Genomic DNA, 144,179 nt, shown 5'->3' with positions numbered 1-144,179 from the left:
AACGGCTTTTCTCCACTGTGAATTCGAATGTGATTTCGAAGGATCCTTTTCTCTCCGAAACTCTTTCTGCGTTGAGGGCATGTGAAAGGTTTCTCTCCAGTGTGGACTCTAAAATGCCTCGTCAGGAATCGTTTCTGAGTGAAAACCCTTCCACACTCTAAACAAGTGAAAGACCTTTTGGTTTCTTTTCGTTTGGCCTTCCCTTGGTTCAAATCTGAGTCAGTCTGTAAGCAACTTAAAGGTTTGTCTTCGGTTTTGAAATTCTGATAGTAATGGTGCTTGTCATTCAGTTCTTCATTTTCTTCTTTCACTTCCACTAAACCTAAAATGAGAACAAACAAGGAGTCAAACTTCATTTCAAGATGGGCACAGGTTATCTTTTAAGGCCCTGATATACTCATGACAAAGTTCATTTCTATTTACCGTTAAGAAGTTGGAAATACCTTGCAGTTGTATACTGTTAGCAAGCATCCTGAAGTGATGTTGAGATGAATATGTAAATATGTGCCAGCTCTGCAATCTAGCCATCCAGTCGATTCGAGTCATGTTTATTTATCAAGTTATAAGAGAGGATCGCTTGAAAAATCACAGGTTGGAAAAAAACTTTGCAGGACAGTGGGTCTCCAGAAGACACCTGCATTATATACAATCAGTGTCACTTCCAATTAGAATTAAAACTTAAATATATTATCTCCAAGGTGTTCATCTTTTTACTCAAAGACATTCGCTCTGGCTGGGGAAAAACACCTTTGAACTACCATTGGTCTGTGGCAATGACTCCAGCAAGGTGTGGTCTGAGGCTACGTCTTCTTTGAAGAGGAAACCTTCTGTTTAGAGATGCACCGGTCGACCGGCTAGGCACCAGATTTTCTGCATGATCGGCCCGGACCAGTGACTGGCCGATCAGACTCACGTCTTTCTGATTCAGAGACGGTCAGTTTTGTTGCCAGTGGCACAGGCAATAACATTAGCTGCGAGTTCTCGCTCTTTGACCGCACAGTGACATAGACCCGCCTCCCTCACTCGTCTCATTTGCTTCTGTTAAATAGTGCTTGTGTAGTGCAAAATACTACTCATTCCTGCAGATTTTGCACCAAGCGCATGCACCACTGATCTACAAGTGGCGCTCTCATAAAACCACCTCTCAAACAGCTCGGAAGTACCAAATTGTCTTCTTTTTCATTGTTCATTGCTCTTAAACGGACAAATACATAATTTGTTTTGACATTTTCACATAATTTTGGGTGTATTTGGTTCTTGTGAGTGCTTGAGACTGATAACAGACTCTGCAACACAAGCACTATTTAACCCGCTCACGCGTACAATCACACCGGTGTGATCAGTCTTGGCTGGTCCCTGGAGCGTACGATCACACTGGTGTGATTAGAACGTTCAGTGCATCACGTCATCAACTTGCTCTCGCGCTTTGGCTGGCGCTCAGCCAGAGACAGACGCACTCAGTGCTGTCATATATCACAACTATTGAGTGTTTTCAACCACATAATGTTTATTTTAGGTTTCAGACATTTAAATACGTGCACATAAGTACTAGCAAAACAATGATTTTGAGTTTGTAAAATACACACAGATGTCTACGGAAGCGGGAATAATAATCCTTTCAATTATAATAAGACGACACGTTTTATTCATATCAGATACACATTAAGTAAGTAGCTTAACATTCTTTTCCCAGTTCACCTGCCACTTACTATCATGTATTTCGTGAGAAGTGGAGGAATTGACGTTGTAAATCCAACAGATCAGATTCTCTCTGAACTGAAAAAGAAAATAAAATGGCGCCGCCCATTGTGCATCTCAACTAACGCGATCATTATAAAGATGTTTAAACAACAAAACCCATCCACTTGCACATATTTGACAATCGGAATATTAGTATTTTATGATATAGCTAATACATTTTTGAATATTTTTAATAAAAAAGGAAAAATGACATAAAAGCAGATCATCATTCATTCCGCGCTCTGTTGTAGTTGTGCTGTGTCGCCTGACAAGCAATGACGCGTCACCATGGAAACATTAAAGTGGCAAGTTCTAAATAACGGTCGCCTTGAAAAACTCACGCTGGGGGGTCAGTTAGAATATTTTAAACTTACGTGTGAAAGGGTTAACAGGAGCGAATGAGACGAGCGAGTAAGTGAGTGGAGGCGGGTGTGTGTCAATTCACCATCAGAGAGAATTTGATTTGATTTATTTAATTAAAGCAATTTAGAAGAGACCAAGAATGCATAGCAGGTATATCGCTCAGAAACACACATATCGTTTCTGCACTATCGATAGTCCTCAGATGCCAAGGCCGTAATTTATAGCAAAATATCTGGCATTAACCAGCACGGTTGAAGAGAAATTTGCAATTATCTATTAATGATGTATTGTACTATGGTAAATCCGCAATGAGTTTTGTGGTTGTTCGGGAAATGCACACCAGACAAGTAAAGCATTTCCTATGTATTCCTGGCGCAAGCGATTCAGTGCAGAGTTTCCTCTTTACTGCAGGATAATTTGCTATTGTAAACAAAAGCATCCTGAAAGCTGACCATGTTGACCAGCTCATCTTCCTCCACAGAGATCTTAACATTAAAAAAATAAAGTCTAATAGAAATATAAACAAACTGGAAAACAATTGAAATCCAAGTTAACAGTATCTGAGAATGTTCAACATCTGTATTTATTTTATTGTTCACACGTTTAAAGAATCCTGCACGCACTTTATTTTACATTGATATTAGTTGGATGAAGATAAGGTTCCCTTTCAAGGTGGTCACTTCGACATTTACGTTGGTGACGTAGTATGGGAACTCCTCCCCTTCTTCACTTCTGCTGACGCCAGCTGTAGACAGCTGGCCAATTGACGCGAAATATGCAAACACTGACAAGCCTGGCAGTTTAAAATGCATATGCTCGTCAACTGCATCAGAATCATTTTCTTCACGCTCAAATCGACGTGTGCTATTCGAATTGGAATTTACTCTACTGACTTCGCCATCGTCAAAGGTGCATCTAAAGATACCTCACTGTCTTTTGCATCCGATGGCATCCATCTGCAACTTGTGCTCGGGGCCTATTATAGCGCCCGACACCCACCTGTTCTGTATCGCCTGCATTGGCCTGGCCCACTCCGAGTCAGCCCTGTCAGACAACCTTTCGTGCGCCCACTGCGCAGACATGCCAGTGCGCGCCCTCAAGGCTAGGAGAGATATGGCTCGAGCAGCTGTAGGGATTGGCTGCTGCCTGCGAACCGCTGGTGGGCCCTTCCACTCCCAGGGAAAGGGAGCTTGACGCCGTCAGTTTCACGGTCGATAGCTTCCGCCTACAACCCCCCCCTCCTCTTCCCCCCAGTCGGCGCGCTCCCTCTCTGCCACCCAGTCCAATTCACGTACGCAGACGAGGCTGTAGCCCACAGTTATGTCCGCATGCCCCTCGTCAAGGAAACCGTCGCCTCTCACCTGTGCCCATCGACGTCTGCACTGGGCGCGGACCGCAGCCTGCCGTCCAAGCCCTGCAGGTTCACGGCCCACCAAGCGGATAAGGCGTATGGAGCGGCAGGAGAGGCAGTTTCAGCTCTCCACGCCATGGCTATACTTCAAGTATTTCAGGCAAAGCTACTTAAGTCCCTGGACGGCGTCGCCTCTGTTGACGCTGACGTCATTCAGGATCTTCGCTCGGCTAAGGACCTTGCGCTGATGGCCACCAAATGCTCAGCGCAAGCCATCGGTCGCTCGATGGGTTTTCTGGTCGTCCTCCACAGACACCTGTGGCTGACTCTGTCAGATGTTAAGGATTCTGACCGGAAAACTAATGCTCTCATCACCCAAGCTGGTCTCTTTGGGAACGGGGTGGAGGCTGTCACGGAGCGTTTCTTGGAGACCCAGAAACGCGCTAAAGCCATGAGTCACGTGATCCCCAGTCGAGCGCCCCGGCTCAGCAGCGTTTGCCCTCGTCATCAGCTACTTGCTGATGCCCCAGAGCTCAGTGAGACAGTCAGCAGTGCCTCGCACTGGGTCGGATGCTCGCGCTTCCCGGGGCAGACAGTGGCCAGGACCCGGGAGAAAGAGCCAGGGCAAGAGAAGGAGCCCACGCCCCCCTCCGCGTCAAAGCCGTCTTCATGACGGGGCCGGCAAGAGGAAGAGAGAGCACGAAGGAGGACCGGTCTCTAAGCGCCTTGTTCTTATGCATCGTGGTCCCTCATGTTCAGTTGAGCGAAGATCGCATTTGTGTGAATATTGTTTGTTCTTCAATAAAAGCATGTATCCCTTCAGCTTTTTCTTCCTCTTGCACCTCACATTGCGGGGGGGGGGGGGGGGGGTCTCCGTCCGATCTTGCCTACAATGTTATGCAAAATCAGGCAGGAGAAAGCGTCTGTGATTCTCGTAGCCCCGAACTGGCCAAATCAGCCCTGGTTCGCGGACATGATGGAACTACTAGTTTTATTTATTTATTTATTTATTTAACAGGGACCATACAGTCAAACATAGTCACAATACAGAGCCTGTAACTGATGCGCAGCATATAGAGTTTATAGCTAATGCTAATTTACAACTCCTGTCCCTGGTTGGGCATTTCTAAATACATTATAAAAAAAAAATACATACAAATATAAAACAATCCCATTTCTTCAAACACACACACACACACAACCAAAAAAGTAACAATTGTTAAAAATGGTTACAGTTTTGGTTTGCCTTTAGCCACAATTTAATCCTTGAAGTGAACTTTTTCAAGTCAGATATGACTTGGACTCTCCATGGGAAATTCCTCTCAAGGCGGGCATACACTGTGCGATTTTCGTCCGATTTTGAGCCGAATTCTGACTCGTGCGACTCATTTTCGTGTCGGACCGATTTTCAGCTTTGTCGTGCGTCGTTTGTCGTGCAGTGTTCGCGCAGTGTACAGGGAGAAACGAGAGGCGATTAACCTCTCACGATCGACAATCGGATGGTCGGATGAATTTCTGGCATGTCAGAAATTTTGGTCGCTCCTCGTGACTATATCGCACAGTTGAAGCAAAGCTACGAACCGATTGCCCTAAACTCAGTGTTTTTTCCCTCACTGCGCCTGCGCGAAAACAGAAGTTTAACCATTTCATCTGCAGCAAAAAGAAAATTAAAATAAAAACGAGCTACAAATTACTGTTGCTTACCTCCAGTTCGTGTTGCAAAATGGATAATATTACCCACCGTCTTCAAGCCACCTGATATGTAACACCTCTTTTATTATTTTGTCAAACAATGTTTTTGAAATAAACCTGTTTTTCATTTTCATTGATGATTAATAATGGCAATGTTCGGACATATTATAGACTGTTAATAGTTATTTTATATGTATATAATTCATTGTAATCGACCTAAATGTTTTAGACAATTTTTAATGAGGAGTAAGATTAATATTTTATTATCCTCACAGCACGTTGGTTATGTGCTGTGAAAATATTGCGTGGCAAATTAATTATAATAGCGGATCAATTTAATGGTAAAATTAGCCTATAGGTCTCCCCTAATAATGATAATATAATAATAATAATAATTAAATGCATAAATTGAAAATACTAAATCATCTTGATACTGATAGCAGATGCTTGTTAAGACAATATCTCTGGATACATACACGTAAATAGGCGCAATCCAGGGGGTTATCGCAGATATTACACGTATAGTGTGAGCAGTGAAGTCGCAGCTCGACGATCGGACCATACAGTGTGAGCACATAAATCTTGAACTTTGGCTTTGCATCGCATGCGATTTACTCGTTCAGTGTGAGTAGGTACCTTGCTGAAATCGCACAGACATCGCACAGTGTATGCCCGCCTTCAGGAGAGACTTACCGCAGGCTAACAGCACAATATGGCACAAAACGGCACAATTGGCCAGCTGGCGTTAGCCCATAAGATTTCAGCAGAAGTGAAGAAGGGGAGGAGTTCCCATACTACGTCATCGACGTAAATGTCTCGTTCCCTGCCTTTCAGGGAACCAAGGTTACGAAAGTAACCAGAGACGTTTTGTGTCATGTTGATTCTATTTGTGTAAAGCAACTCCAGCAGTGTTAGAAAGATTGTTGTAGTAAGTGACCTAAAGGTGTGTATGTGTGCATCTGCAGTATTTAATATAGTGCATTCAAATCATGTCTGAAAGATCATATTTTACGAGTGAAATAAACAAAAACATAAAGCAAAATACATCTGATGCAAGTTCTTAGATTTCTTGAGGTAGAGTTTAACAACCATGCTGTATTTTGTCTAGTTAATGACGAAAAGGTGCACCACCATCTTGACCCCAACAAGTTACGCCCTGACAAGTAATTTACTTCTGGGAAACCCAGGGCTAATTTTGATTTAGACAGAGGGGAGAACAATTGCTGCAATGATTTTTTTTTTTTTTTCAGAACCACTTCATCTCATCACGTCATTTAAGTAATAAACATTTAAGAATGCACATAAGGTCTGCTCTCTAAAACTATTTTTTGAAAAGGAGAATACTGATGAGAATATTGTTTCAGAAAAAATTATATCTACAACACAAGTAATTCAGACACAACACTTTTTTTACTAGGACAAGTGAATGACAGATTTAGACCCTTTTTACTAGCCTGGTTCAACCAGACTCAAGTTCATTTCATTTCCACATAGAGTCTGGAACTGCACCATTGAGAAACGTTTCCTTCCTTGTAGGCGGGTTCACTATTAAAGTTCAAATCTATTGGATCTGCCCAAAGTCACTCACGATCTGCCATAGCCAATCGCTAACGGGGTGTCTTGAGTGACGTATGTCACGCGCCGAAATGGCTGGAAACAACAAGTCCGAATGATCAGAGGATTATGTTTACAATAGGATTTCAGTCAATGAGCGCTGCAGGTTTTGTTAATCTAGGAACAATTATTAATTCGAAATGTATATTTTACACGAAGGACAGTGATATATACATTCAACGGTGGAAGCTGTGTCTAATCATTACAAATACGCAGCTGTGGTCGTTTTCTGATCTGCCGCAAATGCTGTAGCAGCTACAGTGAATGATCAGTCTGTCTCAATCTGCAGATGTGTAATAAACAACAATTTTTCATATTACGTCTTATTGTTTCTTAATTTCCTTAATTGTGGTCTTCAAAGTATGTGTTTGTACATTTTTATATGGCATTTATTTTTTTTAGTAAAACAAATCAACCATTGCCATCTAAAACTGAAAATCAAATATCTTCAAAGTATGGTTTTTCACATTTTTATTTATGAAAATGTTTTTTTTTTTAAATCACAACCAATTTGTATGATTTACAACTGTAAAACTGACACACCAACCTCCTGCACGAGTGCACAAAGGGGCTCAAAACGTTCTATTCATCACAAGAATCAGTAAATTTACAGTTGGGAATATGAGCGACTGACATGACTCCTGAGCGGATCTTCAACAATAGTTTAGCAGCCAGGACTCGGGGCTTCCGAACACCGCGAACACCAGGCTAAACCGTCCGTCGGTCATCGTGCACGAGCTGCCCAGCACAAACTTCCAAACTTTCTGCCTCCTTCATTTGGTCCTCAGTTGTGCAACAAGAGGTGAGACGATAACAATCCAGCTTTAAATTCTGTATATTCGGCAGTTTCTTTTCCAACAACGGACCGAATAGCTTTTCTCACGTCTTTCTCCGCTGCCATTACTGAATTGAAACTGACGCGCTTACATCAACGTCATCTTTCTCAGCCACTCCCTCTATTCGCTGATTGGTCCTACAAAAAATTGATTTCTGGAAACCTAAGGATATGGAGCGATCCCAGACGTAGTACAGAAGTAAAATGAAATTGAGCGGAAGTGCGTAGGAGGGCGCAGCCAGGCTACCTTTTTACAGCCCATGTGATCAAATAGTTGTGCGCGCATTTTGGCAATGGAAGTGGTGTTGTTTCCCACTGGCTCTATCATGTTAGCAACTCTGAAAGTTTATCAAAGTGGTTTCCCAGCATCAAAATGTGTGGTTGTTGCGTTTACGGTTGCACTAATTGATATTCCACCAAGGTTTTATAGGATTCTGACTATAAAAATTAATGTAAAATGTAAGGACAAGGATAAATGTAGGTCTGGGTGATGAATAAGAATAAATGTAGGAAAGAATAATGGAAAAGAATTAATGTAGGGAAAAATTAAGGAAAGCAAAGGTAGGTCTGGGTTATATGTTTGATTATAAGCCTCATACACTGTTGTCTTGTGTCCTTGTCTTTGACTAGGAAGAATTTCTGATTTCAACACACAAAAGTCGAGTCTATGTCATGGTATTTGGCATTCTGTACATGACCACAGACAACGTATTCATAAGTATCTAGTGATGTATATGCTCGTAATTTCTCTCTGGTGTATACACGCTCGGTTTCTCAACTAAATACGTATATCGCCACTGTATATTTGGCCATCTGCTAACGTCTTCTATCCACTCCACTATAGTACACGGATCTGGTAGCCAGATAACATTTAATAAAGTTGACTTTTTAAATAACTTTCTCTGTCTTTGTTGCTTAATCCACTCCGGTAGCTTGACACACTGCTGTCAATATTGCCAATATGCACGCGCATATTATGTAGCCACGTCATCATTGTGTACAAACAGTAAAAGCCTAGGTAGCAAGCGGAATCTGGCCAATCGCAGCTAAGTGTCGGCTCGCTTGGGTGTGTACTGGCAGCGGCTCGCCAGAAATGAGCCAGCTTTGGCCCATTAACTAGGGATGTAACGATTCACTCGCAACCGGTTGAAAATCGATAAAAATGTGTGACGGTTCAAGTCAGTTGAAATGTTAAACGAATCGCGATACACATTTTAAACAGCAGGGGGCGCTGAAGCAGTAGCCTATATTTTGACCTTGCTTTACAGACGCGAACACCAGCGAACAAGCTGAGCTTCAAACAGTAGCAAAAATGGGATGCATAAATTTTGCAGTAGCACCTCAATGCAGAACATGAGATCCACGGGGCGGAGTTGGATCAGGATCCAAGGGGCGAAGTCGGATCCAGATTCAGGGAGCGGAGTTGGATTTCCTCGCACTGCATTCTGATTGGTCGACAGATTCCTAGCTGTTTAGAGAAAATGGCGTCATTTTAGCGGCCCCTAATTTAATAACAAAAGATCGTTGCGACGGAAGCGAATCAATCAAAACTAACTTTAGCTGAAAATAACTTTATTAAAGAACCACAATTTAGCTAAACAATCTCAGTTACCTTAAATTATACGTTTATCTCTGTAAAGCTGCTTTGTAACAAATCTACAATGTTAAGCGCAATATAAATGAAGATGACTTGACTTTTGATGGGAAAAACAAACTTGCTGAAAACAAATCTTATTTAATAAAGTTTAAAAAGTTACAAACACTGTAGTTTGTACATTGTGTGAATGTGTACCTTTTATTACGTATAGTGGTGGGCAATAGCCAAGTATTTTATTTGATTTTTTTAATTATTATTATTTGGAACAAGCATATAATTATAATCAAAAATAAAAGATTGATTAAAAATCCTTACATTTAATCTTCCCTGAAAAGCATGTGGTTCATTGTTACATGCAAGATTATCTCTTAAAAGAAGTGTATTATTTGATAGGCTGATCTTTTACCCCTCTCAGTAATTCACATGCACTTTGATTTCAAATACTGTTTTTGAAATACCAGTTTTCAGAGATTTTAAATCAAGTTTTAATTCAAGCAGAAAATATGTTTGCTTTTTTCACAACTGATTATGCAACTGTAAGTGACTATATTATAGCAGCACTCATTTTATACTTATAAATGACTTCACACTGGAATCTGACATCATTTACATAACATAAGAGCATCTCAATTACATAAATGCATGAAAAATTAATAGGATTAAATAGGAGGGGAAACACATATTTATTAACACTAGGTAAAACAGACATTTTGAGTAGGGAAACTTTGAAGGCAAAACATAAGGAAAACCACATTGAGAAAACACGCAGAACGACAAAAACATTACAGGGAAACCATTTACAATTAGTTAATTCATTAATTCATCCCAAAATGGTCAAAACAGATCTGGCAGAACTCGCTGCAGAAGTCTGGGTGGGTGTCTTCACTTGTTATTCTAAAAAGTTCCCCCTTTCTTCCTCGACCTCCATATCCTGTGGGTTAGCATAGAAAGCAAATATTTCAATGTATTAATTCATCATTGAAAGTAAAACACTCCATGGCAACAACTAACAATGCATACCTGGAGTGCAGTGTTTGTACACGTCTCCACATTGCCTACACGTTTCCAGTTTGTACATTTTGTAGTACTCCGCCTTGTAGTACGGTGAGAAAACAGTCCAATTTGTGACACCTGTACACATAAACACTATCAAGCCAAAGAAAATGGGCTCGTCTCCTGAAGCCTTCCCGTGTCACAAGGTCTCTGAAGCGAGTGCACAAAGGGGCCAGCTTCAAAATTGCCTCATCACCCTCCTGGAGAACCAGATCAATAAAAATGTCCTCCAGAACAGATGCTGGCAACTGTGAACAAATGTACAAAAAAGAGAAAAAAAAGAAAAGATAATGGCCCAAAAGCCCAGTTCTTCAATTTATCTAGGTCTTTGTTGTTGCTTTCAGTTTACTTGTGTATGTTAGACTCTCTGAAATTTTTAGCCTAGTTATTTACTAGACTATCACCCAGTATAATAGTGCAAATTCTCTTTTGTTCTCTCCAATGTTTCACTTAACAAACAACTTTGTTAGCTTATTGAATTACCAAATTAAAATCATTTTAATTAAGAAAATCTCCAATTACCACAATTCTGTCGCTTATCATCTGATTTACTATGTCTTCCTTCTCAACAAAAACCACCACTGCTTTATTCATCCTGGATGCTAATATTTTCATACCCAACATGTTCCCCGATTGCCAGCAACACATCTTCAACAGTGATGCCCTGAGCCGGTACACACCTGATTCCAGTGCGTAAAGGGGACAGTCTTTTGCGTATGTGCTGATAATTTAGGAGCTTATAGCATGGCAGGCTTTCAAGTAAGCTTCAATTCTGACAAACTGTGCAGATTTTGTTTGGTCTGGTCCGGTTGAGATCAGTGATTTCAAACTAAGAACTGTAGAAGAACACAGTTGGTTTTTTTTGTCCAGAAGTGCAGACAGATGGGAATTTGCAAAATGTCAACGGTGTGAAAAGGGAATGTGTGCTAAGCAAGCACTTGTCTTTTTTCCTCCCGTCACTGGTGTCCCTCCTGATGCATTACATGATTTACTGGATGGCATTGAACCTGTAAAATTGTCTTTGTGCCTAAAAGATTTAATTTCAAAAAGAAACATTTCATTTGATGAGCTCAATCACTGCATTAAGTCCTTTCCATACAAAGATTCAGACAAGGTTAACAAGCCAAAGGTCTTAACCAAGTCAAGTTTCATCAAAAGGTACAATAGGTGGTAATGCACACGAGAACTGGACACGTTTACGTTTGCTCTTATGATTGGTCATAAAATTCCTGAAAATTAATCATTTTGGGAGATTCTAATGGACCTGAAAGTCATTGAATATTTTGATGATAGAACTAACTCAGCAGAGGAGTCTCTTTGTTACCTAGAGAGCAAAATCAAAGACCACCAAAACTTGCTGACTAAAAACTTTTGCCAACTTTTCTCTATGTACAAAGGGAACTGTACTGCTCTAATTACTTTTCAGAGGGTCGATTACCACATTTTGATGTCCAATGACTACAAGAGTAATGAAGAGAGAGCAGCTGTACTAAATGGTACCTTTTACTCTTAATATTGTTGAATAGTAAAATGCACTGTGTAAATGTTCACCATCAAAAGATACCCAAATGTAAAGAAAATGTACATATGAAGAACGTAGGCCTACGCAAAATAATAAACAAAATAAACAATTAATTATTTCAACAGATTTGAATTGTAAGGATACAGATGTTAGTTGGTCTTCCCAGCTAACACAAATACGTAACTATTACGTAACTGCAACATAATCTGGTGACCAAACTTTCGTCGTGGCGACGTAATTAGTTACGTAGTGGCAACCAGAAAAGTAAAATTCCCAGATATGTTGTTACAACGTAACTTTCTGACTTTACCAGTTAGTAAGCACGACGTTGTGACAACGTTCTATGCTGGTACTAAATATGTTATTTTCAAGGCGGACAGTTGATGTCCTCATTTGCCCACACCTCATTTAAAGACAATTTAAATCTGCTGAATAATGAATGCATACTAAAAATTAGGCACACTCAGCTAATTTATTTCAAAAAACAACAGTACATATTAACATTTTAATGAATTATGACACATTTAATTTGTTTGAACAAAGAAGGGGAATGTAGAGGAATGTAGAACAAGCTTTTTTTAATTGCAATTTCAAGATTTACAAACAGGAATGTAGAACAAGCGAACTACTCCAATTCTGCAGGTAGGCCTACTGGCAGTCGATCCTAAAGAAACGGCACAACAACAAAACAGGTTTGTCATTTTCATTGTAACCTGTAAATAAGAATTGTATTAGGAAAAAAAAAAACAAAAAAAAAACAAGGGATATATGATAGGCTACTTAAAGGTATAGCGGAGGATCTTTCCGAATTTTAGAGAAGACCCGCCCTCTCCAATTTTTTAAAAAAATGCACATGCACAAATACAACACTCTTGCTCCCGAGAGGGAACGTCTATTACGCCTTGCACAATTATGTTGCAAATTCTAAACTAACTCAAAAATATTCATAAAAAAGACAACATGTCAAATGCCCTTCCGTGTTTTATTTACTTATTATACTGATCGATTGAGTGACCGAGGACTCAAGACATGATATGTCCAACCCTGTATTACATGAAATACGTTCTGAGGAAACTATTTTGCAAATCGCAATTACGTTACATAGCAACATATAAGCAGTGCTATTACGTTGGTCCTTAACCTAATATCTCTCATTGTTAATACGTTATTTTTATACATAGTTGCATATGGAGAAGTAGCTTGTTGCATTTGTGTAATAATAAACACACAAGGTTTTAGAATATTTCAACGTGATACCATTTACCATTTTGGACAAAAGGCTACTTTAGACAAATTGAGATGTTTACCGTGTCTATGCGGTGCATGACTCGTGCCAGGGCTAGCATTGTAGCTTGCATTACCTTTTACTAGTGATTTTAAATGGATTTCTCCAAATAGCGTGACAAACTTTACCTGTCTGGTAGAATCTTCGCGACTGCGGCATCAGCGAGAAGCCCAACCTGTGCTTTTAGCGCACGCCAGCGTGTGATATTCACCCAAAATCACTCTGGTCTTGTTTCTATATTCTGCGGCCTTTCTCTTCTTATCATACACTTCGTAAACATGTTTTCTCTTTCGACCCTCAGCCATTTTCAAAGGAATGGCTGAAACCGTAACTCCGACATAATACACCTGAAAGTGAAAACTACATAGGGATGAGCACGTAGCCTACGACGGCCTTACGTAAACATATCACCAGAATGATTGACACTTAGGTGGACCAATAGTATAGACTACCCACCCGGAAAAAAGAAAATCCTCCGCTATACCTTTAAACTGTACGTCACATTAGCTATTTTTGCAAATAATGCAATTTATAAACTGGCCTTTTGCTCCAAAGGGCGAAATGATGTCTTTGATGGGCAAAAAAGTTGCTTCACTGCAAGCTCTTATATGGTTCCTTAGGGTAGCCTATATGATAACGTCTACATGAAATTCACCATTAATTTGTAGAATTTTGTCTGATAGCTAACTCTGCCTTGACCCCGCAGCAACAGAAAAACAAATCCGAAATGATTTCAAAGGAGCGATTGCTGATTGGTTATTATCCGCCTTTAACACCCCAGACAGCAAACTGACATTGAATCAACGTGGAAACGACATCTCTCATGACATCGAAACAACGTTGATTTTGCTCATCGATTTAACGTTGAACCATCGTCAGACGCATTCTTCAAAGCAAAATGAAAATCGAAAATTGGTTTGCTTTCATAACGTTGAAACAACGTTGATTTCAAGTTGATTTTCCGTTAGTTTTGAAAGAATGACGCTTCTGACGTTGGTTCAACGTTAATTCGATGAGCAAAACAATGTCAGATCAACGTTGTTTCGATGTCATATTTCCACGTTGATTCAATGTCAGTTTGCTATCTGGGTAGGCTAGGGCCTATTAAAATAACGTCTGTTTGTAACGACTCTGCAGAGTACATTTTTTTCCCATGATTCATTGTGAATCAAGGAATCATTCCTTTTTAGCTAAATTGGCCTACCGGCCCCCCTTAAATACATTTTATGTATATTATCATTGTGTAATTCGTTACATATATTTATCGTGAAAATTATTAAAAGGAAGTTTCTCTAAAGATACATTGACTAAAAAAAATGCCATCGACTAATTTGCATGGTCGATTACGTAGACTAATCGCGGCAGCACTAATAAAATGTACCTTTAAGCTCACTCTTCGTTGGGTCATTGCATGGTTGGGTCTTCGTGTGGTCAGCCCTTGCAGATGTTTGTCTCTCCTCTAAAAAAGTTATGTAATGTTATACAACAAGCACTCACTATGAATAATCCTGTGTGGGAAAAGTTATCTTTTATGGACAATTTGATTCCTCATGATATGACCTATTTAACAATCTTATTTTGTTGCATACGCAATTTTATTATCATTGCCTCATCTAACTTCTAACATCAGTTACTTTCAATTCAATCTAAAATCAATTCAAATAAAGTTTACAGATGTTGAAAACAAATTCAAATTTACCTTCAGTAATATATTCTGCCATAGACACAGAATTAGAATTGGGTGATTCATCAAGATCTGCAAGCATGATAAAAACACAGTTGTCAATTTGAACCTTGAAAAGCATCACATCGAGACGAATCCACTAAACGGATGTTCCACTTTTGTCTGTGATATTTTAGTACAAAAAAACCTGTCTTAGTAGGCACCAGTAGAAGGTTTTAAGCAGTTGCAATCTGAGTATTTAAAGTATCCTCAAATTAAACATTACCGGTATTTGGCAATACTCGTATTTTCCTGGAAATACAATTTTTTTCATCAGGAATGTCTTCTTTTTTTTTGCCCTTTTAGTGGGGTTTGTAGGTGGCCAGTAGCTGTATAGTTGCTAGCATGCGTCCAGTGAAGTCAGAAACATTGTTAAAATATTTATATACATGTCTTAATTTTTATATTTTTTTTTATAAAGATTATATTGTTGATGTGAAAGGTTATGAGAAATGTTCTTTTACCCCATTTTCTCTGTGTGTCCAGCACTGGGCTACAATGCCAACAGTCAACGATCACATACATACTAAGGAAGGGATGAGGAAGGTCCGTAATTTGCCAAAACATTTTGCTTATCACATCTTAAAGAATATGCACATTAAAGTTCTCTTACATTGTTTGTCCATACAAGATTCACTGCTGGTGTAAGATGGCCATGAATGTCACTGTGTCTCCATTTTCAATCTTGATTGCTCTCTTTTCAATTCGATTTTTGGAGATCCACCTCATTGTCGTTTGTTTTTTACTGAAGTTGTACGCGCCCAGAAGAAATGAGTGGCAGGGTTCAGTGAACAATGGGGCAGGACTATGATAAAATCTGCAAAGAACATGCCCTTCTCGTCATTGTTGGTGATCTCGCAGCCATTGTCATCGTCTAGGATGAATGCTCTATCCTTGCTCTTCTTTGTTTGTCTGTCTTTGTTGTTTTTAATTGTGGAGTCACGTCTTTCCTCAATCCTGTTGGCAATCTGGCTAAGAGGGTGTGTTCCGCTTCGTACCATCTTCTTGATTGTATGGAGGTATGTTTCGAATTTAAAAGCACTGCAGTTGTCCAGACCATTCAATTGTATAGCATCATCAGTGATGTGGAGCATTGAGTGGACATTGTACACTATGAACTCATTTCCATAGAGCTCTCGTCCTCTGCTGACAAAGTAGCTGAGCAAGCATCTAGCATATTCTGAGTGCTTTTTGACCAGTGTTGGGGAAACTAAAATGCACATTGCCACACTGAATGCCAAGAAATGTAGGTACATGTCATGCCCAAGAATTCCCTTCAACACAAGCTTGCCTGTGTACAGCATGAATTGACGGTATTCTGTTGCCTTCCATCTCTCCAGCTCATCGAGGCCTCGAGGGGTGCGGGCAAAAATGGAAGGAATTTGACTACTAAGCAGAAGCAACTTATAGCTCTGACTACTTGTTTTTGGGTGGTGGAGAGCCTGACTCTTCTTTCTCCATGGGTCCAACTGACAAAAAGCCTCTTCATCACCCCCAAGCATGCTTGATGCATGTAGTCAATTGGGAAGCTTTTGATCATATCAATGGGCAGCTGGATGAGTGGAGTATTGACATTGTGATCCTCAGGCTGAACTTGGCTCCTGAATGAATCATCTGTGCGCAAGGTGAGGTTTTCTGTGGCTGGAAATGTTACTTTATTAAACCATTCACCTTTCTGGTCACATTTATCACATCCATAGTACCCAGAGCACAGCTTTGTGCCTCGTGTAAAGGCTTTTGCTGGAGCATCACACACAATGCAGAGGACATTAGTAGTGAAATGTCTCTCCTTATACTGAAGACCATGAGACATAAGATCATTGAGGTCTGCAATAATATCATCGTTTTCCCAGCAACGTTAACTTGCGGAAACAAGAAACCCACCGATCTGACTTTCCTAGATGATGGGCTTGAGATGAATAGCATAGAGCACAGGCCACATAACTTTACTTGAGCTCTGGAACAATGGCAGGCCGTCAACGTTGAATGACAGATTAATTGTGTCATGGTCCAGGATCTCTTCAACAGGGTACTTATCCAGTTTGTCCAGCCACTGTTGACGCAGTGGGTAATGCAAATACTCCATGCCACATTTCTGCATTGTGGTTATTTTCCTAGGTGTTTTGAGCAGAGTACGAGCAGAGGATGGAAGATTAGTGTGGCCGTGTTTATGAAGAATTTTCAACAGATGGTCAACAGCATTGTTTTTTACTTCGAACTGAGAAGCCCAGGATGCCAGTTCTGTTGCCAGGGATAAGCTTGGCATGCTGTCTTCCTGGTCAGATGTACCATCCTTTTTTTCTGCTGTGTCCATGACTTCCTCCAAGTCATCCTCCCAGTCAGTTTCTTCTGAAGGCCAGGATGCTTCAGAGGACATTGGAGATGAAAGGTTCATTGTGTTCTCCGTGGAACCTAAGGTATCACCTGCATCCCATTGACCTTCTGTAACTGTTTCGGACTCTTCCAGACAGTCCAATTTAGTGCTGTTATTTTGTGTAGATATCTTTTGAAGAACACGTTTAGTTGCTCTCCAGGAACTTAGGTGTTGCCTCGAACGTTCTATTTTGTCCTCACTCATTGTTAAGCCTGTAAATATTTTAGTGTAATGTCTGACTCAATGTGTTTCTGTTTTTATAACAAATCTTTTTGATTTAATTATTTTGATTACTGTGCATTAAAAACACATGAAGTTAATTAAGTCTTAGATTACATAAATGTCTTGATGACTACATAAAACAAATAAAAGTAAATAAAGTTTGAAGTGAAGCTAAAGAATATTACTTACCTTGAAATAAAAGATTGTAAGAAAATAAACTCAATGGAGGAGGCACTTGAGAACGATGTAATCTAATAAATAAATAAAAAAGATAATCATTGGGTTGGATTATCAACCCAATGCATGAAAAGATAAGCATGAAACTTTTGAATGTTACTGTTGTTGAGATGAATATTATTATTGTTGATGTCTGTGTGTGTCTGACTTTAGCAGGATATTATTTAAATGTTTTATATGATTACAATATTATTCAGAAGACATGATTAACCAACATATTGATTTCATTTTGTAGATTCACAGATATATTTTATAATCATAACTTAATGTATATTTCATATTAAACACCCATTTATTCAAAGAGTATAAACAGGAAAGATCTGAAAATCAGACATATCCAGAATGATCATGACATCATCACAGAAGCCAAGATAACTGTCACAAGTGCAGGGATAAGAGACCTACTAAAGCAAATACTGATCTCCATTATGGTGACAAAAAACTTTATTATTAATTAAATCTCTGTTAATTCTCAACAAGAACTTTTGCACATGTATGAAATAAATAATGTTAAACTGGTTTGTAAACTGTTTTCACACTCTGTGTTGCTGGAAGTCAGTTGTAGATCTTGTGTTTCTCTTTTTCAGTTCTTGTTTCTCTGTCCTTCAGTGATTCTGCTTATCAGGTGTTCATCAGTGTCTCAATTCACTCACTTCTTTTCATTCAAGTGGACTATATTAGTGAACTAATGTAGGGAATAGTGAATGAGGGTATAGGGTGTGATTAGGAACACAGTCTCTGAGTGTTGACTTTGAGAGCTGTTAATTCACAGTATATTCCTGTAGGCTAGTTTTGTTTTCTACGGTATATTACTGTTTTAATGGAAAATGGTATGATAGTGTCAGAATTTGGCCTGTTGCCAGTATTTTACTGTAAAATACCTGGTAAGGTCTAACAGTGAATTTTACCTTCTTCTCATGTTCACAGTTCCCCGTGAGGCCTCACCACTGAAGTTACGTGCGAATTGGAATGCTGGAGTGGGTCTGGTTTGTGGCAAATGGTTAAAAAGTCTTCGTCTCTCATTTTCTGAATGATTTTCTCTGTCCCCTAGAGCCTCCTCAATTCTATTCAAAATGTCAGGAGTAGTTAAAATTGTTTCCACAATGCGTCTAGCCATTTTAGCTCACTCATTTAAAATAATAATACTAGCAGCGGTTTATGGGTAAAATGCAAATGAGTGGTGCCAAATGAACATGTATTTGTAAATTGTTCAGCGCAGCGCTGGTGAGGATTGTTTGCGGCGCGCTGCCCATTGGGTGTCGCTAGGAAACACGTCCGTGCTGCGCTGACGAATCGGCCGCACGGCTCGTACCATTGAACGGCGCAGATGACATGTCAGCGCAGCGCGAGCACTGTGGGGGGGTGGGGGGATGGGGGGGGTACATGGGGGGGGTTTTGGTACATTTACCGGAAAAGACAGTTAATCAATTTTGTGACAAATAAAAATGTTCATTTAGGTGAAAAAAGCAGTTATTTGTGTTAGGGGCCTAGCAAATTATGCTATAATTACATTTTATTATTTACTTTCTTCAAAGTTTTAAGTGTTATATTTACCTTTGTAGGTGTCACAGTCCGTCGTCTGCACCAGTCTGTCTCGTCATCAGCACTACACTTCCCAGGATCCTCTTGTCTTCTCTCCTGAACTCACTCCCTCATTAGCCACCTGTTCCTCGTTTTGTTCATCTGTTTCACCTGTTTTCACCACATTTAGCATAATTCCTCTGTGTATTTAGTTCAGTTTAGTGCCATTCAGTCTTTGTCGGTTGATGTCAATGTTACTCTGTGGATTTGCTACCTGTCTGATGTTACCCGGTGTTTGCTCCTGTTCCCTGTTTCTTTGCCTTATAATTTGGAAGTAAAAGTCATCTTTGTTTGTATTTGGACTCCTCCTGTTCCTTCTGCTAGTGATGGGCAGATTGAGGCTTTGTGAAGCAATGAAACAGTTGAAGCAAATGTGCTATATTGTTTCGAGGCTTCGAATCAATCCGACACCCTTCTCCATGGTGACACCTAGTGGTCAATTGCAGGTGTTGATCTGAAACAACCTTTACAACAATGTGTTTTTTTATTATTGTATTTTTTAAATATATGATGCTTGTAACCTGTAGTCTCTTCACATTGCATAATGTTATTTTGGTCATGAAAAATTAATATTAATAAAACAAATCAAGCCACAATGTCTCACTTTCTTATAGATTTTTATTTAAAAATATTAATTTCTCTTCTGTTCTTTCTATTAAGCTGTCTATATTGTGCACACAGAATGCCTATTCTTAAAGTCTTGTGCTGTTTTATGAAGGCTAAAAGCCATATAATGGTTTCGATTTTAGTTCATTGGCAAAATATAACGCTAGAGACTATATGGGGGGGGGGGGGGTGTTTTGAGCAAAAACAGGCCTGTCACGAACAGCTACAGTGGTGTAGAGCACGTAGTTTTTGAAAGAGCAATTGATGTGCTCGGCCTCAAATTCGAGCCGGGCTTTTGTCGATTTTTGCCAATGAACTAAAATCGAAACCATTATATGGGTTTTTGCCTTCATAAAACAGCACAAGACTTTAAGAATAGGCATTCTGTGTGCACTTTGCTCACGCGATCCTTCCCGACCGACCTATCAATCAAACCCTGATTTGGCGGAGCACTCCACCTGCACCTGATGAAACACTTAGAAGCTTCATTTAGCCTTTGTCACGTGACTGTGGGTGTTTTGAATCACGTTTCGAATCATTTTTGCTTCGGAATCTCGCAAAGCTTCGGAACGTCTGTTTCGCGTCAGCCATCCCTATCTTCTGCCTGCACCCACACCATGACAGATCGACCGACCTCAAAGTAAAGTATAATGGACCTTCCAGCGGTAGCCCTCCTCTGTTTGGAACAGGAAAACTGCTCCCTGGAGTCCCATACCAGGGACTTTCTGGAGTTGGCGTGCCTCACCCACTATTCAGACCGCTCGCTGTGTGTATTCTACATCGCCAGCCTCAGCGAGCGGTCCCGAGCACGCCTCCCAGAGAGCGGTCCCGAAGAGAATTTGGCCGCCTGTGTGGAGTGGGTGCTGGTGTGCTGTGAATCTCCATTCACCGTGGAGGAAGTCACCAGCACCACTCCAAAGCCTGAACCCTCCTCATCGCTGGTCCCATCCAGCCCTGCCGAGCCCGCGCTCACCGTCAGCCCTGAGGCACAGAGGCTGGTCCTGTCCAGCCTCGTCGAGCCTGAACCCTTCTCACCGCTGGTTTCGTCCAACCCCACTCCAATGCCCGAACTCTCCTCATCGCTGGTTCCGTCCAGCCCTCCCGAGCCTGAACTCTCCTCACCGCTGGTTCCGTCCAGCCCTCCCGAGCCTGAACTCTCCTCACCGCTGGTTCCGTCCAGCCCTCCCGAGCCTGAACTCTCCTCACCGCTGGTTTCATCCAACCCCACTCCAATGCCCGAACTCTCCTCATCGCTGGTTCCGTCCAGCCCTTCCCGAGCCTGAACTCTCCTCATCGCTGGTTTCGTCCAGCCCTCCCGAGCCTGAACTCTCTTCATCGCTGGTTCCGTCCAGAGACCGTCCAGCCAGCGCCAGAGACCGTCCAGCCAGCACCAGAGACCGTCCAGCCAGCGCCAGAGACCGTCCAGCCAGCGTCATAGACTGTCCAGCCAGCGCCAGAGACCGTCCAGCCAGAGCCAGAGGCCGTCCAGCCCGAGACCGTCCAGCCCGAGACGGCCCTTCTGTTCAGCGAGAGACGGTCCACGCCCCGTCTGCCCCTAATCTGGGGACTCGACCCAAATATTTTTTGCCGCCGTGGCCGCCTGAAGGGTCCTCACCGCCGTGGCCGCCCGAAGGGTCCTCGCCACCGTGGCCGCCCGAAGGGTCCTCGCTGCCCGTGGCCGCCCGAGGGGTCCTTGCCGCCGTGGCCGCCCGAGGGGTCCACGTCGCCGTGGCCGCCTGAGGGGTCCTCTGGGGGGTTCGTATGTTTTAAAAGTAATGTACCTAAATCAGTTAAGTAAAAAGTACTTTACCTCAGAAATACTGGTAGAATAGGATGCTCACTCACAATGTAATGCCTACGTATGGTGTGGTCAGTTGGTCACAACCCCTGCTTATATATGCAGGTTTCGTGGGCTTGGCACGTGCACAAATGAATTATTATTATTATTTATCTTGTGTTACCTTTTCAAAAAGTGATATGCCACTACCACAAATAATGTAAAATATGTAGTAAATATAAGTTATATATAAATTTTTTATTATAAATATGTTAACTAAATTGGCTTGATTCACGAAATTAATTAACAATTAAAATTAATCGGTTGTACAGTCATTGTTAGATGGGAAAAATACATATTCACAACCCTAGGTGGCGATATATGCAAGTCGCTAATAAGCATCCATGCAAGCGAAGAATCAACTTCAACAGACATACGTGTCTAAGGGGATAATTACTCTTATCAACGCGTGGCAGCCTTATGGCGGAAGCATTCGCCTTTGGTGTGCAAATGGTTGAGAAGTAAGTAGTATGATATGGAATAAAATGTGGTGATATTAGTGTGATAAATTGTGAGCGTTTTCTCTGAGCTGCCTGTGTTTTGCATGCAGCCCTGTTAAAGCTATGGTTATAGGATGTTAAAATTCGGTCGAGACGGTAGGGAAGTTTTAAAAAACTCATCCCGCCCCTCCACACACACCCCCCTCCCCTCTATGCTACCTGATCCCTGACGTATGTCATGTTTGACTTCACGTCAACGCAATATTAGCAACACATGAAATGTTCTAAACTCCCAACCACCATTATAATACTACTAGTATTGCTAAGGTTTTCAGTAATTGTTATTGCAGCACGCAGCGCATCTTATATAATAATTACTTTGACGCGTGATAGGCGATGCTAAACGGCTAACATTCCAATGCCGACCGGCAGCATGAGCAAGTTGTCAAACTAATAAAAAGCCATATAACACGTCACACCATAAAAGAATGAATAAATGTTGACCTGCTCAACAAAAAGTCATCCGTGTCAGCGTCGTTTTCAGTCCCAGATCTCCCAGAAGCTTTCTCCAACAGTCAATGAAGGACGTTATATTTATCCTACTTAGAGTCTGGCATTCTTCACATTTCTTTTTAATCTCTGATCTTTCCTCCACAGACTTTCTCTTTCGTCCAAACTTTACAGTAGGGGCAAGCAGGGGCCGCTTGCTGTTGTCGTATATATTTTTATCCATTGCTTTATCCATTGCTGATCCGACGCTACTAGCTAGCTACAATAGACAGTCTGTCAGCTGTTTGCTCGTGCACGGAGGGGGGCGGGGCGGGTACGGTTAGTTTGGAGACGCGAGCGCCAGGCGGAGTTTCAAGTGGAGCTGGTGATTGGATGAGAGCAGTTGACAAATATAAGCTGTGCGGCCGCACAGCTTACATTGCTCAACTTTTCTGCGGCTGTACAGCCAATAGAGTGAATGGATTTTTTTCGTTCTTTTTTCTATTCATATTGTTAGGATTGTACTATATAACCATAACCAGCATCTAAACAAGGATATTAATAATGAACAATCTTTGAAATCGTATATCCTAGCTTTAAAGGAGCTTTTTTTTTTTAAATGCAATGATGAAATCTATCTTATATAATTTAAAGTAACTCAAACATGCAACAGAAGTGCAAGTTGCATCCATATGTTAATTTAGATTGAATACTATTCAATTTTTGCATGCAAAAAACCTACAGGAATCCTGCAGGTTTATTTTTTTTTTTTTTTATATTCTTATTTTTTTGCAGAATGTTGTTTTATTTATACATTGATAATATGTACAGGAAATTTCTACAGGTTTTAGAATGAACCCTTCAGTACAACAGAGACATGCAGGGAAAGCAAGTTTAATTATAGCACATTGCACACACAATGGTAATTCAAAGTGCTTTATATAGAATAAATTAAAATAATCAAAATAAATAAGAATAATTAAAGTACAAACAGTGGCACAGTGGTCAATCAGTAATTGCACAGCTAAACAGATGTGTTTTGAGTCTGGATTTGAATGTGACTACTGTAATGGCTCATCTGGGTATTCATAAAAATTAAAAAACCGTATTCATAAAAATTATTAATGTTGTCACGATTACCAGTTGGAGTGCCCCAGAGAATCACCAGAGGGCACTCCACATCAGAACTGATCACTTCTCCAGAACTCCATTTCCCATAATGCCTCATCCCGGGTGACTGATTACACACACACCTGCACCTCATCAGACTCTCTATTTAAGCCACACTCTTACACTCACCCAGTGCGAAGTATTACATTGCCACGGCCTGTAATTTCTGAGCGTATATCCTGTTTCTGGTTTTGATCCTGGTTTGTTTCCTGACTTCTGCCTGTTTGCTGCCTGCCCTGATCTCCTGCCTGTTTCCTGACGACTCTCTGCGCTCACTCTCTGATATCCCTGTTTTGCTGTTTCCTGACCCCTGCCTGTTTGATGACTCTAAATAAAGCTGCACTTGGATCTCATCTCGTCTCCAGATTCGTAACAGAATACTTCGCCTCTTCAGATCCAGCAGCCGAGAGAGAACCGAGATCCACCATGGACCCACTTATTAGTCTCTTCCGCCTCAGCCAAGGTAATCGTTCTATAGAGGAATATGTTGAGGAATTTTGTGAGTTATGCCATGGGGTGGACTTGGATGATTCAGTCTTAAAAGATGCTTTCCGATATGGACTTAAGGACATAATAAATTATCTCATGCCTGATAATACCCCTCAATGGACTTTATGTCAGTATATTGGATTCGCCCTGAGAATTAGCGGCTCATCATTTACTGTGGGCTTTGAGGATAAGGCAGAGGGGGCGTTCCCAGAGACCGTCCAGCCTGAGACCATCCAGCCAGAGACGCTTCACTTCACTTCTGCCGAGCCAGAGACGCGTCACTTCACTTCTGCCGAGCCAGAGACGCTTCACGTCACTTCTGCCGAGCCAGAGACGCTTCACGTCACTTCTGCCGAGCCAGAGACGCTTCAAGTCACTTCTGCCGAGCCAGAGACGCTTCAAGTCACTTCTGCCGAGCCAGAGACGCTTCAAGTCACTTCTGCCGAGCCAGAGACGCTTCAAGTCACTTCTGCCGAGCCAGAGACGCTTCAAGTCACTTCTGCCGAGCCAGAGACGCTTCAAGTCACTTCTGCCGAGCCAGAGACGCTTCAAGTCACTTCTGCCGAGCCAGAGACACTTCAAGTCACTCCCGCCGAGACAGCCCAGCCAGAGTCTCGTCCCGCCGAGACAGCCCAGCCAGAGTCACGTCCCGCCGAGACAGCCCAGCCAGAGTCACGTCCCGCCGAGACAGCCCAGCCAGAGTCACGTCCCGCCGAGACAGCCCAGCCAGAGTCACGTCCCGCCGAGACAGCCCAGCCAGAGTCACGTCCCGCCGAGACAGCCCAGCCAGAGTCACGTCCCGCCGAGACAGCCCAGCCAGAGTCACGTCCCGCCGAGACAGCCCAGCCTGAGTTCCATGTCAGCCCTGCCGAGTCTGAGCCTGTTCACGTCACTTCTGCCGAGCCAGAGACGCTTCACGCCTCCGAGCCAGTGTCTACGGACAAGATGGCCGCCCCCGAGCCAGTGTCTACGCACAAGATGGCCGCCTCCGAGCCAGTGTCTACGGACAAGTTGGCCACCTCCAAGCCAGTGTCTACGGACAAGATGGCCGCCTCCATGCCAGTGTCTCCGGACAAGATGGCCGCCTCCAAGCCAGTGTCCCCGGACAAGATGGCCGCCTCCAAGCCAGTGTCTCCGGCCAAGATGGCCGACCCAGTGTCTCCTGACAAGATGGCCGACCCAGTGTCTCCGGACAAGATGGCCGACCCAGTGTCTCCGGACAAGATGGCCGACCCAGTGTCTGCTCCTGAGCCAGTGTTTGTTTCTGTGTTTGTTTCTGTGTTTGTGACCATTTCTGTTCTAGTGTCTGTTCCCGAGCCGGTGTCTGGTCCCGAGCCGGTGTCTGGTCCCGAGCCGGTGTCTGGTCCTGAGAGGGGATCACCGCCGTGGCCGCCCGAGGGGTCCTCACCGCCGTGGCCGCCTGAGGGGTCCTCACCGCCGTGGACGCCCGAGGGGTCTTCACCGCCGTGGACACCCGAGGGTCCCACAGTTCCGCCCTGGCCACGTCCACAGCCTGCTCTGCTCTGGCCATGCCCACAGTTTGCTTCGCCTTGGACGCCCGAGGGTCCGACAGCTCCGCCCTGGTCTTCGCCTGCACAGCCTGCTCCGCTCTGGTCACCTGCACAGCCTGCTCCGCTCTGGTCGCCTGCTCAGCCTGATACGCTCTGGTCACCTGCTCCTCTTCTGCTCCACGGACCTGGCCCTCCATCCCACCCCCAGATCCGCCTTCGCTCCACCGCCCACCTGGACAATTTTGTTTGTTTTGAGCGTCTGGAAGCCGCTCTTTGGGGTGGGGCTATGTCACGATTACCAGTTGGAGTGCCCCAGAGAATCACCAGAGGGCACTTCACATCAGAACTGATCACTTCTCCAGAACTCCATTTCCCATAATGCCTCATCCCGGGTGACTGATTACACACACACCTGCACCTCATCAGACTCTCTATTTAAGCCACACTCTTACACTCACCCAGTGCGAAGTATTACATTGCCACGGCCTGTAATTTCTGAGCGTATATCCTGTTTCTGGTTTTGATCCTGGTTTGTTTCCTGACTTCTGCCTGTTTGCTGCCTGCCCTGATCTCCTGCCTGTTTCCTGACGACTCTCTGCGCTCACTCTCTGATATCCCTGTTTTGCTGTTTCCTGACCCCTGCCTGTTTGATGACTCTAAATAAAGCTGCACTTGGATCTCATCTCGTCTCCAGATTCGTTACAAATGTAAAGAATACTGTAGCTCATAGTGACAAAATCCTAAAAAAGTTCATTGTTAGCATGGGGCAATTTTGAGCCTTGTTAGTGGTAATAACAAGCGATTTTTATTTGTCATTACTCTATGCGCCATATACTAGCGTTATACTAGCGTTACAGGCTAAACTGTTTTTAGAGATAAAACTATTTACATTCGGCAATCATGAAAAACAAATCTCAGATAACGGTTGACTAGGTAACAATGTGTAATTAGACCAAAGGTTCATTTTGCGCCGGAGTTCTCCTTTAAAGATGAAGCTGTATGCCTCATCTGTGGAGCTAGCATTGTGGTTGCCAAGAGACACAATGCGGAGAGACATTTCACCACAACCCACAAGACCTTCAATGTTCATTATCCACCAGGTACATCACTTAGAAAAGAAAAAGTTAGTGAGATGAAAACAACATTAAAGTCCCTGTGAAATCAAAATTGACCCTATTTCCTTTGTTAGCGCATATTACTAGTCTTGTGGTGAACAATTAATCCGTGCAAGTAAATATATATGTATATATATATATATATAGAAAGACTTGGGTTTGTGCAAATGGTTCTCCATCCAGTGTGATGAATCTGTGGATTCTAGTAGTACAGCACAGCTCATGGTTTTCATCAGAATGGTGTTCAGTGATTTGTCAGTGAAAGAGGAATTTTTAACATTACTGCCCCTCAAGACAACAACGAGGAAACCATAAGTTTCTTAATTACCACTGCATTATACACCAACAGGCACTGTGTGCCAAAGTGATGGGATTTGATCACGTCATGACTCCAGTCGTTAAAATCATTAACAGCATCCGGTCCAAAGTAAAACAGCACAGGTCATTCAAGGTACTTCTCGAGGAGCTGTCAGCTGAATATGGTGACATTGCTTCATACAGATATTCGATGGCTGAGCAGCGGAAGGATTTTGCAATGTTTTTTAATCACTTTTGTGTGAAATCAAAGTATTCATGGAATCCAGAGGGGAGGACTCTGAGTGGCTACTGGACCTTGCCTTCCTAATGTGACAGATGTAAAAATTTCTAATGTATGCATTTCACTAAATATCCCTCTCTACTTTTTTATTTTATTTACTTTTATTTTAAATAGTCTATAAAAATGTTATTTTTCTTTACATATCTTTAGCATTAATTTGGAAGGAGAGTTTAATTATGTGTTAGTACTTACTTCGTGACGTCATTTCTGTGCAGCTCGCGCTGCGTCCTCAGGCTACGTCCACATTAATCCGGATAGATTTGAAAACGGAGTTTTCGTTTAAAAACGATCTCCGTCCTTACTAGCGTTTTCAGGCGTTTTCCGACGTTTCAGTGTGGATGAGAAACTTCTAAATTCACTTTACTGCGCATGCGTGAAACTTCACAAAAGCTCACTCAGATGGGAAAATAAATAATAATGTTATCGCACAATAACAGGATAATTTTATTTGGCAAAATATCTCACCATCACGGATGCGTCCAGGTCGCATTCAGTCACCTTATGTTTGGTCTAAAACGCAACTGCTCTCCTGTTTTGCCGCAGGACAGCAAATGTGAGTACATTATCTGTCATCTTTGCAGTACTGTGCAATGAAGAATAGCACATATTAAGTAACATAGAAAGTAACATATTTTAGCAATAGTGTAAAAATGAATAACACATAACAGGCACAATACCGATAAACATAAATATCTATTGGTACTACATGGATCACATGACTAAACTTATGTCATCGTTTTGAAATACCTCCGGTTTTACTGTCCACACTACAACGAGAAAACGGCATTTTCAAATTTATCCACTTTGGAGAGCGTTTTCCAAACGATACGTTTTTGTTGACTTAAAACGGCGTCTCAGTGTGGACGGAAGGCCAAAACGGAGAGAGAAATATACATTTTCAAACGAAAACGTATTAGTGTGGACATGGCCTCAGTCTGCATTGTGCATGCTGAGGAGAAGTAAGCGGTCGGAGGTGTTCCTCCATATAAGTTTATAAAAGTTTGCAGAGAGTCGATAAAGTACATAACATGCATTAATATCATTGTTAATACTGTTATAAAGGTTCTAGGAAATGTTTCATGTATGGATGGATAGGATTGATGGTTTTATTACGAATACAGATGTCGAATATGTGTGTGCGTCGCCAGAACGTGGTGATTGTAACCTATTGATTATGATTCTTAATCTGTGCAGGTGATACAGACAGAGAGAAACAATTTTTTCATTGCTGTCTCTCTCTTTAATTCTTCCAGGTATGATTTGCATTTGTTTAATTTTTCAATGTATTCATTTTTTATTAACTTGGTTTCAAATTCATGAGTTATTCAGAATTTGTTGCAATAGACTTTATTGTGATTAGATAAATGGTTGTGACAATTTATTCTGAATTCAATGTTCACAATATGTTTTCATTTATTGTATTTTTGATGTTATTATCAACATAATGGTTGTTGAGTCTGCATTGTGCGTGCTAAAGAGAGGTGATGCAGACAGAGAGAAACAATTTTTTCATTGCTGTCTCTCTCTTTAATTCATCCAGCACCATCCCATGTGCCATGAAAATAAACCTTCAGTCAGCAGCAGTTCCGGTATTCCGTGTCTTCTATGAGTAACAACACGCCACACAACACAACGCAGATAGAGTACAATGGTCAGAAAAGGATTAGGATAATAATTTGTACTGTGAACTGCAAGGCAAAGGTAAGACAATCAGTGAGATGATCAGTGCTATAAATGCTTTCAAAGCCAAGATCAGCCTTTTCTCCACGTACTTGCAGAGGAAAAAATTGCATCACTTTCCGCTGATGCTAAGAAACAATGATTCTGCATCTGAGGTCTTTGACAGAGCATTACACAATTACTTTGAACTCCTGAAAAATTGGGCAAGAATTTAAGGACAGAGTTAATGACTTTGATAGTCTGGAACCATGCGTGCCATGCGTTCATTGCAAATCCTTTTATGCAAGTGGACATTTTGCACATTTCTGAAAAACTAAGTGATGCTAACTAGAGGATGGATACCCGAACCGAGCCCGAAGGGACCCGACGGTACCCGACGGGCCGGGCCGGGTTCGAACAAATATTTTGAAATGACGTTCGGGTTCGGGTCGGGCTCGGTCACGTCGGCGCGATAAGGCATTTAACATTTGAAATTTAAAACAGTTTTATTATATTGTTTAACTGGATGCAAATGTTTGTTTTTGTGATTAAAATAAATTTTAAATATTACCCTAACCTCCATCTCCATGTGTGCGGAAATTTGTTTATGTTGCTGTGACAACGTGCAACACGTGCGTGCATAATATTGCATATTGGGCTACATGTGGCTGGCAGCGCAAAAATGGAAGACGTTAAAAAGAAATTGGCCTCAGGAGATTTTAAAACCACCGAAAATAAAGGAAAGTCGACTGTGTGGAAGTTTTTCTACATTGTTGTCAAGGCTGATAGTGATGAACATGTTGGTTATGTTCAATGTAAGAGTTGTGGATTTCTCATGAAATATGACAGCAAGAGGACCGGGAATTCCGCCTTGCAGCGTCATGTGGATAAAAATTGTAAGTCACCTGGGCTACTGCAGCCGAGTATCACTGCCTTTGCTAGTTCCTCAAAAAAAATTCCTCAGCGGGACAAACAAAAACTGACTGAAAAATGCGTTGAGTACTGCTGTAAAGACATAAGGCCATTTCGTTCCATTGAAGGAGAGGGTTTCATTGAGCTGGCCCAGCAGCTTATTAACATCGGTGCAACATATGGTTCAGTGGCAGCGCAGGATGTACTGCCTGATCCCACCACTGTGTCAAAACGGTGCCGTGAGCTGGCAATAGAGAAACGCGCAAAGCTGGTCGAGCAGCTAAATGATACTCTGTCTGAGGTGAATTCAATCGGAATGACAACGGATATCTGGACGGAGGACTACCACAAATTAAGCTACTTGACCATCACTTGCCATTTCGTGACACGATCATTTAAAATGATAAGCACCGTATTAACAACAGTCGCATTCCCACTGGAAGAGGCTAAGACGGGGGAGAATATTAGGAGAGAAATCATCAGACTTCTAACGGAGTATGGCCTGGATATGAGTCTGCTGAATAAAGTGGTGTGGGTCACAGACCAAGGCTCAAACATCATCAGTGCCCTGAGACCATATCGAAGACTTGACTGCCAAGATCATGTGTATAATACGGTGATGAGACACGCCCTAGACCCCACACAGCTGGCCAAAGATGCTCCAAATGTTGCAGACACTCTGCAAGCTACCAAGGCACTTGTCAAATATGTCAAAAAGTCGGGCATGGCAGCTTTGCTGTCAAAAACAGTCATCCAAATGGCAGACACAAGGTTTAGCACGGTATATCTGACCTTAAATTCTGTCCGCTCGGTTTATCAAGAACTACGCGAAAAACTAAATGATCGCGCAGAGGGCTGGCGGATCGATGCCATATCTCCAGATGTCCTTGACTTTCTTGTCGAGTTCCTGCAACCATTTTACGATGCCCAGCGTGAACTTGAAGGTGACCAGTACCCAACGATAAACCTAGTGTTTCTGTGGTTTGAGCGGCTGAAGCGCCACTGCAAAAAAAAAACGACTGACAGCCCCTATCAAGCCATCATCCGCGAGCGGCATCTCTGTTGGATTTTGCGTAAAGTGGAGATCCAAGAACTCCAAAAAATTGCAACTTTCCTTTGGCCTAAATATAGCCAGCTCCGAATGTTGTCCTCCTCAGAGAGAGACAACCTTCTCCAGGAGGTTCGGAGACAGCTCAGTGACATCCCATTCCACACCCAGGAGACCGCCACTGAAGGACCCGCGCCCAAGAAAGCTGCAGTTGACTTTGACGACGAGTGGGAAAATGTACCTGTGGCAGATGCGACAGACGAAGTCGAGATGTACTCGACTCAAAATCATACAATGCAGGATGACAGAGATGTTTTGGGCTGGTGGAGCGATCATCAACTCAACTACCCGAAGCTTAGTGTCCTTGCCCGCGGCATCCTTGCTATTCCAGCCAGCAGCAGCAGCAGTGAGCGCAACTTCAGTGCTGCTGGCAGGACCATCGAGCAGAGGAGGACAGCCTTGAAGCCATCCACCGTTGATGCAATCCTTTTTCTGCATAAGAACCTGGATTAGCCTAAACCTTGAAGGATAGATTATGTGAATCCCATGTTACAGTTAGCCTCACAGTTTCCGAGAAAAATGGTAAGAGACGAGTGATTTTCATTTCAATAAGCTCATAGGCCTACGTTTAAAAAGTGTTACGTTAATGTTTTGTTTTGTTAGCTTGGGTAATTTAATATAGACCTAGCTTTGTTAATTTAATTTCAATTGGTTTATTTGTTTGGGCCTCTTGTGCGCGCCTGTGTTAACATGCGCTGTTTTGGCCGTGTGTGGTGCTGATGCGTTGCGCACATCTGTAAACATTTTCCGAATGCCTTCCAGTTGCTAAATAAAAGTGGGCTTTCAACACAAACAAACGTACGTGTCATTAGTATGAGAAAAAAAAAGAAGATTTTTAATTGTGTCGGGCTCGGACATAAATATCTTAATGCCTGTCGGGCTCGGGTCGGGTTCTGGTACTGCCCTGTCGGACGCGGGTCGGGCTCGGACAGAAAAATGCGGCCCGATCCGCACTCTAATGCTAACGATGGAGATTCTCACTCCGCAAAGTGGCATTAACATCAAAGCCCATCAGGGGGCAGCAGACTATTGGAAACTTGTTGACACAGAGAAATACATTAACACCACCTATGGGAAGGGCACCCGTACCTGACCTCTGCAGAGCATCCAATTGCACCAAGTCTGGCTAGACATACAAAAGCGCGCAGCCAATGCCAGGTGAGGCCACACCCCCTTATCTATGGTATATAATAGGGATGAGCGAGTACAGCATTATCTGTATCTGTATCTGTATAACCATATGAATTATCTGTATCTGTATCTGTACTCGGACTGGGCGGGGCCTAAACCCGGAAGTGGGTCGGGTAGTCTTGAAATGGGCGGGGCTTTAACCGGTATGTTATTTTAAGCATGCAATTGATATGGGTTGATCAGAAATTGTTATATTTATTGCTGATAAGAAAACTATTTACATGACAGCATCAGCATTGAGCTTCAGATCAATGGTTTTGATCACGATAACAAACGAACTACAGAACAAGTTTTGCAACAATGAATACAACACAAGTGGCTGCAAATATAAAGTAAAATGTAACGAACACGAGTTTTCATCTCAACTAGGGCTGGGTGATATGGACCAATAGTCATATCCCAATATATTTAGGCTGAATTTCAATATACAAAATATATCCCGATATTTTTTCTGCAAAGTGAGAGCAAATGTTCAGTCAAAGCCAAATATGACATGTCACAAGCAGTTTTATTGAAACATGAACATTTGCAAAATCAAATGAATAAATAATTAACAGGTTTCTTCACCTTAGGGCTGCATGATTATGACAAAAATCTTAATTGCAGATTATTCCCTTGGAATTGGAATTGTGATTTATTAATTGGTTTATTTATTTTGTCAATACAACGTTGGTATGAGCCATTACATTCATTTAAAAAATATAAAAAATAACACAAAGAAAAATAGGGGCATTAAGGGGTTAATATAGACATGGCAGTTACCTTGGTGAATAGACAATACTGTTAATGAAACATTGAAACTGCTCCTGGTGAATAGAATTAAAATCATACCTGCTTTGTTTTTATTTCGTGTTATTTACAACGTAACAGTGTTGCATGCTCGTTGTTTATTTTGCACTTTATATACAGTGAGGCGATCCAGCGCGCGCCGCCGCATTTGCGCGTGCAATTGAGTGTGCGCTACGACTAACGTTACAGTATAACGGCTGACAGGACAAAGTCCGTTTTGCTGAGGTAAAAGACTTTATTTCATGTTATAACATAACATGCTTTAATCAAGCACGCAAAGTGGAAAAGGAGTGACTGGGGCGCGGGGAGCAGTGCAGAGAGCTCTGGGTCAGCACTAAGCAGCTTGCTTGGAGCAAGGCGTGCAGCGCAAACTCTAATTACATATCACATTTAAAATATATATTCTTTATATTGATATATCGCTCAGCCCTAATTTCAACATTACTTTCTTTTTTTTCTTTTTTATCCGAGCACAGATATTGACTCGTATTACTCGTATAATATTTGTACTCGACAAAAGTGCTTTATCCGTACCGGATACTCGTTTCAGCCGAGTATCCGGCTCAACTCTAGTATATAACAGCTGGGCGTGCCGCTATTCCTCAGTTGACATTCGCGCTTCTTGCGATTTCTGCATCTCACAGCTTGGTTGATTTTACACTGCTCGCCTCATGCCTTCAGGAGGACATATCGGCAAAAAAAAAACAAAAAAAAAACAGATCAGCCTCCACCGGACGTTTATTTTTCAACTGCTTCTGCTTTGCAATCTCGCAACGTTTCTCCTCACGGCTGCTCGCCACGGATTTTTCTTATTTCTTCACTGGTATGTCACTGTCTAAGCCTGCAGCCTCTCCAGGGGATAGCCTATCACGGAAGTGCCCAGCCGTGTGTGGTCCCCTTATTGCAGCTAAGGATCTTTATCAGCTTTGCGTGGTCTGTTTGGGTCCTAAGCATGCTCGGGAAGCCCTGGAGAACCCAGAAAATTGCAGTTTCTGCCTCATTCTGCCTAGGAAGCTGCTCAAACGCCGTTTTAAGGTGGCAGTGACACTTATGCCGAGTTCAGACTGCATGATTTTAGCCACGATTTTGGCTCGCCGACAGGTTTTGAGAAATCGCCGACAAATGCCTGAAATCACAGGCAAATCGGCGCTCGTTCACGCGAGTGACAATCACGCAGTGTGAATGAACAAAGACGCGAACTGAGAGAATCACCGACGAGTCGCCGACGCCCGTGAGATATTTGGCATGCTAAATATCTGGACCTGTCGGCGATTCAACATCCTGCTGTGTGAAAAGTGTTTTGACTGAAAACTACATCGGCGATCACCGGCAGCCAGTGAGAGAGCAAGATACAGAGCAGCGGGGAGTTCGGGGAGGAGTTATAGATCACATATCAACATGATATGACATTGTTTCAACAAAAAAAGCTTCTTCTCGGTCTATTTGGACACAATAAATGGAAGAAAAATTAGTAGAAATTTGGCAGGAGCACTCGTGTCTGTTTCACCAGCTGTAGGCCTACCACAACCGGGTCGAAAAAAAAAGTCTCACGTGAGAACTCCGGTCTTGCACGTGTGGTGTCTCGCGTTGTTTCCTTTTCATATCTCACGCGTGTTTGTTGTGAAATGTAGTTTGCGTGCAGCGTGCTAGACAGAGTCTGTCGGCGATTTTTCTAAAGTCATGCAGTGTGAAACCTTCTGTCGCCGTTCCATCGTCCAGTGTGAACACAGCAGCGACTGAATGCTGGCCAAGATAGTCATGCAGTGTGAAAAGAGCAGCGACCTGACTACTTTGAAAATCGTGCAGTCTGAAAGAGCCATTACTCAGCGCACCGGGCTCATTTAAGTTGTTAAATGAAAGACCATCAATCACAGAAATGTAAAAATGGAGTTAATAAAGCGCGTCAGCAGCAGCGCTGATCAGCATCCCACAGCACGAGGAAGCCGCGGAAAATAATATCACCGAGTAAGTGAAGCATCACCTTCCGCGTTACCCATGCGACGCATTGCTGATCAGCTGAGCCTTGAAAAGTGGAACTCAAAGTTAAATAATATAATTAACATCTTATAATAAAATAACAAAATAATTAACATCTTGTTCCATTACATCTCTTTTAAGTTACGAATCAGCTTCTTTGAACGTGTTTGTTAAATGAACGGTTCAAAGTCCGTTGTCATAACAATATGCGCGCTTAGTGAAAGCCTTTCAATCATGCCTCCAATGCGCATATAGACGCTGTTTAGTTTCGGTTATTGGTTAAATGACCTCGTTTTTGTCCACATCATAAACTTTATTTATATATAGCAACAAATACTTGTAAATTAAATAAATAAATGGAGGTAATACCGCATATCGCGCTATTGAGCCACTCAACATTACCGCAAGGGAAATTCCATAACCGCGACAGCCCTATTTGTCACATGTGATGTCTTTACTTTATATCAGATTGGTCAGGATGCATTCCAAGTCAAAAGCAGTCAAAAGCAGTTTTCACTTGTTCTGTTCTGTTCAATTCAATTCAGCTGTTCAGTGTTTGCACAGGTGATATGTGACTCCTTGACATGAAACCACCAGACTCAGAGGGATCCAAATGCAGCGTAAGTTTAATCACAGACTGGCAAAGGTATCGAACACGGGCAGGACAACCAGACTAACACCGGTTTCACAACGCAAGCGGCAGCGGCGCAACTACATCGTCACTGCAGCTGCAGACGCGCAAGAGTATTCACACTGGAAATGTTTGTGCAGCGTCACAGCAGCAGCTCCAAACCAACAGAAGAACAAATTAAACAATGTTCTTTAAACATTGGGTTCTTGGACAACTTTTCAGTTTTTATTCATTATATGCCTATATGTAACTTGCAGAATATTTGAAAAAATTTGGAAAAATTTGGAAAATTTTGCTGTGCGTCAAAATGCTGGCCAATGCCCATCTTTATGCAAAGTAATCCGTCAAACGTGACTCGTCTATCGAATAGAAGTAGTTTCTCGAGGGGCCTTTGTTCTAGACTGGCTGCTGGGTCAATACCACGCCCATAGCGGTAAACTTGAGGAACACCCATCAATGGGGCGACTGTCGTGTCAGACAAGTGGATCTCTACCGTTAGTGCTGCTCGCGGTGTGAACGCACTCACTGATTAACATGCACACCCCAAAAAAATATACGCTGCTCACACGCCGCTGCCACTTGCGGTGTGAAACAGCCATAAGAAATGCTCCGAGAACTGACTCAGAAACGCTGGGAGATTACACAACAGTGAATCATACATTCAAACAAGACTAAGCAATGAGTGATAGTCACAGTGAGGTATAAGACCCCGTGCACACTGCAAGTCTTAATGCTCAATTCTGATTTTTTGCTCAGATCCGATTTTTGGTTTTGGCTGTTCACATTACCTTTTAAAATGTGACCTATATCTGATTCCAATGTGAACTGTTTGCATGTTTCAAACTAACCCACATGCGCAAAAGAACAACAATGACATACGCACTTTATGCAGCACACTGTTGCACTAATCTTCGTGTGGTTATGGAGGAAGTAAGCATTTACGCTTTTATTTCTAAATGTCTATGTAATGGAAGCTGTAAAATCAATGAGTAGGTGATGATGAGGAGAAGAATGAAGAGAAAGAAAGCAAAATTGGCTATTTATTAATTAGCCCATATATTAATTAGGACTAACACCACACTCTCCCTCCATTGACTCGCTCCATCACTGTTCTCCATATGTATTCAAGTTTTTAATGTTACTGTCTGTGTCTGTTGTGTCTAGTGCTTATACTCGCCAGCGCATAATTGTGTCAAATATCAGATGTAGAGAGATCGCATTAAATCCGCCTTGGTTGTTCACACTGCGGACACATTGAAAAAAATCAGATCTGTATCTGATTCAGGACTACATATGAATGTGGTCTAAATCTGATTTAAAAAGATCAGATCTGGGCTAGATTTGAGTGTTCACACTATCTCTGAAGAAGTCTGACCTGGTCACTTGACCCCAAAAAAATCTGATTTGGGCCACTTTTGTCTGCAGTGTGAACAGGACCTAAAAGTGTGTGGAGCTGCGTATGAAACTAGATGCAGGTGTGAGGGTGATCAGTGGAAACAGGTGTGTGAGAAATCAATTTAGGGCGTGTGCGTGATCAGTCCCAGGGAAGGCAGTGCAGGGGTTCACCCTCTAGTGACACTCAAGGGCAATCCAGCCAAACATCGTCAGACTCCTCTACTATACTCTGCTCAAAGAAACAGATTCATATTTTTAATTGTATTTATTTGTAAGAGTGTTTATGTTGTATATTTGATATGTTGTTAGATTTGTTTTTAAAAGCAGAGGTTCTGCAGATGTTCTTTTTTTATATATGCATGTACAGATATTAATACGAAAAAATATTCTGAAGGGCCATGAAACTTATAAATACTGGTGGTGCCTGCTGGCAACTGTTTTCCAAAAATTTTAAAAGGTATCTTTTCCATGTTAATCAGAGTTTTTGTCCTAACGACGGCAACACGCGACGATACTATTTTAGAAACGGTTTCAATTTTTCTGTGAAGTCACGGCTGGAACAACAAACACAAAGTCTAGCAATGATAATCTTAGGTACTGTTTATGTGCGTTATTTAATGTTAAAAGTGTGTAATGTTACTTTGAATTTCATTTAGTGCTCCAGCTTTGTAATTAAGAAACAATGGATAATTCACCTCAGATCTTGACATAAACAAATGGAAAGCGTTCAAACTGTGAGCAAACAGGTGTATTATTTGATAAAGATTGTTTTATTTACTCAGGTATTTTTAATAATGTTTAAATTGTGTAATATTTGTGATTAGGATTATGTAGGCTACTTATCCATTTTCTTGTGAATGTTTTCAAGATAGCTCTGGTGCATATGTGCATATAATATCCAAGGCACTACCACACTTAAACTGCCCTGAAGGCAGCCATGTCTCCGATCCGTGGACAGCGGATTTGGGCTTGTTTAATATGATCCTAGCTTACACAGTCGTGTTCAGGATGTTATAGTTTATTGCTTTATATATTGTGTAAATTTTAGTTTTGTACCTAGACATTGTACTCCCTTATATTAGTTATTGACATTTAGCAAGTAAAATATTTTACAGGGCGAGTTTCAATGTATAAAACCTGGTCAGAGACTTTGACAATTTCTGTCCTAAAATGTTCCAAAACATAAAACATGTTACTGTTATGATTGGATTCCAAGAGACCTTGCCTGAGGCATTGAAATGTTACCATCTTAAATCCAGATGTTGGCATTATTATGCTTGAAGAAAACGTGAGTATAGAGTTATTGATCTGGTCACTAGTAATGGTTGGTTACTGTAAGTGGGCAATGTGGGCAAAGGTAATGAGGTGAGTTTTCAATAGCCTAGATGTTGAGATTCATTTGAGCAGATTTTATGGCATGAATCGACTTTTTGTTTCATTGTTGTTGTTTTGAACACTTTTGCGTGTGTAAAAAAAAAGGTATTTTTGAAGAGACAAAAGTTTTTCAAAGTGAGGTGGAATGACCACTTAATCGGTGCCCCAAGTCTTTTAATGTGGAAACGCAGACACAGCCGAGCTGAAAGACTAAGGCTGATATTTTTATACAGCTCAACACATCAAATCAATGCATTATTATAGACTACGCCTGTTCATTTAGGCATTCACACTGTCAGTCTCCCTGCATGTGTCCGCTGCAGCCGTGCTACAGCCGGTTGAGCCATGTCATATTTCTGTAGTGTTACAGTTTTCTTTTTGTCTGTAAAATATAACACTCTGCTGCCATCCTGCTGCTAACACGACTCTTTTTTTGAACGCGCTCACGGCTGGATTGAGAAACCCTGGGTTGACTTACTGAGTTGATAACCAGCTTCGTGGTACTGCTTATCCCGACTGCGATTGTTAGGGCTAATGAATCTCGCGTGTTGTCCTTGCATGTCTTTTTATGCAGCCATTCAGGAAATGAGGGAATAATGGATGCAATTAGACAATTGTGAGGTATCCCAAGTGAACATTTGTGCCAATTTTAAGAAATTGCCTCAAGGGGTTCCTGATCGCTTTTATGAGAATGAGGCATCAAATTAGTAGCCTGACTACGTCAGACTTCCTACTTCCGCTAATTTAATTTCGCTCCTGTAGTCAGTCTGAGATAGCGGCCTATCTTTCAGTTTTCCACCGGCCTGAAAACAGCCGGCCAATCAACGAACAGAGGACGGGCTGAGAGCCGTGACGTAGACGCTAAGCGCCGAGTTTACATTGTAGGTTAGAGAAATCGAAAACCGAAACAACCGCGCAGAAATGGGAAACAAGACACGGGATGCAATTCGCTCTGTTATGGAGAACATTCCGGGGTTTTTCAAACTGAAGCAAAAGTCGTTTACAGCCATGTTCACTCCGGTATTTCGCTCGCATCATCAGTGTTTACAGCTAGGACCGGCGCGTGCACTTGTGCCGCTCTAGGCAAAAAACAATTTTGCTGCCCCTCTATTTGCAACGTATACCAGCAAAAACGAGCATGCTTGGCCATTATGTAGCTTGCACAACGCGCATACACTTTTGAATTTCTCATCAACACAGATGCAGCCGTTCTTATTTTTGCAAATCATTATAACAAGGAAAAATATTAACACTTCAAGCTTAGGCATTTAGGCTACCCAATTTTTTCAGGCTAATAATTGTAGTAATGACGGATCAGACCTGTTTGGCCATAACTATATGCATAACTATAAGGACATAACTTACCCCCATTCAACGTCAGTTCTCCGTCTTTTACGCCCATGACAAGAAAGTCGGTCTCCTCGGCTGTGAACGCTCCTGGTGCGCTCCTATTATTATTATCATAATAATAATCCACCATATTTCGTTTCGACATCCTGCTGCACTAGTCCCAGATATGTGATTCATTGCGTAGGTCGATGTGATCGGGGAATTTGGCTGTTAAAATTATAACATTAAGCCGCTTAAATAAACGAAATGACTCGAATGACTCAGAAAATCAGTAAAATGAACTTCCTTGCGGCGCTGCGGGGCGGCGGAAGCTAAATCAGACTCATGAGAGTGGGGCACGCCGACGTTGTGGGGCGGCCGCAACTCAGTAATTCATATAAATAACCTAGTTTGTTAATTGTTCATTCCCGGTTGGCAAACATTTTGCAGCCCTTACAAAAGCGCCGCTCCCTGTTTACAGTGGAAGTTCGATCATAGATTTGAGTTCGATGCATAATGTCTCGATGCGGCCGTGTCGTCGCATAACATACGTCATAAATAAACTTATTTGATTGGCTTACGGGTAACCAATGATTTTAAACTTCAGAGAAGCGCCCCCTTGCGAGAGAGAAAACACTTCTCTATTATGCCATTCCAGACTCTGTCTACGAAGCAAAGTGAAGTAGCAGAGTCTGGTATTACCAGGCTATCAAATTAGGCCTCTGGTCAGGGCTTTTATCAGCGCTTAAGCGTAGAGATGGATCTGTGCGGACTGAAAGAGTGGGGCGTAACTTGAAGGGGTAAAAAGCGTAATTATTGGAAGCGTAAGATACTTTCAAACTGTTAGATCTCTTAGAATATTTTGTGTTTAGAGAAAGACTTTTATGCGTATTTAACATTTGTTGAAATTGTTTTGCAATTTGTGTGAAGGTTATGTTTTTATTGCACAAAAATGCAATTAATTACTTAATTGGTAATGCAGCCCATGAACACATCGCATGTTATTTCATATAATCGAATTATCTATTTTAATTTCAAAACTCAGGATCGAGAGGCTGTGGCGAGACGTGTGGATGGCAGTAAACAATGTGTTTTACCACGCACTTCACACACTGGAAAAATAAGGCTATCTGGACCTCAGTAGCACCACACACATTTTTGCATGTCATTATGTGTTCTTGCCTCGTCTGCAAAACAATCTGGACAACTGTCATGAGGGATGGGACAACCACTCAACCCAGACTGAGCAAAACCTGATGCCAAACCAGCTGTGGGATGTTGACCAAATGCAAAATCCCATTCAGATCCAGACAATGCAGAGGAACTTTTCCATGGCCATGCTATTTGGAAATGTTCTGTATTGTATTTCTCTTGAATGAGTCATTTCCCATTATGTATAAAAACAATAAAAATGCTCTAACAATTGAACCAGTAGTTTTATGAGTGAAGTTTATGAGTTGTCTTTATATTTCAGGATATGTATTCCTGTTATTGACTGGGAAGAGGACATCAGCCGTCAAGACAATGGACACACTAGGGTGACTGTTCCATTACTGCAAAGCCCTCTGAATCCTGAGCAGATGGAGCAGCTTAGGTCAGCTATTGACCCTATGGGACCCTCAGATTCCCTTGGCATGGACATTTAGATCAACATGGTGCATTGAAATGGTTGATGGTTAATAGGTGGTGGCTGCCCAACATGTGGACCAACTGAAGTAGTAGTCACAAGTACCAGTGATATTGGCCTTCAACCTGTCCATACAAACATATATACGTTATGAAACATATATACGTTATGACAAGGGGTAGACAGGAAAGGAAGGCAGAGAATTTGGGGAAAAAATACAGCATGACATGAGGAGAGGTGAGGAGAAAAAGGCAACCCCCAGATTATGCAAATACTAAGAAATATGTTACAGCAGTTCGTCTTTCGAGTAGGCTACATTTACAAAATCCGCGATGAGACTGAGTTCGAAATCTTGAATAGCTTCTGCATCAGCGATTTTTTTATTGTGCGAAATCAGGCCAGCCCACTTCCCTATTCACCCCAGAGACCCCTGGCGTCCGTGGGCGGGACATAATCGCAGCATTTTTTCAATGACCGTCTCGTTTCGAAGCACTGAAAAAAACTGTTCAAAGCAGCCCCATTGAAGTCAATGGACACAATGGGGAAATGCCATAAGGAAATGCACTGTGACGCGCTACTGGAATGTATGAGAAGGAGATCGAGTCAGCCAACCTGCTATATGAAGCTCATTCTGAATGAACTCGTCTTAGAAATCAACATGTTCTAATGCATTTTTAGTCAATAAAATGTTAACACAATAATACACATTTGACCATTCATTTTTGACATATAGGGTAAGCTGAGTTTCCCTTGCAGTCTTAAAGAAATCGCCACTAGCCTGGAGAGTCGCTACACCTGGCATCATAATCTAGGTGCCTCAGTCCGCAGGATTGTCATAACGACACACAGCAAGTTGCCATGGAGAAAACCTTGATCAGGACCCAGATAGAGTCAACAATCACCAGGGGTCTCATTTATAAAACTGTACGTAGGATCCTTACCAAAAATGGCGTACGCCAAAAAATATTCCGATTTATAAAACCGTTTGTATGCCAGAACCTGCGCAGAATTCACTTTATAAATCCCAGTCAGCCGAAGATTGTGAGCATGTGTGTCTCCTCCCCGAAATAACCATATTACAACGCCTAGTTCAAATATGCATATTCTCATCTGCGTGTCATTTGCATATGATTATTCATCCACGTGATACCATGTTAATCAGACTGGTGCTAAAAACTTTGGTGCTAAAAAAAGTTAATATTTCATATTAATTTGCTAAAACTACTAACATTTTGCACATTCTGAAAGGTGTATGTAAACTATATGAACTTCATAGCCTACGACTACTAATAATATAAGGCTGATATTATTATTATTATTATTAATAATACCATTATGATGATCCTTTAAACTACTATGTGCAAATATCATTACTGTAATAGCCAACATGTTGCTCCTTTGGCTCATCTTTCTTTCTTTCTTTTTTTTGTAGCCTTAATAAAATGTATCCAAAAGTTTGGAAAAGATAGCATTTCCTAATTAGTCAGTAGCTATATACTACAGGGCAGGCTATATACCTAAGACATACTGCCAAACGATCTCTGGCGCTGATCGGATTCCTGAAATTTGTTTGGCTCTTGCTGATGTCCTCTTTCACAATGTCCAGGATGTCTTGAACTGTTGTTGATTCATACGGAAATATAAATAAAATTTGTCTTCAAAAGAGGACAACTCTCTAATCAGAGTGACGGATTCTCCAAATTCCTCTCGTCTTTTAAGGATTTCGTGTACCCAAAAGCGCCTGTTTTTCTTTTGATATTTTTTTGTAAGGTAAATCAGCAGCAGGTCATCCGTTTTCGCTACTTTGAAACCGCAGCGCGGATGCGTGCGTGCTTAGAATAAAAAGACCGTTATCGGTTGTTGGTGTGGACGCATTTATCGTTATCTTTATAGTTATCGTGCTTGGTGTGAACGGGCCTTAACAGAAAGCTTAATGCAGCTCGGGTGATCATTGGGGATGCATTTGGCATTCTAAAATCTAAGTTTAGGAGGCTCCATTGCTTGCAAATGAGAAGCATTTCTAATATCAGTTCAGCAGTCTCAGCCTGCTGCATTTTGCATAATCTTTGTTTAGAGCCCAGTGATCAAGTTGCTGTGGTAGATGATGGTGTTTATGATGAACCACACCCTCAGCAACCCCACAACACTAATGCCGAGTTCAGACTGCATGATTTTCAAAGTAGTCGGGTCGCTGTTCTTTTCACACTGCATGACTATCTTGGCCAGCATTCATTCACTGCTGTGTTCACACTGGACGATTGATCGGTGACAGAAGGTTTCACACTGCATGACTTTACAATAGGAAAAATCGCCGACAGACTGTCTAGCAAGCTGCGCGCAAACTACGTTTCACAACAAACACACGTGAGATGTGAAAAGGAAACAACGCTACACCACACGTGCAAGACCGGAGTTCTCACGTGAAACTTTTTTTTTCGACCCGGTTGTGGTACAGCTGGAGAAACGTCAGACACGAGTGCTCCTGCCAAATTTCTACTAATTTTTCTTCCATTTATTGTGTCCAAATAGACCGAGAAGAAGCTTTTTTCCTGAAACAATGCCATATCATGTTGATATGTGGTCTATAACTCCTCCCCGAACTCCCCGCTGCTCTGTATCTTGCTCTCTCACTGGCTGCCGGTGATCGCCGATGTAGTTTTCAGTCAAAACACTTTTCACACAGCAGGATTTTGAATCGCCGACAGGTCCAGATATTTAGCATGCCAGATATCTCACGGGCGTCGGCGACTCGTCGGTGATTCTCTCAGTTCGCGTCTTTGCTCATTCACACTGCGTGATTGTCACTCGCGTGAACGAGCGCCGATTTGCGTGTGATTTCGGGCAATTGTCGGCGATTTCTCAAAACCTGTCGGCGAGCCAAAATCGTGGCTAAAATCATGCAGTCTGAACTCGGCATAAGGCCTCGTTTACACTGCATGGTTAAATTTTTTCCTCTCATGTGGCACAGGTCGGATATGACCAGTGAACGTGTAAGCAGGAAAAAAACGCATGGATTCTGATTTTGTCAGATCGGATTCAGGCCTCATTCATATGTGGTAATAAATCGGATATGAATCGGATACGTGCATTTGCGTGTGCCATGTAAGCAGACAAATCGGATATTCCCCGGTAATGCGAGTCGTACGTCATTAAAAAGTGCGCCATTATAGGCGCGATGAAAGAAAGGATACACACAGTGGAGCAATGCGGAGGTTTCATGTGGTTTGAGTGTTTGGGGTGAAGAGTGCAGGCAAAAATGCAGGGTTGTTACAGAAATAAATCCGTTTTTGAAGACATTTCACGATATATGAGGCATCATTTTAAGTGCTCGTGGCTAGAGCCTCTCCTCTATTTTTCTCACCGTACGAGACCAATGTTTTGATGACTTATTGAAATATTCTGGAAAGAAAACACTGGATAATTTTTGCATCCATTGAATTTCGTGCTGTTTTGCTTAATTTCCCGGGTCAGAACGTCTGCATTTGGAAGTTTCAGCAGTGTATAGTGTAAATGCAAAAATCGGATATGGGTCACTTTTAAAAGATGATGTAAGCAGGTTGTCAAAAAAATCAGATTTGATCGGATTTGGGCATCAAGACCTGCAGTGTAAATGCAGCCTAATACATGTCATCATAGAGACCTCATCATAGAGATTTGTGGCCAGATCTAACTTATGTATACTTAACATACAAAAAAAGAAAAGATTTGAGTGTACAGAAATATTCAACAAATGATAAAAAAACAGATCTTGTGTTGAAATAAAGACATTTATTTTATTGAACATGATTAGTTTGTCATTGGAAATTGTGTTTTTTGGGAACATAAAAAACCACATAGTGGACATTTTGGGGAAAGCTGTAAATCAAGAGAAAAAAATCTTTAAATCATTTTATTGAGGTTCATGTGGGTTCTGTAATAGATGCATAATTTGCTCTCATCTTTGTCCCATTTTCTTTAGCTCCTCAACAAGTGTTCCCAAGCTGGTCACCGTCTTTTTTTCAAAGGACCTTCTGCAACTCTCCTCAAAATCGCTGCCATCTCTCCAGATCTGGCCTTACCAGGGACTCAAGCACAGCAGTCCTTCTCTCGGCATGCTCTTCTTTCGCCTCCAGAAATTGTAAGGGTTGTAATCGTCTTTGCCTGCTTGTGATGTTTTTATTTGGTATGGTAGAGGTTCCTGGCTGTTCATCCTTACTAGCACTTACTGGTTGATCTTGGGAAGATATTGTGGGCCTACTTTTGGAGGAGGTCTCTTCCACACCCAGAGGTGTGGAGTGAATAGTGCCAGGTAATGCAGTACTGATCCCAGATGAACCAAATAACTCATCCATTAGCTGGAGGGTGTGGATTTCAAATGTAAAATGAAAAATAACTAATGTTTCTTGTAAGACATGACAATGTTATTTCAGAAACAAAGTAAAGCAGTCTTCAACTTACTGTATAGTACTCCCAGGTGATCTTCCCCTCCCCAGTTGCACGGCGCTTGTCTTTTACTCTTTTATAAGTGGTTAACATGTTTGTTAGTTTTTTTTCTAATTTTCTCACTTGACAAGTTGTGGCGCTTTTGTGAGAAGGAGATTTCGGGGGTTAAAGTGAAAAAAAATTCCTAAGCCTGAACTTTTTGGTGGGGGTGGGGTGGACTGGACTGGTGTTGACGACAACGACTGATCTTCAAATGGCACCATTTATTTATTGGCATCTTTTTAATGAATGAAAGCCAGTATCACTAATATTATCCTGATATCTTGATGAAAATTATTTTCCCAAAAATTTTAAATGAAAAGGTTGAAAAAATATTACAAATTTTAATTTGAGTAAACTTAAGACAATCCTCATTTAAAGCAGAACTAAGTAACTTTTTTTTACCTTAACTGAACAGCTTTGGAGTCATTGTAATGTTTATATTACTGATTTCGTGTTGAATGGTGATCGTCTCGCACCCCCCTGGTGCCTGTGAGCCGCAAAACCACCCTTGCAACTTTGGGCCGGCGGCTCGCCGCCCTCAGTGTTAGGAAGTATCGTGAGATTTCAGGTCTCGCGAGGTAACGAATTGCTTTACGGCACTATACGAGCACACGCATGCGTACACGTCCCCATCCATCCAGGAGCCGGCTAGCTATAAGAAAAAGGTAACGATTGAGTTCTTCAAGTTTTCGTGATGGCTGATGTAAAAGAAGAAGAAGAAAGCTCGGAAGTGTTTATCAGAGGAACAAAGAAAGAGAAAACGGACCGGCTTTTTCAGAATAGAGAGAACTGAAAGAAAGCAAAGCCTGCAAAACCGATGCTGACCTGGCCTTCTTGCTGTTGCACTTGTAAGTATCTTTATAATAAACTGTGTTTAATGTTTGTATTTCTTGTAATTGTGACCTCGTGAGTCGGGATGTTTGCTATTGTTTGTCTGTTTTTTTTTGTTTTTTTTTATTATTATGCTCGCTGTCTGTTACCGGCTTACTAGTACGTCAGATACTGTACCTTAGATGTTAGCATTTTCATTAGCAAACAAACTTGCTTGTTTTCTGTAAGTTAGTGTTTTGTCCGTTCCTCTATCAGGGTTTATTTGTGTTTCTCAGATCGCCTATAAATCGATATGAAATTCTACAAATTATGCATTAGTTTAGCTTGTCGTCAGCCTCAGAATTAGTAATGTTATATACTGTGCTGACTTGATATATAATGCATAAACCGACACGAGAGCTGCTAGCTAATAATGCAACTTTTTATATTTATTTAATCACATTTACACAAACAGAACTATAAATAAACGAGAAATTGCATTGCAACTTCACACATGCAACTCTGTGCTAGTTTGACCTTGTGTATAAATGATGTTGATAAAAGATTGATACATTTTCTTTTTCCTTTTTAGCTACAAGCGTTGGCAAGTGTCATCAACTCCGAGTGAGGGGCACTCCAGACCACCAGTACCACCGGTCTCAAGCTTCAATAATAAAATAAACAAACTTGTAATAAACAAATTAAACGTGTTTGACTTTCTTTGGTCAATCGTTACGATAGACAACTCGGATCACCAGAAAAATGATAGAAGAATGTAACGTAACATTTATTTTGATAATGCATAATCTAAGTAGCTATAGCTGTAGGCTAAACTAAAAATAAATAAATAGCGGAAATATTTCTTATAGTATTGATTTTTAACCATAATGTTACTGATTACGTTTGGTAACACAATAAAAATATACACTATCTCAACATAATAATGTTGTTCTGAGAATCATACATACCTCAGTGGACATGGCTTGGGCGTCAGTTTGGTTTGAAATGTGCTGGGGACAGACGCATTCGGAAGGGCATTTTTAAAAGTGCTGGGTAGGCTACAATAACGCATTCATTCTTTTTTTCTCTTTCGAGTAGTTCATGTTTTGAAAGACGTTGTCCTGTAGCTTCCTGATGCACATAAATAAAAAAATAAGCACAATGTCCGAGTATATTGAGTATATATACTCCCTTGATAGCATGTACAGTGATGGTCCGTCTAGAGGTAGAATTCCACACTCGAATAGTTTTTTTTTTCCCCCTCATCAAAACCAATAATGTTTATCAGTGGTTGAATTGATATAATGTTTATCAGTGGTTTTATATGTTTTGATGAGGGGGAAAAATATACGAGAGCGAAATTAGAACCCATGAGAAAAAGGGACACGTTTGTGTGCATTTTGATTTGTGATTTTACCTGAAAGAATCTCCGCCACGGATTGAAGTGCGTTTCTGAGAGAAGGTAACACATTTCAGTGCTAGATCGCCTGTTATTTAACAAACAAATGAAACGAATGCTGTTAACTGGAGATGTTCTATTTGCATTGGTACATCTGTGCCGCGAGATGTTTCAAAAGTGGTGGGGACAAAATCGACCCTGTCGTTCGCCTATGACGCCTATGTTCGCCGGCTTCTCTGAAAACAAATGCACATGGCCTCATTGGCCTGAATGAGATGGGAGGGGAGGGGGAGGGGAGGGGAGTTGACAACGAGTTTGCGACAGTTTTCTCATATATATATATACTCCGAAACTGTAGGGGGAGCTCGAGAGAGAAACCTGCGAGAAAACAGCAAAGCAGTTCCCAGTCTTACTGAGCGCTGCTTTAACCCATAATAATTATCATAATTTAACTGTACCATAAAGAAATTAAATAAGGTTATAAAACAGTCTGCCCTGCATACATTATAAATGAAATATAGATTAATCCTTATCAAAGCCACAAACGGCCTTTAGTCAAGTGCAGTTAGTAATTTTCTGTTCCCTCTGTTCTTTAGGTTAACTTTACTGACAGACAGAATTAATGGCCCCTGTCACTTTAAGATCTGCCGCTGCTGACAGGATCTCAAGCTTCTCATTCTCTCACTGCTATTTACTTTCATTTAACATTTTATTTAACTCATTTAAGACTGTTCTTGAGAGGATACTCGACAAAATAGACATTCTGGCATGCATGTATGTGTTATTGGTTCTCCGTGGCGATGACGGCGTGCGGTTAAAAATCACAACAAACGAATTTAAAAGTGGGGGGACATGTCCGCATAGGAAATTACACCCGTAGGTTAGTGTTGGGCGATATGCTCCATTTTCATATCGTCCTATCGTCAGCCTGTGAGATCGGCGATACACGATATTATCGTGAGGGGGCGGGGCTAAATTATTTGATTATTAACTTGATTATTTAGCCTACTCATTAATTTGCTTGTTTTATTAGCCTACTTCGTTTTATATACGAGAATCTTTTTTCTATTTTGCTAGCAAAGGTGGAGTGTTTATTAATAGGAACAGGTTATTTCCTGGTACAGTGAGTTAAAAAAAGGATCCTAATCCTTTTGTTTGTCAACGGGAAATTTACGGACACATCCTATCCTCATGCCGTTACGTGCAGCATTTTGACTAGGGCCTATTTCTGCACGAGATGAAAACACGTTTTAATAATTTCTTGGGTCAGAAAGAGTCGGAGTTTGCGATATGTGTCCCCCTACCAGTGCGCTCTCTGCCTGGATGCACTTCAGCACGAAGTACGTGGGTTAATGTGTTTTAAATGCCGGGAGAAACCAGACCAAGGGCCAAACGTCTAGCTGAGTCGATCGGTTTATACTTATACTTATGACTTGACTCTGATAAAGGAAAACGGGTTAATGCGTTTACATGACCACATGCATTGTCAAGTTTATTCAACATAATCGGGTTAAGAACGTCGTCGCGCTCAATCTCTGAAAGTGAAAGTAAAAACGGACTGCTTTCGGCATCTGCACTTACGCCGCATTCCCTCAGAGACGACGATGATAACGGTAACTATAATACTATTTTAGTGATATTATTATTAATGCTATTTAGTAATTGTATTGTTTTTAGTGTTAGTGTCATTAAACGTTTTGTTAATGTGTTACGGAAACAAATATGACGAACAACGATGCCGTTTTCATCTTAGATCTGTAGGAAATTGAATTTTGCGTCTGTTAAAACGAGCACACTTGATAATTTGTGAATGGATCACCTTGCAATTAAATTTTGATGTGGGATGTTTTTTAGTCTGTTTTAAAAACATTCTCTTAGAGGAGTCCTCATTAGTGCGTGTCGGTGTTGCAAAATTTGTTATGAGGTGATGTCGTTGTAAATTTAGGCAAGGAAAATTAATTGTAGTTCCTAATATTAATTTAATAACAATACTAGCTTTATAATAATAATAATAATAATAATAGGCCTAATAATAATAATTTAATACATTATTTATGGTAAAACGAGCCAATTAATGTATTGATATCGTCAAAGGAATCTGCTATCGGCGATATCTCAGACTATCGTCGATACACGATACTATCGTCTATCGGCACAACCCTACCGTAGGTAAGACATCTTCCCGAGCTTTATGAACTTGCACTGGCTTTCACAGATGACGACACTTTTGTGAAGTATGGATCTCAATCACACGTTGTTGCTAGGACCCGCCCTGCTCTGCTTCTGATAGGCTTGTAAAGTGTTATAGATGCGTTGCTCTCAAATGATTGGTAGGTGAAATGAGTTGACTCAAAAATATTAAACCACATGCAAGTTCACAATGTTTTTTCCCCTTACTCGTCACGACCGTACGCCAGAGATTCAGCACTGTGCCGGAGTACTTTAAAGGCCTGTTCACACCGGTCGACGTTTAACGCGTCGTGACTAAACAATGGGCACCAGTGATGCGCGGGTCAATGTATAAACAACCCGCAACCGACCGACGTTTTCAACTACCCGCCCGCAACTCGGACCGCAAAAAAAAAACCCATTGTACTCGACCCGCTTCCTGACCACATTTTTTTAAAGTAGTAAATGCTCATCGGAGCGTTATTGGGCCATAGACGTGTAACAACACAGCATCGCAAGAAGACTTAGGCCTACACATAACAAAGGCAAAGCCAGCACTTTGGTCATCATCTTTCATTATTTCAGCAAATGTCTCCCACACTTTTACTCTTTCTATTTGTGTGTTTGCGGAGCTTCCACTCCCCAGTCTTCACCTTTTCTCTTGCCGCCTCCATCTCTCTGCAGACTGTAGTGATCATCGTAGACACGGCCGGTTCGTGAACGAATCGTTCTTTTGAACCGGTTCTTTTTAGTGAACCGGTCGAACCAGTACACTCGAACTGAATCGTTCTGGCGTCTTGCGTCAGTGCTGATCCACAAGTTACTAAAGTTACTCACTTTCAGACATGCCTGACAGTCGCCTCCGAATCGAAATAAATCAATATCCTGAATTATATTTTACTCCAGTAACTCCAACAGTTCACTGAACCGAGACATGTTGCTGCCACTGTTGAGAGAAGTGATCAGCACGAGCAGCTGATACTGCGTATACCGAACGCACAGGCACAGCGGTTCTCAAATCACTAGTATAGAACCGAGAACTGTTTAGACTGAGCTCGTGTGTTATCTTCGTGCCAGTTATTCAGCCAATAATGTGTAGGGCTGTATATTTCATCAAAAACTGTGTCTAGTACTATATACAAATGTTTAATTGGCATCTTTTTTTCAAACGACCCGACCGACCGCGACCCGAATATCATTAAAAACATTTTTAGATGACCCGTAACTGCATTTCGGATCAACCCGCGCATCACTGATGGGCACCAATGTGAGTGTTCACACCAACGCGAAAAACGCCACGCGTAAAAGTGTAATTTTTAAAAAAACGCCTCGGGATCGTTTTTTTGGTTTGACGCGCCGCGTCAAAACCTATCCGACCAACGAGATTGGCGGGTTTGCTCACGTGTCTGGTACTTCTGAAGTTACAGTAAAACACAAGTTGAGGGCGCTCAAACACAAAACGGTCTTGCCGAGCACACATACGGCGAAGAAGAGATAGCCTACAAGGCAAGATACCTATGGGCAAGATGAATGTTGAGCTGCTGGTCTCGGAGCATAAAGAGCTATGTGATAATATTTATATTAGTATTTCTGTAATAATAGTATAGTATAGGGTGACCAACAGTCCTGTCTTCCCGGGACATGTGTAAAACGATCACTTTGTGCTTTATAGAAATCTGAGTTGAGATGAACTGCGCATAGTGTGCGTAGTGTCAGTTAGATATTGACAAGTGAGGAGAGGAGAGAACCGCTCTGCCGACTCTTTGTTTTCTTTCTTTTATTTTACTTTTCTATTGTGACCAGATGTTTGTTTGTGTTTTTTTTTCTCACTCGATCCCCATGTATGAGGACGAGTGTGACGTTTGAGTGGTTTTATTAAACGCTGGGGAATACGACAACTCTCGTCTCTCGTGCATCTGTTCATCCGACAACTAGTGCTATGTTTTTATCTCTGGGCAACATCTCAACTTTGCGTTACACATGTCCTGTTTCCACGTCCTGTCCTGGCTGTTTTTAAGTGATGAAAATGTCCTGGTTTTCAAAAAAACTGCTGAGAAAGATCAGTTCTACAGCAAAATATAGATGAGCAAACAAGGTGGATGAGGAAGAAAAACAGGATAAAGAGGATGAAAACTAAAGATATAAATAGATTTTGTTAATTCGTTTTTGTAAGTTTGTGAGAGCTATTTTTTGTTACATTTGGAGGCATTAATTTTAGTTATTTATTATTTATATATTTATTTTTCTAATAATGAATCATTATTTCATTCGTTTTTTTATCTGTCATAATAAAACATTGAGATATGAATATGATCATCCTAGTATAGTATTCTATTATCATGTCTGTTTTACATTAAGCGCCATCTAATGTCAAGGAATGAATTTGCATGTTGGCTCATCGTCAGTGAAAAACGCTTGGGTGTGAACACAAAAAAACGCGCTGAAAAACGCTGACGAATAATGCGCGCTGATATTAGTCCCGGTGTGTACGGGCCTTAAGCCCTGAGTTTTGCATTTTTTTATAGAAGGCCATTTTGTTCCTAAAATAAAGTTGCCGAAGTTTTTGTAAGGTCCGTTAGAAATGGTGTCATTTGATGTGTTATTTCTGTAAAATGGAGGGGATAAGGAGATAAATAGATTAACACTACAAAACAAAGAAAATGTAAATTACCCACAGAGACATTTATCTTCCTTATATTATTTGATGCAATACCTTGAGATTCATGCCTGTCTGACTGGAAGGAGGGGGATGAAGGTTGAATGGATGCTGAAGCATTTCCACACATTGCACCAGGTCGCAGAGTGGCAGGTGGTGGGTACTTGACAGTGGAGGCAAGTAGTACAGGGGGCCTAGTGGCGCACTGGCTGGATGGTGGAGGTGGTATAGGGGGACAAGTGGGGCACTGGCTGGATGGTAAATGTGGTACAGGGGGCCTAATGGGGCACTGGCTGGTTGATGGTGGAGGTGGTACAGGTGGCCTAGTGGAGCACTGGCTGGATGGTGGTGGTGTTGGTGGTACAGAGGGCCTAGTGGGGCACTGGCTGGATGGTGGAGGTGGTATAGGGGGACAAGTGGGGCACTGGCTGGATGGTAAATGTGGTACAGGGGGCCTAATGGGGCACTGGCTGGTTGATTGTGGAGGTGGTACAGGTGGCCTAGTGGGGCACTGGCTGGTTGATGGTGGAGGTGGTACAGGTGGCCTAGTGGAGCACTGGCTGGATGGTGGTGGTGGTACAGGGGGCCTAGTGGGGCACTGGCTGGTTGATGGTGGAGGTGGTACAGGTGGCCTAGTGGAGCACTGGCTGGATGGTGGTGGTGGTGGTGGTACAGGGGGCCTAGTGGGGCACTGGCTGGATGGTGGAGGTGGTATAGGGGGACAAGTGGGGCACTGGCTGGATGGTAAATGTGGTACAGGGGGCCTAATGGGGCACTGGCTGGTTGATTGTGGAGGTGGTACAGGTGGCCTAGTGGAGCACTGGCTGGATGGTGGTGGTGGTACAGGGGGCCTAGTGGGGCACTGGCTGGTTGATGGTGGAGGTGGTACAGGTGGCCTAGTGGAGCACTGGCTGGATGGTGGTGGTGGTACAGGGGGCCTAGTGGGGCACTGGCTGGATGGTGGAGGTGGTATAGGGGGACAAGTGGGGCACTGGCTGGATGGTAAATGTGGTACAGGGGGCCTAATGGGGCACTGGCTGGTTGATTGTGGAGGTGGTACAGGTGGCCTAGTGGAGCACTGGCTGGATGGTGGTGGTGGTACAGGGGGCCTAGTGGGGCACTGGCTGGTTGATGGTGGAGGTGGTACAGGTGGCCTAGTGGAGCACTGGCTGGATGGTGGTGGTGGTACAGGGGGCCTAGTGGGGCACTGGCTGGATGGTGGAGGTGGTATAGGGGGACAAGTGGGGCACTGGCTGGATGGTAAATGTGGTACAGGGGGCCTAATGGGGCACTGGCTGGTTGATTGTGGAGGTGGTACAGGTGGCCTAGTGGAGCACTGGCTGAATGGTGGTGGTGGTACAGGGGGCCTAGTGGGGCACTGGCTGGTTGATGGTGGAGGTGGTACAGGTGGCCTAGTGGAGCACTGGCTGGATGGTGGTGGTGGTACAGGGGGCCTAGTGGGGCACTGGCTGGATGGTGGAGGTGGTATAGGGGGACAAGTGGGGCACTGGCTGGATGGTAAATGTGGTACAGGGGGCCTAATGGGGCACTGGCTGGTTGATTGTGGAGGTGGTACAGGTGGCCTAGTGGAGCACTGGCTGGATGGTGGTGGTGTTGGTGGTACAGAGGGCCTAGTGGGGCACTGGCTGGATGGTGGAGGTGGTATAGGGGGACAAGTGGGGCACTGGCTGGATGGTAAATGTGGTACAGGGGGCCTAATGGGGCACTGGATGGTTGATTGTGGAGGTGGTACAGGTGGCCTAGTGGGGCACTGGCTGGTTGATGGTGGAGGTGGTACAGGTGGCCTAGTGGAGCACTGGCTGGATGGTGGTGGTGGTACAGGTGGCCTAGTGGGGCACTGGCTGGTTGATGGTGGAGGTGGTACAGGTGGCCTAGTGGAGCACTGGCTGGATGGTGGTGGTGGTGGTGGTACAGGGGGCCTAGTGGGGCACTGGCTGGATGGTGGAGGTGGTATAGGGGGACAAGTGGGGCACTGGCTGGATGGTAAATGTGGTACAGGGGGCCTAATGGGGCACTGGCTGGTTGATTGTGGAGGTGGTACAGGTGGCCTAGTGGAGCACTGGCTGGTTGGTGGTGGTGGTACAGGGGGCCTAGTGGGGCACTGGCTGGTTGATGGTGGAGGTGGTACAGGTGGCCTAGTGGAGCACTGGCTGGATGGTGGTGGTGGTACAGGGGGACAAGTGGGGCACTGGCTGGATGGTAAATGTGGTACAGGGGGCCTAATGGGGCACTGGCTGGTTGATTGTGGAGGTGGTACAGGTGGCCTAGTGGGGCACTGGCTGGATGGTAAATGTGGTACAGGGGGCCTAATGGGGCACTGGCTGGTTGATGGTGGAGGTGGTACAGGTGGCCTAGTGGAGCACTGGCTGGATGGTGGTGGTGGTACAGGGGGCCTAGTGGGGCACTGGCTGGTTGATGGTGGAGGTGGTACAGGTGGCCTAGTGGAGCACTGGCTGGATGGTGGTGGTGGTGGTACAGGGGGCCTAGTGGGGCATTGGCTGGTTGATGATGGTTTCACAAAACTGAGGTTTAGGGGTACCGGTGACCTAGTGAGACATGGAATAGGAGGTTGGAGGAGCTTTGCAGCAGAAACTGAGCCACTGAGGAGAGCTGTTTAGAAAGACGTTTGTAGATGTGGTCAGTGTCACTCAAGAGATAATTCCAGCATATTCTTGTTCATTAAGTAAATGTGTACCTTTTGTTTCAACAGCTGATACTTGCTCCATGACAGAAGAAAGGAACATTTGATCTGGGGGAATAAATTATCAAATCATTTGGCACAAATCATTGGTGACTTGTAATTATTTCACAGTCATGCACTTACCATTTTGCATCCTTTCAGCGGTGTCTTTGGAAACCGTTAGCATGACAACATTTCCTTTGCTGTCTAACACATTAATGGTTACGTTGTCCATTTTGTTGTGTTACACAGGGTAATGCAGGTTATTTATATATCCTAAGGAATCATGGGACCTTTTAAGTCAACCTTCGGTTTTGGCTCAGCATTAATTAGCAGTGATTTCCATTGTTTTCATGATTTAGTGATTTTAAGTAACTTTATGTATTAACCATGGTATTAAGACACTTTTGAGATGTGTGTATAAGTGGTATAAGATAACATATTGGATATATATACTTTAGCAGTTTGACATGGGTGTTTCTGCTAATGCAAAATGATTAAAGTTACATTTAAAAAAAAATATTCCCTGCTGGGTTTTTGTAATGTTTTTGTTTTAAAAGAAGGTTTTAGCAACATGATTTACAGTACCCTCCAGCTGAGCTCTTTTTAACAATTGAGACAAAACACCATTCATTTTCTTACACACAAAAAAAGCACATTTCTGTTGGATTTATTTTGTGATTTGGACCAACTCTGAAAGTGAACATAATGCTGTTCTGTTGTTAAGTTAAAGATACAGCAAGTTGTTAGCAGTTTGTTAACCACATGCAGGTGAAGTATCACAGCAAAATAAACTAGAGAAAATGAAGAAACCATATGAACAAATAGAGGAACATGATGTATTATGCATCATTTGTATAGGAGCATACATTTATAACCACATTAGAATGTATGTTTTTAAGATTAACATTTGAGTTATTAAAAAAGCTCATTTGAATAGGTTATGCAGCTGAATAGGCTACTGTAAAAGGTTTGTGTGAAAAATAATGCAGAATAAACATACACAAACCCTATTTGCTTTTAACAATACAGTAAATATGCGCGAGCGATCGGTTGTTTGTGTTTGTAGCTCCGGAGAATTTCTTCACTAATCCTTGATTTTCTTCTTTACCACTTATTTATAAACAAGCACTTTCTATTTTTATATTATGTGAACTTATCCTCGATAGTATTCCTTATAAAAAACAATTGGATTGCTTTGATATCGCTACTTATATCCAACCTTCCTAATCCTGGCTACTAGCCTTTAGCCCGCTAGCATTCCACGCGTGCCCTCTCGCCTATTGATCGTCTCATTTTACACCCGTTTCACTGAATCCTGGTTATTTCCGACATTTCAATCCTAAATTAGTAGTGATAGTTGTAGTATACTACTAATTTACTGATCATCCGTTATAATGGCGAACATATCAGATGCGAGTCTAACATTACCTTTGAGTACAGGTGAAGACACATTCGAGCTCTTCACGGTGAAGCAGCAGCTGGAATATGTCGAGAAACAGATCCGCGGTCTGCTGGTGAAGCAAGCCGAGCTGTTGGATCGGCGCTCAACGCTTGAAGCATCACGCGCCGACGCTAACAAATCAAATCACTCTTTGACTCCGAGTTCGTCTACGCCGTACGTTACTCTGCCAAGGAAGATGCGATCATCTCAGGCTTCATTCACTCCGGCACCGAAACAACATGGACCATGGATCACACAGCGGAAGACACGAGCCAGGACCAGAGCTGCCTCTCCGCCCCTCCCGGTCTTCGAGATCTCCACCCGGAACCGCTTCTCCCCTCTTCGCGAGCCGGAACGCGATGACGCCGTGATCATCGGCACATCCATAGTCCGCCATGTCCGCGCTAATTCGGATAAAGGTAAGGTGCGCACTCACTGCTTTCCTGGTGCTCGTGTTCTTGATGTCGCTGCACAGGTTCCCGAGATCCTGAACGAGGACGAGCGCGTCGGAGCTGTTGTGCTGCACGCGGGAGCGAACGACATCAGGCTGCGGCAGACGGAGGTTCTGAAGAAGGACTACAGGAGCCTGATCGAGACGGTACGCAGCACAGCGCCTAAAGCAGCGATCATCGTGTCTGGACCGCTTCCCACGTACAGACAAGGACAGGAAAGGTTCAGTAGACTTTTTGCATTAAATGAATGGTTAATGTCATTGTGTAATGAACAGAGGCTGCACTTTGTAAATAACTGGCATCTGTTTTGGGAAAGACCGAGGCTGTACAGCACAGATGGACTCCATCCCAGCCGAATCGGAGCGGCTGTGCTGTCGGAAAACATTTCCAAGACACTACGCACCAGATGACTAATGAGTCAAAGTCCAAATTACAGCCTTTGCGGTCCAAACTTAACTAATAAGCATAGTGTGGAACATTATATAGAAACTGTGTCTATTCCTCGTTTAGTGAAGCCAAACAATAAATCTAGTGTAGGATCTAGCAAAAATCTTATTGTAATTAAACCAGAAAATCTAAATATCAGTGAACAAAAACAATTTCTAAAGCTAGGTCTCCTAAACATTAGATCGCTCACACCTAAGGCGGTTATTGTAAATGAAATGGTCACAGACAATAACTTCGATGTTCTGTGCCTTACTGAAACCTGGCTTAAACCAAATGAGTATTTCGGTCTAAACGAATCTACTCCGCCAGGATACTGTTATAAACATGAGCCTCGTCTGATCGGTCGTGGCGGCGGTGTTGCAACAATCTATAAAGATACTCATCGTCTAAATCATACACTAGATTTAATTATATCATATGGAACCGATCCAACTGATATAGATATTATACCGCAAAGCGATGATGTCACTGATCTTTACATGGTGACTTGCATAATACGTACTGATGAAATATGTCATGTTGCGCCACGTTATAGATCAGGCAGAACAATCCTTCCAACCACTATAGATGGATTTTCAAATAGCTTACCTGATCTATCTAAGCTGCAAAATGAACCCAAACAAACCATTCTTACTAGTACATTAGATATTGTTGCGCCAATTAAATTAAAAAAGGTTCGAGAGAAAATTAAAGCACCATGGTACAACAGTGCTACGCATGCTATCAAGAGAGAAACTCGCAACTTAGAGCGTAAATGGAAACAAACTAATTTAGAGGTCTTTAGAATCGCGTGGAAAGACAGTATGTCACGTTATAAAAAGACACTAAAAACAGCCAGGGCTGAGCATCTCCGCAAACTAATCGAAAATAACCAAAATAATCCAAGGTTTTTATTTAACACCGTGGCTAGACTAACAAATAAACAGACATCACCAGAACAAAATATACCGTTACAGTTTAGTAGTAATGATTTTATGAATTACTTCAATGCGAAAATAGAACGCATCCGAAACAAAATTATAAATGTACAATCCGCTATGGTGTCTTATGATTCAGCTTCAATTATGGCCCCTCAAGAACAACTACACCGCTTTACAACGATAGGACAGGAGGAGCTAAATAAACTTATCATTGCATCTAAACCAACAACATGTTTATTAGATCCAATACCCACTAAACTACTGAAAGAACTATTACCTGCAGTGGAAGAGCCTCTCCTCAATATTATTAACTCGTCTTTATCTTTAGGTCATGTCCCAAAAATATACAAGCTGGCTGTAATAAAACCGCTCATTAAGAAACCGCAATTAGATCCAAATAACTTGGCAAATTACAGACCCATCTCAAATCTTCCATGTATGTCCAAAATACTTGAAAAAGTAGTGTCCGCTCAATTGTGCTCTTTTTTGCGAGAAAATAATATCTATGAAAAATTCCAGTCAGGATTCAGACCGCATCATAGTACAGAAACTGCACTAGTTAAAATTACAAATGATTTACTTTTAGCTTCTGACCAAGGCTGTATCTCAATACTAGTCCTACTTGATCTTAGCGCTGCGTTCGACACTATAGATCATAAAATACTCTTGGATCGACTACAAAACTTCACTGGTGTCCAGGGACAGGCATTAAGCTGATTTAGATCGTACTTATCGGACCGTTCTCATTTTGTCTGTTTAAATGGGAAAAAATCAAAGATAACGTCAGTAGACTATGGAGTACCGCAAGGATCGGTTTTAGGCCCTCTGCTATTCTCAATATATATGCTGCCACTTGGTAATATTATAAGAAAACATGGAATTAATTTCCACTGTTACGCTGACGACACTCAATTATATATTTCATCACGACCAGATGAAAACACTAACTCATCTAAAATGACAGAGTGTCTCAAAGATATAAAATGCTGGATGACGCGTAATTTCCTGCTATTAAATTCAGATAAAACGGAGGTATTACTTATTGGTCCAAAAAACTACTCACAAAACCTCTCACAATACAACTTTAATATAGACGGATGTCCTGTTACTTTATCCACTACAGTAAAAGACCTGGGTGTTATACTAGACCGCAACTTGTCTTTCGAAGATCATATTTCATATGTTACAAGAACAGCCTTTTTCCACCTTAGAAACATTGCTAAGCTACGTAACATGCTATCTGTTTCTGACGCTGAAAAATTAGTTCATGCATTCATGACCTCGAGACTAGATTACTGTAATGCTTTATTAGCCGGTTGTCCTGCATCCTCAATAAACAAGCTACAGTTAGTACAAAATGAAGCTGCTAGAGTTCTTACTAGGTCAAGAAAATATGATCATATAACACCGATTTTATCATCTCTACACTGGTTACCTATTAAGTTCCGCATCAACTACAAAATACTACTACTGACCTATAAAGCCCTAAATGGTTTAGCACCTATGTAACGGACCTTCTTTCGCCCTACAATCCACCGCGTTCCTTAAGATCACTAAATTCAAGGCTTCTGGTCATTCCTAGGATATCGAAGTCCAGTAAAGGAGGGAGGGCGTTCTCGCATTTAGCTCCAAAACTCTGGAATGGCCTTCCCGATACGGTCCGAGCCTCTGACTCGCTGACACAGTTTAAAACTAGATTAAAGACGCTTCTCTTTAGTCAAGCATTCACATAATGCTTACCTTCTAGTCCTCTGTTATGCCATACGGAACCGTTTGCCACTGAAACTGCTTAACGCACCAGTGGGGCTCGACAGCCTTTTAGACAAACGGGTCGGCGCGTATGGTCGGCGCGTATGGTTGGGTTGCGGAGAGTTCGGGTTACGGAGAGTTTGTGAGTTATAACGGAAATCATTATGAACATCAGCTATGCTAATTATTTCCCATCTGCCTTTCTCCTGTTATCTCGGGACGCTTGTCCCGAGAAAAATGGCGTTCGTCAGGTCCAGTTTTGTGTCCAGCCTCTCACGGGGATTTCGGATGCCCCAACGCCTGTGATGAGACGACTCAACGCCTGTGAAGAGACGACTCAACGCCTGTGATGAGACGACTCAACGCCTGTGAAGAGACGACTCAACGCCTGCGATATGTTATGGCGCCGTTTGATTCATAAACAATATTTATATTTAATATTTATATTTAAACAATATGAATGTAAGCCAGAGGAGAACTGGCCCCCGACTGAGCCTGGGTTCTCCCAAGGTTTTTTCTCCATCCAATCTGATGGAGTTTGGTTCCTTGCCACTGTCGCCTTGCTTTTGGCTTGCTTTGAGCTTGCTCAGTTGGGGTTATTTAGTGTTTAGCAATGTTGTTGATCTGTGTTGTGCTACTTTCATGTTATCACTGTGAAGCTGCTTTGATACAATCTGTATTGTGAAAAGCGCTATATAAATAAAGTGACTTGACTTGACTTAAATAACAATATTTGAAAACAATATTTAAAACAATATTTAATAATTATAATTTATAAGATGAAGACAACAAAAACGTAATGAACTGTTTTAAAAGTCCATATATGAGAATTTCTGGAACTGAATTCGTCGCAATAAACTTGAAACGCACATCATCGGTGTTGTCAGTGAACCTGGCCAATCATGGATCAGTTGTGTCGTCATCAGAACCTGCGCAGCCGCTGCTGAGAATCTGTGCTGGCTGAATCCTGCGTCTGATCTCGAATTTCTTTTGTGTTACTTTGATAGCATACATCACAGTCATGTGGAGTCAGCACTGCATCAAGTCGGACAAAATTTCTGCTTCAAGTCAGCCACCGATCAGTCTGCACAGAGCTGCATGAAGTCGAACAAGCCTGTTGTGTTAGGTACTCATTCATTGCTTTTGTCATGTGATACTCAGTGATTCAAGTATTTTTGTAATTTGTTTAATGCATGGGTTCTCAACCTACAAATATGGCCCACGAAATGCCGACCACGAAAAAAAAAATATTTGTTTTTAAATTAAATTGACATGCATCAAACAAATACAAGTTCAAACTATAATGGTTTTGTCATATAAAATAATTTTGGTGATCATATATTATTAACATGCGCAGACAGGGCCGGCCCGTGGCATAGGCAAATGCCAGGGGCGTCACCACTCAATAGGGGCACCAAAATGAGTTAACGAGTGATTTTTTTTTTCTTAATCCTCTTGACATAATAAACTTGGCAAACACATACAATCAGGCCTACTGAAATGAAGTTGTGATTTTGACTTAATAACATTTAAATTATTCTTACAATGCATTGACTAATATTGCAATAATGTGACTATTTTGAAGCACGATTGCGCATTCAACAACGCAAAAGGAGTATAAATATTGCGATCCTTTTTACACAAAACATAATATTGTGATCGACACGATTCGCTCTCCAGGCTGTTTGTTCTATACAGACACAGGCCTACACTTTTACAATCGGACAGCATTTCAATTCACCTAACCTTGAACTGAGGGGAAGCCGGCGATCTTGACTCCAGAAAATATCAATATGATAAAAAATACAAAATAGCTGCTGATGTATCTTAACAATTTATAAAGCAATATAATGCCCGAATTGAGTTTTGAACATGCCCATCATGCTGTTTAAATTTTAACAGCATGAGAGATATGCGTGAACAGAGGCTAATCTACAACAATTCAGTTTAAAATTTGATTAATTGTGCAGCCTTACCTTAATGATGTCTCAGATGTTTGTTGTTTCAAATAGCCTACAGAGACTAAAATAGATCTCTGTTAAAATCTCGTTTAAAGTATTTTCTCAGATTTTCCAGTGTCGATTTCGGAACTGTCACATCCATAACGGAAATACGCCACGTCTGTAACAATGTTTTTTCTTCATAAATGAAAAAAATAAATAAAAATAAATAATTTATGTTCTATAGAGAGCCAACACTCATCCTTTCGGTTGGTATCATTTCTTTTGGCTTATGCATTTTAATTTGCAGAATTTCTATAAAGTATGTTGTCTCCCACAAACATTTTTTGTCACGTAAAGCATGTGTATTTCCCTCATAATAAATATAAAACGCATGTGTAGACTGATATTTTTCTAGGACTCCTTTATTAAGGGAGTACGGACATATAAACAGACATTTAAATATATTGGAATTAAAAGCATTTTCTGAGAATTTATATTTTACGTTTTAACTGCAAAGGTATATATACATACAGAATGCTGTATATACACAATGCTGGAATTGTCCAAAAGCTTCTTGGAGGCTATCCAATTCGAAGTGGACAAAATATGCCAGGAGGACCACTTTGACTGCCCAGCGTGCAGCCCAGACATGCTTGCAGTATGGAATTCAAGAGTGAAGCAAGGTACTTACAAAATCCTGTGTGCATTGATGGTTCATTACTTTGAAAGTAACTGCTGTGAATTGAAAATCATTTGAATATTTAAAGTTAATATGTATCTCTTTTATTTGGATCAGAGGAAGAAGCCATCTTTGATAGTGTGTTCATTGCGAATGATGATGACGTCGCAAGATTCATGGACTATGTCCATACCTCAACCAGTCATGTAAACTTCCACAACTTCACTATATTTACCTATAAAACATCACGTCTTAGAGAGGACTTTGTTTGAACAAGTTTAGACTGTTAACCATCTTCCATGTTTTAGGTATCTGGAAGAAGTGTCTGTGGAGGGCAGTGCTCAGCAGCATGCGAAACATCTCAGAAGTCCTCAGGACAAACCGACAAGGAGGGCCTGGAACTCGCTGTATGTCGTCACATGGTTCTTCTTCGTGCCCTCAATATGTTCAGGGGTAAGACTTTTGCCTACCCCCTGTACCTCCAAAAGCAAATGGCCTGTAAGCCAGTGACTTTTTTCTCTATGGATGTGCCATGCAAGTACTGAGAAATGCCCTGAGCTTGAGGATCTCCTCACCATAAGGCCATTTCTTTCTGTTTTTCATGCCAAAGCTCATGATTTTAAATGTGAGGTAAGAAAAAGATATTGTCCATGACATTTTCTTTCACTGACAACATGCATAAGATTGTTTCCACTACATTTTTTTTGTTTGTTGTTTATTTAAAGGTAAAATGGAGTGGAGTGTATCAGGAGGGGGCTGGTTCGACGCTTGGGGAAGAGGTGTAGCAGTGCAACTCCTTCCTCTTGAGGATTGCTGTTACCACAAAGCACATGTCAAAAGCAGGTAAGGTAGTCAGTCATTTTTATCCTGATGACAATGGTGAGGCACACTGTGTGTTTGAAGGCCACACTAGCCCTGCAATGTCAGTTGCATAACCTGGAGGCCACGGAAACGGAAATTGACATCACAGACAATCAACTGGAGAACTGGGTCATTGATATCAATGAATGGGCAGAAGATATAATATACTGTTTTATATGCTGATTGATGCATCACTTTTACTAAGCTTGGCTGCAGTTCCAAAGAGGCTAATTGTAATCGTAGTCAAAGAGCACATACTCTGATTGCTGATGACGTGTGGAAATGATTATCTCCATGGGAACAATAAAGAACCTAACTAACCTAACTATACTCAACCTTTGCTACAGGAGTAGCCTGGGAAGGGGTAGGCTTTATTTTGCTTATACATCAGAAATAATATTTTTATCATGGAATCAAGAAGCTTATTTCTTCCTCTCAGCAACAACATCCCCAAATGATGCTAATGTTCCGCTGTAGCCAGTTGAATTGAGGAGCTGGTGACAAGTGTTAAGAGGAGGTCTCAGTGTCTTTATAAAGATAATGACGGATGCAAAGGCCGTGCCCGGATCCGCCGATAGATCAGGGAGGAAAAATGATAACACCTTGGTTCCTAATGCAGAATACCTGACCTTGGACACCATTCTATCTGACGAGATTGTTTGGCCATGGCAGCTGTAATGGATTTTCTCCCTGAACCTGACTACTCTACAATAATACTCACTCTAGTTGGCCAATTCTTATACTTTTACCTCAGCGCATCAACAGTCGACGTCCTGCTGAGCTATAAACCTACCCTATACCCTAGCGCGTCTTCAGTCGACGACCTGCTAGGTACTAATCCTGTAACCCTGGCGCGTCTACAGTCGACGTCCTGACAGGTACTAATAATTCTAACTTACTTGTTCTTGCTGCGCAGCTTAAATAACAGACAGACTCCAGCAAATGTCCTTTCAATGCTTTTAATTACGGCCAGGAGAGTTCTCGAGCAATACTCAGACAACTTCCCAAGTAAAAACAAGGCCGGTGGATCTCAGACAAATTCCATTGAGAATCCCCCCGAAAACACTGATACAACAGTTTTTATACAATATGGAGGTATGCCATAATGACATTAATTTCATTGGTTCTTCAAAGGTAGACTGTTTTGTTACTGGGTAGAGGAGACTTTGTTTTAATGTTTCTAACTTAGTCATCTGTCTAGTTCCATTTCCCATATTTGTTATTTATACACAGTCAGGTGTTTGACACACATACATTCATCTCAGGACATTGTATCAGAGATTTGGCTGGTTAAATGAGGTCAAATGTCGAAATATGGTTAGCTTAAATCAGTTTAAAATTTTCCACCACACAGCATACACACGGTGGCATGTACACAATATCGTTGACTATGTTAAATAGTCGCAAAGTGGCACAAAATTTGTCATGCCTCAATTGTAACCCCAGGAAATCTTTAAATATTAAAAATAACTGACTTATGTTTCGTCTATGTATTCCAGACTCTGTAGATCTAGGGACAAAGAGGGAGGCATTTGACATAGTGATGGTAGTAAGGAGACTTGAGGAGGAGAAGAGGATTCTTATTGCAGAGATGAACAAGCATTGGAAGTCTCTTTACATCCGTGCAGACACCCTGAAACAGATGTCACCCCTGCTTTCTAATGTGACATCAGGTACAGTAAGTATTTTTGTTATACTTGGCATACATTACAATATTTCTCAAAGTTTCTAATTCATAAAGGCTCAATGTGTTTTAACATGGGACATGGGGCCTGCTTCAAGATGGGATCCAAGGTCTACAGAGCTTGTTGATGAAGAACAAGCAAGCAAGCAACAGCCTGGCAAAGCATGCAAAGAACTGAACTTAAGTTCTGACTGAAACAGAAATAAATTTTGATAGAGATTCAGAGGAATACCAGACCAGTAGTGACTCTGAACAAGATTAAACAGTATTGTCATAGTCAGAGACCCTTTTTTTGTCATGATCATGGTTCTTTTCTCTCTTCTCTCTCCATCTTCTCCATCTGCTAGCTTCTCTTTGTTCCTATTTCTCTCGCTCTCATCCGATCTTACACACACACACGCACGCACGCACGCACACACACACACACACACACACACACACACACACACACACGCACACACACTGTTTGGAGCCATCCAGCCATAGGGTCTAATTAAAAAAAAAGTTGATTGTTATTGTTATCATAAGTGAATAAAAATGCAAAGAAATAATTTTTCCTTAGCTTTTTTGATGTTGCATACCTTAAAGGGTTAATAAACTCCAACCTTTTTTTTTTTTTTTTAGGATAACCCCCAACAGATTGGTGGTGTAGACTGTGGAGTCTTCATGGTGAGACATTGTTTTGATATAATTAAAACAATGACTGGTGTGTTGGTGTTTTTATTTTTTTATGCTGTTAAATACAGAAAAGGGAAGAATTTTTTTAATTTGACGTTTACAGGGATGATGTTCCTTAATTTCATCTGTTTTCCAGTATGCTCTACATCTTGTCTTGGGAGCACCCTTTCATTTTACAACTGTAAATAATTACCAGTTCAAGTCATATGTTTTTTCAATGTTATATTTAAAAATAAACAAAAACATGCACATTAAACAAAGCATTTCTAAAATTCATTGTTATGGGTTAAGTTCACATTGACAGTGTTTTCAAATGTACAGTTGAAGTAAATAGACTTTTCGCAAGCTATGGAGCAGAAGCCAGCAGGAGACCTTTAAGTCGCCGTAGTCGTTCTGCAAGACATCGCAGTAGCTTCACAAGAGTTTTCTGCTGCTTAAGTAGCATGACACAAAGTGTTTCACCAAATAAATATGAAAGGGAGGAACTGGAAGCTGCAGGACTAGGAGAGAAAAAAGTTACATTTCTTGGTGGGTATCATGTATGTTTTTGTTTATAAACAAAAGTTGTTAAACAAAAGTTTTGCTTCTAAAATTGTTTGCTTTATCTTTTCTTTTTTACAGGTGATGAAAATAATGCAGAAGATTTCAAAGACTACATTCTAACTACATATCCAAAACGTGGTAACTGTGGGGGATTCGAGATTTTAAAAACATCAGGTATGACCCGATCTAGGAATCTGGTGGTGTTGCCTTCCCCAAACACAGGATACACAATTAAGACTCTAAAAGAAAATATGGGACACGCTGTCATCTACATACGTCCTATGCAAAAAGACCTTGAACTGTCCAGTTCTGTAAGTTTTTTTTACTACAGTAAATTACTTCAATTAATGTGTGCTTATTATATTCTAGACAACTGAAAGGTGTAGTTCACTTTTAAAAAAAAAACTTTTGCTGATAATTTACTCACCCCCATGTCATCCAAGATGACCATGTCATTCTTTCTTCAGTCGAAAAGAAATTAAGGTTTTTGATGAAAACATTCCAGGATTTTTCTCCATATAATGCACTTCAATGACTCCAACAGTTTCAAGGTCCAAAACTTTCATTGCAAACTGCAAACAGTTCAAAGGGCTTTAAACATTCCAGACAATGAATAAGGGTCTTATCAAGCGAAACGATCACTCATTTAAAAAATAAATAATTTTTTTTAATAAGTTTTATAAGCTCAAATGCTTGCCTTGCTCTGTTCTGATGCGCGTTCGTGACTCTCCTGTTCGAATTAGTTCATCAAAATGAACAAATCTTTTTCCGAGTCATTTGGTTCATTCAACGCACGAAATGACTCAAAAAAAGATATGTTCATTTGATGAACGAGTTCGAACAGGAGAGTCACGAACGCGCATCACAGAACAGAGCAAGGCAAGCATTTGAGCTTATAAAACTTAAACTTTGTTATTTTAAATGATCAATCCTTTCGCTTGATAAGACCCTTATTCATCGTCTGGAATCGTTTAAAGCCCTTTGATCAGTTTGCACTGAAACTGTCTTTTGGACCCCACTATGTCCATTATATGGAGAAAATCCTGGAATGTTTTCATCAAAAACCTTAATTTCTTTTCGACTGAAGAAAGAAAGACATGGACATCTTGGATGACATGGGGGCGAGTAAATTATCAGCAAAAGTTTTTCAAAAGAGAACTACTCCTTTAATACAGTACTTTTGTATTGTAGCTGTAGCACGACTGTTTGTATTTTTATTTTTTAGATAAAAGAAGCTGAAACGGTTGCAGAAGCCAAAGCTGCCATTGAAATGGCAGAAGATTGCCTGTCCATAATTGGAGCCTTTAGATCAGAGGTCTCAAACCTGCGGCCCGGCGGCCAATTGCGGCCCGCGGGATGATATTTTGTGGCCCCCTACTTGATATTAAAGTTTAATGTTAGTGCGGCCCGCCGTTGCGTTTGCCGCTTTTTTTTTTCTAATTATTATTATTTTTATCCCTTATGGGCTACCATATATAGTCTCGTGACAGCTTACCGTGGGTTTGTTGTCAATAGTTGTCATAGACAACCGCTTCAATTATGAGCGCGCTTGGCGCTTGATGCGCGCCTACATTTGAAACGTACTTGAGCGTGCAAAATATGTGAGCGCGATATGTGAGCAGGCGAGCTACCACCACCAAATCAGGCCACAGCTACTGATAGCTCGCGATCGACGTTTTTTTTAATTTTTGGAATACTTGATGCGGCCCGGCCTGACCTCGGCTGCGTCCGAAACCGCATACTTCCCTACTATATAGTATGGAAAAAGCAGTAGGCGAGCGAATAAGTATGTCCAAATCCTTAGTATCCATAAAAGAGTAGGCGAGAATTACCAGAGTGACGTACTAATTATCGCGAGATTCGGGCATACGTATACTTATAGTACGTCCGAATATTCCTACTTTCGTACTATATAGTAGGGGGAAACAGTATTTGAAAGGAGTAGTATGTCCGAAACCTCAGTACTCATAAAAGAGTAGGCGAGAAGTTCCCGGATGATCTCCTGCTTTCGCCCCGATTTTTGAGTGTTCATCCGATGGATACTCTTCTATCCCAGGAGGCCACGGGAGAGCATACGTCATTATCAACATCGGAGATCAGCAGGGGTTTTCAAATGTGAGTAAACACGGTTTCTTGTGTTTAAATCGTATGTGTTAAACTACTATAGAGTAAACGTTTTAACTGTTGAAGGTCTAAAGGACTTAGACAGTATAGTATAGTTGTGATTTTGCTGTAAACACATGTTTTATTAGTTAGTTAAACTGGGGAGCTCCAGTAAGTAGGCTACACGTAAGTTTCTAAAATGGATTTACATAACCATATAACGTTACATCTTAAATACGCTTATTTAAAATGACTATTTACATCTGAAATGAAAATATTGTTTAAGTATTGCAGATGAGCACATCCCAACATGAAAAATACATCTGAGTGATGTAACGTTATGTGTGCTATTAATATGAAGGATAATTCACTGTTGTCAACACTACTTACATTACACAAATGTACTGTAAATAAGGTAAATAAACAAATCTATAAAGTAACTAAATATGTTATATTTAATTTGTCCCTTATTAGTGTTGATATATTGAGGAACATTTAAGTTGGATTAAAAGTGAGTTAACACATCAACCTCAGCATGTACACTCTAAAAAATGCTGGGTTGTTTTAACCCAACTTTGGGTCAAATATGGACTAACCCAGCCGTTGGGTTAAATTTTTACATTATATTTTTAACCCAACATTTCAGGTTTGTCCATATTTGACCCAAAATTGGGTTAAAACAACCCAGCATTTTTTAGAGTGTAAATTCAGTGTTGAGCTCGTAATGTGAATCTTGTCTGTATGTTACAGGGACAGAAGAACACGCGTGTGTTTATCCGGTGGAGAGAGGCTCATGATGCTGAATGCTGTCATGAAAGGCTCTGAGTGAGTATACTACAGAAATGGATAACAAAATCTATTCAATCTTAAATTGTAGTTTATTTGAATTATTGTACAAATTTCAAGTAGAGAAATTACAACACTTTTCTGATTCTTGATTTCTGTGCATTTGCTGCATAGCTTTTGTGGTGGAGCAAGACCTGCAAGGAAAGATTATGGCAGCATTTGTTTTAGGGATTTTACTCAAATATAAAGTAAGGTTATTTTTAATACATAAATCAAATGACATTGTGTTAAAATTACTGCTTTTGTATAATGTTTGTGCATTTTTGTAGGATCTGAAATGTCTGCAGACTGGTGTGAGCACTGAGGATGAGGAGCCTAGAGCTGCATCCTGGAAGTGGTGCCATGGATGAGACGCTCCATCTCTCCACCTGCCCTTATGAGTCCCTCCATCTGTCCACCTGCCTTTACGAGACCCTCCATCTCTCCACCTGCCCTTACAAGACCCTCTATCTCTCCACCTGCCCTTATTGCCTCAGATTGTGAAGCGCAGCGCAGCAACAAGCTCCGGGACGAAGGCACAGTCCCCTCTGGTGAATTCATCAGAATAAAGACGCAGAATGGGAACCGCTGTGTTGAGACGGCATTAGGATGTGGTGTTCAGCCCTGTAAATACATGCTTGTAGTTTGAATAAAGCTTTGTTTTATGTGTTGTTGACTTGTATAATGCATTTGTTTATTGTGATGGTTACTTTTATTTGTTCTTTTACTCATTTATTCATTTTTATTATTGTTGTCAGTATATAAAATTGAATTATTTAATTAATGTATCCATTAATTCATCGATTGACTGATAATTGAGATGTTTCACTGCATTTATGAATATAAATTTATTCATGCATAACTGTCATATGACAAAACAAATTACATTTTGCTTGTTATATTAAATTATATTTTTAGTATATAAAAAAGTTATATAATTAAGTATTGGTCAGCATTTAATATTATTATTTTGTTTAAGTTTTGGGGTGGGCTAACAATGCAATTCATTCTGAGGTAATATTAATTTTTAAGGAGTGATACTTACATTTTTCGAGTATAAAATCAACAGTTTTCTCCAAAAGAGATCTTCGAGCAGCTGCCCGTCTCCTTTGTGCAGACATTACAAACGCAGAGGAAAACTGTTCTAGGTTGTGCTGTCGAGTCACTGATGTTATGAAGTGTTAGTACACCTGTCACTCATAATTTAAACTTATAAACGTATTACATACAAGATCATGGAAAGATACCATAATAGTCATAATGACAAAACAGAAAACATAAAGATCATTGGTTTGTTTACATCATAATACAGGAAAAAGGAACAATAACAAGGCTAAATATCTTTAAATAGTTCTTCATAATACATGAAAAATGTTGTTGTTTTGTTGTTATAGGTCTGAGGGATGAAACGAGGTAAATTCATCAAGAAAAGGAGGAAAACTTAAAGGAGAAACGTTTTGGGTATAAAATAAAGAAATTAACAACATATATTCAAGAGGTGACGATTTGGGGGTTTCTTAATAAAAAAAATATCAGCTGTTTCTTCAACAATACCACAACAAAATGAGAAAGTTTCATCAATGTCAAGATATTTATAGATAGAAGAATTAAACGTGTCGCTGTTCATTTCTTTGCGCTTGTGATATGATGATAACGCGTCGTAGTAGGTCACATGATAACGTCAACATGGCAGATGTCCGGTTCTCATTCATACTCAACGAGATTTGGCTATAAAGTACCTACTCTTTTAGCGCTCGTTGAGTAAGTACTTATTGAAATTAAGTACCTACTCATTGAGTATGCGGTTTTGGACGCAGCCCCAGACTCTATCTCCAGCGGCCCCCAGTTAATTCAACGCATTCTCATCCCAAAGCGCCATATAGGACGCTTTTGCAAAAGCGTAAATATCCAACGCACATGGCGCCCTTTAACGTCTAATGAGACGCTTCGGTTAATGGTTAAGTTTAGGTATGGTGTAGGGTAAGGGTTAGACCACTAGGGGGCGCCTTCTGCCCAAATATATCTGCGTCTCATTTCACGTTAAAGGGTGCCATGTGCGTTGGATATTTACGCTTTTGCAAAAGCGTCCTATATGGCGCTTTGGGATGAGAACGGGCTCGTTAATTTGAGTTTGAGACCCCTGCTTTAAAGAATAAATAAAATAAAGAAAACAATAATTAAAATGTAGCAAAACTTCAACAGGGCACTATTTTACATTGTGTAAATATATTTTAGGAAGCAAAATATAAACTTGCATTCTACCTGCATAATGGATGTGAATAAAACACGCAAAATATACAATCAATAAAAAACAAATATTCCATAACAGAATGTAACCAAATGAGAACATGTCAAGGCAGCACTATGCACTATGGAAGTTTGATTAAAGGATGAAATTCAGAGTCATTGTTATTTGACACTTAAGAAATGTAAAATGTGTCAGTGATTAGTTGTGAAATCTTACTGCATACATTTAATCTATTTAATCCTCCATATGAAAGTTTATGTGGTCAAATTATTTCTATTTATTAAACAATAGTTCAAAACGATGTTTGTATTAGCCTACCGATTATTGGAGTCCATTAATCGAACTTTCATGCCTCTTATATAGTAATTATATATTACTATGTAGTATGTATGTACCAATTTACTAATGCAATTTACTAATGCTCACACTCAGTCTCTCACGCGCACTGTCACTCAGTCTCAAACACAGCCGGTATCTCTCGCGAGCTGTCGCTCCGTGTCGCTCGCACGCAGACACACTCGAGGTGTTTCTCAATGTCAAGGCAAGATCCTCAGGACCCAGAATTTCGAGGATGCTATCCTTCGCGCACTTGTCTCTCTTGTTCACTGTAGCTCGCACGCAGACACACTCGGCCTCTCTTGTGCAATAGAGCTGGAGGCACGTGATCAGACAGTGGTTTACGGAGCGCTAGATTGGCTTTGCAAAAAAAAAACCTTTGTTAAACTGAGCATTCTGTGAATGGAATGACGCATTTTAAATATCGCTCGATCACGCAAATTTGATCGTGGGAAGCCAAAATCGTGATCGTGATTAAAATTCGATTAATCGTGCAGCCCTACTCACCATTATTCGCCCTACCGGGTACAGGAGGCGGTCAACCTTGGAATATCTGTCGCTTAGCTGTGTCCCGAGAAAGAAAATGCAATAAAGAATTGTGGAGACCAACTTCTGTTCGGCAGTCCCAAGGCCTGGATGAGCGCAAAGTGGCAAGATATGTTAGCCACGGAATTGTATAGTACCAACCTGCTAGGCATCGTCATCGACGAAGTCCATATAACTTATAAATGGTAAGTGGTATTTATTAATATCATATTTTCATTATGCCTGTAGACTACCTGCTGTTGTTGTCACAGTGCCACTAAGTTGTGTTGCTTTTCAATACCAATATACAGCTACCGCTTTAGTAGCATAACTTTCACCTGTGCACACGTGCCCGATTAAAGTTGTTGACACTTTAGTCATTAAATTAATTTTTTAATTTTTTTAACTTGTGAAGTACAAGCGCAAACAATTTCCAATGCAAATAACAACTTCAACATCAATGTTAAACTTTACTTAAGACTTGTGTTCTTCTAATTGAAACGATTGGCTATGAGCTACGTGCAGGAGCATTTGATAGACATTCTTAACACCCAATAAACGGCGCCTGGCATTCGTAAACTACGCCTTAAATACGAGAAAATGTACATGTGGTTCCCAGACCCAAGTCTTAACGAGAATTGGGTTTGCCGTTAGCCAGGCTAGCATCATGTGAAGCCTATGTGTCATGCGATTGTTGCGGCATGGGTGTGGAGGCAAAGTGTCTGTAAGGGGGCAGGTCAGCAGTCAGTCAGCTGGACAGATGATGAGAGATGGCACCTTTCCACATTGTTTTCTATGAAGCCCAACTATTCTTACTACATTCAGGTACAGTTTACTCAGCAAAGGCAAAGCTATACACAAAGACATCAGTAGCGGTCAACAGAATTGTAACATTCTTTAACAAATACTGTAAGCACATTTTAACAATACTTCCTTTCGGTTTGTGTGTGTAGCACAGTATGCAGACTTTGTTATTTGGACTCCACAGCAGACCGCCATATTTAGAATCTTAAAAGATGATGAATTCATTCACGGAATGGTGGATGTGATAAGCAGACTTAGGGAAAAACACATTGTGGTTTCTTTAACATGTTTTCCTGGAATATGTTTAACGTGATAAAATACCGTTTTAGTACATGCACATGGTATAAAAACGGTATCCTAGCTGCCTAGCCATAGCTAGATGCCAGCTAGAACTAACTGGCTTAATTGGTATGGTAACTAAATTAAAGCCAGTAACTTGCAAATACATGTTAAATACAGATAGTTTGGGGGGTTGAATTAATGAAATAATTGGCTTACCTGTTATGAAATGTTTCCCACATACACATGTGTGAGGGGTCTTTGTGTCCCATAACCCTCCATCTGGTGCTTCCCTCTTTATCGTCTGAAGCAATAACATTCTTCTTTCCGCTTGTTTTATTCGGCATGGTAAAGGTATACATTTTAAACCAAGGTTTTAACAACATTTTAGGTGCAGCTCACCACGCAACACCTTTTGGGCTTGTTATTATAGTTCTTCTGTTACCAGAGTAAACAGAATTCAGACCGTGTCAAAATTGAGGATCCAAAATGGCGACACACTGAAGCAGTTTGTTTATACCAACGGAATAATAAATTGAATCAATCACACATTGATTTCAAACATGTAATCGAACATGGCAGCAGACGCGAAGTTACCTTTCTATGCACCCTTAAATATTGTTCTATGTAGTTTAGAACCCAAATAAATCTCTGACCCATCGTTATCTGGTATAATTGAAACGTTTGGCTATGAGCTACGTACAGGCACATTCGATAGACATTCGTAGCACCCAATAAACGGCTCTAGACATTCGTAAACCACGCCTCAAATACGAGAAAATGAACGTGGTTTCCAGACAATGCCTCAATGTCAATGACACAAGGTCTGACTTTAGCCAGACTAACAATAAATACCTTTTTGGTGCTTTTAAATGTGACGTGACAGATCGCTGTAGCGCCTAGTGGCACGTGAACCGATAATCTCTCTTTACTACTAGATAAGTAAACACAAACAATAAGGTAGCCTATGTTAAAACATACAGTACAACTTACTGAAATGTATATTCCTCGATTAATCAGTGTTTTTCAACCGCGGAAAGAGGATCAGCTGTAGAACAATGTCACATAACGTTACATTTACCTCAGAAAAAAACATTTAATGACCATTTAATGATATTGTATTTTATAATAGATTTGGTATTAGTATAGATTAGTATTTTGCTAAATATGTGCACTACTACATATTTATTATAATTTTGCATATATCATTAAAATATTATAAAGTTGTCGTTATTATAATAAAAACTACATTATATTCAATTTGAGTTATTGTTAACATTTAATAATACCAACTGACAGGGTTCTCTGTTGCCTGTTTTACAGCATTAGATGAGATTTTCTTTATTGAAAAAAATTATCTGCTGTACCTATATTTATCAAAATGAATCGATATTGAATCAAGATCTGAATCAAACCACAACAATTGAATTGACTTTTTAAAATTTATATCAAAGAAATAATAAAATTACGGATCAGGTAACTTCTCGGCTCCTTTCATCTTTCCACAAAAGCCCCTGGTCGCCATGTTTTCCTCTCCTTGTCCAGCACTCTTACACTCTGTCCACGAAACAATGGTTTCCAGGTGCTGTCTATGTTCCGTTTGACCTGGATCTGCATGACTTGGTTGGAGTGTGGTGATTGGTCTGCAAAGGAGTAATTCTGCTGGGGATGATAAATCACTGTCAATGGGTGTCGCTCGCATCTGCATCAGAGCCACTTGTACATCTCCTTTGTGTTGTATTGTTGTTGGTTTTTTTGATGATGGATTTGATGTGTCTTATATGTCTTTCAATAAATCCATGGCTTTTTGGGTAGTGTGGCGAACTTGTGATGTGTTTTATTCCCCAATTAGCTAAGAATTTCCTGAAGAGTTGTTCCGTGTACTGTGAGCCGTCATCTGTTATTATTTCATCTGACCAAATAAAGACATGTAAAGGCATATCTACTCACTGGTAGGGGCATTTCATCAACAAATGAGTACTTGGAATACCTGTCCATTGTAAATGATGTCCATGGATCCCGAATTGTGGGTGTTTTGTGTGAAATGATAGTTTTTTTTGGCTGTTCTTTTGCACAGGTACGGAAAGATCCTTGTGCTTTACAAGTACAAGTAAATGAGCTCAATACTGGTATCGGTGCATCACAAATAAGAATACAAAACATTTTACACAGATTTCAATCAAGCCATCTTTTGAATTAAGAAAATATGATCATACTGATAGGAAACAGGACACCTTCATTCAACATCATAGGTCATAGATATAATATAAAATGATGTAGTTGAACGATGTTTGATTATAAGTCGGTCAAGAATTGTTTTGGGATAAATTTATGTAATTTGATAAGGTTTTAAGACATTTCAAACCTGGGGTTGTTCAGAGGTCCTTAAGAAGAAGGTCTGTTTTAAATCCTTAGTTTTGTGTGAAATTATGCTTGAACGAGTCATCTGGAAGATTCATTTGTGTTTGATTCGCCCTCAAATCCTATATATGTTATTGAACAGTTTTTATATATGACAAGTGCTGAGAGTGTCTGGCTCAGTGCCAACCTAAGCACATTTTGAATTTAGCAGTTGATCACATGATGCACTTTTTGCACAGACACACATCAGACACAGATCTATTCAGCCAAGGCCAAATACATTAACATTGCCATATCCATTACCATGCTAATCTCTATTACCATAGCAATTTCCAGAGAGTTGTTATGAAAGAAAAATGAAAATTATTTGATCTCATTGGTTCAAGATGAATTTTGCTCTTGGGTTCCATTAGCCTAAATTAAGTTGAGAGAACACCATTCAAATGCGTGGAAATTGGTGTCATGATTATAATAAGTTTCCAACGATTAATTTTTTTGAGTGGATAGACTATCCAATGAGGCCATTGGAGTGAATTTGTGAATGGCAGCGAAGCAACGCAACTGACGTTAGGTTGCCACACCGGTAGATCACATGATTATGACAACATTGCAAATATAGTGCATCTGGATTACAGTCATACTAAACAAATTCATACTATATTAAATGTATTTTTAGCAGTCATAAAGTAATTACCCATTCAAAATAAGTACCTACTCAAGAGACAAAGTTATCAACAGGTGATACACATGTAGACATAGAAACCATAATTAATTGGAAATTAAGCACAGAAAATATAAATTTAACAACAAGGAAACATAATACAAATGAAGAGTCATAGAAATACTCCAAAATGTAAATTCTTGGTAACTATGAACAGGAAACATGAAACACCTATCAAAAGGAAAAAGTTATGGAAGTCATAGATGATAGTAGCCAACCGGGTGAGGCAAGATGGGCCAGGGTCATGGTATGGCAGCGGTATCGGGCCCAGAGATACCCCGGTTGGAGAGGTGGAGCTGGGGACCACAATGCAGTTGGAGGAACTAGACACCAAGGAAGAGCCAGGGAGTTAGAGGACCCTGGTGGAGCGGAAGGATCAGGGAGCCTAGACAAATCCAAATGCTAGGCATCCAAGTTGAAGCTGGTGAAACGATGGAGGATCAAGGTGGAGCCGGAGGACCATAGAGCCAGTCAGAAGTCCCTATATAAGGTAAAGAACCACAGGACCATGCTGAAACATGTAGATGTAGGCTCTGGGACGGACAATGCCATGTGTAGACATGGGGCTCTATCTGGGGGATCATCTGGGGATACTGGAGCATTGAGGTGGATGTCCTTTTCTACCTCTTACACAGTGAAGGAGGATCCACTCAGTTGAAGAGACCGATTCAGAAATTGGCAAAGGCATCAAGGATCATCCCTGGGTAGTAGTTACTTCAGAGGCTTTTTAAGTCAAATGCAATTAGGGCATTGTCACCAAAGTGCATTGAGTTCACCAGATGTAAATATTCACAAATGTGTTCCTCAAGGGAACAATCACTCTGTGCAGGCATGTGGGGCACAAGACCGCTAGATCCATTATTGGGTCAAAACTATTATTACGGCTGCAGGAGGAGGAGACAAGGACGCGTGGATCTAAGTGTTTTTGTTAATCATATTTCATATTCAATTATCGGAAAGCATATTAAATGCCCTAAACTCCTTTACCAAGTCAAAATAACAAAATGGATTGGAAAAAATGTAATGTAATTGTGAAGGACAAAGCAGACACACAGGGATTCATGTGCAGAGTTTATTAGAAGGAACAAACATTTTAAAAATAAGAGAGAACAATCTGAACAGGCAAGCAAATCCAAATCACAAGGCAATAGGTGGAAAACCAAATACAGCAGGTAGTACATACGTGTAAACCCACAGCCTCTTAAATGCACTTGAAAGATACAAGACTTGAAAGATTTTACACCAACAGAAAGCAGGCAGATCTATAGTATACACTTCTATATTATCTGATCAATTTATTACAAATATGTGATAGCTTAAGTGCGAATTGCAGTGCAATGTTGAATACTATATATACACAATACACATAATGCTAGGCACAGTATAGAAAAGAAAACATAATATACACACTATTTACCATAAAAGAAGTAAGGAATAATTGATGACGGGTCGTTGATTTTTTAGAAAAATAAAATGCACGAGGTGGTAGTGGTTTCACAACTACTGATTTTTGCTAGTCGACTAGTTTTGCATAACAGTCGACGACTAGTCGACTAGTCGTTAAATGGTTTATTCTAGGGGTGTGCGATATCACGAATAGTAAATGTCTCCACGATCTGCTTTTGAAAAAATATGGTAGTATCGTGTTACAGTGTATTCTATCAGTTCTGGCGCCTCTGTCTCAACTGTACAACGTGACGTACCCTACAAACCTCACGTCAATGAATAGGTACGGAACACTGCAATTCACAAAAGTTCATTATCTGCATAAAAGCCTTGCCGGTTAAACATTTAATTCACGCGCTGTTCTAACGTGCACTTTCCTGAGCCTGCGGCATACCCCCGACGCTCACAGGCATTAGAAGCCTGTCAAACAGCGCCTGAATACTGGACTAGGTTATCTTTCATGTCTTATTATGCTAATACTGTTAAATACATACAATGTTTACATAAACAGAATTGGCTGTGTCTAAGCAAACATTTGAGAGAAAATCTGGTGTAATATGCGTCTATATTAAACACGTCGTGTGCTGGTCTAAAAGCGAGAGTAGTACTCGTATTTTCCGCACTATAAAGCGCACTTAAAAGCCTTTAATTTCCTCAATCCGGCCTTTTCTCAAGCCTTATAATCCGGAGCGCATTATATATGGATCAATGCTCGCGCTCGTGTCCATCTTCTGCCCGCTTTGTCACACGGCCAGTTCAACCTCGTATAAATCAGGTTATGTGTGTCTCCTTCTCACGAGCGCTCACTCTTAACACACACACACACGAACAGACACTGCTGTCAGCGAGTCAGGCTGCGAATGCAAGTTACGTGCCCGCCCCAGCGCGCTTACGCTTACTAAATAAACGCCTCACCTCCGACGCCGCGCACTCGCTGCATTCCCTTTAGCACATCAGTGGATGCATAACGCAAACCCAGTCAAACGTTTGAAAAAAATTCTAAAATAGGTCATTGAAGGTGCGCCGTATAACGCTTATAGTATATAGTACTGCCCCTTGTACTTAAAGGGATAGTTCACAAAAAAATATATCTATATATGTCATCATTTTGTTTCCGACTAGTCGACTAAGGCCAACAGCGCCAACTAGTGGTTGTGACAGTCGACTAGTCGACTACTAGTTGATGAAACCCCTACGAGGTGGTAATACGAAACCAAGCGCATTATTTGTCTAATAATTCAACGGCCCAGAGTTTATTTATTTGCTCAGTTAGCATCATTGTGGGTTTAGGTTCTGTTTGCTGTAAAGACCTTTGAAATAGCTGAAATCATTTGGCGAAGTGATATAGAACTGTTATGCGGTCGAGACCAGCTAAAACCACTTAAGCCGTACGTTTTCCTGAAAATAATTGCACACCTTAGAACGTTTGTCAACCAATCAGAATCAAGCACTCAACAGCACAGTAGTATAATACACAATATACAAACTGTACCAGTACATCAAACCGTTTCAATTGAAATGCTTTAGAATAGACCACATATAAAAATACCGGGTGACAAAAGAATTTTTCAAAATATATATTTTCATATATTTTGTCAAATGGCAGAACAATAATAAATGCTAATAAAAGTTTTAATACAGTCTGTTATTATAGTACACTTATAGTACAATTTCTGAATGAATTGTCATATGTCTTCTTACGTTACTTAGATGTCTGTAACTCTTTCCACACTGAGTACATACGTAAGGATTCTCTTTGGTGTGAATCCTTGTGTGAGTTTTAAGATGTTCTTTACGAGTGAAACTCTTTCGACACTGGTGACAACTGAAAGGCCTCTCTCCAGTATGAATTCTTCTGTGTCGCTTAAGGTCACCTTTATGTGTGAAAGTATTTCCACACTGAGAGCATATGAAGGGACTCTCTCCAGTGTGAATTCCTATGTGGTCATTAAGGCTTCTTTTATGTGTGAAACTCATTCCACACTGATGGCATGTGAAAGGCTTCTCTCCAGTGTGAATTCGCTCGTGATCCTTAAGGTTTCCTTTTTGTGTGAAACTCTTTCCACAATGCTGGCAGGTAAACGGCTTCTCTCCAGTGTGAATTCTTATGTGAGCTATAAGGTGACTTTTTTGTGTGAAACTCTTTCCACATTGAGGGCAGGTAAAATAATTTTTGGGTTTTCTTGTTTGTGACAAATACTTTCCCATCAGTCCAGGTTTGAAACTGTGAGGTCTATGATACTGATGTTTCTCCTCAACATCATTCAGTTCTTGACCTTCCACTTTCACTTCTATCACCTCTGAAATGAACATGTAATTGTCAAATATTAATCAAAAAGTACAAAAACATTTGTGATGTGATCTGGGAAAACACACCACATGGTGAAATTTGACATATTACAGGGTTTGCGATCATATTAAAGCTGGATTCCAGTCCAAATCTGTTTTATTTATTTTATAGTTTGTCTGTAACTAAAGTTATGGTCATCTGAAGTCGGCTGATCGCTGTGATTTTCCGAAATGGAATTTTGAGAAAAACAGGTTTAATTAAAGGGTTAGTTCACCCAAAAATGAAAATTAAGTCATTAATTACTCACCCCCATGCTGTACCAACCCCGTAAGACCTTTGTTCGTCTTCGGAGCACAAATGAAGATATTTTTGATTAAATTTGAGAGCTGTATGCGTCGTGGAAATCTCTTGAAGTCTCGCTTTTTAGGCCAACAAGGAAGAAAAGGAATAGTCGAATAAAGTCGTTATTTTTGTTTGTTTTTTCGCACAAAAAGTAGTCTCGTCGCTTGATAAACTTATAATTGAGCCGCTGTAGGCACATGGAATATTTAAACATTTTCTTTAATGACTTTATGGGCCGTCAAGAGCCAGTCCCTTAGGAAGCCTATGGAGGAGTCATCCAGCTCTCAAATTTAATCAAAAATATCTTCATTTGTGTTCCGAAGGTCTTACGGGGTTGGTACAGCATGGGGGTGAGTAATTAATGACTTAATTTTCATTTTTGGGTGAACTAACCCTTTAACTGTCACATCCTGCTAGCCTTTTAGGCTAGTCCTAATTGCCTTTTTTTTTTTTCAAATCACATATTTTAGTTTTCATCATAGATTAGGTATCATTTGAAAGCTTACAAACTCAAAATGCATCCTATGAAAACCGTTGTGAAATTGGACGTTGAAATTGTAAATTGAAATTCTCTTGTGCTCCGCATCACACCACCATGCGGTAACCCTGGATAAAAATGAATAACTAAAAACTTGCGTGCCATTGTGCAGTTTACACAGGCGGGACCTTTATTCTGTTATGTGGTTTATTTTGATAGGCGGAAGTGTCTCTGGGGGGGGGGGGGGTTGTACCTCGCTCCGCGCGTGTTCTTAAAGATATTTTTAGACTTTACTGAAAATGTACAAGCGCGACATCCGACGGGTTTTCCCAGATCGCATCACATTTGTTAAACAGTTCATACACAGAGCAATTTTAGCTGTCTTGATGATGAATTGATCAACAAGAACTGATGTTGATTAGCACTTTCCCAATTGGCACATTGATTGTGTTAAGGTATATTTCGTGCACAAAGGTAGATAAGCAAACAACCAGTAAACAGATGTGTGGGTGGGGTTGACAAAATCTATTTTATGATTTGGATCAATTTTGATGAAACGATATTGATTCTTAAATTCCAAGATCAATATTTTAGTCTATGCTGCTTACAGCTGATGTGTGAACAAAACTTCCCCAAACATAGTTTGTAGCATGCCTCCCATCCAATAATTACTAGTTACTTTTTATATGAAACAGATTCTCAGCTTTTAAATTAGGTCAATTTGATCACAATAATCAAACAATGATTGCAATTTTGAAATACCCTTTCCTTGTCACTGACCAGAGTTTAAGGCAAATATTTCATTGTTATATGGTAGGAGGGGCGCTGTTAACAAATCTCCTGAAATGGTACAGAAGGTATTCTCAACTCTGGCTATCAAGGTCTACTGTCATGCAGAGTTTAACTCTAACCCTATAATCAAACACACCTGAGCAAACTAAGACTAACTAGTCTTCAGGATCACTAGAAAGTTACATCCAGGTGTGTTTGTTCGTCATATCTCTAACTCCAAACGATCGGCCACTGATCATGGCTGCTTTTTCCCAAAGCATTGTAAACTTAAATTGCTTAGTTTCCTTCATCTGTCGACAATGCTCACTCATTGTAATGATGCAAAAGACGCATGAGCTCACGCCGTGAGAGGTGAACATAAGCGCTGAACGGCAGCTGGGAACATTAAATTAACGCACTTATGAGGTGTTTATAATTTAAACTAAATTCCTCTAAACTAAATTTCTTGGGGCTAACAGTAGCTATTTAAATAGATTTTAAATTTATGCATATATCAAATTGAAATTTGATTCAAAATCAATAATCTATTTTAAATCAAGTATTGAATCGTGGGATCCAAAATATTCTCAATCCCTAAAGCAGACACACTCAGTCAGTTCAAAGCTAGACTAAAAACACATCTCTTTGACCTTGCATGCACATAACTGACAATAGACTTCTATAATTCAATGTTAGGCTGCAAAAATTAGATCAGCCAGAACTGGGAACACTTCCCATAAATCCTGATGTACTCTTTACATCATAAGAAAAATGGCATCTAAAGATTAGGCTTGACTAAATTAGGCTTGACTAAAGATTATATACTGTCAATCAAAAGGGCAGAAAATGTGTCAAACTACTACTCATTCTGTGTGTGAAGAAAATGTCCTTTTTGATGATTTAATGTGACCATATCGGATAAACAGTTCAAAAGAAATAGCTACGTTAAAGCAAGCTTTTTGACCCTATGAATCACCCGTAGTTCAAGCCAGGGTTGCCAGGTCCTTGGTTTTCCCTACACTAAACATAATTATATAACAATTTCCACTTCTCTAAATTAATTAAAAATAATTCAAGATAAGGTGCTTCATAACAGGCATAGACATATACACTAGACCTCACCTTGGGGTTCTAAGCATGCGTCAAAACCGCCGCCATCTTGGAACAGGGGTCTTGTCATAGGAAGTAGCTAGGTAACGCTGCTATCTCTGCCTTTACTTCGAATTCATTGATGGTGGCGGACTTTTGTGAGCGTATGAAGTTCACGGATGAAATCTGAACTGGCAAGAATGTTTTTTTTTTTTTTTTTTTCTTTCTGGAATCAATGATAAATACATGTCTGACCGTTGGAACAAACCAAAAAAACAAGAAAAATCGCATTCATGATGATTTATGGTGATTTTATTTGCGTTAGACCTGTGTCTACTACATTGACGCTGATGCATTAAAGTGGAGGGGCTCCCCTGTTCAGAAATATCCAAGGTGAGGTCTAGTGTATATGTCTATGCATAACAGGTAGCTAAATAAGAATTTATTCATTGGTTTATAAAGGTAAATACCGTGGAAAGTGATTTAAAGCTGCAGTCGGCAAGTATGGCAGATTGAGTGGACTTTGACAAAATTTGGAATGTTTAAAACTCATATGGCCCTCCCCCACTATCAACGAATACCCTCCCACGGAGTTCGTGCTCGTAAAATGAAGAATCAGGAATGGACACAAACCTCTTTGTTCCTCAGTATCTTCATTTTTTATTTTGCATGATTGTGGATCACTCATATCTTCATTCTCTTCTCTAATAAACTCCATCTCTTCAGTATTGTTCCCTGAAGAAGTTGATGTTTCAACAGGAGTATTTCCTGATTGTTTGAATCCAAATGACCCTTTTACCTGTTGGATGATGGGAATATTGTGATTTATTTCATGAAACAGAAGTTGAATTAGTCTATCCTGCGCTATTGTGAAGTATATCCGAGTGACATGGCTTCCATAATGAGAAAAAGAGGGAAAAAAAGGACTAGATTATGCCCTGTATGTCATTAATGTTAATCAAACAACAAAAGACAAAGTAAATCACTCACTACTCTTGAACCGTTACTATACCATGAGGCCTCAGGAGACGATTTATGAATTGCAGTGAAGCGACTTAAAGGGTTAGTTCTCCCAAAAATGAAAATGATTATCCCAATATTCACTCACCCTCAAGCCATTATAAGAGTGTATGACTTTCTTCTTTCAGCCAAACAAAATAGGAGTTATATTAAAACATATCCCGGCTATAAGGACTTTGCCAATTTGCCACCTACAGTCCTCCGAAACGGACACACACACACACACACACACACACAAGCCCTTCCCTTCCCCCACACATCGGAATGTGTGGAATGTCTCTGAACAAAGAGAAGGACTTTTGGTGTTTAAAGACATTTAACAAAATGTTTTCAATGGTTTCTATGTTTTCTTCCATGTCACAGTGAAATATCATTGTTTGGTAAAGAAATTAGAAATACCTTCTTCATGCATCATAAACATAAGTGTATATTCCTTTATGTCTCCAGAATACTTATTGAATGAAACACCCGAATATGCATAGAGATGTAAAGTAAAGCGTATTTTTAATGTTTTACTGCCAATGAAGATCAAGTTGTTTTACTATAAAACCCTCATTGAACACACCCCCTTCCACGAGGAGCGCGCGCTCTGGAACAAAGGACAATAAACCAAGAGTCCCGCGTGCAACGTCTATCTCCCCGATTGGCTCAAGCCAACAGGAAGGGGATGGATTTCGCCAAGGGGATAAATGTAGCGCGCCGGCTCCGCCTCTGCCTTCTTCTGACCTTCTCAGAGAAACATGTAATGCTCGAGATTTCCTCACGGAGATCTGATCCGACCATGGATCTTTTCTTTTGTTCGTCTAAAAGCTTTGTCTTTTCCTCAAGTGGACTACCAAGTTCGTCTCCCAAAGGAAGTGGACTTTGCCGAACTATTTCCTCGGGTAACGTCACCTCAAAGACTTTAAGCCTTTCAAACACTCACGCTGAATGCCAACGAACGCCACGTGACAAAGCGCCGGGAAGGGCCGTGCAAAAACGCTGCGGCCGCGCTCCACGTGACGCGCGCACGCAGGACAGCACCTCCAGTTGACACGTGGCCCGAACGGGCCGAGCAACGAGTTCGCAACTCACACAGACCAAATATGCTCTGCAAGTATACCTTCTTTTAGAGCTCCTAAGAAGCATAAAGAAAGTGTTTTCGTGGTGTTCAGAAAGGTTAACTGACTGTTGTGGTGAATGTAACTACAACTCACTCTCTCTCACTCTCCAACTCACTTACGCGTATCCATTGTCTAAACGCCCTGCGTCGTCTTAGTTTGTGTTTTAATGTTTGTAAATACATGTATCGTTGTAACGTAGTAAATGCTTAAGTAGTTGCTTTATTAAATACAATTATGCTCACTTTGACTGAATCATTGTCTTGCTCATAATACCAGTCAATGAAATGTCGTCCAAGAAGCTGCACGCTTTAACTAAACATACCTAAGAGGGTATCTGTTTATAGAGCAGGAAAGCTAAATTCTTGTGGCCACAGAATTTGTTTTCACAAGCTCTATAACTTAATTGAGCTAATTGATTTTGCCTGTCTTGTAAAACGTGGTCCTTGCAATTAATAACAATTCATTTGTGGTTAGTTGCGGGGATGCACATGTATGCATATGGGTAAAATTAATAAGCCTCTCTAAATGGGAGATTTATTAATATGTAAGACCGGTCTGATCCAAATCTGTATGAATAATTATTAATTATCAATTATTAATTATGATATGCAAATTCCCCCTTTGATCAGACCCGACCAGAGTCTTTACACGGCTCTTCCAGACTTTATAATGGGAGAGTATGATGCATTCAGTTTTGATGCGTCCATCCATCATATAAGTAATCCATTCAACTCCAGAGGGTTAATAAAGGCCTTCTGAAGTTCAGGAACCATTCAGTCCCATTAAGGGTGGTGATGGCGCAGTGGATAAGACACGTGTCTTTGGTGCGAAAGACCCTGGTTCGAATCCAGTGTGAGACACCAATGTGTCCCTGAGCCAGACACTTAGTTGCTCCATAGGCGTGCAACCTCTGACAAATATAGCAATATGAATAAATGTAAATGTAAATTATAAAGCTTGGAAGAGCGAAGATATTTTTTTAATATAACTCAGGACTGTGGCTTGAGGGTGAGTAATAAGATAATCATTTTTGGGTGAGCTATCCCTTTAACTGACACTGATAGATCACATGAAAATGACAACATGATGAATGTATGTCCAGAATTAGATTCATACTACACTGGGGCTGTGTTCAATACCACTGTTTATGTCACACACCGCTTGTCAATATGAGTATCAGCTCAATATCAATACAACTGCTTCTGTATCGATTAATTTCTCTTAAAGGAACACTCCGACTTTTTGGGACTTTAGCCTATTCACCTTACCCCCCAGAGTTAGATAAGTCCATACATACCTTTTTCATCTCCGTGCGTGCTATAAGTCTGTTTGACGCACCCACCGCTAGCCTAGCTTAGCACAAAGACTAGATGTGAATGGTTGCAGCTTTCATACTAATCCAAATGAGTGACAAAATAACGCAAACGTTTTCCTATTTACATGTTGTGGTTTGTATAGTCACAGAGTGTGCAAATATCAAGGCCATATGAGACACAGGCATCTTTTGACCGTATAAATACTATATTTTCTGAAGGGGAAGCACTGCTACTTGGGCAGAGTGATAACCATCTCCTGAGACGCACCGTGACGAGGAGCAGAGAGTTCGCTCAGTGTTGGAGTAAAGAGTCAGCAATTACTAACGTTAGATAGAAAAGCATAGTTTATCATGGGTGTTTGCTTTATTGTATGAGCTGTGACAATAAACAGGGGAGACCAGGTAATACAGTACCATGTTTCATTGATTTCCAACCAAAAACGCACCCAGATTTATAAATATCACATGAATAAATAATTATTATTACAGGAATCAATATATTTTAAATGCAATTTATTAGCTGAACCAAATGTATTCAACAGTAGCCTATATAATATACAGTATTGCATTACTATAGGATAAGGGGAAAGTAATAGCACAAATTGTTTTTGCACAATGAACTCACAGCCTATCGTACCCTTTTGCACGCTCAAGTTCGTTATTTCCATGGTTATTTCAAATTTAGGCTACTAGGCGCGCTGCGCGCAGGGTGCAAGTTCAACGCGGTGAGCGCGCTCGGTTTTTTTTCCCAAGCGCGTCCGCACCGCATCAAGATAAAAACATATTCATACCCTAATAATCATATAATAGTGTCACTAACATTACATTAGATCTGGCTAATGGCACTGTTACAGTAGGTCATCTAAAAACATAACGGAACACTTACCTCAGCCGCAGGTGATCCACTTGTCCTGTCTGTGCTATCGATGGGATGGCCGTATCCTTCAGCACATTATGGTCCGTGTGGCAAATTCCATTTTTTCAAAATAGTCGTCCTCATTGAAATGTACCGAGCAAACATAATGTCCCTTGATAATCTTAGGTGTGTTTGGATAAATATCCAGAGTAAGTTAGCCATTTCTTCATCCAGTCAGCGTTTTTAGTTGGAATTCTGTGAAACATGGTTACCTCCCCTGTTTACAGTCGCAGCTATTTACAATAGAGCGAAAACCCATGACTCTAAACTACGCTTTTACTATTTATAAATTGCTGACTCTATTACCCAAACTAGGGCTGTCGCGGTTATGGAATTTCCCTTGCGGTAATGTTGAGTGGCTCAATAGCGCGATATGCGGTATTACCGCCATTTATTTATTTATTTAATTTATGTATTTGTTGCTATATAAATAAAGTTTACGATGTGGACAAAAACGAGGACATTTTCAGTAACCAATGTAACCGAAACTAAACAGCGTCTACAGTATGCGCATTGAAAGACTTTCACTCAGCGTGCATATTGTTATGACAACGGACTTTGAGCGAGTCATTGAACCGTTCATTCAACGAACACGTTTAAAAAAAGCTGATTCATTAAAACAAGATATGTAAAGAAACAATATGTTAGGCTAATTATTTTTAACTTTGAGGTTCAACTTTTCAAGGCTCAGCTGAGCAGCAATGCGTCGCATGGGCAACGCTAAAGCTGATGCTTCACTTATTAGAGACCAATATAGCATTGATTTAATGCGTGACTCACTGATTTTATTTCACCGCGGCTTCCTTGTGCTGTGTGATGCTGACCAGCGGTGCCTCTGACGCGCATTTATGGGAAAATACCCGTGAAGAGAACGTTAATGATGATGTGACGAATATTTCGCTTCCCTTTGACACGACAAGCTTTTCACGACTTCAAAGACAGACTCGCACGCGCTCTGCAGATCTCTCTCATTCACTGTCTGTGTGAAGCCTGTAGGCTACACATCACCATGATAAACAGTCTTGTTATCATTATGAACTTGTTTAACATTCAATACACATGCATTAAGTTCAAAACAAGAAGGGTATAGCCTTATAAAAAAAAAAAAACGTGAATATCGCGGTTGCTGCGGTTACGTGCAATCCTCTGCGGTTGACTTGTCAGAAGCGCGGTACTACAATATTGCGGTTACCGCGACAGCCCTAACCCAAACACTGAGCGAACTCTCCGCTCCTCACCACGGCGTGTCTCAGGTGATGCGGTTATTACTCCGTCAAAGTAGCAGTGCTTCGCCTTCAGAGAATAGTTCCCAGGTTTTATACGGTTAAAAGATGTCTGTGTCTCATTTGACTTTGTTATTTGTACATTATGTGACTATACAAATCACAACATGTAAATAGGAAAACGTTTGCGTTATTTTGTCACTCATTTGGATTAGTATGAAAGCTGCAACCATTCACATCGAGTCTTTGTGCTAAGCTAGGCTAGCGGTGGGTGCGTCAAACAGACTTATAGCACGCACGGAGATGAAAAAGGTATGTATGGACTTATCTAACTCTGGGGGGTAAGGTGAATAGGCTAAAGTCCCAAAAAGTCGGAGTGTTCCTTTAAAATTTATAAATATTATCCTTGTTATAATTATCTTTAGATTTAATTGTGATAATGATCAATTTTGTACATTTTGTGGTTTACATATTAAAACATTTGATCATTTATTTCGGAGCTGTCCACATTCAGTTTGTATTTGGCCAGATTTATGTTTGGCCAGATTTATGATGTTATGTTTAAGTTGAAGTTACTGTGTGCTTTGTATCTATAATTATAGAACATAAATTATGAGTGCTCACAAGTATTTTTTATTATTTTTCTCAATCTTCAAAGCAAACATATTTTTAATATAAATCATATTAATTTGATTTTCAATGATGACTTTCTGCATAAATGCAATGGCACATTTACTTAGAGTTTTTTGCTGTTACGTTTATTAAAATCATTATTTTAGCTACATATTTCTTAAATGTCTCATTGGTTTTCATATCGAGAAATGTCCTTAAATTCAAATATATTTTTTGAATGTCATATAATTAAGTGCAATAAATTTTACATTAAATGTCACGTGTACTCTGTCTTTTAATATTTATAACTATCACCATCACATTTATAAATAATGCAGTGCAGGTTAAATTAAATGTAGATAGATAGAGAATTCATAATAACAATTACAACATTCAACAACAGTTGCATTATTAAACCATTCACATAACATACCATATTCCACGCCTGGTTTGGCTGAAACAGCACAGGCACAGCTGAGGGTTTCAGAAGTCGTCTTGGCTTCCCCTTCTCCGTCTCGTAATCTTCGGAGGAGAAATGTTCACTGCACAGCCTGGATCTCTCGATTTTCTCCATGGGTGTTTTTACATCCCAGCGAACCGCGAGCAGCCACAGCTTCAGTCGCTCAGGATCATTTACAGGGAACTGGTGAAATGTTAATCTTCCATCTCCCGTTGAAGACGGCTCTCGTAATCTTAAGACTTTATGTTTTCTGAAGCATCCTGGATAGACGCACGAACGCACAATTTTAAGACTAATGCAAATCTACAGTAGTGATGGACACTTTTTCGAAACACTCCTTCATGAAGCTTCGAAACCTTTACGGATCCTTTGTTTCGATTCAGGAGCGTGTATCTAACTGTCAAAGTCACGTGATATGCTTCGTTGTGGTTTACTTTTTCAATACAACGTTTGCATTGTATTTGTAAAAGGTGTTTTAATGCATGTTTGGCATGTTGCATTTCCACTGTTTTGACCAGCAGAGGTCACATGTTACGTTTCGAACCAACGCTTCGAAACAGTGAATCGTTTTGCGAATCAATTGATTCGAAGCTTTGAAAGCTTCGCTTCACCCATACATTATGTCGCCACAACACTAAAGTAAGAGTCTTCTTTAAATATGTCCCAGCATTTTTTAATTAGGTGAAATGCTTATTTAACATTATACCACGTGTGATACTTATTTGTGTTGTGTTATAAATCGTGTGTGTTGTTTGTAAATCGATGTCTGTTATGTATTGTTCTTGTTCTACTTTGTTTGTTTTGATATGGACCCATAGGTCTGAAATAAAGAGTAAATGAATAAAAATTATTTAACAATAATGTATTCACTGGAGTGGTCCATTCACGGCATAAAGCATAGAAAAACAATTGCACAATAATAAAAATGATGATGTAATTTGACAAATTATTAACGCCAAACACGCATTTTAATTATACTTAAATGCAGTATTCTGCGTGGCGCCTCATTTAGGCGGAGTTTATTTCCACCTCATTGACGTATATTTCATTATTAAAATATGTTTGCTTGTGTGTATATTTGTTAAATCAAACGAGCTGTGTCTGTCGGTCTTGGCCAGGACGGTTTTGTAAAAGAGATTCTTAATTTTAGTGTGCTTCTTTTCCTGGTAAAATAAAGGTTATAATAAAATGTAGATAAACATCTTGAACGAGACTTTTATTTTGGTATGTGCGGTGACGTCATTCTACATCAGGCTTGGTGAGTTTGCAGTGATTTGGTAGAGGAGAGTTTGTGGCTTTGAACCCGAATTTAATGGGTTTAAAACGATTCAGAGTTGTTGTTTTTTTCTACGAAGTATTGCAACAGTAAAAAATAAAGCAGTGGTGCAACATTGAGTGTAAGTGATGTTTGAAACGCATCCACACGAGTTACAGAAGACATGGGGGTTGTTTTCCAGTTAATTATTCTCATCATCTTTAACATGACAAAGAGTGAAAACAAGTAGAAAACACTTAAGGTGAAACAACGAAGATCTACTTGACATATAAACATGGAGTTTTTTAAAGAGGAGAGTGAAGACATAAGAATTCCATGCAGAGTGAAAGATGAAGATACTGACGACCAAATAGGTTGGTTTCCACTTTAATTTTTCCTTTAGATAAATTAATTTTATTTTAAGATCTTTACATCTATAAGATGTTGCAGTGCCTGGAGAAGTGGGTACTCTTAATTTATGTCCCCAATATATATATTTATTTTTTTAAGCGTCCCAGTAAAGGATGAACGCTCTGTGTTATAAACAAGACTACTAGCATTAGTACTAAGGTGACCACCATTAAACAAACCAAATGTGGGACATGTTACCAACACTAAAACATACCATGAAACATAATGTCTATGTAACTTGATAAAAACATTTATATTCTGCCTTTCAGCTGATAAAAAATGATTTGTTCTTTAGTCCCTTCCAGAAAAAAATCTACTAAAAAACAAAACCAAAACCTTTCATATTTTTAGAAAGGATGTGAATTAAAACAACCACAGCAGGTTTAACAACAACAGATAAATTCTGTTAAATTAAACGTTTAATTTACCGAATTATCCATTTGTTTCCCAACAGGGAACATATGAAACGAATCACCGGTCCACATTTTGATTGACAGCCGTCACAACCTACGAGTGGTCGTGTTTACTCCTTTCTTTTCAACCACTGGATAGTATATAAAACACAGCTGTTGTATTTGTACTTATGACGAAGCACTGAAAACTACGCAGCAAAAGTAATAAGTAAAATGCTTTCTTAAAGGGACTCTGTGTAGGAAATACCCCCATCTAGTGGTTAAGTAGTATTTTGCATTTTGCTCTCCAGCGCCTCGCTTTTTCAAGTGCGTATTGCATCTACGGTTGCCGTTATGTACCAAAAATGCTATGACAGGATGTCTTGTAGTAACACTTCATCGAGTTTTTCTCCGGGTGAACAGGTTTGTAACTTAAAAAAAAAAACAGCAACTTATGTGTTAACTTATGTGTACAATTTATGTGTCTAGCTGTATAAATTAATTTTAATTCTCTGTACAATCTTATCCACATAGCAAAATCACAATTTTAGCTAATTGATCATTTATATATAAAAAGAAAGCTATAGAAAATCTTACAGAGAGCAATATTTTCTTCAATATTTTCTTACAATCATTATCTCTATATTCTTACTGAATTTATAGGTTATAAAGAATTAACTTACAAACCTTGTTTTTAGCACCTTCCTTCACAATAGCTGCGAGTAAAGTAGTCAATAGCTGCTATTCATCAAAGACCTTGTTTAACTTTTTTACCTATAAATGTTATACTGTCTATATAATAAAGTACACAACCAAGCAATGACAAAAAAATTTAAGTCAGACTGTAACATTGACTAACCTGTCGAGGAGAAAGCAGGCAACTTCAGCGTCTCTTCTGAAATCTTTCTGCTGCATTAGCTATTTCCACGGTTGAATATCCCGATATTTAAGGCCATTGCACACTGAGCACGAAATATTCGTATGCGTATTTTCCTGTACGTCAGCCTAAAAATTCGTCACGCATAGAAACCTTGCACACCGAGTCCGTTGCGAGTCCGTTGCGTATTTATTAAACCTTTGCGGGAAAAAATACCAAATGGATTCGTCAAGCAGTGAGGATGATTTTTGCCCTCTCTCATATTGAAAAGAGAAGAAATAGAAAATATCCATCCAATCCTGAAATTGCGCCGAGAGGAAGGAGTTCATTATCAAGAAGTTGCGAATTTATCCTGAGCGATTCAAAATTTACCTCAGAATGTCAGCGGGACAGTTCGATGCTTTGCTAGCGATTCTGGAGCCACATATTAAAAACAAGACCAATTTCCGTGAACCAATCGATTCTGAACGGAGACTGGCAGTGTGTCTGGTATGGACCAGGTATGGACACACACAAACACACACACACCCGCGCGCGGCCCTGTGGAAGCGCTGGGCAGACAGAACAGCTAGGCTGTTATTGTGTGTATATTGTGTGCCCAAATAATACATTAGTTATCGAATAGGCTGCTCAATCACACTTTATTCGATCCTAAATTTCAATCTGATTGAAAGAGGATCGAGGTTTATTAATTTCATAATCCAATATAGAGAAGAGAACATAAACACTTGATCGAATTGAAAACCGAAACTGAAAGCACGGCGCATAATGTTCTGTTCAATGATTTGAGGACGAGCTCCCCCGGCCCTGAATTGTCAAAAGACCTCTCAAAATGCTGGCTCTGGATGCGAAAAACGCAGAAAATCGAACCATATCCGATTAATTTTATGACGGAAAAATGAATGGTCTTGTTTTTTGCAATCTCCGGTCACGTTTCCTTTTTCGTTCAAGTCTGGCCTTTTTTTGCGAGGAGGATGCATTCTCCTGTGACTCGGCATATGGTCCGCAATTACAAATAATAGAGCAAAAGAGCAATCAGCAATCATAGTGCAATTAAACTTGCAGGGAATGCGCCTCTCAATGTGACGTGACGATGGCTCTGAGTCTGAACGAAAACGCGTTGTGGAAACGCGTTTGGCTTGTGGTACTTTTTGACCCTCTCTGCTATTATAGTTTTCAAGATGGCGGAACGGACATGGAAGCCTCCGTGAACCTACCCGTCCCATGTACATAAAGATAATAAATTCTTCATTTACGAGGATAAGTCAGATAATTTGCAGAGGTATTTGTACACCATTGAGGACATATTTATGAATAAAAATATTGATTTCAGATAATAAAATACCTAAAAATCTACACAGAGTCCCTTTAAAAAGGCAAATGAACGTAAAAAATGAAAAGACCCAAAAACTATTCATTTTCCTGAACGATAGTTTTTTCTATACCAATTTTATGAAATCCGTTTTTACATTGCATATTACCTTTAAAAAAAGACCTTTGGTTTATTTTTTCAGTTTGTTTACTTTTATTTTCAGACTCAAAGATTCATGCATAAAATTCATAATTGCGTCTTTCCTCCACATTCAATTACATTTAATTCCATTTCAGAGAGAAATGTAGTCGCACATTGAGCTGTCAGTCATGGGTCTTTCATTCAGAGAACTCTCCTCATGTTTACATAATGATGTATTTAAAGCAGCTCTATGCAGTTTTTTTTTTTTTTTTTACCTTAACTGAATAGCTTCGGAGTTATTGCAATGGTTATATTTTCGGGTTGAATGTTGGGCGTCTCGCCTGTGAGCGGAAAAAACACACTTGCAACTTTGAGCCGGCAGGCCGCAGCATCAGGAAGTGTCTTGTGATGTAACGAATTGCTTTACGGCAAGAAAGATCTGCTAAAATAAACATCAAACAGAAATAACCCGGCACCGTATACATGTGGTGTTCGAGGCGCATACAATACAGACTGCCGACAGTTCAACAGGGCGCAGCTCTTAAAGGGGCCACACCTTATTTCCACTTGTTACAGCTTCCATCCTCCTGAACAGGTACTGGTACACAGGGGGAGGGGATCAGGCCGTGAGTTTAGAGACATCTCTGCTTGAATGCTATTTACGAGTGTACAAGTACTCCACAGCAACTCTAGGGGTCACAGTTTGACAAAAACCGTAATTCTGCAAAGTGCGCAAACGAATCGTTTTGTGTTGAACAAAATTAATCTTCACGTTGAACGAAAAGTTCACAATGCTTTTTTAGTTAAATATGATGTGGATAACATTTAATAAATATATTTTTTTTGTCAGGTTAGATAGGCTACTGATTATTAATCAGTAATCACTCAAACCCTTTATCTTAATAGAGCAATGGGTTGTGGGTAATATTAGCCGTTAGATGGCACTGCACTAATTGGAAAAAGTAGACCATCCAGGTAACTTTGGAATACTATATAATGCTACGATTTGAAAACATTTATTCTATTTTCGAAAACTATTTAGGACGGATAGTATGCAAATTAGTATGCAATTTCTACATTGAAACATTGATTTCATTTACAGAATCTATTTCGAAGCAGTTAATGATTTAAACAATGGTTAAACTAAAAATTAATTCAACGACATAACATTTTACTCATATGGAAACTGTATGTCTAGTAAAACGCCATTGAATTTGCATTGTCTTGAGTCTGAAATAGATGTCGCTAAATCAGTAAATAATATACATTAGAACTTATACAAACAAATAACACTGACTAAATTTACAAGCTGTCAATATTCAGTCGGGTTAAGGTCACTATTTGGGTTTCCGAAACATTCGGAATAACCCGTTTACATGCATGAGTAGAGAGTTATTCCTGTATACATGTAATTTGTAAACAACTGGCAATATCCCAATGTAAACGGTGACGCACGGTTAGTGTTTGTATGTACAGACAACCTTAAGACGCAATATGTGTCATTTCCGATTCTTCTTCCTGTATCTAAAGACAACAGCAGGAACACGCGGATAATCAATTGTTAGGGGCAGATAGCGATCGCCTTTGTTTGCGCTTTGGTGCTGGTACTTTGGTACTGGTCCAAGAGTATGGTGCTGTGCTGCGTCACCAGACGGTGCATACGAAAAGTTCCTCTATTCAAAAGACCAAGATTCCTTGTGAATAAAACATGCGCAGAACACAAATCAATGTTCCTTTTGATGGGGATAGGCCGATACGCGTTTACATGAACAAATATTCGGGTAAGAAAAGGGCTAACCCAGGGATCATATTCGGGTTTTTAAAAACTGGAATATGAGCAAATTCTGATTTGCCAGTGTATTCATGGCTGTGTGATACCGGGTTATTGCTAATATTCCGGTTTTGAATGGGTTATTGGCTGCTTGTAAGCGTAGTCACTAACTGCTTTATTTCCAAGATGTTGTGTGGTAAACATTGAATTATATAGTGCAATACAATAGGGTTACCAACTGTCCTGTTTTCTTATAACAATATAACATAACAATAGGCATAACCTACTTTAACTGTATTGAAATTAATAAGGTATCTTTGAGTAAACTTTGAGTATCATTTGAGTAGGCCCATCTGTTTGCCGGGCCGAGTGTCCTGGTTTTTGGTAATCAAAATATGGTCACCCTACAATATAACTGAGGCTTATATTCAAAATGTATTGTATAGGCTCAATTCAAACCAATTTCTGCAACTAAACAACATAGATATCTGTTTGTCAAGGCTGGGTATCTATTCAGATGTTCAAATTCGATACGATATCGATTCGCAAGCTCTCAATTCGATTAGATTTTCCTACATGTGTGTTCCGTGTGCACGTGTGATACTGATGTTGCATGACGTTAATCATGCGGTGCACGAGTGCATTTGACTCATGCATTTATGCATTTGCATAAAATCAGCATATGTCAGACTGTCATGTCATGACCAATCAGGTGAAAATCGGCCGGTCCATCTCTATTTGTGCTACTTAATGCAAGCTGTTAGTAAATCGGGATCCTTGTCTTGTAGGGGTGTAATGGTAAATGTATTCGTATTGAACCGTTTCGGTTCGAGGCTTCCGGTTCGGTACGCATACAAACCGAACGATTGCTTGGACCATTTTTCCTGCCGGCAAAATTCGTGCTGACGCGGCCAACACAACGTTGAGCAACATCAAATGGCAAGCGTAATGAAAGCAGAACAAAACTGCGATACTCGTTATGTGCTTCACGGATCGTTTATCAGTTCAGACCAGCAACATCTGTGCAGCAGACTGATCTCATGAAGTAGCGTGTGTATGCCACGCCAATTCGTATTTCCATTTTTGGCGTGCTATCAAGACGCATAATCGCCTTTCAGCGTGTTTATGAACGCCGCTGACTTAACGTTATATAAATATATGACTTACCTCAACCCCGTCCCTAAACCTAACCGTCACTGGGGTTAATGGCATTTATGACTGGAGATTTGACTGCGTGTACAGACACGCGGAATGACGCGGACGTTAATGGTGTAGACATACACGCGGATAGATCAAAATGCGTAGAGATAACACGCCACCTGACTCGAAAGTGGCGTGTATGTTTACGAAAAAAGTCATGATGTCATGTTGTGTGCAGCGTGAGCCGATCTCGATCACGCAACACTGTTAACACACAGCGCTAAGAGATCCGGTTAAGAAAACATTTGAATTCGCCACTGAGGTTATAACATCGCTGCAAGATCTAGTGAGATGCATTCACATTTCTCCGTTATTAACCGTAGATCTCTATTAGATCAAACAGCGCTGTCATGGAAACCAGGAGAAACACATTGTGCCGTGAATGAACTAGTAATACTTTACGTCCACAGACCAGCAACATTCACCATGGGTTTAATATAGTAACACTAACTGGAACCAGTTTGGCTGGAATGGTGAAATGCTTTCAAGTACTTCACACATCTTTTTCCAGCACTTCAAAATTCAAATATTATATAAATAAATATATATTTAAAAGTTATTTTTAATGTGATGACCAAAACATTATTTGTTCATCCTTCAAAGATGACCCCCATTTATAAACCTGAAAGTTTCAAGATCTAGGAAAGATCTCACACTTATTTAAAAATATTTTTCTTTAAACAAATAGGAAATTTCTCTGGCATTTCTTTCCTTTTGCTGTATCGAAAATGTACCGAACCGTGATTTTTGTGTACCGTTACACCCCTATTGTCTTTAGTTATTTGATTTCTGCTACTTTGTGCCATTAAACTGGTGATCACCTCCCTTTTTTGTTTCAACTTAATCTTGAATTGATTTGACCATTTATTATGTTAATTTTAGACTCGATGCTGCTTAAAGAGGAAGGTCAAGAACTTAATGACGAGGAGGAGACAAACCATGATTTCACAAGTGGAGAAAAATCATTTAGTTGTGCAGAGACTGAAAATAATTCCTCTCAAAAAAGAACTCGGAAAACACGATCATTCACTTGTCAATGTGGAAAGAGTTTCACGCGTAAAGGACACTTTCATAGTCACATAAGAATTCATTCTGGAGAGAGTCCCTTCACCTGCCAACAGTGTGGGAAGAGTTTCAACCAAAAAGGAAACCTTAAAATCCACCTGAGAATCCACACTGGCGAGAGTCCCTTCACCTGCCAACAGTGTGGAAAAAGTTTCACTCAAAAAGGAAACCTTAATAGCCACATGAGAATTCACACTGGCGAGAGCCCTTTCTACTGCAAACTGTGTGGGAAGAGCTTCACACACAAAGGGAACGTTAGGCACCACATGAGAACTCACACCGGAGAAAAGCCATTCACTTGTTATCAGTGTGGAAAGAGATTCTCACAAAAAGTAACCCTTAATGGCCACATGAAGCTTCACACAAGGAAGAACTGTTTCATATGTCATCAGTGTGGAATGAGTTTTACAGACATGGATCACCTTAACAGGCACCTGACAACACACACCGGAGAAAAGCCTTTCAAATGCCCTCAGTGTGGAAGGAGGTTTCGATTAAATAAAAACCTTAAGAGTCACATGAAAATCCACACTGGAGAGAAGCCTTACATGTGCCAATACTGTGGAAAGACTTACGCACACAAAGTAAACCTTAAGGTTCACGTACGGCTTCACACCGGAGAGCGGCCTTTCATTTGCCCTCATTGTGGAAAGGGTTTCACACACAAAGGAAATCTTAAGGGTCACATTAGACTTCACACTGGAGAGAGACCTTACACGTGTTCCCAGTGTGGAAAGAGCTTCACTTATCAAAGAAACCTGAACAGTCATTTGCAGATTCATTCCAGTGAGAAATTGCAATGCTCTGAGTGTGGAAAGAGTTTTTCGGAGAGGATCAACTTCATAAATCACTTCCGCATTCACTTTGGAGAGAGGGTTTTTAATTGCGATCATTGTAGTAAGAAATTCCCTTTGCCATCTCACTTAGAGATACACCTGAAAACTCATGCTGATGAGAGACCCCATTTGTGTTCATTGTGCGGAAAGAGTTTTAAACTGCTCTGCAATTTAAAATCGCACCAGAAAATGCATAGCGGTTTGAATGCCTGTACCAGAGTAAGCTACTTGAAACGGCACCAACAAATCATTACTGGAGAAAACATGGACAAGGTTTCACTTGGTGGAAAGCTTTTCACTGCTTCAGAGACTTCAGCGCAAACACAAGGGGTGCATGCTGGAGAGAAACTATACAACTGCTCTTCATGTGGGATGAATTTCAGTACATCCATTTATCTTTTGGCTCATAAAAAGAAGCATTGTCAGACATAGTCATAAAGAGCAAAGCTCATTTTCAGGTCAATTGTGTTAATTGGCTTTATGCACAGCTTCACTACTTCCTGAATTTCAGCCAGCTCCTTGTTTCCTCTCTGCCATTATTGGACACATTGATTAATTCAGGTGTGCTTGACCTCAGTGGTCATGGCAACAATAATCAGACACACCTGAATTAATCAATTTTGCCCAATAATGGCAGACAGGAAACAAGGAGCTGGCTGAAGTTCAGGAAGTAGTGCAGCTGTGCATAAAGCCCATTAAAGGATTAGTTCACTTTTGAAATAAACTTTTGCTGATAATTTACTCACCCCCATGTCGTCCAAGATGTCCATGTCTTTCTTTCCTCAGTCGAAAAGAAATGTAGGTTTTTGATGAAAACATTCCAGGATTTTTCTCCATATAATGGACTTCAATGGGAACCGGATGGTTCAAGGTCCAAAAGACAGTTAATAACTGTTTCAGATGCAGCTTCAAATGTCTTTAAACGATATCAGACGATGAATAAGGGTCTTATCATGCGAAACGATCGGTTATTTCAAAACTTATTCCAAAAATGTAACTTTTCTAAGGACAAATGCTAGCCTTGCTCTATTCAGTGAGGCGCGTTTGCAACGTCACGTATTACGTAATTATGTTCAAAAGGTCACGGGCGACGTAGCTGAAAGTACAGAGTCAGTGTTTACAAGTTGAACGCATAGGTTGAACGTGCAAACTAACTCAAACGCCGTTTACAAAAAAAGGAATTAAAAGGAAAAACAACGATGTCGGACGATTTTGATTCTGTACTTCCAGCTACGTCGCCCGTGACCTTTTGGCAGGATGGATCCATGCTTTCATGTTGTAGACGCCAAATTCTGACCCTACCATCCGAATGTCGCAGCAGAAATCGAGACTCATCAGACCAGGCAACGTTTTTCCAATGTTCTATTGTCCAATTTCGATGAGCTTGTGCAAATTGTAGCCTCAGTTTCCTGTTCTTAGCTGAAAGGAGTGGCACCCGGTGTGGTCTTCTGCTGCTGTAGCCCATCTGCCTCAAAGTTCGACGTACTGTGCGTTCAGAGATGCTCTTCTGCCCACCTTGGTTGTAACGGGTGGTTATTTGAGTCACTGTTGCCCTTCTATCAGCTCGAACCAGTCTGGCCATTCTCCTCTGACCTCTGGCATCAACAAGGCATTTCCGCCCACAGAACTGCCGCTCACTGGATGTTTTTTCTTTTTCGGACCATTCTCTGTAAACCCTAGAGATGGTTGTGCGTGAAAATCCCAGTAGATTAGCAGTTTCTGAAATACTCAGACCAGCCCTTCTGGCACCAACAATCATGCCACGTTCAAAGTCACTCAAATCACCTTTCTTCCCCATACTGATGCTCGGTTTGAACTGCAGGAGATTGTCTTGACCATGTCTACATGCCTAAATGCACTGAGTTGCCGCCATGTGATTGGCTGCTTAGAAATTAAGTGTTAACGAGCAGTTGGACAGGTGTACCTAATAAAGTGGCCGGTGAGTGTATATATATATATATATATATTAAATATATATAAAAGCAATATTCAAATAGTAACTTCAGCATTCGAATAGTATTGGTTTTTTAAATATTCGAATTATATTCGAATTTCGGAATTCGTTCCAACAGCCCTATTAGCAACAACACCTCAGGTAGCATTGAGATTAAAGTTAGAGATGATGTGAAGCGAACAATGCAAGTATTACATAAACATCCTTCTCAAAATCCATCTTAAATGTATTACTATGCTATTTAAATGTTTTTCATACTGGGTAAAGCAGATTAACAGTATTAAATAGATTAATGGGTTAGTTATTATTAGTAGTTATCTATCAAGACCGTGAATTATACTTACTATTCAAAAATGAGCTAGTTACTTAATGTTTCTTGTTGATTAGAGCCCCTATGGAGTGGACAGAGCAACATGATGTACTTCTCTGTAGAGAAATCCTGCTCACAGAACCATACAGGTAAAAGAAGGGCAGTATTGATAAAGGGCAAGGCCTGGTCAACAATTCCAGACACATTGAATTGCTCTCAAGATCTAAAATTTAGGGTTATGCAGAGGTCAGTGAGGGAGAGATTCAACTGGATTCAGGGCGAAATAGGCCAGAAACAACAAAGACGAGAAGAGCAGTGGTACAGCAGCAGAAATAACAGAGCTTCATGAACTCATTGAAGAAATAACAGAGAAAAAAAAAGCAGCTGAGGAAAACAAAGGGAGTGATGAGAGTATGAGGAAGTTAGAGACAGACAGGGCCAAAGCAGAAGAGGCAAGGAAGAGGGTCATGGAGAGGGTTAGCCAGACCAACAGGAGGGTTTAACTTGACCAACACTGCAGAAGACATTGGAACATCATTTCCAGATGATGTGGCAGTGTGGAAAAGAGGAAGGAATATAGAGTACACAAAAAGGTACAGAAAGCAATAGATAAAGTGGTAGGCTGGGCTTATGACTGGGGATTTAAATTCTCAATAGAAAAGACTCAGACAGTCTTTTATACCAGGAAAAGAATTCAGGAAAAAATTAAGGTAATGATGTATAGGAGAGAGTTAGAGAGGGTAAGTTCCATTAAGTTTTTGGGAGTGATTTTAGATGCAAGGTTGGCATTTTCAGAACATATAAAGAAAATGGAAGACAAGTGCAAAAAGGTAATTAAAGTGATTAGATGTTTGACGAGAAGAGAGTGGGGAGCCAGTCGTTCATCCCTTAAAAGTATAAAAGGTAGTATAGTGGTTGGGTCTGCGACTAGGTCTCTTTTAATGAGGTTGGAGGTTATTCAGAATCAAGTTTTAAGAATTTGCTGTGGTGCTTTTAAAACTTCCTCAGCACCTGCCATACAAGTGGAAATGGGAGAACTGACACTGGAATTAAGAAGGATTCAACTGATGGCTAATTACTGGGCTGGATTCCATGGCCAAAATGACTCGCATCCCACGAAAGCATTTTGATTAGAAAGTATTGCAGGATTGCTGAGAAAATGGAAGAAAATTAAGGGGAAACTTTGGTCGAATTGGAAATAATGTAGCAAAAGAGTTAGAAGTAAATAATCTTAGAATAAGCCCTACAGTAGTTTTTCAAGAGATTGCCCCTTGGAAGATGACATGGCCTGAGGTAGACTGGTATGTGCTTGAGGAAAAAAAGGAAAGGTAATCTGAAAAGTATATTTAACAATAGAGTAATGGGCGGAAAAGGTAAGACAGGAAAAGGCTTTAATATGCTCTGATTCATTATCAGTCTTGGCAAGTTTAAGGTCATTCCATTCAAAAGCTCGGTAAGATATCCTGTATGAAGTACTTAAATTAAACACAAGATTAAGTCATATGGGATGTCAGGTTAAATTTATGTGGGTCCCAGCACATGTTGGCATTACAAGTAATGAGATGGCAGATAGGCTGGCTAAAAGGGTGCTAACAAAAGAGAATGTAGAATGTAGGTTAATGTTAATAAAGCAGAGGTTAAAGCCACACTGTGGAACTTTTCAACCTTTATAATATATTATAAAAACCCATTGAGATGTTACATCGACTTACAATAGGTTGAATGACACGTCCGCCGTTGCCTGAAGGTGTCTGTATCGCTTTTACTGGCACTGTGTAACTTCGGGTTTCGGGTAGGAACCCGAGCACAGAAAGAACTACAAAATTAGATCGCTTTACGGCATACGTCACTTGCCACAACACCCGCAACTTCCTTAGATTATTCTATGAGAGCTCAATTCGCGTTTGATTGCCGGCGTCTGTATGTTGTCGTCATGGCTGAATCAACAGCTACTCGGAAGAAAGCAAAGATTTTGTCACAAGAGACAAAAAAAAGAAAAAGGGAGAGTTAAAAACTAAAAGCAAGGACGAGGATAAATATTTGTCGAGCTTTCGCTCGCTGGCGTGCTCTAAAGGAGGATGAGGGATTCCCGACCGATGCTGACCTGGCCGTCATGCTTTTGGACTAGTAAGTTAAATATATTGTTTTTACAATATCTCTATTTTTTCTAATTTGTTCTCTGCCTGGCCATGTTACTGAATCTATATTGTCCGCTGTAACAAGGAATGCTAGTAGAGTAAGTTAACGAATTATCAATCTGATAGCTAAATGTTAGTAGGATGCTATTAGCGAATGCTAACAGGATTTTATAAATATTGGGAAAGGTTTGCATTCAGCAGACACTTTATCCTCTGATTTTGAAACGAAACAGGGCTGCAACTTAACAACTAGCTACAGGCTTTGTTTAATTTGTATGCAATTCATCTGGTAGCAGTATCGTTAGAATAGTTTGTACACAAAGCTAACAGGCAAAGAAGTCATGCCTTCATATTGAATAAAAGGTACACTTATTGTAATTTTCTAAAAAACCTACCAAAAACCATGCCAATATTTTAAATTCTAGCCATACTTTTTCATTGCACCTTTTTGGTGTTGTGTTTTTTTTGTTTTTTTTTTTGGGCCTGTGAGCTAAGCATTGCTTTTATAAAAAAAAAATAATAATTATTTAGCTACGAACGCAAAGGACCAGCCACTTCCACACCATATAAAGGAGAGGTCACAGCAAAACCTCCTGGACCATCGGTCTCGAGTGTTACAGACTCTTCAGATCATGACAGGTTTGCACTACATTTCAACTATAGACATTTTGTGGTATAATTCATTATATTCAGTACAATTTAAAAAAAATATTAACAGATGATCATTGATAAGGATGATGATATTCACAAAATGATGTTTCATCTGCATAAGCAGATTGCCAGTGCAGATTCAGGTGTAGAGGACTTGATAACAGAAAGTGAAAAAGTTGATGTGTTTGAATCAAGGTAAGTCAAACAACCAATCATTTTTGGAAAAGAATATACTCATGTTTTTTTTATATTAATTATTATTATTTTTGCAGTATGCACTCGTTGGCAATCTCAGAACAAAACAATGACGAGCTAGAAGCTGCTAATGATTTGCAGAATAGTATGCAAGTGCTCTACATTGAATGAAAATTAAATTTTTCCTGTATGTATGTGTAAAGTGTGCTATTCAATTCAATATTTTATTTTTCTTTGTAGGATTGAGATGGAGGAAGCTGTTTGCTGGGAAGATGACGAGTCAGACGAGGATTATGTTCCTTTCCTCTATCTACGGTATGCACTGTTAATAAATTATTAATCGGCATATTAATTTTCCACTTTTCACAATATATAAGCTGTACATAAGCTATGTAATGACATTCATTGACTCAATGTTATTTTAACAGATCTACTGGAACTTCAAATGCAGAGATTGACAAGCTTCCTGAAATACACATAGATGAGTCTGTGCTGGATATAGAGGAGGTGGACATAGTTCCTGTGGAAGACCAACCCGTTCCAATTGCACAAAAGGTTGAGACTAGGAAAGAAAATTAACATCTGCTACAATGACAACTTGCTCTTGTTAGTGTGGCAACCCGGAGGTGCACTTGATTGCTAACTACGCCACTCAGGGAGTTACACCCAGAGAATTTAGTGTCTCTAAAGGAGCAAGTTCGTTTATCAATAATTGCTCAGAGACACGGGTAACAATACAAAACACTAAATTAATCACTTGATTAATATTGTTTCAATATAACAAGGTTCATGGGGAAAAATACGTCAATCCTAGATTTAATCTAAAACTTAAGTACACCTATTTATAACGTAATCACAACAGATACACACAGGTATTTCTCTGTCATATCAGTGAATCAGGTCACCACATGCTGACTATAACATCACCAATAACTGACCAACATCAGCTGATATCTTCTCCCGCTTTCAATGCTATAACAAATGTATGTTGAAAACATAATTAAAGCAGCCAGAGTAAAACTAATAGCATATAATAAAGGTCAACTAAAGCAAACACTGATCTCAATCATGGTGATGTCAAGTTTTTATTCAAATTAACATATTTTTACTGTAATTTTATGGGTTTTTGTTTGGCACCCTGTGCTGCCAGTCAATTGACCCTTTTTTAATGATTTTTTTTACAATGACGGTATTTTATCATAATAATGCAGGACATACCTTTAAATAACAGTGTTTTTTCAGTTTATTTAAATTTGAATATTTTACTTTAATTTTATGTTTTTTGTTTGGCAGCCTTTGTTGCCAGTCATTTGACCATTTTTTTATGATTTTTTTTTTTTTACAATGAAGGTATTTGATCATAATAATGCAGGAAATACCTGTAAATAACAGTGTTTTTCAGTTTATTTAATTTATGACGTTTTACTGTAATGTTACAGTTTTTTTTAACTGTTTTGTTACCATTTAATTGCAGATTCTATTTGTACTTTTATATAAATGTTTATGTAATTTAAGAAAAAATACTGTATGAAAAATACAATCAATTTCTGTAAAAAATGTGAATGACTGGAATTTTTTCTTTAATGTAACAATACCTAAAATATCAGCTGCATTTTTATTTTCCAGATATTATTTGTAATTTTGCAGTGTTTTGAGTACATTTTAAAATGAAAGAAAATGGTCGTCAAAAATCACAGTTATTTTCTGTGAAATTAGGATTTTTTTTACAGTGCACAATTTATAGACTACTTTCTTTCAGTCACCCAGTTTTTACATGCACACTGATCTCAACCAAAATGAAATGGTCAAAAATCAGATATGTCATGCACACATTCACGTGACATTTAGATAATTTATTAAAATGATTTTCAATAATTTAAATTATTATTAATCTGATTTTGATCATTTTCTGCTTTTGAGTGGTTGCATATTCAACCAGGACATTCCCTTTCAGTCGGGAATGTCAGATGTAGTCGATGTTGACTGAATGGGGATCAACCATTGAAAATGGCACTAGTGCTGCCACCTTCCAGTGTCTAGACAGAAGTCTCCTGATCCCCCGCGATTTAAGGCAGAGAAGGAACAGGGCTTTAGGTCTTCAGGGCTTCAGTACTGAGTTAAAATATAGGCCCAAGATACAGGGAAGGAAATCCAGTAGAATATACCTACCTGCAGTACATGAAACCAGCAAAGAAGAATATTTGCTGTTGGAAAAACTCTTCTTATGGCATTGAGTTACTTAAGGCCACGGTCAATCATTATCGACCTACATAAAAAGGAATTAAGAAGGAATTAAGATCTTCCTTGTTTTTCAAAATGAACAGCTTTTGTAAAAATGTTGTTTACAATTTGCTGTCTTTATGCAGGTTTTTTTTTACTTCTGACCTGGGAAGAAATCCAGGGTTGTATTCTGCAAGCTTTTCCAAGAAGAGAGCAAGGATGTCTGCTGATTCCTCACTGATAATAAAGTAAGCAAATGGGACTGCTCTTCCAATACTGTTGGTCAAAAGAAGTGCATAAAATGCATAACCATATGATGTCATGGCTTTGTAAGTGGCGTCCATGAATACCATGGGCTGAGCATGTTCTCTAAGTACATCTTTTTGCCAGGGTGTCTGCGCTACAATTATTAGTGGTTGATTTTCAGTCAATGGCTGGTAGTAACAAATGTTTTCCTGCAGCTCTGATGTGACTAGCTTGTCCACACTAATGCAGTCTTTCTTATCAGGAAAACGAATGGTCTTCTTGATTAATCGAATATCTTCAGGTGTAACATAATACCGCCGATTATATTTGTCCATATGTCCATGACGCTCTGCCCAGTCCACACATTTCAAAAGTGTTTCTGAAATTGACTGTCCTTGATCAAGGCACATTTCAATAAAGGTTAATAACTCGGGATCAATGCGATTTTTGACACCCTCTTCTTTCAAGCACACATCATGTCCATTGTGTTGAAGCATTTTGTTGACCACAGCTCCTGTGAAACAACCATCTTTGATGATTTTGAATGACACATAAGCTTTGCATGAATTAGCTCTTGTCATTGTTGGTTCTCCTTTGCTTTTCCCACTTGCTTTAGTTGATCTTTCACATGCAAAGTAAAAGTAGTCTTTATGAGTAGACACAGGGGACCTGAAGATGCTTTTTGTTTCCTCTTCAAGTTTCTTTATGTAACCCTGCATGAAATCAGTCTCCTCTCCAGAAAAAGGTATGACCTCCTGATTGACTCGAGCATCCTTTACTTTCTTTAGCTTTTGCCTCATCCCTTCAAGCCAAATATTCTCCATTAACCTGAAAAAAATGTATATATTTTTTAATTAAAAAAATTAAGGTAAGAAAATTAAGTTATAAATACAAGCAAGTCTTTGTACAGAACAATGTCAAAAAGCAGTGATAACCTATCAAGTACTCCTGCCCAGAGAGCAGCGCGTAGATCACCCTCAATAACACAGCGATATGAACCCATTGAGTACTCCTGCCCTGTGAGCAGCTCATAGTTCACTAACAATAACACAGCGATATGAACCTATTGCGTACTCCTGCCCTGAGAGCAGTACGTAGTTCACTAACAATAACACAGCGATATGAACCTATTAAGTACTCCTGCCCTGAGAGCAGCGCGTAGTTCACTAACAAAAACACAGCAATATGAATCTATTGAGTACTCCTGCCCAGAGAGCAGTACGTAGTTCACTAACAATAACACAGTGATATGAACCTATTGCATACTCCTGCCCAGAGAGCAGTACGTAGTTCACTAACAATAACACAGCGATATGAACCTATTGCGTACTCCTGCCCTGAGAGCAGTACGTAATTCACTAACAATAACACAGCGATATGAATCTATTGAGTACTCCTGCCCTGAGAGCAGAGAGTAGTTCACTAACAATAACACAGTGATATGAAACTATTGCACATTGTACCCTACATATAAGTCATCTACATTTTAAATAAATTTGCCTCATAAATCTGAGAGGGCACATGCCCTGCGGTTTGAATAGGCACCTCTGATCGGCACCTCTGATCATTTCATGTTTTTCTCACCTTTGATTAAACATGTGTGCAACCCCACCCACATTTCACAGCCATGTAAAAAAAAGGCTAGTGCCACATAACTTCATCAAAACTTCTTTTACAAATTGAACTGTCATCAGACCATGAACACCTCTTCATTTTATAGTTCCAGGATGAGAAAGACAAGAATAAGGCTACTAATTTTATTGTTTATCAATATGAATGTAAACAGTCTTCGGGGTCTTCGGGTTTTAATTATTATTTATCACATTATACAATGTTTTAATCATTCCACTGTTGTTGACAGAAATGGAGAAATTGTTTGGCCCCCATGCCCTATCAGAAGAGAGACCGCATTTGTATGTTATTATCTATAACATCTATTTCATTTGAATTTACTTTTTTCAGTAGGCCTATTGTGATTATGAATTTATCTGCGACCTCAGCTCTCAATGAGCAGTGGCAAATTATGTCGGACACTTTAAATAAATAAACATTTAATAAACTCGCTAATAAACAGTTACAATAAACAGTTCGCTACCTATTTAAGCTTCAAGAACGGTAAAACATAAAAGCTGTCGGCCAACAGCATGTAATGCAGGTTCAAGTCTCACGCATTGGCCGTGAGACACACTCATTTCGACCGGTTCACACGCTCACACGCCACACTGTGTATTTCTCACGCTGAAAAGGCAATGCCAACCAAGTTGTCCTGGCTGAAAGCTTTCTAACGTTGGAAAGCTGCGTCCGTATTTCCGTTAAAAATAAGGTGGATACGAGGCGCAGGCAAACAAAGTGAAGTTTCCTGCCGCCAGCGCGTATCTCCGCCAGATTGCGTTCGTTACTAGGCAACATATATGCGCGCTGCGTGCACCACTGATCTATACATGACATGTCATTCAGTAGCGCGAACACACGGAAATGGACGGAACATCCTCGGCCACGTTACTAGGTAACCAACAACATCGCACGAACACATGTGTCGTGATGGAGAAGAAGGTCAGTTGGAAGAAGCTCGTCTAACATTTTTCGGCTAGAACATTTAATATGTAGCCCATCGTACATTATTATTGATGCAGTCAAAAACTCTACAACTACTTTGCAACCAGGCTCAGTTTGGCTATCTTACGTTATCTGAAACTAAGAGAAATGTTAGTGGGTATGGAAAGGAATGAAGATTTACTGATTTTATTTTAAATTATATTATACTGTAAAATTAATAGTCTTTAGTTACATTAAGGATGTATTACAGCAGATTGCTCTGGGTAATATTTAATCATTGTCATAATGTTGCATTTGTATTTTTCAAAGATGTCAGGAAAAAAGCAGAAAGATATTTTGTCATTTTGGGCACCAAAGGGTAAGCCCCCTAAAAAGGTTGCCAGATTAGAGGAGGAGACAGTGGAAGAGGTGGTGCACTCTAATCTGTCCATTTGTTCTCAATGTCCCACCACACAATAAATCATTCGTCTAGATAGAAGACGCATTCAAAAATCAAAATGCAATTTTTTAAGATTTGTTTGAAACTGTTTGGAGCAATTTGTTATATTTTTGGTTAGCTATATTTGTAATACTGCATTAAAGAGTATTTGATGTGATGAATTGCTCTGTCATTTATCAGATTTACTAATTGTTATAATTTTAATTTGTTCTGGTTAATTATGAACAATGGGTAAAATTGGGGGCGGGGATGGGTGGGGCGGGGCTTCATTATGGCTCCTCCCCTAACCGCATGTGATCTCACTCCAAGCTTTTGCTCAAACTTGAGAACCCTGATGTAATGGGGTTCGATCTCATGTCGATTGGAAATCCATGAGGTTGAGGTTGATGCGTTAACCACAGAGCTACCGTTAAAAAGCTGATGCATTATCGTCTTTAAACGGTTGTAAAGCCTCATTGATGTAGCCTAATATGTTTCTACTGCAATGTTTTAAGTTTTCATTATTTTTTCAATTTAATTTCAGTATTGTGATAAATTAATTTAACTACGTTTTGTAGTCCAAGCTCAATGATGCAGAAGTTACAAGAGGGCTAGTCAAAATGTTCGGTTCTTGGATGTAGTGACCTGAAGCACTTCAAGGAGCCCCACTTCAACAACCTCTGCCAGTATACAGAAGGGTTTGCCGATCGACTTCGTCTGAATGAGGGGTAAATTCCTTCTATCATTTAGCTGCTGTGTTTTCTGATGCTTTCTAATTGTAAGTTATCATATTATTATCAATACAGATTTTTAGTGGTAAGATCAGACCGCAGTCATTTATCTTGTCAGTTTGCTTGTTTTAACAATAGAAATAGTCGACTTTCACTAATAACACAACATAGTTAAACTTAAAGTTACATACCACTGCATCCATATGACGACGTTGTTCTGTAGGTTCGTCGTCGTCTTTTTCACCTCGCTCGCTCTGGCTCGAATATGTAAGGCTTGATGGACTAGTCTTCCGTTGTTGACATTTTGTTAACGTGCAAATAATAATGTTCTTTGAAGCGATAGTAATCGTATATCTCTTATCAAACTACAATAATGGCCGAATGCGGGGAGTTGAACCGACCGTGAACTCAGCGACCTGGAAAGCGGGTGGGGAAAGACGCAACTCCTTTTTATTTAAAGGCCATCTTTCAAGTTGAAGATCCCTGTGAATAGACGTGTAGATAAATAGTGTAGGAACTCGATTTGCGTGAAGAAATCAATCATAAATGTGCATTAAAAAAGTTATTCAAAAGAAAGTGTGGGTAAAATTACTTCCGCTGTCGAAAACGCTCTGATCGGATGTGACGCAACGGCCGGTAAATCTCATCTCTTTGTAATGGAGTCAGACATTGAAGAGGTTGCAGTCGGCGTTCATGTCAACTCTTCCGATGGGCCATTGCCGTATAATTATGAGCCACCTAGGCGAGAGAGGGGTCAGGGAGAGTTAAGGGAAAGGGTAAATGGACAGAGAAGAGAGATAGAGTTGTGGTGTGAGCAGAATCGGTGGAGGATTGGTCAGGTGTCTTGGTGAGTGACCACAGGCTATAGCTATTAGCTAATTGTGGCTAACGTTGTCTCCATGTTTATCACATTGCAGTATCTTTAATAAATCATATTTAGCAATATTGCTGTCGACTTTGTTGTTTTTCAAGCATCCATGTATATTGTCACCATCTATGCAAGCAACATGCGTCTTAAAATGTTTAATTTAGATCCCAGATTTTCCAAACTTAGCCGGCGAATATAGCGTTTCTAGTATTTCCGACGGACATTATGCAAATGAGCTCGCATGTACTGGGGGGTATTTGTATGAAAGCAGTTCGTGTTCCGGTTGGGACGGGAATATGATGTTCATGTAAATATAAATTGTATTACATGAACAATTAAAGATCTTTGTAACAATGATTATAATCATTGTTACAAGGATCTTTTATTGTCACGTGGACTGGGTGTAAGGCATGCAGATAAATATGTGTTTATCTTGGCACATTTTGTTTAACAGGTGCTTGTGTGGTAGATGTGAGGCTATGCCATCAGCAGTGGAGAGTATGTGCTGTAGGGAGGTCGACGCTTATTGGTCCCTTGTCCAAAACCTAGATCCCCCAGAAGATATTACCTGCCTCACACTCCATCCAGGGTTTGAAGCATCCTGTTTGAATCCTTTTGTCCTGCAGATAGCATACTTGAACTTCAGACAGGAGCATGGCCCTCTCCAAGCCAGCAGGCCAGAGTATGTTTTGAGCAAATATTATTTTACACTGCAATTTAAAGAACCAGCTTTTCTACACCAAAATAGTAAATCCTGTTAAGCAGGTTTTTAAACTCAGTCTCAGTGGTTTCCATATACTTAATATAAAAACAACTTTGGTGTTGTGTAGTACAGTAGAATATCAGCCAACAGGACATTAAAAACATTTACCATTAGAATTGTTTACTATGAAAACATGGTATGATCAAAATGTAATTAGGTCCCAACCTCCACCACAGGCAGTTCCAATACACAGCATACAGGCAGGTTGTCCGTTGGGCGTATGGAATACTAGGCCGGGACATTAGGAAAGCCATACCTTCATGTGTTGTGTCAGCAATAAGGAGGCAGTTTGCAGAGGAGGGACAAACATACAAAGGATTCCAGTGGCCCCACTTGGAAGACGATTAATAAATTCAAAGTAAAACAAACTGTATTGGTCAAAGTTATCTTTTATTACGTGTTAAAACGCGAGTGTCGTGCGAGATGGAGGCTGACTGCCTCATCCTTGGGAACCTTCTGGAGGGAATTGGTGAGGGGGGGCGGGGCAGCAGAGGACAAGACAGCACTGCTTTCTTGTAGGGCCTGTGGTGACTTGGAGTATTCCTCTACCAGAGAGACCATAAGTTTTGTTGCGTATCCTTGAGGAGAGATGTTTAGAACATATTTAATAACATGGTTGACTCACATAAAAGATATTAAGATACTAAGTAAAACTACTAACCGTAAGATGGTTTCTCCTTGATGGGGTGGACTACCCAGCCACCTTTCCGAAACCGCGGGTAGCGAACGGCACCCTCACTGGTTTAAGCTACATCTCTGTTGCCATTACTATTGTAATGTAGGGCTGCCAAGAGAAGTTTGTAGGAGATAAGTAGATAATCCAAAGCTAACCCAATGCAGTGAAATGCAACAGAAATACATGACATTAATGTTTTCAGTTCAAATGGGTCTAAGACAATGACTCAACTTTGCAATTATTTTTTTGCAAAAAATATGTAATGCTGTTATCAATCAATAACACTTTGGGCTGCTATACAAGACTGCATTAGTTTTTAGCCATATTCATTCTGTCATCATTTACCTGCTACAAAAGTATTGCAATATCCTGATTTTTTTTTTTTTTGTACTGGGCAACGATTAATCGCATCCTAAATTAAAGTTTGTGTTTACATAATATATGTTTGTGTACTGTGTATATTTTATATATATATATATATATATATATATATATATATAAATATATACACATGTATATATTTAAGAAACATTTGCATGTATATACTGTATATATATATATATATATATATTTATACATAATATTATATTTATATACAATATTAATTTTATATATAAATAACATATTTTCTTAAATGTATACATGCATGCGTGTATTTATATATAAAAAATAATTATACACTGTACACACACATTATGTATACAAACTTATATTTTGGATGTGATTAATAGTTGCCCAGCACTAAAAAAAATCCTAATTTTATTAGTATCGACACCTAAGTGATAACACTACTTTTAACATAGGCTACTATGGGCTACCGCCGAATTTCTGACCATTACAACCCGTTCCCGCAACGTATGTGTTACACTCCCACCCGCAAATGTATTCCCGCACAATAATAGAGATAGAGATGCATTGATTTTGTGTCTTATCCTGTCCCGCAGTAAAAAACACGTAACGTTATTTGTATTGCTATTATTAAACGTAACAAACTGACGGCGTGCCTTCGTGGTGCTAACTTCTCAAGTCAGAACAGTTAACGTACAGTCAGCAAAAGTCATGCCAAGGCTAATCCATTATAACGTCAAGAAAAATATATTTGCAGAAATTACATGCAGAGCTACATTTCGACGCAACATATAAGGTATTATAAGACTTACCGTGCAAAGCTCCCGTTTTCGACGCGCCGATTCTCTGCTAGCTAGTGCTAACGTTAACGTTAGACCCTTCACTCCCGCCAGATTTTGCTGGTGGACTTGCATGCACCGATGGCACAGCTCCATTTGCCAGCCTAACCCACTCTCTTCATCGAAATCCCATGCGACATTCCATAAGATCTCCTTGGTTGTAGCTGTCCGGTGTGAAGTGTTTTTCACATACCACCGTGTGTCTTGTCACTGAGGAGGCAGCGAAATTGCTTCTCTTTGCCTGGACGAAACGTACCCAAGCACGAAAATCTTTGTTTCTTGTTTGGAAATCGGTGGACCCGATGACCAGACAAGTTAGAGTGGTTGCATTCAAAACAAACACAAGAATTAACCATTGTGACAATTCAAACCAACTCAACTATAACGATACAAGCTCTATTTTCTGTTACTACCTCTCAGACTTCGTAAACCCACACTGAGAACCAGGGCCGTAACGCCTACTTGTTTGCCTGTCCTTGCGTCATATGACGCGTTCTCTGGAAAAGGGCGGTTTTTTTAGCCTAGCTTAGAATAGGTGCAATTTTTTCTTAATTTCTGCCTGTGGGTGTTGTAAAACATATGTATTCTTATGTATGTCTTTTTAAATTGACATTTTCATACAAGATTCTGTATAAATAAAATAAAAAAATTAATTGAAAGATGGCCTTTAAAGGGGCCGCTTTGAAACGACTTGCTCACAGAAGCACATCAGAAAAGAGGCCTGTGGAGCTATAATAATGAGGAATTCAGACCCAAGCATTGCAGTTATGCTTTATATAGACACAAGTGGGTCGCGGGAGATTTTGTATGGGTCGCCAAGTCGAGCACTATTTTTCAGTGTGCTATAGGCTACTCTCTAGTCTAGATCAGGGCTATTCAATTGGCGACCCGCGGGCCAAGTGCAGCCCGCCAATCATCTCCATACGGCCGAGGGCACCCTAACCTCCCTCCTCCTATTTTCTGGTGGTGCGGCTAAATTTGGTAAGATATGCGCGTCGCCACAGTGGCGCGTGCAGCTGGACGACTCCGTTCTGTGTGTACCGTGAGCGCTCCGACTGACCTGAGAGAAACGTTTACACAGTCCGAATATTTCAGCAGTTATGTGTCACTGTCACGTATTTCTGTCGACTGAACCAGCGATATTAGTCGTGGTTTGATTATTTCCTTTCCATGAATTGGCCGCGCGCGTGCATAACGGTCTGAAACGATTCAGATTCGTTCACCTGAAGCGGTTTCTCGGTCAGTAACAACAAATAGAGAACAAAATAGCACTGGTTTCAGTTGTTTCACTAGTTTACTTTGAACTAGGCAGCACGGGCCAATGGATAACGGAACGCAAAGCTTAAAGGAGAAGCGTTTCTATCGGACACTCCCCACTCTTACAAACCACAAATCACTCAATGATTTTAACTAGTTTTAAATCGGATGAAACAGCCTTAACATTACCAACACTAGGCTACTGATAAGGTAAATAGCAGAAACATGAACAAAGTTATAAGACTATAAATGCCCTAATCACCACCCTTACAAACATTTACTATGAATGTAATAATTTATGAATGTATGTAATATGAATGAATGTAATAATTTACCTATGAATGTAATAATTTACGATGGTTTGGGCATAAATGTGGAATATTTATATTGAATACTATGTTATAGTCATTTATATTGCATTAGATTTATTAGGGGGATAGAGGGATATATAATTAATTGTGTGTATAGTTTTTTACCTGTTTAGGCATTTTTTATACTGTGGTAGTAAGCCATGCATGGTTACAAAGTTTCACTGTCAGGATATTTTAATTTAAGCCTATAATAATTATTATAGTAAATTGTGTACACTGTAATGATGAGAATATGAAAACAGTGAGATGCCCTGTCAACTCTTCCTTTCTCATTTCACCTCTGCATTTCGCTTATCGTCAACAACAGGTTAATAAAAAAATTGTGCTTTGTCAAATATCTGTATCTCTTTTATATAGTTGACTGGAAGCTTAACTGACCTTAAAAATGGTCATACATATTTTGTTAATGGATAAATTCTCTTCGTGATATATGAACTATATGGGCCTAATGTTTATTGGGTCACAAGGATTTATCGACTTTAAAATGTGGGTCCCCAGAAAAAAAGTTTGGGAAACACTGATATAGATCACAAATGTATAATTTATAAGTAAAAATGAATGATTTAAAAGCATGATATGTACCCTTTAAAATTTCTACTTATCTCTAGCCACACAGGGAAGGCAATCTGTGATTAAGTGCTCACAGTTTTACATGAGATGGACATAGAAATCAGTAACTGCCGTGGAAAAGGCCTATGATAATGCCACAAATATGTCAGGACTGTACAACGGGCTGCAAGCTCACATCAAAGACATTAATCCACTAGTAGAGTGGGTGCCATGTGCTGCGCACACGCTGAATGTGGCTGGAGTTAATAGTGTAAACTGCTGCACAGAGACCGCCAATTTTTTTTTAACTTCATTCAGACTTTGTTCAACTTCTGCTTGAAATCCACAGCTAGAAGGTGGTAATTGCAGTGCAGCCTAATGAAAACCACTGCATTGAGACACTAAAATCTCTGTCTGACACCAGGTGGGCTGCACATCCCACCAAGGCGCTGTGCAGAAATTATGCCAATATTCAAGAGTCACTTATTAACTTTGCAGAAGACAGCAAACAGAACCCGACTTCACAAAATGATGCTTGGTCACTGCATAAAAAAATGAACAGGCTTGAGACTGCTTTTCTTTGCACTATGTGGAATTATGTTCTCCAACGCTTTCATGGGATAAGTGTTGCACTTCAAGATCTGGACCTGTGCAATGCTGTTGATTTGGTGAGGTCACTGCGGGAATATATTGTTGGTTTGAGAGATGAATTTGATGTGTTTGAAGACCAAGCAAAAGCGATGTCTCCCACCGTTTCAGCAACATAAAAACAAGACACACAAAGACAAAGAAAACGCAAGACTTATGTGGGTGAGTCTGTAACACCTGAGTTTTACAATCAGGAAGAGAACAGTTTTCATCTGGTGTGTTTCTAGTTGTGATGGATAGACAGCTGACTGAACTTGCTCACCGTTTTCAGTCCTATAATGACCTTAAAAACACTTTTGGTTTCTTGAACAACATACCTACCCTCTTTGCAGAACATCTTCATAAAAAAGCAGCAGATCTACAGAAGAGATACCACACTGACCTCCAAGATGAATTTTGTGAAGAATTAATCTGCCATGATGAGCCATCATCTGCTAGGGAAGTTCTTTTGTGCATTAAACAAAGAAAACTACAGACCATCTAAAATGCAAGTGGGGAGTGCAGTTTCTCCAAACAGTAAAAAAAAAATAGACTAAGATCCACAATTGTACAGCCAAAATTAAATCATCTCACTCTGAGGTCAGTAGAGAGTGAACTTCTACGTAAAGTGGATTTTACTGATTTGATCAAAGACTTAGCTGCAAAGAAATCCAGAAGATGCCACTTCTAAAGAGTACTATGTTAATATCTTTAAAATGAGATAACATACATGAAGTCATTACCTGATTACATTTCTCTCTTTTTCTCTCTAGTTTTAAATGATTAGCCTCTGGATTCTGTTTTTGATGTTATGCTTTCTTAAGATATGATAGTGTACTATTTTTATTTTATTTTATCGACTGTACATTTCTAATTTGTGTGCATTGAGTAGGTGAGTGTTGTAGTGAAATCTAAACGTATTACACACAATGAGTTATTTTGTGTGTATGAGGTATGTGTTATTCAATTAGTTATTTTGCTATATTCTTGCAATTGAAGGCACTTCCTATATTGTAATTGCTATCTTATATTAGCCTACCACTAAATTTTGTGGAACTCCACCATAATCCACTTGTTGCAGCTCTCTGTTTGCAGCACACACTATAGTTTGGATCATGTTTAGATGTGTCCGTGGTTGATGGCAAACCAACCGTCCAGAGCCAGAGTCTAGCCCTGGCAGCATCGCGGGAAACATATTCAACACACTTAGACTTTGCACCATGAAAACAAACACTTGCGTCCCATGATTGCCTCTCTCATCTAACTATGCGATCGATCTGACAGTTTGACATGTCTGTCGTAGGGCTGTCGCGGTAACCGCAATATTGTCCCAGATAGCAAACTGACATTGAATCAACATGGAAATATGACATCGAAACAACGTTGATCTGACATTGTTTTGCTCATCGAATTAACGTTGAACCAACGTCAGACGCGTCATTCTTTCAAAACTAACGGAAAATCAACTTGAAATCAACGCGTTGTTTCAACGTTATGAAAGCAAACCAATTTTCGATTTTCATTTAGCTTTGAAGAATGCCGCGTCTGACGTTGGTTCAACGTTAATTCGATGAGCAAAATCAACGTTGTTTCAATGTCATGAGAGACGTCGTTTCCACGTTGATTCAATGTCAGTTTGCTATCTGGGGTAGTATCGCGCTTCTGACAAGTCAACCGCAGAGGATTGTACGTAACCGCAGCAACTGCGATATTCACGTTTTTTTTTTTTAACTTAATGCATGTGTATTGAATGTTAAACGAGTTCATGATAGCAAGACTGTTTATCATGGTGATGTGTAGCCTACAGGCTTCACACAGATAGTGAATGAGAGAGATCGGCAGAGCGCGTGCAATTACCTGCCTCTGTCTTTGAAGTCGTGAAAAGTTTGCCGTGTCAAAGGGAAGCGAAATATTTGTTGCATCATCATTTTAACGTTCTCTTCACGTGTATTTTCCCATAAATATGCGTCAGCAGCAGCGCTGTTCAACATCCCACAGCACAAGGAAGCCGAAATAAAACCAGTGAGTCACGCATTGAATCAATGGGTCTCTAATAAGTGAAGCATCAGCTTCAGCGTTGCCCATGCGACGCATTGCTGCTCAGCTGAGCCTTGAAAAGTTGAACATCAATGTTAAAAATAATGAACATATTGTTTCTTTACATCTCTTTTAATGAATCAACTTTTTTAAACGTGTTCGTTGAATGAACGGTTCAATGACTCGCTCAAAGTCCGTTGTCATAACAATATGCGCGCTGAGTGAAAGTCTTTCAATGCGCATATACTGTAGACGCTGTTTAGTTTCGGTTACAATGGTTACTGAAAATGTCCTCGTTTTTGTCCACATCGTAAACTTTATTTATTTAGCAACAAAAACATATAAATTATATAAATAAATGGCGGTAATACCGCAGATCGCGCTATTGAGCCACTCAATACTACCGCAAGGGAAATTCCATAACCGCGACAGCCCTAGTCTGTCGTTGGAAAAGATCCACATGGTGTCATGAATAATTAAGAGACCGTATCTTCTCATAGGATAAGAAAACTCAGTCTCATTAATAATTTGTCGTCAATGCACATCCAGTGACGTGGACACGATGAACATTTTAAACCCGGAAGACGAAAAAAGTTCAAATTTAACCATTTTAACCCTATTATTAGATCTATCTAACAGATGCTAACATTGTCCTCAATGGTGTTAAACACACATACCTCTGTTAAAATCTCAAAAAATTTGGTTTGGGGTTTCATGACCCTTTAACATTATCTTTCCTAATTCATCTCACCATTTACTTTAATTGTTGTCGTCTGTTAACAATTAGGAACAGATGAAAAGGTCTATAAATTAGGTGTCATTATTGTAACTGGTCTTGTTGTTAGGCCGTATACTGACAAAGCAAATGGATGCAATTAAAGTTAGAGAAATCAAAAACTTTTTGCAAGATAACCAATATCCTGATAGCTGCTCAGGAAAGGAACACTATTATATAAAGAGAAGATGTGAAAATTTCACAATGAAAGGTAATTATGTATTAAGTTGGTCTTGCCATAAATAGTAAAACAACTGCGAGCTTTATTTACTAATGTAACATTATTACATTAGATGGAGAGCTGCATTACATCTGCAGGCAGAAAAAAGGATAAGAGTCAGCATTTGGCTAAAGTTGTCCTTTCACCCGAGGAGGTGCTCAATGTATTTATGGAATTCCATGCAGGCCCTCTTGGTGGACATTGTGGAGCTGAGAACACCCACAATGCCATAATTCTTAGATTTTACTGGCCTGGCATGGAACAGGACATCTGCAAGTGGGTAAGTTAATTGTGTAAAAAAAAAAAAAAAAAACAAAAAAAAAAACTTTTAAATGTTTTTTTTTTTTTTTTACTACATCTAACTCAATTATAATGGTCATGGCCCACCTCTCTTCTTTCAGATAGCTCAGCGTCCTCAGTGTCAGGATAGGAAAATACATTAAAGGTGAAGGCGGCTTACAATCCTATAGTATGTATAAAATTCCTGAATGTTTAAAACAATTGATTTTCATTTCAGGTCAAAGAACCACTAGAATTAATTGGTATGGATTTGATCAAATTAACACCAAAAGAAAATGGGCACCGATATATACATCATGGTGGACTATTTCACTAAGTGGTCTGAAGCCTATCCTCTAAAAACATAAAAAGCAGAAGAGGTCACGGGGTGCATCCTAGACTTTTATTTCAAATTTGGAACAGCGTCTGTTAACAGATCAGGGAAGAGAGTTTGTCAACAAGGTCGGTTTAACAAAAATCAAGTTAAAATAAATGGAGTGGAGATGACCATAAGAAATATCTGAAAATGTTTTTATTTTTTCAAAGGTTAATTTTAGCCTGTGTGAGAGACCAGGAGTCTGTGTTCTCCTTATCACCCCCAGACAAATGGCCTTGTTGAGAGATTTAATGGCACAATTCAAAGGGAATTTGTACATGTGTACAGGCACATGTTCTGTAGTTTTTGAACATTTCATGATTTTCTTTTTGATTGTTAATGTCCAGAAGCCTGACAAAAATTGTTGGGGAAAATCCATCAACATGGCACCTTCATCTAAATGCAACAATGTTCGCACTAAGAACAAAAAAACAATTAACAACACAGTTTTCCCCATATTATTTAATGTTTGGTAGAGAGGCATGATATCAATGTCAGGTACCAAAGGATTATGATGTTAGTGGTTTGTGCCTTTTTTTTGCTAAAACTGAATGTCTTACTTAGATCTGTCATGGAAAGCCATGGTTGCAAGTGAGCAGCTGGCTGAGGGGTTGAGAGATAGGAGAGAGACAATGGAAGTTGTCAAACAGAACATCACAGAGAGTCAAGAGAAAGTATGGAAGCAAAAGATAGAAAAAGGGCAACTTAATGGCTGGGGATAAAGTGTTGGTTGGGAATGTGAGACAAGAGAACAGAAAGGGTGGAAAAATGGACCCAGACATGCTTGGTCCATTTACTACCATTAACATAGAAGGCAAAAATGTTGATGTGGTTTCAACCAAAGGGAAGAAAAAGTTGAAATTCAACATAGATCATTTAATAAAGTAAGTGGAACCCGAAGCTCACATTTAAAAAAAATGGATCCCATCAACACCTCTCAGTCCTCCTGCTCCTCCAGCCAATCCTCACCCTGCCAAACCTCCATCACCAGCCAATCCTCCTCACCCTGACAAATCTCCATCACGAGCCAAACCTCCATCTCCAGCCAAACCTCCATCACGAGCCAAACCTCCATCACCAGCCAATCCTTCTCATCCTGCCAAACCTCCATCACCAGCCAATCCTCCTCATCCTGCCAAACCTCCATCACCAGCCAATCCTTCTCATCCTGCCAAACCTCCATCACCAGCCAATCCTTCTCATCCTGCCAAACCTCCATCACCAGCCAATCCTCCTCATCCTGCCAAACCTCCATCACCAGCCAATCCTCCTCATCCTGCCAAACCTCCATCACCAGCCAATCCTCCTCATCCTGCCAAACCTCCATCACCAGCCAATCCTCCTCACCCTGCCAAATCTCCATCACAAGGCCAAACCTCCATCTCCAGCCAAACCTCCATCACGAGCCAAACCTCCATCACCAGCCAATCCTCCTCATCCTGCCAAACCTCCATCACCAGCCAATCCTCCTCATCCTGCCAAACCTCCATCACCAGCCAATCCTTCTCATCCTGCCAAACCTCCATCACCAGCCAATCCTTCTCATCCTGCCAATCCTCCTCATCCTGCCAAACCTCCATCACCAGCCAATCCTCCTCATCCTGCCAAACCTCCATCACCAGCCAATCCTCCTCATCCTGCCAAACCTCCATCACCAGCCAATCCTCCTCACCCTGCCAAATCTCCATCACGAGCCAAACCTCCATCTCCAGCCAAACCTCCATCACGAGCCAAACCTCCATCACCAGCCAATCCTTCTCATCCTGCCAAACCTCCATCACCAGCCAATCCTCCTCATCCTGCCAAACCTCCATCACCAGCCAATCCTTCTCATCCTGCCAAACCTCCATCACCAGCCAATCCTTCTCATCCTGCCAAACCTCCATCACCAGCCAATCCTCCTCATCCTGCCAAACCTCCATCATTAGCCAATCCTCCTCACGCTGCCAAACTTCCATCACCAGCCAATCCTCCTCACCATGCAAGTCCTCCTTTACCAGCCAATTCTCCTCACCATGGAACAATTGCACAAACACAAATCAAGGCCAGGCCCACCAACTACTCACTCTTGCTCCCCAGATACCTTCCCTGTGTCAAAATATCCAGAAGAACAAGGTAAAAATGAAGTGGTTTGGATATATTTCACAGTGTCATTGCTCAGAGTTTTACTTTGTATTCATTGTGCTTATTTTAATGATACATGATATATGGGAGGGAAAAATGGTCTGTGGAGCAAAATGGTCCCCCTACAAATTGTTCACCAAAAACCTGATGGGTCTGGCACTAGGCAAATGGTTAGAAAGTGAGGTAGGGTTGCATTCTCAAATTGTACTGTATATGGTTACCTTTTGTTTTGGTTCCTTGTTTTATTTTGATTCTTTTTGTAAATAGGTTGTGAATGGGTACAGTATCTACACCATCTTAAAATCCGATTGAATGTGTCGGGAATGAAACGGGCATATTTAATCGATTCATACCAGATGACTGCAATCTGGAATGGAAGCCAAAAGGGCTTGAAAAAGGTTTTTGTATTTAAACACAAACTTCAAAGTTTTTAAAATCGCTATTGTATTGTTTGTAGCTTGATCCATCCAGCTATGATGTTCTTTTTGGGGTTGTTTGTGTCAACGACAACCATTGGACATTTATAGTAAGTAACTTTCTAAATTTCTACAGAAGTAGATGCATGAATAGATGGTAATGTAAACTTAAGATTATCTACTGACACTTAATGTTTGTTTTGTTTTTCAGGCAATGTTTCCAAAATTGTCAAAATCCATATATATTGACTCTGTTGGTACTAATGAATGTACAATTTCTAAATGCAAGGATGCTACAAGGCAAGTATTGTATGAAAATCAACATTTACATGTGGGGATGCCACTCAATTGTGCATCCTGCACAACAGGATTCCACATCATGTGGTGCATTTTTGTTTGCAAAGTAAGCTATATGTATGTGTATATGGGAATTTTTACAGTCTTTATTGATAAGACCTAATTTATTTAGGGCATAACTGCTCACATCAGCTAGCAGAGCTGCTTTTTATGGAGGAAGAGATTACATTTTCAAACGAGGAAGGCATTGTTTCACTGCGCCTGGAAATTGCAAAAATGCTAAGAGAAACTGGTGAGAAATAATAATTTGAATTTGTGTAGCCTTGACTACCTTTAAGTTTTCTGGGCATGACAGTAATCTGCATATTACAGATGACCTTTCACAGCTCTGTCATTCATGTGGAGATCATCATAGGCACAAAGACCAAACTGTGCAATGGGTAAGAACAATTTACAGTATAAATATGCTTTGAAAACTACTCGCCTAACAATTAACTTATTCTATTGTTTGCTCTTCCTTCCTTAGATTGAATGTACAGAATGTGAACCATTGGGACTGTGTGGGTAGACCTTCCACTGTTGGCAAATATAGCTGCCCTGCATGCTTGTAGTGCTTTTGTCCTGCCTTTTTTTCCTTCTATTTTTATTGCTGTTATGTTTGTTTGTTGAACATTGCTAATAAATGCTGCTAATTAATCCAGTTATTAACTGGATCCTACCTGTATGTCTTTAATATTAAAATTATATTTGCATAGCTATAACTTATCACCTTGCTCCACTCTTAAAGTCCCTGTAAAGTCAAAATTAAGTATGTGTTCTGAGTGTCACACCACAGAAAAATGTGTTATTAGCCACCCAGCCAAATTTGAATGATAAAAAAGCCGGCAAGTACATAAAATAAGCTATCAAAATCATGAAAAAATGAGCAGTTATCTCTGTTTTCAAACGCTGGGGGCGTGTCCACTGGCTGTGCTGAAACCACGCCCACTAGCGGGAGCTGTCGACGGTGATATTAGGTGAAACTGCTTTCGCGACGGGAGGATGAACACTGAGGCGGGAGATAGATGTTTCGGCCCCGTTCACCAGTAACAGCAGATTATCAGTGAATCCCAGTTGTCTCTGAGGAAAGTTTATAAAACTATCCTGTGTAAAATGATCACTACAGAGGCGGGTGTTGGCGAGGTAGACTCTCTAAAAACCTCTTCTTGATGTGATCGTTTTTAGGGAATTTAAATAAAAGATACCGATCTGTTTTGTACATGATCGCATCCAGGTAGCCTCTGCATGTCCGTGTCAAAGGCATAGCTAGGTAGCAAACTGTAGGCTCAGCTGTAGTAACTAATAGTACTGACAGTCACTCGCGATTGAGCGGTGAATGCGAATGTGCTCGGGGAGTGTTATTGTGTGTTAGGGGAGAGATCAGACTCTGTCCGTCATCAAATAGGTGTGTCTCCAGGAGCTCATGGGCTCCAGTGCGTCATCGAGCCCTGTTTTAGCCCCGCCCAAACAATCTGTAAAATTGCAATGGTGAAAAACTGTTTAACGGTCTAACTCCACATTTCAGTACTTCACAGTTCACAGTCTTTGTAATATGTTTTAGCAATACATATGTAACATTTATAATGTGTTTAGAACTTTTTTTTGTAGAATTGCCTTTACAGGGACTTTAAGGAACATTTATGGAGTGTTGTGTGCACTTTAACTCATTTCTCAGCTTAAATACATAAATTGACGTGTTCCTTTAACCACAGTGCATTGCCGCTAAATTTAAATTAAGCCACAAACCAGGCATCACAAAATAATCACACACGCACTGCAAAAACACAATGCAAATACTTTAACATAGCCACTTACAATTTTCATTTAGATATGATTTCCATCGAAACGAATGTAACAAAATGATGAAGGCGTGATCTGTGTTTCTCGACATTGAGAAGAAGAAAAAACATAACTTCCTTTAAAGGCACAATATGTATTTTTTTCTGCTTTAAAAATAGCAAAAATAACTGTATCTATGTTATATATTTCTATTAGATGTGTACTTACATTATCCCGATAGTTTCCACCAACTTTCAAATACAGAGAAATTTATAGTTTAATTCTAAGACACGGGACGTTTCTTTATTTCTGTTTCGTCGCCCGTCTATGGCGTCATATAACCTTTGACTCCTCTATTTTCTCTAACTTCCTGCGAACCCAGCGAAACCGCTAAACACAAAGGGGAACACTGGACTACCGCCAAAAAAGCAAAGAAAATGATGAAGAAAAAAAAGTAGTATGTATTTTTATGTGTGTAAATCACATGGCCGCACACAAGCTCTCACTCTTAACAGACACACTGTCCCTGGCGCTCACAGTAACCGGGTCGTCTCACTCAAAACAGCCAGCTGTTGCTGTCAGCGAGCCGCCGCACATTGAATACTCATATGAGTCAAGCTGCGAATGTAAGTTACGTGCCCGCCCCAACTTTGTGTACTCCAAACAGCCCATTGTATTTTAAGTGTGAAATGTATGTGTGCAGGTTTTGATCAAACGAGAGATAAGCAGAAAGGGTGTGAGGTTGAACAGCAGCTAAACACAGGAAACCTTAACGAAGATGTCATTGTTCTGTCTAGATAAATATATGGTTAACAAGTATAGTTCAAAGCAACATCAACAGGTTTCCTTTTAAGGCTGCATAGGGGACAATCTTCTGCAAACCAGATGCAGCCTACATAGAATTATTTCCTGTGTTTAGGGTATATAACCTGGGCGAAAAGGGACAAGCCTTCGCCTTCACATGTAGATACTGCCTGTATGTTGAATGCCATTTCAATTTTATTTCTTGCAAGAAATAAACTTTTGATACTTTGACTTTTAAGAGGTTTTCCACTTGTCTTCTTCCTCCTACCTTTTCGAACAGAGAATTATTTCCAAAACAAGCGATAGAAGATGCAAACATTAATTTAACAATAATATGGAAAGCTTTCAAATCTGCTAAGTGGATCTGTAGCCGTCTAACATCTGCTGGAAATCCAGGTAAAACTATCTGCGTGCATGTGCTTTCCCCCCAGTTAACATGACCCCCAAGTGATCCGTAACACCGGGTCTGCAGCTGTTAGCCACTTAGCTAGCTAACAACTCGCTACCCAGTCAAAGCAAACTACCACCATAATCATACATTTGAATTATTTTTTTTTTTTGAATACCTACATTTCCTATGATTAAATAAATCCTTGGTGGCCAGGTGGCGCACTTTTACATATTTTACATCCAGCCACAGCATATTGATATGCGATCGCCATTGTATGAGGAGGGGTTATGCACAATATACTGTATATCTATCTATCTATACTAATTCTCTAATAATTCTCTCCGTCTCTCTCTCTCATTTAAATGGGCAGTTTGGGCGGCCATACAGGGCGAAATTGGTCGTAAATTTGGCGTAGGTGGCATCTATGAATATGCAGTTCTTACATTTACAAAAAAAAAAAAATTGATGTTTGTAACCATGCCAAAAAAATCACTATGGTCCGTTGTAATTTGTTTGTTAGGCAAATCTTTGGAGATACAGATTCTGAGACAGTGAGCCTGAGGGTGGTATAATGAGGAGATACCACAATCTCTCCACTTGTCTACTGCCACCTATTCCTCCACCTACTCCTGACACATCATTAACTGAAACCTGCCAGACTTACACAATCTATTTTCGATTTTATGTGACGAAATGGGAGCGGAACATCAGAGCTTGTTATCACATACGGCCTTTCGATGGCTATCACGCGGCAAGGTTTTGGCACGACTCTACGAACTGAGGGAAGAGTTAAAAACTTTCCTTAATCAGGAGAATTCAGGGTATGCAGAGCTAATTGCAGACATGGAATGGTGTTCAAAACTTGCATATCTCGCCGATATTTTTAAGCATCTCAATGACCTGAACACAAAAATGCAAGGCAAAGATGAAAATATTCTCACTTCTACCGACAAATTGCGAGGCTTCAGGTCCAAGCTCGTCCTCTGGCGTTCTTTTGTTGAAAATGGCCAACTTGATGTTTCCCTTGTGCAATGCACACTCAAACAGCAAACTCCCTGGGCTTATCACCCAGCATCTGAAAGTCCTAGAGGAGAGGTTCAACTTTTATTTTCCAGTTGAGACTTATGCTGAGTTTGACTGGGTCCTTGATCCTTGGAGTACATCAGGACTGGAAAGTTCAAAAGGCATGCCACTGGAAGTACAAGAACAAATTGCAGACCTAAGGGAAGATCGCAGTTTAAAAATGAAATTTCAAGACATGGCTTTGGACAGTTTTTGGATTACTGTGGAGAAAGAATATCCAGCTGTTGCAAATAGTGCCATTGAAGTTCTGATGCCCTTTTCCACAACCTATTTGTGCGAACTGAGTTTTTCTAGACTGTCATACATCAAAAATAAGTACAGAGAACGTCTGAGAACAGTGGATCAGGAGCTTCGTGTCTGTCTTTCATCCATTCCTGCCAGAATTGATCATCTGTGTGCATCATCTCAGGCTCAGGTTTCCCACTCAAAGGGCAAAAAAATTTATGGGCAAAAACAATGAATTCATCTTGCCTCTCCCTGGTCTCAGTTCCTCCAGTTGCTACACCTACCCCTCACATGCCATATAGCTCTATGGGCCACATCTCTGCCACGCCTCAAATGTCAAATGAGCATTTCTTCAGGCCCACGTTTAGACTGGGGAAGACAGGCATTGGACCTATTCCTTGCTCTGGTAAAATCATTTAAATTTAAAACATTCTCTGAGTACAATTTTTCAAATGATATAGACTAAGAAAACTGTTTGGTCTGTAAATGCTTCCTTAACTCTTTTTGTAGCTGTTCAGCTGCTGCACAACTGGGGACAGAAACTATACCAGTGAATAAAATATCAGTGTTACACTGGTTACTATGCCTGAAGTTGAGCAGTTGGATGAATGGCTTAAAGATTCAAGAAACGCCACAGACTAAACAAAACATGGTGTGTGTGTGTGTGTGTGTGTTTTATTTATTTTGTTATCTGAAGCTACTTACGATTAATGATCGATTAATGTATGTATGCATGTATGTGCCCAATAACCGATATGCAGAACCGATTTGTATTTACTGTTATACTTCTGACCAAATTATTACAACACAAATGAACTGAACAAACCATTTTATTTATGACAATCACTCCCTCTTTCATGTTAAATTAAATCTTCAAATTACAATAAAAACATTTATATTATTACATTATATAATTTATTTCTAAATTATAGATATAATTTATAAGCATCAGCAGCAACAATGTTGACAACAGGCAAAATAAATGTTAAAAGTCTAATGTTTTCATATGGACAAAATAATTGACAGGGGAGTCATATCAGGGGTCGGGAATCTTTTTTTGACCAAAGAGCCATTTTTAATTTTTGGTTAATGCATTTTTCCAAAAGAGCCACAGGAAATATATAATACATATTATATACATATACATATAATATACATATATACATATAATACTATTATTAAAGTCATGCTTTTTTCAATAAAATTTCAACAGTATTAGGCTAAAATCAAACAAATATTTAGCAAAGTTTCAAAATTAATTGTGAAGGGCTTTCATTGTTAGCAACTGATGAGCATAAATCTTTTCCGTCTGCGTAAGTGAGAGAGAGAGAGTGAGTTAGAGTGAGAGAGAACAGAGTACTTAAATCTACTGCGTTTATGTGAATAGGCCTACTCGACTTGGCATTTTGATATATTTCTGTATTTATTTGGCTGTTTTGGTGCGCAACTGAAGACAAAGGCCTAACGTTACTCTGCTTTTCTGTGTTGCGCTCGGAGCGCGCGTGCACAGCATCTTGCCAGTAATTCCATTCTCTTTCGTGACTTATCGCGCTTTTAATATTTCTTTTCAATTTAAAGCACATCCTGCTCTTGTTCATTGCTTCAATTTTTGTTATTAATAACTTAAAACAGAATCATCAACTGAAATCTGCGTGGATTATCAAAAATACAACACATTTATCATGTCATAAAGGGTCTCAGCGGCAAAAGTGAAATTATTAAAGTTTATAGCCTTCTTTTACATTTTTGCTGCTTTTTGCCATTAGGCCTACCTTAAACAAGCTGTTTACGTAACACTCACGACTCGAGCGCGACCAGAACTACGCACTTTTGCCGGTTGCTAAGAATTTAATTGTCAAAAACGTTTAACTAACTTCGGTAGACTGTGCTACAAAGGAATTGTAACTGGCTGATTTTTCTGCAGAGAGCCGATCTGTATTGATGCGTCTTATTTTTTTGTATCGCTCGTTTGTTGGTGAAGGGTGAGAGACCTCGTGAGCCACATGATTATTTCCAAAGAGCCAGGTGTGGCTCACAAGCCATTTATAGGTTCCCAACCGCTTCATGATCAGAAAGCTAGATCATGAAATGCTTTCTGACAAAGTGCTGTTTACCTGCAATTACACAGAACTATAACAGACCATAGGCTACTCAAACACGATTGTGCAAGTGCAGATAATGAATAATTAATTTCTACAAAGCGTTATATTTAGATGTGTATTAGTGAAATAATTGCTATAGTAAATGATAATCTAATCTAGCGTGTTTAAACAAGATAATCTTGTCAAAAGCCTGGGCATTACTGATCATCAGTGAGTGCTCAGCAATATGAAATAACTTTTTTTTCTCGAGACTAATGGTGAGCAAATACAACAGATAGAGAATTAAATTCAGCACTTTTGTTTTCCACATGCACTCATTCATGTCTGTTTTATTTAATTCATGTAAAGTTACGTCTTTATTGGGGCGGGGCAGGGATTACGGATTGCATGTGTACGTGACTCCATGAGTTCGTCTCAATTTTTTAGAACCAAGCTGCATAAATAGACTATATCAGGCATTTATGTCTCAAATCTCATTTCTGCATGTCTATTTTGTTAAATAAAGTTGAATAATTAAAGCAAGTAGAACATTTATTTTAGCTGTACACAGAGTTTTTGTTGACTAATCTCCTCAGGCGCGTGCTGCAATGGCGGAATTCTCAAAACCGCCACAAGATGGCGCCTTCTATCGGCAAATCCGATATTACAAAACCGATACCCGATTATGGGAAAATGCTTAAATATTGGGAAAAATATCGGTAAACCAAAACATCGGTCAATCACTACTTATGATTGCTGTACAAATTTGCTCTGTGCCTATATAAGTATTCACAGCTGTACAAATTTACTCTGTGCCTATATAAGTATTCACAGCTCTCATCTATATTTTCAGATCATTAATCAAAACAGAAAATAGAATTATACAGTTTTATATCATGTATTTTTATCTTTTCAGATATCTGCTCTGAGTGCGGTTGGAGGACAAAACACCAAACAAATTACATGGAACATATTCAAAGGCTTTTCTCAGATTCAGTAGCTGAAAAAATGAACTGGAAAGGAGTCAATGGGAAGAAGTGAGTCAAAGAAATGCTCACAAGAAGTTTGTTGATCCTTGAGTATTATATAGGCTTATAAGAATTTGAATGTTAGAGTATTTTGTAAACCATCTCCACAATCTAAATAATATTTATGGCTAAGATATTAGTATTTCTTAAAATTAATTTGTTACTTTAGTAATTCAGTCCCATCAAACATATAATTACTTTTGTGATATCTGATTCTGATCAATTTTAAGGGATAGTTCTTCCACATTTTTATTTATTTTATTTCCTGTTAATTTACTCACTCTCAGGCTATTCAAGATGTAGGTGTCTTTTTTTCTTCTTCAGTTGAACAATTAAGAAGTTTAGCTGAAACCATAGTCCTCTGTGATTCTTATAATGGAAGTCAATTCTACCGTCACTTTAAGAGCGTTACAAGCCTGGCTCAAAGCAAGCAACAGAATATAGGGAAAGGACACGGAATAATTTATACGAGATTTATTAAATTAATAGAATTTTAACAGAATAAACTTTGCACAGCCAGTAATAAAATTAGCTTTAGCAAAAGTGAAAATGAAAGCAACAGTGTAATGAAATTAAACAAATTGAAATGAAATGAAAGAAACACAAAAAAATCCTAAACGGTGCGGGAGAGATGCAAGGAAGGCTGGCTCTCTCCCTGGTCTCATCTGAAGCGTCTTTAAAGGCCCAGATCAGGAACTAATTACCACAACTCCAAACACCTGCACCCAGCTCACCTGTAGGAGACACAGCACACAGCCAGGAGGAGGAGCCAGGCAAAGCCGTGACAAGAGTCATAAAAACATACTGTATACCGGCAAAACAATTAAACCTCAATGTATCGTCAGGTGCCACAGGTATTGATTTTATTTTGCAAGTGTATGTTCCCCTTTAAATTAATATTTAAATAGTTAAAATACCTGTTTGTCCCTTAAATGATCTGCATTACTGAAGAACTATCAATTAGGAGCTTATTAGTCGGGGGAAGATGGAGATGTTTATTGCACTTTTTTTTCAACAGGAGCTGTAATGCTACGTTCACACCAGACGCGAAAAGCACGTCAAATTCGTGCCTAACGCGTCTAGTTATATGCTTGACCACTTTGAATCCATTTGCGCGTAAAAAACAAAAGCGAAATCCAATGAAACTCCAGAGGCGAAACCCATTGATGGCCATCTTTTTACAAGATGGCTGATGTTGATCGAGCATTCGTGGAGAGAGTCACCGCTCTGTATTTGCTCTGGAAAGCAGAACAGCGGTGTCTGGGTCGTCGTCGCCATACTTGGGTCCAACAGACCCTCCAGAGGCGTTCCCAGTTCGGCGAATTTCATCATTTGCTCCAGGAGCTGCACCTCGATGACGGCCACTTTAAGCGGTACTTCTGCTTATCCCGCACCCAGTTTGATGACCTGTTGTCCCACATCGGAGTGTGGATCGCCCTTCAGGACACCAACTACAGGCTCTCTGTCCCAGCTGTGGAGCGCCTGTCCATCTGTCTTTGATTAGTAAATGTATATAAATGTTAAATGCAGTATATTAAATATATGCTAATATACGCTATGCTATCATTGTTTTTCAAACTGTGTGGTACGGATACCACTGTTGGTGCTCTTTCTATTGATACTCAGTTAACTGCTATAACGTTAACCTAAAAAATAAAATATTATTTTGGCAGACATGATAATGTCTCTATCGGTAAGCAATATGTAGTGCTCTTTCTAGTGATAACGTTACTCGGTTAACTGCTATAACCTAAAAATGATACTGTCATGTCTCTATCTGTAAGCAATATGTAGTAACGCTACTCTTTCTTTTGATAATCAGTTATTGGTTATTAGCACACTAATGATTTAAAGCATATACACATATACCCTTTTGCTTGGAAGATTCAAAACTTTTTGCTTGCAAAATTGCTAGCAAACAAACAAATATGGTCAAGTCAAGTCACATTTATTTATATAGCGCTTTTCACAATACAGATGGTATCAAAGCAGCTTCACAGTGATAACATGAAAGTAGTACAACACAGATCAATAATATTGTTAAATATTAAATATCCCCAACTGAGCAAGCCAAAAGCTAGGCAACAGTGGCAAGGAACCAAAATCAGATTGGATGGAGAAAAAAACCTTGGGAGAACCCAGGCTCAGTCGGGGGCCAGTTCTCCTCTGGCTAACATTCATATTGTTTATATATAAATATTAAATATAAATATTGTTTATATATAAAACGGCGCGATAACATATCGCCGGCGTTGAGTCGTCTCTTCACAGGCGTTGGTCTTCCCATCACAGGCGTTGGGGCATCCGAAATCCCCGTGAGAGACTGGATACAAAACTGGACCTGACGAACGCCATTTTTCTCGGGACAAACGTCCTGAGATAACAGCAGAAAGGCAGATGGGAAATAATTAGCATAGCTGATGTTCATAATGATTTCCATTATAAGGGAGTCGGTGTTAGAAAACCACTATCTCACAAACTCTCCGCAACCCAACCATACGCGCCGACCCGTTTGACTAAGGCTGTCGAGCCCCACTGTCGCGGAAATGCGTTTCAGTCGCGGAAATGCGTTTCAGTCGCAAACGGTTCCGTATGGCATAACAAAGGACTAAAAGGTAAGCTTTATGTGAATGCTTGACTAAAGAGATGCGTTTTTAATCTAGTTTTAAACTGTGTCAGCGAGTCAGAGCCTCGGACCGTATCGGGAAGGCTATTAGATAACATATGGTGCATTAAAGTAAAACAGACTGGCTATTGTATATTGTGTAACTACAAAAGGAAAACATTTTCTAGGAAAACATTCTCCATCGTTCTCCTTGCAGTTGTGGATGCGAGGTATCGCTTCCGGGTGATCGATGTTGGGCGGTACGGCAGGACCAGCGACGGTGGGATTCTGGCAAACTCTGCCTTTGGACAGGCTCTCTGTGCTGGTACACTTCATCTGCCTCCTGACCAGCCTCTTCCCGGTGCTGATGAAAGAGGACCCCAGTCCCATGAGGCGTTCCCGCTGCGGAGGAAACTCATGCGGCCCTTCCCTGGACGCACCCTTCCTCCAGAGAGGCGTGTCTTCAATTACCGCCTTTCCAGAGCCAGACTGGTGGTGGAGAACGCCTTTAGCATCATCTCCTCACAGTGGAGGATGTACCGCCGCCTCATCGAGGTCCACTCAGAAGTTGTGGAGAAGTGTGTGAATGCGACGTGTCTTCTCAACAATTTTCTGAGGTATTCAGAGGGGAGAGAGGCACCTGCTGCGAGGGACACGTGACATGCTGGAGAGCCACTGGCAGGTCTGGGTCGGGTTGCGGCCAACAACTCCTCCAGAGAGACACTCCGGGTGAGGGATGTCTTCATGGCACACTTCTCGGCGGAGGGAGCAGTACCATGGCAGCCGACGGAGTAGCGTTTGAAGTTCTCCTCATGACTTCCTCACAACGGCTGTTTTAAGAGCTACCCACAAACCTATAAAGAGATAAACTCTCTAAAAATACTCCATTATTATTATATTTTGTATTTTTTTCCCCAGGTTGTCAGCCCCAGTTCCAGGATGTCAGGTCCACAACATGCACATTTATTAAGTTGAGAGGCTTTTTCAAAATGTCAGGTTGTCCATGGTAGTATATCAGGTTACATTATTTATTTATTTTTGTTTTGATAATAAATGGAGCCAGCCTCCAAAAGTAAAGAACCTGTCCTGTGTTTTTTTTTTCCTTTTTCAACACTGTCCGGACACTAATGTTGTCTAATGTTGTCTTTACATTACAATAATAATGTTTCATATAATCTACATTTAGATATGGAATAAATAGCAATCAATACAAAATCAAAATGTTTCATATATTGAAATTAATGTATGTGCTAAAAGGTTTGCTTTGTTTGTGCATTAGAACCACACCAGGCATTTAGTCATCTTAATTATCTTAAGATAATTTATTGAGGCCAAACATAAAGTAATTTGAAGTAAAACATAAAAAAAAATATTGAGGCAAAACGGAAAAAAAAAATATTTAGGCAAAACATATAAAATAATAATATGAACTGAAAAAAATTAACAATATGTGCAAACTATTTACATTAAGAGACAGGAAAAAAAGGACCTCGCTTGGAAGTTGGAAGAGCCGCATGGAACGGCAGAAGAGGAAGGAGGGCATTCTGCGTTTCCTGCAGAGCCTGCCACATCTTTTTTTAATTTTATTTTTAAAGTTTACTGTGTGGGGGGTCCAATTGTTCCAAATTTATCACAATGGTGCTATTTTCCATTGCCAATTTATACATTTAAAATTTAACTGTTTCTTTTAAATGAGGCGGCATGCTCTGCAGAAAAGGCAGAAGGCTGAGGAGGAAGTACTCATCAGCGGAGCGTGGCGGTGGGGTTGGAGGTCTCGCCTGAGGTTGTGTCAGAAGCTCCAACAACGTCTGATCCACCTCCGAAGGACCATCCTGGGACCGCTCACTGGGCTGCCGTTGGGCTCTCCTCTGTTGGCCTGTGAAAGCGATTTTCATGGTCACAGTAAAGGCTATCTGTGTCAGTGACATAGACAGTGCTCAAATGCAAGTGTGAAATTGTTTTGAACTATATATCAAGTAATTACCAGTACCAGTTATACTTCAGACATGTATATAGATAAACATGAAAATGAACAGTAGCTAAAATGTATGTATGTACTATTGCCTTCACACATCTTTGAGTTCAGCAGCAGGGGCTGCAGGACCAGGGACTGGGGAGACAGGAGAAAAGGCAAGGGATCTCAGAATATTCTCTTCCCCCCTCTGATCATTTTCCTCTGTCAAGACAATATTAAATGTTAATACAATACATTGGTAACAATGATCATAGAGAGATTACATTTCTTCATCTGTAAACAATGACAGCATATATGCCTTGTAATGTGGATTCATTGGAAACATACCAGTCTCTGTCTCCTACGCCGTTTCTCCAGGTTGTCCCTGGTCCTCGAATGGTTGTCCACTCTGATCCGGGCCTCGACCCCCTCCATGTTACCACTAGTCTCCCGTGGGGTGACGAAGGGGTCGAGGAATCCCAAGATCTGAGAGTACTTCCACCTCTTCCCAGACCCTGCTGCTGACCCACTCCTCTTGTCCATCTCCTTCCTCTTCTCCTTCAGATATGTGTCCTCTTCCTCTTTTTTCTGCAAAAGCCCTCTGAATAAACAATATTTTGCAAGCAAAAATGTAGCTGTATATAAGCGGGAAAATAATTGTAAAATAGTGCAAGGCAGCTTGCTAGCTGGTTAGCAGGTCAATAACGTGACTGAAAAGTACAAGGAAAATAGTTAAAAATAGCTAGCTGCTTAGCAGGGCAATAACGTAAAAATAGCTAGCTACTTAGCAGGGCAATAACGTGACACAAAAGTGAAATGTGTAAGTATATATATATATATATATATATATATATATGCGCGTGTAAAAAATATATCCATAAGTATTTTGCAACGTCTTTATACACATTACAGGAGTAATACAACACAGGACAAAACATCGATATTTTTTTAAATATGCAAATTGTTGATCATCGCAATTTCAATAAAACTGTAAACCCTCGCTCAGAGTTTGCATGTTTTGACGTCCACATGTTCTTGTTCAAGAAATTACAGTGACTGTAGCATTTCTATCATAAAGAAGTGGACAAATGTTAAAGATTAATTTGTATTTACAACTTACCAGGTTGCCCAATCTCCTCACTGACCCTCTTCCAAGCGAGGTCTTTTGTTCCTGTCTCTGTAAAAATATGAAGTGGCATCATACAATTCTGGGTGACTTCTTACAGCAAGAATTATTTTTTCCTCCATGGCTGTCTGTGATTTTGGAATGAAAGATTCTGAGCGGCAGTTTACGTGACTTTACCTCAGCAGACAGCTAGGCTCCTGATTGGTTAAAGTTGGCGCGAATTGACGGCAAAGTTCAGATTTTTCAACTCGGGCAGCAGACGCGAATTCGCGTCAAAGCGTGAATGCACAAAATGCACCATTCGCGCCATCTTGACGTGTGAATGAGGCGTATTCGCGTCTACCGCGCCGCGCTATAAGCTTCATTCGCGCTGCAAGAATTTTTCATGTTTGTAATGCGTCTTTGTATTGACTTAACATTGAAATCATTCACGCCTGACGCCCTATTCGCATCCGGTGTGAACGCACCATAAGGAGTAATCAGTCCGATTCTGACGCCATCTGTTGGTTTAATCTTGGTTTAATCGGTTAGCTTCAAATTCAAGGACCTTTTTAAGGACTTTCCTGGTCCAATACTCTCAAATTCAAGAACTTAATGTGGGACACATGTTGTGTCCAATAACAAACATTGGGATACCATTGTAGTAGTTTTGTGCGAACGTGAACCTCATGACAACGTACAACACAAAGTACCTCACACAGGAAACACAACGTAACACGTAAATGTGCGTAACTAACATAAATGAAGAAAGCTAGTATGCATAGGCCACAAAGCTTTGGCGAAATAACACATTAGCGGACCGGAGCGAATAATACGGATTTTTTTTCCAGAAAATGTTTTGCACAAAATAAATTCAAGCACTTTCAAGGCCATTTATCTATTTATGTTTATTTGAAAAAACTTTCCAGGGCCTTGAATTTTTTTTCCAGAAACTTTCAAGGATTTCAAGGACCCAAAGACCCAGACAGCAAACTGACATTGAATCAACGTGGAAACGACGTCTCTCATGACATTGAAACAACGTTGATTTTGCTCATCGAATTAACGTTGAACCAACGTCAGACGCGGCATTCATTAAAGCTAAATGACAATCGAAAATTGGTTTGCTTTCATAACGTTGAAATAACGCGTTGATTTCAAGTTGATTTTCCGTTCGTTTTGAAAGAATGTTCACTTTTTGAAAGAAGTCTGACGTTGGTTCAACGTTAATTCGATGAGCAAAACAATGTCAGATCAACATTGTTTCGATGTCATATTTCCACGTTGATTCAATGTCAGTTTGCTACCTGGGGAGGCATTAACTTTTAAACTCATTAACTCAAATTATTAACATCTAAATTATTTTAAAATTGACATAAATTCCTGACCGTATCTAATAATGTATAGACTCGTTGTTGTGACTTCAAGACAAAACAAAACATTAAAATTTTGCAAAAATACTAATAATAATAGTTTTGTTTTACAGAGTATTCTTTAATATTTAAAACCATAGCAAAAATACTTCTTTACATTTGTGCACAACTTTGGGTGAATCTCAACGCCATTGCGGTCACGGTGACCTTGAGGTAAGTCTAGCATCAACGTTTCACGCCGAGCATAGTTTCAATCGAGTTCCCTTAACAACTTATATTAACTCGATCTTAATATTTCTAATGTTGATTATTATCGATCCGTTTAAACTTTGTTCATGGTCCTTTGACATGCTTCCCTCCAAATGAAACAAAAATAAATAATTCAGAATTCAATTAAGAATTTTTAATTAGGACAACATCACATTCTTTATCATGTCTGAGTGAAGTAGTGCAAGTTAGATAAGTTAACATTACTATGAAAGTGACTCCGACTTTTATGGCACGAACAAAACTAACATTGACTAGCTGGGCAGTTAACGTTAGCTCTTCTTTGCATAGACATATACACTATATCTTCTTTGCAGCTTGGCAAATAATTAGTTGTTAGGCTAACCTTAGACGCCATTTTAATGAATGCAATTTACGTGAATAATCTTTACGAGTACAGTCTCTGATCTGTGGAAGAAACTAAAGTGTAACAAAATTGTAGCAGGATTAAGGTATTGCACAGACAAACGTCAACAAACATTGTACTAGAAAATATACACATTTTGATCCTGTAAGAAAATGTTTATTTTACTTATGTAAATTGTAATAGAGGAATGCATAGGTGTCATTTACACTGGTGATGCTGGGGACATGTCCCCACCATTTTTTTTTGAAATGGCTGATTTTGCCCCCACCACTTTTTGAAAGCAGTTGGTTAAAATGTTTTGAAAAATCAAGCGAACCAAAAAATGTTAAAGGTTTATTTGAACAAAATTAAACATGCAATGCAATTTATATACAGAAAGCAACAATGTACATTGTCCAAAAAAATAAAACTATTACTGATTCTAAAATGAACCTAAAACAAAACATGTTTGCACTAAAACTTTTACACAGTTTCTTCTTGTCCAAATTATCCATTCTCTCTCTGTGAACATGACAAACAGCCACGCTGTTGAGTCGGGTTTGTGACATTGAAGAGCGCAGCCAGGTTTTCAGGCATCTCAAGGTCATCTCTCAGCAGATGGGGCAGGAACAACGAACAACAAACACAGAAGTGCCTCAACTTGACTGAAGAGACCACGGACCTCGGGAACCATGTTCCTCATGATTTGTGTCACTTCTGAGCAGGTTTCGTAGGTGTAATTGCCAGTGAACATGGCCAGCTGCACCATTAGGGACTGAAACTGCAGCTCTGGATACAGGTCAACCACATCATCAACTTGACCAGAGAGTAGGACTTTCTCCAGCTTGACCAGGTGCTGTAGCCCTTCCTGTTCAAACCGTTTTGTCAGCTGTGTTGTTACAAGGACTGGGAAGAACTGTACACGGTTCCTTTTCTGTGGATCGAACATAGGACTCAGCTGGGCCAGTCACTAGCGTAGCCAGGAATCATAATGTAGGTGAGCCCAGAGAAAATCAGGTGGGCACAGCCTCCCAGCTAACAATGACCTGGCGGACCGCCAGCTTTATTTGGGTGGCACGCCACCAGCGGTTTGCTGCGGTTGGTCCTCCGTCGGCACACCGCCGGCATGCCGATTGTTGAGCAGCTAAACTGTGTATTTGTAAATGTGAATAAAATTGAACCTTTTTTTATTATTTAAAATGGATGGGCTCAAATTACTGTAGTAAAAACTTTTTAAAAGGCAGAAGACGCTCTTGCAGCAGCACTTGATTCTATTTTTTTATAAGATCAACATGCTATAGCACTTGCATATTGTCCTCCTGTTCATATTGTTTCTTTCAGTTTGCTAAATGAATGTCTGCTAAATGAATGTGTAAATATAATAGGCCTATGTAAAAGTTTTAAGCCAGTTATTGTTTTAACAAGATGTTCAAATAGCTACAACTGAAATATCAAGTCGCATTAAATGTTACATTTAGCTCAAGTTACGTTAAATAGTATTTGTAACATTTTTTTTTTTTTACTTTACTAGAGTTTAAGGGAATCACTTTGCACTTTTTATATGAGTTTTCATGAGTTAATCAATTTAATGAGATTGTTTTCCTCATTGTTTATTGTATAATTATTATAATTAACCTTTTTTTTTTTACTCAATCTGTTTCCATTCACCCTATTCACATTAGGTTTTAACCATACCTTATAGCTTTAACACCTCCGCCTATGAATTTGCAGGATTTCTATCCAGATGCACATTTTAAATGTAAGCATAAAAACAGCTGAATGGAAACATGACTATTGTTACATTATGTTGAGAATTTATATTATGCTAATTTAATTTAATTTTCATATTTTTTATGTTGAAAAAAAATTATAAAATGAATTGACAATAAAGAAAATAGCATATTCTAAATAATTCAAGGCCTATGCACTGTTGGGTTACTTTTGAAACATTTGATGAAACTGAAATTTAAAATGAAAAAATGTAAATTAAAATTTTCATTGCAAAGACAAAAGATAAAATATTTTTTCGGTTACATGGTCATACTCTGGTATATTTAGGCTAAAAAAACAAAACAAAAAAAACGAGTAACACAAAAAATCTATCTGATATTATGCTCTGTTACTTTTGACCCATCTGTGTGTTACTTTCGTCCCAAATGATGGGGTCAAAAGTAGGGTTGCAACGGTATGAGATTTTCACGGTATGATAATCGTCTCAGAAAATATCACGGTTTCACGGTTTCACGGTATACGATATTAAAACTATCATTATTATAATCAGCATCAGCTACAATGGCCCTTAAATGAATAAAAATAGATATTGTTTTTGGTTGAACATGGTTTATTGTAACAAAGGTTTTTTCAATAGAGTCTTTGGAAAATGTATATTTATTTCCTCAGAAATTCTGGGTTGTCTGAAATAACTGATCTGGATTCTGTGATTGAATACAAAATGTATTTTTGAGAATGCAATCAGATAAAATGTAACAACTTTAGTTTGTCTACACAAGAGAAGTTTAATAAATTAAAACATGGACAAAAAACTATACACAATAGTAATATATTTTAATCATAGGCTTAACCAAACTTTTTTTTTCCAGGTTGTAGGGGAGAGCGGGGCACAACCTAACGCTTTTTGCTTTTGGCTCAATTAATTAAAAAATAATTAGGTTAGATTAATACTTTTTTTACACAAGCAACATGCACATCTCTGCTACAAATGAACACTTAAAGTTTTTTTCTAGGACCTACCATTTTCGTACAGTTGGACTGAAAGTGACAGAAGTGCAAATGTTACAACTTACCCCATATGCGGGGTTAATTGTAACAGATAGAGGGGTTAGTTGTAACACTTGTGTGTAACACACATAATTCAGTACTATTTTATTTGTATAGTTTGATATTGTTTGTGCATCTGTATAGACAGATATCCATACATATCCCTCATCCAATCATCCTTCTATTATGGATCAATATCATGGATAGAGTAGAGACATAGAAAAGGGCTGCATAGTTTTGCAATAAATAATAATAAATAAAATTATAAATATTGTAATTGCAATTAAATTAGATTTGTGTGTGGCAGCTGCATGATGTACAATTATTATTATTATTATTAATAATAACAGTAATGATAATACAAATTAGCTTAAAATAAAAATTTAAAGGGTTTATTGCATTAATAACAGGCCATATTTTTAATAAATAAACAAGTTATCATTCATATTACACTAAATTTTAAACATTTTAAATCCCAACATTGTTTGTGAACGTCTAACAAAGTTAAATGTATACTCAAACCTGAAAAGTTGTGTGGCTCCGTTTTCATTTGATTATCATTGTACACTTGGAGGCTTAGTTGTACCACTCTGTTAGAATTAACCCCGCTGTGTATTACATATTTTAAACCTAGCTAACAGTCGCTAGGAATTGCTGACATGTTTCAAAACGGTGCTATGTTTGAGCCAACAAGACGGTGATTAAGGCAATATAAAGTTAGATTTGGAAACGTATACTCAGAAACCGAAAAAAAACCTATGATGAAAAAAATTACTTTCATGGTGTCAAAACACTCTTTGTCCAGTATCTTCACGAAATATAATCAAAACTTTCCGCAAATTCGCGGGAGACCGTCTTCTGGCAGCAAGAGAAAAATAGCGGAAAGACAGCCTGCTTGATCCTGAAGAACTGTGTAAACGGTCCGTGTTACATTTAACCCCGCGTTAACACCTACTGAACACCTATGAGTTTCAGTCAGTGTATTTGATGATTATTCTTTAAAAAAATAATTATAAAGTGCACATTAAGTGTTCTCTGTCTAGATATGTTCATGTGTTCACGTCTTCGTAGTGGCTGAGACAGCTTTAAAAACCATGAGCGTCATGCGTACTTGAGTGTGTACTAGATCTACTAGACGAAACGGCGCTGCTCATTCAGAGACACGCTGAAGGGGCTTGCACACCAGTCTTTTTGCGTTGTATATTCACAGACACGCACATCGCGATTTGATTTAGGCTACTGCATTATTTATCCATCTATCTTTTTAAATCGCACATTTTACGTGGCATCTGTTTTGTAACGCAAAAAGACGCGTGTGCGTCTTTTTGACAGACCGGGATTCCCTCAGCATGACAGAAATAATATGGCCTTAAGTTATAAAAGTTATGAATAACCTTTATCTTCACGGAGGGATGGTGTTCCTAAATATGGGAGAACATGTTCGACGTGTTTACTCCTTTTGCAGCCACTCTTCGTCCACATATCTTGCAAACTGGATATCCATCTTCAAGGACAACATCACGATCGTTTTTCGGATATAAGTTACAAAATATTCCCATACTGCAGATTTTATTTTATTTTTTTGGCGGAAGATAGAGATTCGCAGCCTCTGTCTCGGACATTTTCAGCGCTGTATGGATATGGAGTAAGCAGTCAAGCTGAAAGATGTTGCATGCGGCAGTGCAGGTGAATTCTGTTTTTTTTTTTTTTTTTACCGCGGATAAGCAAATGTGCACGATATGATAATCGTACACGTCAATATCGCGATAAACCGTCATACCGGTATACCGTCAAAAGTAACATGGGCAGTCTTAAGTTCAAAGTGAAGTTATACTGAAGTTGTTTTACATTTTTACAAAATAACACCTGGTATTGACGTGAGTGACTGACCAGAACAAATATAAATCTCTGTCTAAATCACCATCTTTTAAAATTATGTTTTTCTGAAATATGGTACTTTCGCCCCTGCTCTCCCCCTGATAAATGTTACAGCTGCCTTGTTTGCACAAGCAACCCAGGTAAAAAGAACAATTTTACAAATTCAACAAACAATTTTAGTTTGCAAACAGTAAACTGCTCGTTGAACAAAGAAAAAGCATTGATTTGTACCAGAACAATAAAGAGGGCATTTTTTTTAGTTATGAGTCTCAGTCTACACTATCAATGGTGTTTCAGGATGCCAAACAATTATTATAATAATGTAATAATGCTTTATAATTTATAATTATATCATAACAATTATAAAATAAGGAAAATTATAATTATTATAATTATATAAATAATTATAATAATATTTAATAATATAATTATTATAATAATCTATTATATAAATGGCAATGAATATTTCAAAAGTATATTTTATTAGACGATAATATAGGAAAATTAAAATACTTTTGTCCATTTCTTCATACAAGAAATAAACCCTTGAGCTTGTATTTAGGAGAAAACACCAGATGACCATCCTGATCGCGTGAGAAGAGTGCACACTTTTCTTTGAATCACCCTGCAAAAACAGGAT

The 144,179-nt window shown here is 39.9% G+C and overlaps 4 protein-coding genes, 2 long non-coding RNA genes and 4 pseudogenes across 9 annotated transcripts in view; 5 read left to right on the top strand and 5 right to left on the bottom strand.

The window, feature by feature from the left end:
* The window catches only part of LOC120467132 (uncharacterized), a 1,023-nt gene extending 552 nt beyond the window's left edge, over positions 1–471 (bottom strand). Inside the window, exons 1-2 of the mRNA XM_089130740.1 lie at positions 444–471; positions 1–322 (exon numbers count right to left, since the gene is read on the bottom strand). The exon at positions 1–322 is cut by the window's left edge and continues 552 nt beyond it. Of these exons, the coding sequence (XP_088986866.1) occupies positions 1–322; positions 444–471 (350 nt within the window). The remainder of the gene's footprint in view (positions 323–443) is intronic.
* Positions 472–15,283: 14,812 nt separating this feature from the next.
* Positions 15,284–17,353, bottom strand: LOC148981325 (uncharacterized; annotated as a pseudogene).
* Positions 17,354–63,140: 45,787 nt separating this feature from the next.
* LOC148981324 (uncharacterized) lies at positions 63,141–68,395 on the top strand (annotated as a pseudogene).
* Positions 68,396–68,762: 367 nt separating this feature from the next.
* Positions 68,763–70,634, top strand: LOC148981323 (uncharacterized). Of its 2 annotated transcripts, none has more exons than XR_016168445.1 (4): positions 68,763–69,150; positions 69,895–69,963; positions 70,099–70,172; positions 70,254–70,634. It is a non-coding gene; the product is annotated as an uncharacterized LOC148981323 (long non-coding RNA). The 2 variants fall into 2 exon arrangements; XR_016168444.1 differs by having other exon boundaries at positions 69,889–69,963.
* On the bottom strand, positions 69,998–71,776 carry LOC148981322 (uncharacterized). The gene is made up of 2 exons (XR_016168448.1): positions 70,413–71,776; positions 69,998–70,352 (listed from the first exon to the last, which is right to left on the bottom strand). It is a non-coding gene; the product is annotated as an uncharacterized LOC148981322 (long non-coding RNA).
* Positions 71,777–78,295: 6,519 nt separating this feature from the next.
* Positions 78,296–90,791, bottom strand: LOC120470308 (uncharacterized). The gene is made up of 3 exons (XM_039659842.2): positions 90,276–90,791; positions 84,287–84,452; positions 78,296–80,983 (listed from the first exon to the last, which is right to left on the bottom strand). Exons 1-3 carry the CDS (start codon positions 90,414–90,416, stop codon positions 80,343–80,345), a joined length of 948 nt encoding a protein of 315 aa, XP_039515776.2. The 5' UTR covers positions 90,417–90,791; the 3' UTR covers positions 78,296–80,342.
* A 754-nt stretch (positions 90,792–91,545) lies between these two features.
* On the top strand, positions 91,546–101,548 carry LOC120470337 (uncharacterized). Of its 2 annotated transcripts, none has more exons than XM_089130843.1 (2): positions 91,546–91,699; positions 98,544–101,548. In XM_089130843.1, the coding sequence occupies exon 2, from the start codon at positions 98,549–98,551 to the stop codon at positions 99,992–99,994; it is 1,446 nt and encodes a 481-aa protein (XP_088986969.1). In that variant the 5' UTR covers positions 91,546–91,699; positions 98,544–98,548; the 3' UTR covers positions 99,995–101,548. The 2 variants fall into 2 exon arrangements, with proteins under 2 accessions (XP_088986969.1, XP_039515815.2); XM_039659881.2 differs by having other exon boundaries at positions 91,546–91,931.
* A 142-nt stretch (positions 101,549–101,690) lies between these two features.
* LOC148981321 (uncharacterized) lies at positions 101,691–106,289 on the top strand. Of its 2 annotated transcripts, XM_089130847.1 has the most exons (4): positions 101,691–104,810; positions 104,888–104,955; positions 105,051–105,125; positions 105,239–106,289. In XM_089130847.1, the coding sequence occupies exons 1-4, from the start codon at positions 104,683–104,685 to the stop codon at positions 105,289–105,291; spliced, it is 324 nt and encodes a 107-aa protein (XP_088986973.1). In that variant the 5' UTR covers positions 101,691–104,682; the 3' UTR covers positions 105,292–106,289. The 2 variants fall into 2 exon arrangements, with proteins under 2 accessions (XP_088986973.1, XP_088986972.1); XM_089130846.1 differs by lacking the exon at positions 104,888–104,955.
* A 622-nt stretch (positions 106,290–106,911) lies between these two features.
* Positions 106,912–107,884, bottom strand: LOC148981320 (uncharacterized; annotated as a pseudogene).
* Positions 107,885–124,175: 16,291 nt separating this feature from the next.
* On the top strand, positions 124,176–134,633 carry LOC120470874 (uncharacterized; annotated as a pseudogene).
* Positions 134,634–144,179: the final 9,546 nt, after the last annotated feature.

The sequence above is a fragment of the Pimephales promelas genome, chromosome 5 (genome assembly GCF_988280905.1).
Source record: "Pimephales promelas chromosome 5, fPimPro1.hap1.1, whole genome shotgun sequence".
NCBI classification, from domain to species: Eukaryota; Metazoa; Chordata; class Actinopteri; order Cypriniformes; family Leuciscidae; genus Pimephales; species Pimephales promelas.
Note: the sequence above shows the minus strand (reverse complement) of the source record. Positions and strands in the feature narration are given on the sequence as shown.

Bases quoted from the DNA above. Each gene is read 5' to 3' on its own strand.
- LOC120470308 (XM_039659842.2), bottom strand. From the start codon at position 90,416: ATGGAGAAAATCGAGAGATCCAGGCTGTGCAGTGAACATTTCTCCTCC. The intron at 84,453-90,275 runs GTATGTTATGTG...ATCATCCAACAG, and splicing joins CAAACCAGGCGTGGAATATG to GTAAAAGGGTCATTTGGATT. The intron at 80,984-84,286 runs GTTTGTGTCCAT...TGTTCATTTCAG, and splicing joins AGATACTGAGGAACAAAGAG to AGGTGATAGAAGTGAAAGTG.
- LOC120470337 (XM_039659881.2), top strand. From the start codon at position 91,853: ATGGAGTTTTTTAAAGAGGAGAGTGAAGACATAAGAATTCCATGCAGA. The intron at 91,932-98,543 runs GTTGGTTTCCAC...TGTTAATTTTAG, and splicing joins AGATACTGACGACCAAATAG to ACTCGATGCTGCTTAAAGAG.
- LOC148981321 (XM_089130846.1), top strand. From the start codon at position 104,683: ATGATCATTGATAAGGATGATGATATTCACAAAATGATGTTTCATCTG. The intron at 104,811-105,050 runs GTAAGTCAAACA...TTTTCTTTGTAG, and splicing joins GTTGATGTGTTTGAATCAAG to GATTGAGATGGAGGAAGCTG. The intron at 105,126-105,238 runs GTATGCACTGTT...TTATTTTAACAG, and splicing joins GTTCCTTTCCTCTATCTACG to ATCTACTGGAACTTCAAATG.